Genomic DNA, 127,957 nt, shown 5'->3' on the forward strand with positions numbered 1-127,957 from the left:
TCATAGGCTAATACATTGTTTGCTTGGAAAACATGTAATTATCTATCATATGTGCAACAACTTGTATAGAACACAATAAGTTATTTGATGCACCTGATTTGTGTCAATGAAGTGTGCCGTAGTCAGTGTCTTCTCAGTGGATGAAACAAATAAGGGCATGGAGTGAGACACCACCTCCCTTTCCTACCAAAGTAGGCAGTTAATGGAAGTAATTAAAATTAGGGTTTCTGAAAACAGGGAAATGCATTATTATATCCAAAAACCATAAGTCAGTCATTTCAAACTAGAAGATATCAATTCTTGCTAAGAACTGCCTACACAAAACAGATTTTTTCCTCACCAAGTTATAAGAGTTGCTCCAAAAGTAATGCCTCCTATTTTGTTATGTTGTCCTACAACATCAAAGGTGGATGTTGGTAGCACGGCAGTGGAGGCTGAACCTTCCTACAAATATTTTGCTAAATTTTGTTTCTGTGTGAGCGATGATAGCAGAGGGGCAGTCTGACAAAATAGCTTCTGACATGGAAGCATGTATGAACCAAAGGTATCTAACTGATTTCCTCCATGAAGAAAAAACAGAATTTAATGATGTTTATCAAAGCTTGCTGAACATTTATGAGACCAAACAGTGAATGTTAGCACAGTGAGGTGGTGGGTAGTGCGTTTCAACAGTGTCAATGGTGATGTGAAAGACAGGCTATGCTGCAGACAGCCATGAAGATTTTTGAGAGTGGCATGCAGGCTCTTGCTGATTGCTGGTAAAAATGCATAGCTAATGGTAATGACTATGTTTGAAAAGTAGTGTTTTTTAGCTGAGAATTTGCTCTATGAAATAGCACTATTGCACTCTTATGTCCTTTGTAGTTTCCATTGAAAAAATAGGATGTATTATTTTTAAGTAGACCCTATGAAAGCGAACCACTGGTAAAGAGAAGAACTAGGCATAAAACCTTGACTATGCTTGAACTATGATGGAATGTTATTTTTGGTGTAATATCTAGCAGACTTTCCCTGCTACTGAAAGAAAAAAAAAAGTATATGGGTAATTCAAGAGGTTCAGCTTACTGCATTTTGATGCTATCTTGACAACCATTTCAGTAGTAATTCCTAAATGTTGTTTTACCAGGAAGATTGTCAGCTGTGAGAAAAGACATGAAGAGTAAGTGAAGACGGAAACTGCATGAAAGAATGTAGTAACACAGTAGTTAAGGGGCTCCTATTTGAGCATATTCTCAAACTGTAAAGAAAATGCAGCTGATTGCATTTTATTCAAACACTAGATTTTCTTTAGCATAGCTAACAGGTTTTTAGAATCAGCTAGGGTATCATTTCCTAGTTGGAGTTGGAGACTTCCTACCAGAGATGTTACAATTGATAGCCCTTTAACATCAGTCTGCAAGGCAGTCAGCTCCATAGTAGGCTTTTTCTGCAGTGAAGCAGGGAATTGCTTCAATAGGGAAGGGAAATCCTGACAGTGAAGAGAGAGCTATGAGAAGCTGCTGGGTACCATTAGCCCACATGAGAGCAGCTGGTGAAACTGGCTGATGAGGCATGGGTGGGGCCATGAGCAAGGACATAAGACCCTGGGTAAACAAAGATCCCTAGTCCCCAGGGAGCACTAGTGGCCCTGAGCAATGCAAATTAGTAGTACTCCAACACAGTCAACCAACTTCCAGATTTGGAACTAGGTGAGGCACTCTCAGCCTCTATCAGTGTGGTGATGGGCACTCACCTGAGGCCTAAGACCAGTGCCCCTTCAGGGAAATCCCTAGGGACACCTGATGCGTTCACCCAGGCAGGCATGGTAAGAAAGGAGACTTTAGTTCAACTGGTTGATTGTACCAAGTGTCTTGAATCTCCTCCTAGTGATAAGGCAAGATACATGAATGCATGTAGATACTCTTCAAAGACAAGTGGCAAACTTGCAAGAAGTAGTTAAAAACTACTAATAGAGGTGATGAGAGAGTGATTAATAATTATGTTCCAGTAGAGGACAATATTGAGAGGTAGGCCTATCCCTGATTATACATAGAAGTAGAGCTCATCTTCCAGCTTCACTACCAAAAATAAGTATGAAGCTTTCTCAGATATAGAGATGAATGTCACCTGGGACTAAGTTCTGCAGGAAGAAACCACACATGGCAGCCTGAAATGGATATTGTGAAAGGAAATACTGTACGTTTGTAGAAGGTGACTACCTGATAAAAGGCACTGAGGCTCCTCTCTGACAAGGAATTGTGAGATTTGCTGCTTCCTTGGAGCCAAGGTCTGTGATGCTGCTAAGAGAGTGCCAAAGCTTGTCAAAAGTGGATTATGTTCCAATGTTTCTCTTTCATTTGGGCACAAACAACGCAGGAAGGTAGAGCGTGGGCAGAAACAAGGAAGGTTACAAAACCCTAGGAGCACAAGAAAAAAAAAACAAAAAAACACGCTGGAACCCAAGCTATCTCCTCCTCAATTCTCCCAGTTATAGGAGAAACTAGAAAAAGATGCACATTGCATATCAACTTCTGGGTATGTGGCTGGTGCCACAGTCAGGGTTTTGGCTTTTACAAGAGTGGGAATTTCTACAAAGATTACAATCTGTTAGGGAGCGATGGAATCCACCTGTTTAGAACAGGTCAGGTGATCTTTGGCAGCAAGGTGGCTAACCTAATGAGGTAGGCTTTAGACTGAAGGACTTTGGAGGGGTTAAAGTGACAACACTCATGCCATTGAAATCAAGTGGGGAAGGAGCCAGGCCAACTATAACAGTGACAAATGTTCCTTAGCTGCTTCCCATGACAGGAGCCAAAAGAGCAGGGGTCTAAAGATTGAATGTAGCAGCAGAGAATTCTTTTGCATTACTCTAGGGATACCCACATCCTCTGCTTCCGTTTCTTAAAGCATCTGCATGCCAACACACACATCATGGAGAATAAACAGTAAGAACTAGAGATTTGTATGCAGATGCAGGACCACGATCTCATTGCAATCACAGAGACATGGTGGAACTGCTTGTATGATGGGCACATTGCCATGGATAGTTATGTTCTTTTTAAGAAAAATAGACCAACAAGACAGTGGAGTTGCTCTTTATGTAAGATAGCAACTGGAGTGTAATGAGCTCTAGCTAGGGATAAATACTTAACAAGTGGAGAGCTTGTGGGTGAGAATTAAGGAACAGACAAATGTGGGTAACCTCACTATGGGTATTTATTACAGGCCACCTGATCAGGAGGAGAAAGTTGATGAGGCCTTATACAAGCAGCTAGAAGTAACCTCACAATTTCAGTTGTTGGTTCTCAAGGGGGACTTTAACAAGCCTGAAGTTTGTTAGAAAAACAGGGCTGCCAGGCATACACACAGTCCAGGAGCCTCCTGCAATGCACTGAAGACAAGTTTCTGATGCAGGTGGTGGAAGAGCTGATAAGGAGAGGTATGCTACTGAACCTTTTTCTTCCTAACAAGGAAGGGCTGGCTGGGGATGCAAAGCTTGAGTGCTGTACAATCAATGAATATTAAAATGCTATAAATACAAATTAAACAAGAGAGCTAGGCAAAACAGATTATAATAACAAAAAGAGAATAGATAGAAAGCTTACCCATATCCTGGGCTCACTTACAAAACTCCAGCAGATTGAATCTCCAGAAGAGATCCTTCCCCACTGGTAGCCAGCTCTTAAATAGGTCTAGGAGAGGTGGAGCCAGGCTCCACCCCTGCCAGCAGCACAGATGAATTGCCTTCACCTGTGCTCCCGGGGCTGACTCATTGCTCACCTCAGGTGATCAATCAGAGATTCAGGCCATGATTCAGCAGTTCCCATATAGGGATAGACTGGGATACAGCAACCATGAGACTGAAGTTGTGGATCTTGTGTAGAGGAAGCAATGCAATAAGTAGGATTGAAACCCTGGACCTACTTGGAGGCATCCCAGGGGCTATGGTCTTGAAAGGAAAGGGCTCTACAAGATTCAGTTTACATTAAGCATTAAGGGGAAGAGAATACCTCTGGACATGATGATGATGCACTGGATCCTCCAACTCCTGTTATAGATCCTGTGGCAGCTCCAGTTCGTACAACATGTCCAGTGGTTGTTCTGGGCATTGCAACAGGCCCTGCTGTCACTCCGGCCCTTACAACAGGCCCTGCATTTGCTCTGGCTGTGGGTTCTCTGCTGTGCCTGCTCCAAGCATTGCAATGAGAAAAATAGAAGAAATTCTGATGAGGGAGAAGCACCGTGCCCAGAGGTACAGTCCGGTTGTTGCTCCAACCTCTGTGAGAAGCACTGTGGTTGCTCTAACTCTTCATATAAGCTCTGAAGTTCCAACAGACAACTGCTATGGGTCATGTTGCTGCTCCAAGCTTTATGACAAGCCCTGTGGTTATTCCGCTTTCTGCAACAAGCCCTGTCATTGCTTCAGCTCTTGCAACAGGCCCTGTGGCTACTCCCACTCATGATAACCCTGCAGTTGCACTGACTCTTGTGATGACCCTACAGTTTCTCCAGATTGTCTGCTCCAATCCTCATGGTGAACCCTTTGGCTACTCCAACCCTTGTGACAGGTCCTGCAGTTGCTTTGACCTTCCTGTTAGAACCTGAGGTTGCTCTAAACCTTCTGACATCCTGTTGGTGCCATGACCCTCACAATCATCTCGCAAAATCTATAGTCACTCCAAACCCCACAGATCAAATCAGAGACCCAATCAGTGCCACTATCAGTTGGCATAAGATGAAAAAACATCTACAGAAGTCAGAATGTCTAGCAAAGAGAAGGTTACAAGTTCAGAGAAGATGAAGATGGAGCATGACCATCACAAAAGCAGAGGGAAAAGGAAGATATAGACTGTCTTAACATTGAGTGAGCTGCAAAATTTGCAAAAAGATTACAGCCATTGTCTAAGCGAGCATACTGTCACCTGACTACTTAGGTTCTGGACAGTGGACCCAGCTGCCTGAACTTAGGCAACAAAGCCAAAAAACTGTGATCTATTTCTAGAGAAAGCAACAATGATAAAGCAGTGTTGTAGTTTGGTGATTTTTTTGTTGTCAGTGTTCCACATCAGAACATCATGTGGACCAGTGGGAGTTAAAGAGTTAATGTTCTGGTCCCGTTTACTGCCCCTTATGGTCATTGTGAGTATCCTGATGGGAAGGGAGGGAGGCAACTCCAGAGGATCCTGGTCTGTTCCTTTTGGCCCCGTCTCAGCCGTCTCATCTGTCATGGAGAAAAGCACGTGATTCCCTCGCACTATTGTGGTTTGGCTTGCATTTTGGATACTCTTGTCTCTCTCGTTTTGTTTGATTTGGTTAATTTCATAAATTACCATTCCTCCTCAGATTGTCACCATTGTGTTCTCTTTCTGTTAAAACTATCTACTAGCTCTCTGCACTTCCCCCTCACCCAGAGCACACATGGCCCAATGGCCACTGGGTCGCGTGACAAACTGTTAGTACTGCTTCTTTTTTTTTTCTTTTCCTTTTTCCCAGGGCCTGTGCCACCCTGTCATGGAATTATATCTAGGATAACCCCGTGTCAAGCAATTGAAAAAGGAATGCAATCTTTCACCCCGTGGCAGCAACTTTTGTCAGCCCTGAAGGAAAGATATCCTTTCAAGGAAGACCTGGTATTTAACCCAGGCACATGGACCACCATGGAGAAAGTTATCCAGTACTTGAAGGAACTCTCTGTGGTAGAGATGATGTATGGAATTAACTTGGACAATTATACCAGTTTCCAAGACGCAGATGACATGATATGTATGTGACATATGTGGCAGAGAGTTGTATGGAATGCACCATCATCACATGCCAGCATCCTGGCAGGAAAGAACTGGAAAGATGATGAAAAACCAGTAGTGGCTAAGCTACTGGTTGTGGCTAGCCTGCTTTGACAATATGAAGATAATCTCTCTTCCTCCCCAGGGGCCTGTGTCTCAGCTGTGGAGAAACTGGTTCAAGAACTCAAAGCAAAAGAAACAGCTTCAACTGCTCCTCCGGCTGTATGAACCCATACTTCATCCATTAGGAGTAAGCATTCCTCTGCTCAAGAGAGAGGATATAGTAGATACACACCATGTAGCGTCTGGTGGTTTTATCTTCATGACCATGGAGAGGATATGAGGAAGTGGGATGGGAAACCCACCTCGACCCTACAGGCATGGATACTTGAGTTGCAAGGGAAAACAATCACAAGAGTGGGTCTTCCTAGCAATATGGAGGCTTCAGTTTCCAGCAGGCAGTTCTCCAGACAGCGAAGACAGTGCAATCTTATATCCAAGGATGACAATGAGAATTTTGGTTCTCATACACAAGAGATGAGTAATGAATACTGTAATCAAAACTAGTGGGACTCTTCCTCCAGCCAGATGCAGGAAAGGGACAGTTGGGTGTATTGGACTGTGTGGATTTGATGGCCTATCACTTCAGAACCAAAGAAATATGAGGCTTTAGTGGACACCTGTGCACAACGTACTCTAATGCCATCAAGTTATAAAGGGGTAAATCTCATCTATACTCCTGGAGTAAGGGGGAATCCCAAAGGTTAACTGCACTGGATGCCAAAATAAGCAAAAGGACTCCGCTGCAACTGGCTCAGAGGCCCTGTGCATCTTTGGTCCAGATTGCCTCAGGATAGGGTACTTCAAGGGACCAAAAGGATATTGGTGAGCTTTCAGGATAGCTGCCTGAGAGGCAGAGGATATTAAGCAGCTGTCTACCTTGCCTGGTCTCTCAGGAGACTCTTCTGTTGTGAGGTTGCTAAGAATAGAACTGCAGGTGCTGGTTGCTAGTACAGCGGTGCACTGGCAGCAATATCATACCAACCAGGACTCCCCAATTTCCATTCATGAGCTGATTTGCCAACTGGAGAACCACAGAGAAATCAGCAGCTTACCCTTCAATAGTCCCATATGGCAAGTGCAAAAGTCCATTGAAAAGTGTTGCCTAACAGTGGACGGTTGTGGCCGGAATGAAGTCACACCACTGCTACACATCGCTCTCCCAGATAATAACTGCAGACAAAGGCAGCCAAGTTGTATGCCAAAACTGACATTGTGAATGCTTTTTTCTCAATCCCTCTGGAAGCAGAGTTCAGGCCACAGTGTGCTTTTACTCAGAGGGGTGTCCAGTTCATCTTTTGACGCCCCAGGCGTCAAAACACAGCCCTGCCATTTCTCACGAGCTGATCCAGAACAGGGGGAAGCTCCTGAATACCTGCAGTACACTGACAACATCATTGTGTGGGGCGACACAGCAGAAGTTGTTTTTGAGAACAGGAAGAAAATAATTTAAATCCTTCTAAAAGCCTGCTGGGTTAAACCACAACAATATGTTATTATTTACTAAATTTCAATGAAAAACTGCCTTCTCTGTCTTAGTTATTAAGTGTAGTCATCTAAGAGTAATTCTTCATTTTCATCTAAATTCACTATAAACGAATTGTTTTCCCCATACTGGTTACTCTATTCCCTACCTGTTTACAAAAGCATTTTTTATTTTTATGGTTGTCCTTTTATCTCTTTGTGAATGTTTCTAGAGAATTTCATCTTCCACAATTATTTCGATGGATAATTTCAATGGATTAAGAACTGGTTGGCTGGTCGCAGCCGAAGGGTTGTGTTCAACAGTTCTATGTCTGGGTGGAGGACTGTTGCAATTGGTGTCCCACAAGGGTCAGTCTTGGGACTGGTGGTCCTCAACACCTTTATCAATGACACGGATGATGGACTCAAGTGCACCCTCAGCAAGTTTGCAGAAAACACCAAGCAGAGCAGTGTAGTTGATACACTAAAGGGACGGGATGCTATCCAGAGGGATTTGGACAAGCTTGAGCAGTGCCAACCTCATGAAATTCAACGAGGCCAAGTACAAGTTCCTGCACCTGGGTTAGGGCAATCCCAAGCATAAATACAGGCTGGGCAGCAAATGGCTTGAGAACAGTCCTGAGGAGAAGGATTTGGGGGTCTTGGTTGATGAAAGGCTCAACATGAGCTGGCAATGTGCACTTACAGCCAAGAAGGCCAACCGTATCGTGGGTTGCATCAGGAGAAGTGTGACCAGCAGATCAAAGGGGGTGAGTTTGCCCCTCAAGTCTACTTTAATGAGACCCCCCTGGAGTACTCTTGGGTCTTAGCTCTTGGGTCCCCAACACAAAAAGGACATTGAGCTGTTGAAGTGGGTCTCATGGAAGGCCACAATGATCAGAAAGCTGGAGCACCTCCACTATGTGACAGGTTGAGAGAGCTAGGGCTATTCAGCCTGGAGCTGTCAGGGAGTCTTCATAGCAACAATCCAGGTCCTGAAGAGAGCCTACATAAAGCTAGGGAAAGACTTTTTATAAGAGCACGTAGAGACAGAATGCGGGGGAATTGCTTTAAACTTGAAGAGGGTAGATTTAGACTAGAGATTAGGAAGAAACTTTTTACTGTGAGAGTGATGAGACACTGGAACCGGTTGACCAGCATGGTTGTGGGTGCTCCCTCCCTAGACGTATTCAAGGCCTGACTAGACTGGGCTTTGAGCTACCTGGACTCATAGGGACTCATGGTGCACTTAAGTATAGCAGGGGGTTGGAACTAGCTATCTTAAATGTCCCTTCCAAGCCAAAACATTCTATGATTCTACAAAACCAAATTTTGCAGGATGTGGCTTTTGTATGTAAATCTTATGAAAGTCATGAGAAGAACTAGGAAAGCTATTTGAAAAGGAAGGAGAAAATTAGCAATAAGACCAATCTGTTTAATCAATTCCTAAATACAATAGTTCTCTTTTAGCAACAAATCATCAGGTTTCTTCCTCAGGAATAGAGGCAAGATCTAAAAGATAAGAAAAAAAGAAGCAAATGCTTTTGCACACAATACACAATCAAATTACAGAACTCATTATCATGTAAAGATATGGATATGAAATATATACATACATTAAAAGTTCTAGGACATATTCATGGAAGCTAGCCAGATATTAAACATCATTTTACAAATGCACCTTCTGAATCTCAAAGTTCTGTTTATGACTGTAAAACAATACAGCATTTTAGATACAGATTACTATACACATTCCTGTACTTAAACACTTTCGCTGTATATTAGGCCAGGTAGAACTTTGATCTCTCTAAGCACATCATATCTCATATTTCATTAATATCTATCATCTAATAGTCAGTAGCAAAAATACATCTTTTGTGTCTAGCAGATGCTTGAAGACTGATTACCTAGTTAGAGAGAAAGCATATTTTACTTTTTCAAGTATAGTTTACATTATTTCATTGATTAAATTTAATTTTGCAAAAATTCCATGAAATACTGTGTAAAATATCAGGTAAAATAGTCCTTTCTGATAACACATTTGAGAATGTTTAGAGCATCATGGATTATTAATATATTTTTATTGTAAGATACAGTTGTGGGGTTTTCAGTATCACTGTACACAAATGGAGTCACCAGAGCACAAAAGACAATAAATACGTCATCTGAACTAAACTGCCTGGGCTTACTTAAACAAAGCTAGAATTAGGTCTCCAGACAAATTGGAATCTTAGTAAGGTCTTTGATGGTTTCATTACGTACCTGCAAAATGCTGCTTCAAATAGCTAGGCACAAAACCTCGTGTGTAAAAAATGGAAAGACTTTTTAAAGCCCTTAAAAAGAAATATTCACATATTTATTTATTTATTTTTACTCAGATCATTTTATGCTACTAGTGTTGTACAAATCATTTTGAATCAGAGCCAAGTTGGTATTAATAATCTTATGCTGATGTGAAATCATCATTTTGCAACAATACCAGAAAATAAAGAGATATTCCAGGAAGAAGAAACCAGACATAGGGAAATTGCTTTGCATGTTGCATTCTAGATTATATGATGTGGCTTGGCAGCATTTCCCCAGATGATCTCTAGTCAGTGCAAAGTTTTGGTGGTGAAATAAGCTACACGTAAGAAATATTACAACAGCAGAGGCTTACAAAAAAAATTCCAATTTCAGGCCAAACCAGATTCGTGATAAAGCATGTAGAAGGTAACTGAAAGCCACAAGAAAAAAAAAAATACATCAACAAGAAGCATAGCAAAAAGAAAAAAGAGAGAGAAAGAAGAAGACAAAAACCACACAAACACACACACGCACACACACAAACGAAAAACCAAAACTAATAAAAAAAAAACAACAGACCAAGATCTCTACAATCAAACAACCAAGCAGAAAGTGTTTTAATAAAAAGAAATAAAAGAATAAACTTTTTTGAATTGTTTGGATACAGTTAGTTATAAACCTTTAGGCTCCGGTATTTATTCCAGGAATAATTAACATTTACTTCTTTAGTTTGTCAAAGACTCGTCAAAAGGTAATATATCAAAACTAACATATATGTTCATTTCACACATGCAAAATGTAGTAGTCTTGTGGACACTTGCATAAAGATTTATCTTTATTCATACAGTAATTCCAAGGAACTTGAGGGAATTCATCTAGGGATGAAATTAATTCCTGTGAATTTGGATAATAGAAGAAAGTTTTACATCTAAGGTAGAGGGAATAGTGTCCAAAACCACAGAATTTATGAAACAGGGAAATAAGCACGAATGAAAATCAGGGATAATCCACAGAAAGAAGTCAGTCAGTTTTCCTATAAAACAGAGAACTGTCTAGAAGATATCTCAGGGTTTTAAGAGATACATTTTGGACAAAAAAATTCATTTCACAATTTCTGAAGAAATTTCATTGTAATTAAATTGCACATCATTACAATTTATTTAAGAACTGAGGCACAATATTTCCTGATCTTACTGTGTTTTGAAGTCCATACAAACGCTTCTTTAATAAAGTATTCTACAGAGGGCAAACAAATATATCTCCAGTACACTATTCTCAGTCTTTCCACCTCTCTACCCCTATGTGAATGGATTTTTACATCTCTAGAAGAGCTTGGACTACTGTGTGACAGTTGAGAAAGTTAATGGAAATATCAAAGCCCATTACATGTCCAGAGGTATATTGTTGCTGGCCTAAAACATCTCTCAGTTAGAGATAGGTGATCCAAGGCAGGAGGAATTTCACCCTGTGGCTGAACATCAGGATTGAACTGTTCTCTGGATAGCAAGTTCCACAAGCCACTGGCTCAGTGTTTTGGCAGTTTCATTATAGTTTTGCAGTGTATATGGACTATTTCATTACTTTTCTACACTCCATCCTAATTGAACATCAACAGAAGAAGAGGATAGATGGTCCTCTGGAGAAATTGGCAGACATGTTAATAAAACAGTGTCTTAGAGGAGATCTTTAGCAGAGATAAAATTACGCACATGGAGGAGCTGAAAAGAACAGTTCTGGAAAGCTGTGTAGAAAGAAAGCAAGATGCACAGAGCCACCATTAAATCGAAATAGTTAGATTTGCAACATTAGAGTCAAAGAAAGAGAAAGACTATGTCAGACAGGGTGGTCCTCCTGAGAATTCCTGAGAACTTCCTGAGAACTAGGATATAGCTCAGGAAGTTCAGTCTTCCTACAAATAGTTTCTTACACACTGGGCCAGTGATAATGATAGCTGCAGATTTGTTGAAGTATTTGGTCTCTTTACTAAGTTGTTCTTCCAGTAGCACTTATGTCAAAAGGCCGCTGACAAAAATGATCCATCCTACAAGAGAAAGTCAGAGCTCGATAGCTAACTTCCAGACTGTTTAATTTCTGTTTTTTTTTTTAATTATTATTTGCTTGCTTTAGCTGCTTTTATTTACTTATTTATTTATTTATTGAACTACTATTATTATTATGAAAACCCTTTCTTTAAAACCATAGAGCAGATATCTGAAAAGGATTTTTTCAGGTCACTGAACCTTAATCACTACAGTCTCAGGGAAACATATAACCTTGTTAATAAAGTAATAAGACTCTTTCTTCAAAACAACTTATGTCATTTCCTCACTTCCCCTTTGCTCCTGTAGAAAGGCTATTCCAAGAACATCTGTCCTTGAAAATTTAGGAATGCTTATCAAATTTCCAGCCTAGACGTATTACTATTTAGATTATTCTCTTTGTTCTTGTGCCAGTTTACTTTAATCACTCTTTACCCTGTCTGTTGTTTTCTTAATTGTTTTTATCTCCTTAATTAAAAAAAAAATATATATATATATATTATAAAGTGGTTTTAACCACCTTTTATTCTGTTTTTAACTAGATTCTCCAGTGACCAAAGGGGTTTGGCAGGGGCTTTCTGTTATTTCTCCAGTTATTCTTGAGCCATTTCACTACTAGAGATAGTTTTAAGGTAATTAGAAATGACTCTGTCATCGTGTCACTTCTTGGACCAGGTTATTGAACACAATATTCTGTTAAACAAATCCCAGTACCATTTGTAACTGTGAAAATGCAGAATGTAGGCTCAGTGAGGACTATGGTATCCCATCAAATGATTTTATAACATTTTTCAGTTCAGAGAAAATGAACTACTTCTTAGTCCAAAGAATAAGCAGACACTGTTTAAATGACTTGGATTCAATTCAAATATGACTGGGGTCTAAGTTAATTGTTAAGTTTAAATAGTTACTCTTAGAAATAAATAAATAAATAAATAAATAAATAAATAAATAATAAAATTTATAATATTCCTACAACTGTTTAAACATTTGTATTAACTAAATATACATACTGATCTCTTAATGCATATATAAACCCCATGCTATTTTCTGTCTCCAACACATTGCCACCTCTTTAAAAAGCATGCTTTGCACCAGAACATGGATACTGCTTCTTCCACTTTCCTTCATTTTAAAATGTAATTCCTACAGCAAAACTACAGTGCCCTGCATTTTTTAAAATGTTAGAATATAAGCCAACAGAAGCTCAATGGAAAGCATTTAACAAATAGAAAGATTCACACCAGTAATGTGACTGTGAGAACTATGTCTTACACTGAAGTACTGGAGATTTTCCACATGCATTCAGCTGCTGGTTACCTCCTCTTTGCTGGATGCTGGTGCCTGACCATACTCAGCTTGGCAGAATTCTGTATGAACAGGAGAGAGATGACTGCAGGCTTTCCCTGAACCTTCTTTACTATTTCTGATCCAGCAGACTACACATGTATTTGATTTATGTAATGAATGGAAGCCTAATTAATGTATAATTATAAGTATAATTATAAAGTAGAGGAAATAACTGAAGCATGAATTTATGTGATCCCTCAGATCACCTCAGATGTTGACAGGAACTTACAGTGGGAATTAATGTGGTGGTAGCTGCCAATATATAACGAGAAAGGTATATTCCTCCAGGCTTTCCCTGATTCCTAGGTGGAGAGGAAATGGGGATCAGCATGTACCAGCAACAAGAGGCTCAGCTGGCAATGTCTTACAAGCCAGTATCTCCATAATGTTAAGGTGAGTGAAATACAGAGACTTGCGTAAAAAGTGCAGTCTGCTTTGATAGCAGCACATTCCACTGTTTAGATATAGTATGAAATACTGAGTCATAAAGGGCAGAAGCTGTACAGTGCAACTTAGTGACTATTTTTGGCTACATCTTGAATTACAAAATTACAATGACTTCTTAGGAAAGCCTTCCCTTTCTACTAACATGCTGCAATATTCCTGGAAGGGAGCCAGTGTTTCAATATAAGTACCATCTCAAAGGATTGCGGTATATCCAAATCGCAATATCAGTTTGAGTTCTTTTGGAATGCGTACCGAAGTCTTTTCACTGAGAAGAATGCCTCCCATTAAGTGTGTCATCCCCATGCCAGCTCTCTGTTTTTTCTCTGGCCATGGAATCTTATCCTCAACTTTCATTCTTGTATCCCATTTCTCAGCCCTATGGGAAAAAAATTGCTGTGGAAACCCTCTTTTTCAACACATTAATGCAAAATGAAAAATTCTTATGACTGACACCTGAATTTTAATGCCACATTTTTTTTTTTTTTTCTTCAAAATCAGAATGGCAGTAAGTTTATGCAGATTGAAACTAGTAGCCATTAGAACAGCTTGTGATCTGTTGGTGTCTAAGGAATAAGCCCTGCAGAAGTTTTTACAGATATGTAAATAAACACATTCTAGCTGTCTCAATGGGGAGTAGCAGAAGTTTTGTCTGGTTTAACTGGCTTCAGAAAGACTTTCTGAGATAGGTTACTACCATCCTTCATAGCATTTCCAGATTTCTATTGCTTGGGAAAAGGTTCTCCATAGAATGGCACTGAAACAAGCTCCTCAAGGTCATAGCACCAAGCCCACTGGAATTCAATAAGCATTTGGACAATAGTCCCAGACACATGGTTTGAATATTGGTTGGTTCTGTGTGGATCGAGGAGTTAGACTCAGTGATCTTTCTCAGTCCATTTCAACTCAAGATATTCTGTGATTTTATGATCAACTGTTTAGTTATCCAACTAACCATCATGTTCACATCAGCTCACATTAAGAGCTGACTGATTGTGACTCAAGATCTTAGAAAAAGAGTTACATATATTTTCAAATTAAACTATAATCTTTATGAAGTCAAACAAACAGTGATTATTTCATTTTTGGGCATCATCAAGTGTAATCTACTTTGTACAAGTTTTTATACCCAGCCAGATATTAATCTGTGTCTTGACTTCTTTGAACCTTAAATATATTCAATTTATTTTACACCTTCAAATCAAGATGAAAATAGAGAAAAGGCAGCGTGCACACACACACACACCCCACCTTGCAAGTGCACAGCAAAAAGATTTTATGTCTTTTCCAATGAAAAAGGAAATGGTCTATACCATTCTAGATTACAGATACATTAAAATAGACTGGTATGAAGAAAAGAACAGAGAGCAAATCTTTGTTAAAACTGATTTTTCAGCAGTCTCATAATACTGGAGGTGATTCTTGTCAGTTGTCACTGCAGGTACATCTGATTTTCTTGATTTTATTTACAGATTCCCCAGCATAGTGAGAACAATAGGCTCTCTAAAATATAAATTTTAACTCATATCATACATTGAATGGAAAAGAGATATCCAGGGATATAGGAAAGAAAGATCTTAAGTGTTTTTCTTTCTTTGATGGTGCTATGAAATTAGTAATTGCATAAGAGAGGAAAGCCTTAACCATGTTTTATTTAGATATTTCTTTTAAAAAGAAATTTGAGCAGTATAGGTTTTTTTTTTCCATCTGTATACAAGAGTGTAAAAATAAACAAACAAAAACCTTTCTTGGTGGACGTTCAGATTTTAATTAAGACAAGCTTTATTATTACAACATCAGTTTAAAATTCTTAGCTAAAAAAATAGGAGACCTCTATCTTAAAGTTAGGCATTTCCCACATTCCAGGAGACTGTGTTAATTAACTCTCTTGTATGTTGTATATTTTGCATTGTTTTGATGGCCATTATTTTATAGCCATCATTATGGTCATAAGTAAACTATTATCTGCATCTGTTAAATTGCATCTTACCATTCTAGGATTTAGTAATGATACTGTACAGAGCTACTGTTTGAAAGTAGCTTATTCATTTCTGGGATCAAGGTTTCTAGTGTCGATATAGTAGAAATGCCTGTGTCATAAGGCAGTTTCAGCTGTCTTTCTGCCAGAACATCATAGATTTCAGAAAATACAGGATATCACAACTTAATAGCAATGGGAAATTTAAAGGAACTTTACACTAGTTTGAAATTATTAGGTTATTAGGTATGTGTTTTCTAAGGAATAGGAGTAATTATTTCTTTTATAAAAAGGTAGTGATTTGATGACTCCTTAGAGGCCCACATATACACTGAAATACACTACTTATTTTCAGCTGGATCTGAAAGACATGACCCATACTGATTAACGTAAGTTTTCACCCTGCATTTGGCCATAATTTTAGAATAATTCCCAACTTATTGTTGAAATTTCCAAGTACCTTGTGTAATTTTTTCTTAAAAAATAGTTTGCAAAGTGAAAAAATTAAACACCGTTATGCACTGATACCACTATTGATGCAACTAATACTGTGTATATTGTGTATAGTGTAATGGAAAGTATAGCAATAATAGCAGAGTAGCACAGTACTAGGATGCAGCAAATGAGAACAAGCCCAAATGCAGCACTCATAGAAACAGAAATAAAAGAAGAAAAACCACTTACCTTTGGAAGGCCTCCAGTAGGCAAGGATCTCAAGAAATATACTCTTTCCTCCACTGCCAACATTTAAATGAGCTCTGGGAAGGGGTGGATCCTGGGTCCACCCCTTCTGGGTACTCAGGTGCATGGCATGCATCTGAACTCCCGTAGGTTGGCCCTGCCTTCCCATCACATGCTCAATTACTGGTTCAGGTCATGACTTAGCATTTCAGCTACAAGGCACATTGTAAAAGCAGATGTCATTTATACAGGATGAGGAAAAATGCAGTTCTTGCATAGTTCCCAGTTTCCAAACTTTTAATCCTGGTTTGCTAAGTTACCTATAGAGATACTGCACTGGAAAACAAGGTCATCAGAGTTCTAATTATTTATGTTTCACCTTAGTTCTTTTATTTAATTATTACTTCCTTTGAAATTATTATAATAATGTGAAATCAAAACCTAATTCCAAACTGAGTTTTGAACATTTCAGTCCTGAAGAACTGTTTTCAGGTGATACATGAAAGGTCAGTTCTAAATCTCATTAAAACACACACGGGCCATATACACACAGTTTTATACCTCATATGTTTGAAAAACTACAGCACATTTTCAACTCTGTTGAAAGAGCTGTGAAATCCAGTCAACACACATGTTTTTTTCAGATGACTTTTTTTTATTATCTGTCTTTTAATCCTTCACTTTTCTTTACAGTTGACATGCCAGTACCTACTTTCCTTCTGGTTAAATTTTTGGAAGATTTTATTTATTTATTTATTTATGAGATACAGTAAAGGAGGTAATCCATGGCTGTAAATTGGGATAGTGAAAGTGATTTAAGTAGACAGTTATTTGATACTGACTTATATATGATTCAAAGTGGTCTGTGGTCTGCTTTCTCTCTTTTACTTGGATATGGAATAATTAACACAGCTGGATTTCTGAAATCATTTAACCTCAGAGAAAAATAAATAATAAATAATCATGTGTGTATAATTCAATAAATAAATTAAAATAGTTTATTTTAAATAAGTATTATAATAGCACATCTACAGAGATAATAATAATAATATAAACATACAATTATAATGTTTGTTAATATATGTTATGTTATAAATTATATCTAAAATAATTAATATTTATATTTAATATATTCAAGTTAAAAGGAACCTAATGTATTTCACACTAATAAAACTGTAACCAGAATAACATAGATCAAAATTTGGAAAGATATATGTGCACAATGGGCTGACAAAGAACAACCTTGAAGAGTCTTTTGTCAAATATTTCTCGGGCATGATTTGCAATTAAGTAATGAAATAATAAAATAAAAATAAATAAATAAAAGTGGTGAAGTAATAAATAAAAGTAGTCTTTTATTGGAAAGGCAAAGGTCTTCCCTACTGGCTGACTTAGCTTCTCCTTCTTCCTAAGGAAAATGGCACTGAAGATCTGGTGGAGACTTATCCCTCTATTGGAAAGCATGTTCAAGATCAGGGACCATTCAGCTAAAAGGCTGGGAAATTTGCTTCTCCTTACTAGTGAGCAAAATAAGTCGTCCAGAACTTCCAGGCTCCATGGTATGTTTGTGGCGGAACTGTGAATCCATCTCCCACACAATTTCTTCGTTGCTACATTGTCTTTAACAATAGGCTATCCTACAATTCTCATAGCCTCTCCAAAGAGGGTTGAGCTCTCTTGCCAGTGAAAATCCACTAGTGAAAATCCAGAAGACTGTTTTGTAACTGTACTGGCTTTTAATCTCAGTTTGGCTTTGGCTACCATGGAAGTTGATCCTGTAAGACATCAAGTCCTGCTTTCAAATGTCTCAAGTTGATTTTATATATGCTACTTTCTCACTACAACAAACCCTTTGGTTTAAAAGGGTTTGATCCCTGTTTGCACCTGTAAGATTTATTTCCGTAGCCCGAGTGGCAGCTCTACCAAGAGACCTCCTTGGAGAACTGAATCTGTGTTTTTTTTTTGTAAGAAAGTGATCTTGTGATCTGCAGCTGACAAGCAAAACTGGAGATTACACAAACAACATGCTTGTTTGAGTCTGTGTGCCAACAACAACGCTCAAGTTACTTTTGGAAACAAAGCTGTGAAGGAAAGCTGTGAATAACTTGAAGAAGCAGTGAATGAAAAGGACTACTGCTTTCAGTCCGTGTTGGTGTTCTGCTCCTAATTCATATTTGCCTCTGATATTGAGAGCAATTCTGAGGTACCACAGGAAAACTGTGGGAGCATTTCTAGAACTCCATCAACATCCTCTCTTGCAGCACTCAGCATTGTCTCCTGTTTTTTTCACTTTCCCATGGCAGTTCTCTGCTCCTTTCACCTCATGATTTAAGTCAACTAGTTGTCAACAGTTTACAGGCTGGTTTGGCCTAGTTCCATAACTAGTGGAGTGGGGGGACCCACGGACTCACACCCAGGATAGGGAGAAGGGGAAAGGGAGAAGGGGAAAGGAGAAAGGGTAGGGAGTTGGGCCTAAAAACAAAACAGCAACAACAATCTGAGGAGAAACAAAATAATTTACTAAGTAAGATACTGGAATGCAAGGTAACACTACAATACAATATAATTGTAATTGAAGATAATAAATGAAATAAAATGAGAAAGAGTGTCTGAAAACCAAAGGTTTACTCTAAGCAAGCTGTGGCAATATGGCTGGGAGCAGAGATGAGCAAGATGACCAAAAGGGATGTCTTGTGATCTACGAACAGTTTTATCTTTCCCTCTGAATGGAAAATGGAAACAGAACAACGCAAAGCCCTCTGGGGTCTGTAGTAAGTACTTCTTCTCTTCTGAGAACCATTTACGTGGAACAATCCATGATCCGTGGAACTGGAGTATTAACTCTTTAACTCCCAGTGCACTACATGATGTTATGATATGGAATTCTGATAACAAAAACCATAAAACCATGACACTAGTGAATATTGCACAGCTGCTTATTCCTATCATCTTCACTTTCAAAATGTGAATGTTTGAATTTCCTCACCTTTGTATTTATTAAAGAACTTGTTATACAATAAAGTCTATTTATTGTGGGAGGAAGAATAAGGAATAAAAATACTATGGATAGAATTAATCATGGCTAGCTATAATACCTATGTATCTATTTGCTTTTGTGAAAAGAGACAGACAGAACTATAAGTATTCATATATATGCCACCTGCAAGTTTTGTCTATTTTTTAAATATGTATCTTAAAATATATAAATGCATGTCAAGGACTTCACTGAAGAACTCAGTCACTAAACTTAGTTTCTTGTCATGGAAAGATGTAATAGAAATGGAAATAAATCTTGGAAAATCACTAGGTAACTTATACTGTTCACTGGTGAAAGAAGACAAAAATAATTACAGTAACAATGCAGAGGAGCTCAGAGGCCAGCATGTTTGAAAAGCAACTATGATAAAGACTGAATTCTCACCTGCAATAAATCAACATGCTTTTGCTTAAATCAACAGTGCTTTTTTAATACCAAGCTCTATCCATGACCCATTTCAGTGTTTCTCTTTAAAAAATTTCCAATGTGCAGGAGTGTACAGACATTGTACCCTTCCCTGTCTGTACAGTGTATCAACAAGAGACAGTAGTTTTTAGATAAAGAGCATACACACACAGAAGAAGTAAACTTTTATGATGTATATTTCTGTAGTATCACCAAAGCAAAAAGAGCAGCTGCTTATATCTGTTGTTGAGCTAACAAAATCTAGCACCTTTCTCAAATATCTACTGCTAGCACCAAGCATTTGCCAGAGAAAACCTTGCTTTAATTAGATACAAAGAAAAATCATACAAATCATAGAATCACAAGGCTGGAAACAACCTATAAGATCATCTAGTCCAACCATCTACTCATTACTACTGCTACCACAAGCTACTAAACCATAACAAAAACATCTAAGAATATAAAGAGATTGACTTAAAGGAATGGAATGAAAAGATCTGTGAAATAAGAGTTAAAATAAGACAAATCAAGATTTAGTCAAAGACAAAAACCAAATGCTAAAATTTAACTTGTGAGTAGAATGAAACTACTCAGAAATTGAAAAATAATTTGTGAAAAAGACTTCCTGCATTTTGGAAGTGATCCTAAAAATTGATAAAGGGAAATAATTATGGAGAAAGTCATCATAAGTACTTCTTGTACTATTTTAAGGGTATAAGAATTTATAAAGGTGATTGTTGTAATTTGTTGTTTAGCATTCTGAACATCTAGAAACATTCTTGGGCAAACTACTCGGTTTCAGCTTCTGAAAATAAGCATATTCTTTTTCAGCTTTGTTCATCGTAATCTTTACTCAAGGCCTCTACACTTTGTAGGAACTGTACTTGAAAGTCTACCTGTTGCTATTCTTTTGAAATCTCGTGTTGAGCATTGTCTCACGAGATGCACATTTGTATGGGGCTGCTGAATCACGGCCTGAACCTCTGATTAATCACCTGAGGTGAGCAATGAGTCAGCCCTGGGAGCACAGGTGAAGGCAATTCACCTGTGCTGCCGGAAGGGGTGCAGCCTGGCTTCACCTCTCCTAGACCCATTTAACAGCTGACTGCAAGGGGGGAAGGATCTCTTCTAGAGACCCACTCCACTGGAGTCTATTTCATGAACCCAGGATAGGGTGAGTGTTTTTCTTTTCCTACTCCAATATAATAATTACATCAGCCAAGCTCCTGGATATACTATGCTATCTGTATATTCATTGATTGTACATTATGCCATCTGTATATTCATTGATTGTACAATTGGTGAGCCAGGCAGGCCAAATCTACTTTACATCATGTCTTTCTTATGGAATTTCTATAAATGGGTCAAGGGGGAGAACACTATTCCCCTAGATAAAATGATCCCAGGGTTTCTGGGATCTCCTTATTATCAACTGGCAACTATAATTGAGAAATGGGGTCCCCTGCGTACTTTGGGGAATATTCCCCAGTACACTTAACAGAATAGTGGGACTGGACAAAGATATCTTAACTATGAAAGTAAGGCAATTAGCTGCATCCACAGTGGCATAGCCACTGTTGAATGCTTTAAATCAAGCAGAGACAAGATCAGATAACTTAGAAAATGAAAATCAGCTACTAAAAGCTCAGATTGACAAATTGGAGCAAGAACTTAATGTATTGATGGGGAAAAAAGCCAATTTTACAGTCTCTAGGTCAGGTCTGTAGTATTTCAATAGATGATAGTCATACCTCTGAAGTAGCGGACCTGGTTCAAGAGGAAAGCAGGAGTTCCAAGTCAGACCTAGAGGTTCCAGTTATGGTGGATCCCCTGGAACTCCATCCTATTATAACTCAGAAAAACAAAAAAGGTACAAGATAGACCAGCAGGGGTGCCCCCTGACCAATGGCCCCCTGCCGAAATGCATTTGCATGTGACAGCCTGACCATACACTCCTACTGAATTAATGGACCTGGTGCAGCGATTTTGGCAGTGGCTGAGAGGGAGTATACCTGCATGGCTGCTGAGGTTATGGGATTCAGGAGCAGAAAGTGTTATGGTTAATGGGCCGGAAGTGGCAAAGCTGGCCACCATTACACCCTGCTGTCAGGCAGGGACTATACGCTGCTGTCCAGTATACCAATGAGAACCACTCAATAATAGATTAGGTAATGGCAGCATGCCGGATGGTCTGGCCAAATAAAACAGATATTCCCTTAAACATAGGACTATGGTCTTCCGTGGAGGACCTTCAAAATTACTTTCGTGAATTAGGGATGAGAGAAGCAATATACGAAGACCTGTTTGATAGCTCAGATATGATCAAGTTCTCGGCAGGTATGTGAGATTTAATCTTACAACAGGCCCCTTCCCACCTATATGGGACCTTAGTTTCTATATTAAACCCTCTGGTGACCTCAGAAGCCGTGGTTCAACAGGCTGCCCAGATAGTAGCTGATCTGGGGGAGATGGAGTGTCTGCACACTAGGCACAACATTCGAGTGGTAGAAGAAGCAGAGGTGCTCCCAGTAGTTAAAACCAAGAGGCCACCTATGCGAAACTCTCAGTCGGGACCCATAAGGGTCTCACAAAAACAAATGTTTAATGACCTTATTTGGGCTGGGGTCCAATTTGCTAAGATCGAATACCAGCCCAATCATATCCTCCTTCAGCTGTGGAGACAGCTGAAGGACAATCAGGGATTCCAGAACTACCCGAAGAAACCAAGGGTAAGAATTATAGGAACAGTACCGATGATGACGTGAGATTTAGAGGATTTCATCATTCCCAACAGGAAAAAAAAAAAAAAGGTCCCCTCAGGCTACAATGCCTGAACCACCTGAAGCAAAAGACTTGACTTTGGGCCAGTTCATGGCGTGATGAGGGATGTTAGTCCCCCTAGGGCCTCCAGATGGGACCGGAGGCTCTATGTAGAGTTAACAATATACTGGTCCTGGAAAAATGTCCAGAGAGTTATGGCGCTAGTTGATACTGGAGCAGAAACATCAATTATTTACGGATATCTGAACAAATTTCATGGAGACAGAGTGATGATTGGTGGTTTTGGGGGACGAACTATTCCTGTCACCCAAACATGGTTAAAACTGGGGGTTGGGCATCTCCCACCCTGGGAGTATAAGGTATCTATTGCCCCATTTCAGGAATACATCTTGGGCATAGATATTCTATGCCGTCTGGTTCTCCAGACAACCACAGGAGAGTTCAGACTTCAACAGAGATGTATCAGTATCCAGGGGGTGCAGGCAATATTAAGAGGCCATGTGAAACATGGGCCTATTTGCCTGCCAAAACCTCACCGGATTAGTAACGGAAGACAATATAGACTCCTGGGTGGGCAGGACAAAATATCAAAAACGGTGCAGGAATTAGAAAAAGTGGGCGTTATAAGACCTGCTCACAGACCATATAATTCCCCCATATGGCCAGTGTGAAGGTTGAATGGCACATGGAGAATGACTGTAGATTATAGAGAATTAAATAAATTCACGCTACCTATTCATGCAGCCGTACCCATTATTGCCTCCTTAATGCACACATTGAGTAGGGAGATAAAAACCTATCATTGTGTCCTAGATTTAGCAAATGCGTTCTTCAGTATCCCAATTACAAGAATTTCAAGATCAGTTTGCGTTTATGTGGGGAGGCAGGCAGTGGACCTTTCAGGTCCTGCCACAGGGGGTACGTGCATTCACCAATGTATTGTCACAATCTAGTGGCGTGTGACCTGGCTGATTGGAGAAAATCTGATGATGTTAACCTATGTCATTATATTGATGATCTCTTGTTGACATCTGACTCAATGGAGGCAGTAGAACAGGCAGCAGATTCATTAACTGCCTATTCATAACAGAGGGGATGGGCTATAAATCCCCAAAAGGTGCAAGGTCTGGGCCTGTCTGTAAAATTCCTGGGGGTAATTTGGTCAGGAAAGACCAAAGTACTGCCCAGTGCTGTCATAGATGAGGTTCAGGCGTTCCCAGTCCTTACAACATTGAAGCAGCTGCAAGAGTTTCTAGGTATATTGGGTTATTGGTGTTCCTTTATACCTCACCTAGCGCAGCTGCAAAGGCCACTGTACAGGCTCACAAAAAAGGGGCAGCTATTGGACTGGGGGGAAACAGAACAGGACGCTTTCCAACAGGCAAAACTGGCAGTTAAACAAGCCCAGGCATTCGGTATATTTGCTCCTACCCTCCTAGCTGAATTGGACGTTCACATCACTCAAGATGGCTTCGGCTGGGGCCTGAGGCAACGCCAGAGTTCTGTTTGGACCCCCATTGGTTTCTGGTCTCAGGGCTGGCATGGAGCAGAAGAAAGATACAGTATGATGGAAAAACAGTTAATGGCTGCCTATTCTGCATTGCAGGCAGTAGAGCCAATAACTCAAACGGCTGAAGTTATAGTCAAGAACACTCTGCTGATTCAGGGGTGGGTAAAGGAGCAGTCTGTCTTCATCACTCTTCAGCCAATGGGCAGAACTGCGAGCCGTGTGGATGGTTATAACTAAGGAACTGGGTGATGGTATTCTGAACGCCTGTACAGATAGTTGGGCTGTGTACTGGGGGCTCACTCTGTGGATTGCACAGTGGGCCACCCAGGAATGGACTATCCATGCCCAACCAATCTGGGGTAAGGGCATATGGTTAGACATATGGAATACAGTCAAACACAGGATTGTACGTGTCTACCATGTTTCTGGTCATCAGCCCCTACAGTCACCGGGAGCAGATGAAGTCGACATGCTGGCCCAAGTTGATGGATTGAGAATTCACCATCTGGGAACATTGCCCATTGGTTACATCAGAAGCTACGGTATGTGGAACAAAAGACAATGTGGGCAGCTGCTAAAGCATGGGGACTGCCCACACAGCTACCTGACATCATCCAGGCATGCCGGGATTGCAGCGCTTGCTCTACGATGAGACCGAGGCTGTTGCCCAGAACAACAGCCCATCTTGCTAGAGGACATAATCCTCTCCAGTGATGGCACGTCAATTACATCGGGCTCCTTCTTCGGTCTGAGGGGGTGAGATATGCCCTGACCTGCGTCGACACTGCAAGTGGGCTACTACAGGCCTATCCAGTGCCAAAAGCAAACCAGGCATATATCATCAAGGGACTCACGAAACTGATGTCTGCCTATGGGACGCTCAAGTCATCAACAGCAACCAAGGGACTCATTTTACTGGTGCAACGATACAGCGGTGGGCAGAAGAAAAGAACATCAAGTAGCGATTCCACCTGCCATATAATCCAACAGGAGCAGGCCTCATTGAACATCATAACGGTATTCTTAAGGCTGCCCTGAAGACAGACTCCCAGTCCCTGCAGGGGTGGACAAAAAGACTCTATGAAACCTTGTGGGACCTGAATGAAAGACCCCGAGATGGCAGACCCAGTGCCCTGAGAATGTTACAGACAACATGGGCCACCCCACTTAGGATCCAAATTATGAGCACTGATCAGCAGGTAAGACCCCAGATTGGTAATGAAAATAATATTCTGCTCCCTGCCCCTGAGAATTTAGATCCAGGCACCCATAGAATAAAATGGCCTTGGAAGGTGCAGGTAGGACCCAGGTGGTGTGGCCTACTTGCGCTTTGTTGGAGATTGTTGGCGGCGGGAGGCTCAGTAGTCCCTCCAGTAATAGGTACATGGCCTACTGATATTGTGGTCAACACTCTGGTTTTCCTTGCTAAAGGAACTCCCATCATGTCCCTATGGCAGACCAGGACACACTCTTTGGTGCCTGATATTATTATGCAGCCGCAGACATCTGGCCAGAAAGTGTGGTACAGGCGACCAGGATGTGCCCCAGTACAAGCAGAAGTGTTGACCCAAGGATAGAAATACGGCCTGTATTTTGCCCTGGAGGGCAGACCTTCCCCTCTTGGTACCCCTGAAACATCTGTATTTCTCCCTGTGAGTCTTGAGCCTTCAGGATCACCGGAAGGAATGAAATGTTATCAAAAATGTTCCAGTGTTACTGTCAGATCATGTGTAACACCCAATGATGGTCCACATGGGACTGATGGAACATAGGACGAACCTGCACCTCATGCCTGCATGTCTCCATTAATGTTATCGAGCGCAGGCCCATAAAAGGATATCAGTGTTCACCGATCATCACTCAACTTGAATCTTACGAACATGTGTTGTGATGTAAGTGTATAAGCGTCGCAGTATATTGGATCTCTGTATTAGGAAAAGCTCCCCCTTTTAGTCAACCTAATCATTGGTTCATGCTGTGAAGGGGTGGATTGTATGATTCAGCAGCCCCATGGCCTGAACCTCTGATTAATCACCTGAGGTGAGCAATGAGTCAGCCCTGGGAGCACAGGTGAAGGCAATTCACCTGTGCTGCCGGAAGGGGTGCAGCCTGGCTCCACTTCTCCTAGACCCATTTAAGAGCTGACTGCAAGGGGGGAAGGATCTCTTCTGGGGATCTGCTCCACTGGAGTCTATTTCGTGAGCCCAGGATAGGGTGAGTGTTTTTCTTTTCCTACTCCAATATAATAATTACATCAGCCAAGCTCCTGGATATACTATACCATCTGTATATTCATTGATTGTACAACATTGCTTCTGTGAAGTGTGTGACTGATAAGCATTAAATCTTGCAGTTCAATGCTATCTATAGTACAATGAGTCTGGCCTACATAAAAAAAACTAGTGAACTGAGATACCTGAACCACAGTTCCTGGGAATGCTGCAAGCTTCTGAAAGCAAAAGCCTAATTTGTATGACACTGCTTTTAAAAACAAAGCAATTCTGTTTGAAAAATATTTCGGTGTAAACAATATGATCCCAACAGGAACTTCTTATTTCCGTGCCTGTGAAGTGAATAAGCAAAAAAGATTGAGGAATAGCACTGCTTCTGTCCTAAGGAAAAAAACACATTGTTTTCTTTCCGTAGTAACTCAGAAAAGCAATCAAATGAGGAGTCTGCTTAGCACCATCAGAGAATCACAGAATTGTAGGGGTTGGAAGGGACCTCTAGAGATCATCGAGTCCAACCCCCCTGCCAAAGCAGGTTCCCTACAACAGGTCGCACACGTAGGCATCCAGGCGAGACTTGAATATCTCCAGAGAAGGAGACTCCACAACCTCCCTGGGCAGCCTGTTCCAGTGCTCCGTCACCCTCACCGTGAAGAAGTTCTTACGCACATTCTTGCGAAACTTCCTATGCTGCAGCTTATGTCCGTTTCCCCTCATCCTGTCTCCACGTACCACTGAAAAGAGACTGGCCTCACCACTATGGCTTCCACACCTTCTGTATTTATAGACCTGGATCAGGTCCCCTCTCAGTCTTCTTTTCTCAAGGCTAAACAGACCCAGTTCACTTAGCCTTTCTTCATCGGGGAGATGCTCCAGGCCCCTCACCATCTTTGTGGCCCTCCTCTGGACTCTTTCCAAGAGCTCCCTGTCTTTTTTGTGCTGGGGAGCCCAGAACTGGACACACTACTCCAGGTGAGGCCTTACCAGGGCAGAGTAGAGGGGGAGGATCACCTCCCTCGACCTGCTGGCCACGGTCTTCTTAATGCACCCCAGAATGCCATTGGCCTTTTTGGCCACGAGGGCACACTGCTGGCTCATGGCCTACCTGTCGTCCACCAGGACGCCCAGGTCCCTCTCTGCAGAGCTCCTCTCCAGCAGCTCATCCCCCAGCCTGTATTGGTGCATGCAATTATTCCTCCCTAGGTGTAAGACCCTACACTTGCTTTTGTTGAACCTCATCCGGTTTCTGACTGCCCAGCTCTCCAGCCTGTCCAGGTCTCGCTGAATGGCAGCACAGCCTTCAGGTGTGTCTGCCAATCTTCCCAACTTTGTATCATCAGCAAACTTGCTGAGGGTGGCCACTATCCCCTCATCAAGGTCATTCATGAAGATGTTGAACAAGACCGGACCCAGCACAGACCCTTGGGGGACACCACTTGTTACAGGTCTCCAGCCAGACTCTGCACCACCAACGACGACCCTCTGCGCTCTGCCAGTCAGCCAGTTCTCAACCCACCTCACTGTCCACTCATCTATCCCACACTTTCTCAGCTTTGTTATAAGGATGTCCTGGGAGACAGTATCAAATGCCTTTCTAAAATCAAGGTAGATTACATCTACCGCTCTTCCCCCATCCACCCAGCATGTGACACATCATGGAAGGCCACCAAGTTGGTCGAGCACGACCTCCCCTTGGTGAACCCATGCTGACTACTCCTGATAACCTCCTTTTCTCCCAGTTGTCTGGAGATGGTATCCAGCACAAGCTGTTCCATCACCTTTCCAGGGACGGAGGTGAGGCTGACAGGCCTATAATTACCCGGATCTTCCTTCTTGTCCTTTTTGAAGAGTGGAGTGACATTGGGTAGTCTCCAGTCTTCAGGGACCTCCCCTGTTGTCCAAGACCTCTCAAAAATGATGGAGAGCGGTTCGGCAATGACTTCCGCCAGCTCTCTCAGCACACATGGATGCACCCCATCAGGTCCCATGGACTTGTGGACCTTAGTACTGCCTAGGTGCTCACGCACGTCCTCTTTCCTGACTAAAGGGAAGTCTCCCATTCCCCAGACCCTCTCACTAACCTCCAGGGTGTGGGATTCCTGCGGGAGAGCCTTTTCACTGAAGACGGAAGTAAAGAAGGCATTCAGTATCTCTGCCTTCTCAGCATCCCCCATTACGAGAACCTCCTCACTTAGTAAGGGGCCCACATTCTCTCTAGTTTTCCTTTTGCTGTTAACATACTTGAAGAAGCCTTTTTTATTATCCTTTATCACTTTAGCTAGATTCAATTCCAGACAGGCTTTAGCGTTCCTCGTTGCATCCCTGCAGGCCCTGACTACATTCTTATATTCTTCCCAAGTGGTCAGACCCTTTTTCCACATTTCATGGACCTTCTTCTTTCCTTTGAGCTTGCGCATGAGCTCCTTGCTCATCCACAAAGGTCTCCTGCCACCTTTTCCCGATTTCTTGCTCTCAGGGACGCACCGATCCTGAGCTTGGAAGAAGAGCTGTTTAAATGCTGACCAGCTCTCAGAGGCCCCCTTACCTTCTAACAACCGAGCCCATGGGATAGATCCAAGTAGGTCCCGGAAGAGATCGAAGTTGGCTCTCCTAAAGTCCAGGGTAGCAATCCTACTTATTGCTTTGCTTCTTCCAGTCAATATCTTGAACTCCACCATCTCATGATCACTACAACCCAAACTGCCCCCAATCTTTACTTCCTTAACAAGTCCATCCCTGTTGGTGAGAATAAGGTCCAGTAACACCCCTCCCTGCGTCGGTTCCTCCACCACCTGCATCAGAAAGTTGTCTTCAACGCACTGCAAGAACCATCTGGACCGTGCGTGCCTGGCCATGTTGGTCGTCCAGCAAATATCTGGATAATTGAAGTCCCCCATAAGCACCAGTGCCTGGGAACGTGACGCTACATCCAGTTGCTTATGGAAGGCCTCATCAGCCTCCTCATCCTGATCAGGGGGCCTGTAGTACACACCCACAACAGTGTCATCCTTACCAGCCTGCCCCTTGATTCTCACCCATAAGCTCTCCACTGCTACATCACTCTCCCCCAAGTGAAGTTCAATACATTCTAGCTGCTCTCTCACATAAAGAGCAACTCCACCACCCCGCCTAGCCAGCCGATCTTTCCTAAAAAGCACATAGCCCTCCATGACAACATTCCAGTCATGCGAGCTGTCCCACCATGTCTCTGTAATCGCAATGAGATCATGACCTCATGGCCGCACGCAGAACTCCAGCTCTTCCTGTTTATTCCCCATGCTACGCGCATTAGTATACAGGCACTTAAGAGAAGCAGCATCCCTCCACCCCTTTCCAAGCCTTTGAACTCCACTGTCTCCATCCATCAAGTTCTGTTTGGAGCCTCGAACTGCCCCCTCAGTCCCAGCAGTCCTCATTTTGTCCCCTTCCCCCTTCATACCTAGTTTAAACACCTGTCAATAAGTCCTGCCAGTTCCTCAGCTAGAACCCTCTTTCCCTGTGGAGACAGGCTGCATCCATCTGTAGCCATCATGCCAGGTGCCAAGTAAATTGCCCCATGATCAAAAAAACCAAAACTCCTTCGTTTGCACCAACTCCTAAGCCATTTGTTCAAGAGATGGGTTTTTAGGCTCATCCCAGTATTGTTTCCTGCCACTGAAGGTACAGATGTAATAACCACCTGCACACCTGTTCCTTCAACTACCCGCCCCAGTCACCTGAAGTCATCTTTGATAGCCTTCAGGCTTTTCTTACCAACTTCTTCACTGCCAGCCTGTACTATCAATAGTGGATAGTAGTCAGAAGGGCAGATCAGTCTGGGAAGTCTCCTAGCAATGTCTCTGACTCTTGCCCCAGGGAGGCAGCACACCTCTCTGCGGGTAAGATCGGGCCGGCATATAGGGCCTTTGGTTCCTTGCAGCAGGGAGTCGCCAATGACAACCACCCTTTTATCCTTCCGGGTGGAGGAAGTTTTGAGGCGCAGGGTTGACCGCTTCCCCCGAGGCACCCTCACGGGTGGCCCTCCCTCCACACCTGCACACACCTCTCCCTCGGGTTCCAGGGCCTCAAATCTATTCCGCAGAGGCACCTGGGGAGCCGAGCATGGTCTGGGGGGGGGACGCCCACATCGCCGAGTCGGTATCTGTTTCCACCCATCCTCTCTCAAACAGCTTTGCTCTAGTCAGCAACAACAGGGCAGAGGCTCCTCCACTGAGCAGTGGATATCACCTTGCCCTTTTGGGAGAGAGTTTTGTCCCAGTCCCACACCCCCTAGTTCTACATAAGTATTGTGAGGGGAAGGAGAAGACTGAGGGCTCACTGTATCCGGAGCACAGTCTGTGTGTCGATTCCTCTCCATCACCTGTTTGCAAGGCGACTGGAGGCCACATGCCCCATAGGGAGCCACAGTTGCATGCCGGGACCTTGGGGCTGATAGGGCCTGGCACCACCAGTCAATTTCCTTTTCATAGTCCTTGATGGTCCTCAGCCTCTCCACCTCTTCCCTCAGGCAGGCCACCAGACTGAGAAGGTTACTTCTACATTACTGTGCTAATAAAGAGGAGATATAACATAAGCCAAGTATTACCCTTTAGTCACCAGTTTTCTTTATTTTCTGCTAAGTTAGATACAAAGTAACTTTAAGCTCAGTGTGTATTATATGCTATGGCACTAACTTCAGGGTTCTGAAGCGTTTTACCTTTCTGCTGATAAAATGACAGTTAAAGGTCAGGGCACTTATTCAGTGGTCACAAAGCTGAAAGCGTTTTGTATTCATATTCAGTGGAAGGAAAAGACCTTTTTGTTGCACTTCTTTCCTTCAACAATCCAGACAAAACATAAGGACATTTCTCAGCAGAGCAGCCACCTGCCAGCATGGGTGCACAATGTTTATCTATCTCTCTGTGTCCTTAAGTGTGCTCCTCCTTGTTATGTTAACCCCTAGTACCAAATGTTAGTCTTCCCTTGCTTGACACTAGCAGACTTAGGAGAATTGCAGAAAAAAATGATTTTGGCTCTTCACAATAAAATAAAAGGGATGGGCAATTTGTTCCTACACTTGGACACTGTCCTGTGATTATTGAGTATTTTCTGACTATGTTGTCTCAGTCATATGCATCCATAGCACTGTATATTCAGTGTTTAATGTGAATGCTTGGTGTCCTGGACATTTTGTTTGAATTTTAAATCTGTTCCTATATCATTCTATTCACTTTCAAGGAGATGAGGTCAGAAGCATCAATACATGTCAGTGACATCCCAACTCTGCTTTTGTAGAAATTACTAACAAAATATTCAGGATGTAATATCCCACACTGTTTACACAACACTACCTCATAACAGTGTCATCTCAGGAAGTTTACTTTTCATATGAGTTGGAAGGAAATCTATTATTCAAAATAGACTTCTTGCAATAAATAAATTAATAGGTAAGCTTTGCTGCTACATGTGATTCTCAGTTAAGTTTTCCAGTTGTTTACCTTAAAATATTGAACGTTTTTAAAATATATGATTTGAGACTGATTTTACTGATAACCTAGAAACTATGTGATGGGGATGTAGCTCATTGATAGATGACCTGCTTTGCATGTGTGAGATCCAGGGTTCAGTCCACAACATCTCCATCAGCTTCTTGCAGGGATGGGAAGAAAAAATCACCCTTGTGAGGCTGACTGTGTACAAGTCTATGGGGCCAGATGACAGGCATTCCAGAATCCTGGGTGATGTGATTGCCAAGATATTCTCCATCATATTTGAAAAATTATGTCTGTCGGATCTTCATCTGACTGGATCTTCCATTCTGACTGGAAAAACGGAAAACATCACTTCCATTTTAATTGTTATGCTTCCCTTCCATCTTGGGATATTCTATGATTCTGTGATCCTAAGTGAACTTTGCAAATGGAATCCTTCCACATACAAATGTTTTAAAACTAAAATAATATTTTTTACAAAGTTTTTGATTTTTTTTTAATCAGACCTAAAAGAAATAAAATTATATATAATTTTTCTACAGAAGGATTGCTATTCTTTAGTTTCTCAAAATACAATGACCTCCAACACAAACTGTTCAGTAATAATCTGAGTGTAGTAGAAAAGGTTTTGATGTCAGAGCTGTACTCTGGGTGCATTTCTGAATGTGTAAGAAGACTATGCATTCAATTGTAGCTCTTAAGAACTGGCCTAGGTAGACAGTAAAATGAAATAATTGCAGAAAGGATTGTGCCTCAGGCCACAGAAGAAATAAGGTCATGTCACATCACCCTGCTCTGCCTCTTGGCAAGTTTTTGTACTCTCATCATGCACAATCAAAAAATTATCTGTGTTTCTCTTAATTCCTTTAGCTGCAGTTCAGTAACACTTATTTCTTCAGCTATTTCTCCACTTTTCCTCTAATCCTTCTTGTTTGTCTCATGCTCCTATACAGTCTGTCACTGCACTTCACTTTTTCACAGAAACAAACAGAATCAGTCTTACAAAAGGGCAGGCAATGTGCTAAGTGCCTGTTTGGGACCAATGACTGTGTTATGCACACTATCTAACACAATCACAGCACAAGAATGTGGAACTGCTTATGAATAGGAGTCAGTAATAGAAGTTTGCACACTGAACAACAGTTGTGGTGGGGGAAAAGCACTGTTGATCAAACAATGATATTGGCATATCCAGCTCATTTTTGCTGAGAAATGAAAAAGAACAATGAACTGAGGAAAAAGACAAATAAACAAACAACAACAACAAAACCAGGAGATTTTAACTTGAGGCACTCATAATGTGCCAACTCAAATTCATAAGCGTAAAATGTACCATATAGACACCCTGCATACACACAGACCATACAACCCCACCAGATACCTGAGCTGCAATTCTTGTGTGTAGCGCTACAGTTTCTTAGTAAATTCAGACACGTTAATGCAAAACCCAGTCCTTGAGTGATTTTTAGCTCTTCCTTTTAAGGAGATGGCATAGTTTTCCTTTTAATTTTTGCATTCCTCCCCCCACCTTCAATCTATTGTTATCCAATTCATCGATACAGGACTTCTGAAGCAAGCATTGATTGTAACCAACATTTGCTACAAAAAAGGATGTTTTATCAGTGTAAGCCATTTATGAGTATGTACAAACATGTCTATTGCCTTTTAACCCAAGGATAATTCCTTAGAAGTCTTGGATGTTCTTCATTTTATTAAGCTGATTCACAATACCATCTCTGGGAAAAACACACTGAAGCATGGAATTGCTCTTGAAGACCCTGAAAAACAAAAATGACATGTGGCATTCCTCTCAGTGCAGAGTAAGGCTGCATGGCTATTTTTTCCAAGTGAAACAGCTTGCTGAAGGTATCGCATCACAAGACAAAAGCCAATCTGTGGGCACAGGTTTTAGGACACATTGTATGATAGGGAATGTTTTGGTTCTAGCTATACATTTTTATAAGGATTTTTTGCAATTTACTCACTTGCTCTGTCAGAACTGCAATTTGTTCTTCTTTTAGATAGAGTACAATATCCATTTTTTTTCCTGAGACACAGAGGAAGACAGAGGGCTTTTATATATGAAGAAGAGAAAAATGTTGAAGGAAGACACAGGGAAGGCAACAAGATATGATGAAGAAAGTGCTCTTATTCTCACAAGGTCCACAAGAGCTTAATTGAAAGTAACACTGTGCATGTGGAGTTTGATGTGAACTAATTTAAATTTATCATTATTTGTGTAACATTCTGTGTCTTTCCCCTATGATTATGTTCCTATAATAATAATAATAATAATAATAAAAAGTCAAGGATTCATAGAGCTTCGATTTGCTTAAGGTTTAAGGGAGCTGGAAAATTTGCATTTAACAGCTGCATTTGACTACCACACTGATTAGTGCCTTGCTGCAAAAACAACCTTAAATTTCCAAAGAGCTAGTCATCAAAAAAATTTCTATTTGCTCTTAGGTTAAGAAATTGATCCTGTTCACTTCACACTGTTTAGGAAGAAAGCATGATAATTAAGGAAAAGACAAGATGTTTGCATACACAATATATTTTGTTAAGAAATCTATCCTTTGCAGCTACACACACATACACTGCAGCTACATTACATGACATAACAAAATCTTGCTTTATATAAGAAAAAAAGCACACTGGCCTAAAGCCTGTCTTTACCAAATGTTGTTGGCTATTGAGAAAAGTTATACATACCAGGCTTCAAAGAGGATGTCTCAAAGGAGAAAAAACAGTGAATAAAACTCTAAAGCAATGTTGAATGTCAAACACAGTGTGAGTATTGGAGATAACATATATGTATTAACCTCTTAACAGTTGTAAAACCCCATACAGTTTCTGATTGCTGCTTGTGTGATCAAGCTTGCATGACTCATGCAGTCATCCTAGTCGTGAACAATTATGTGACCAAGCCCATCATGCTGTTATGAACACCCTCTGTTGTCTGCTCAACATGTGGTTTCTTCATTTTCCTTCTTTGCAGCTCCTTAACCACAGTTGTCATTGTGGTCATTGTGGCTCTTGATAAAGAATTTCCTTAGCTACACAATGGGAATTGGAGATATGGCAGACAACAAAACAAGTGAGTAGGATCCTTCTATACACTCATAAGCATGTGTGGAACCATCAGTGATGACTGGTATTTGAGAAGAGAGATTTACCATGACCATGTAGCAGGAAAGTATTTGGAACAAGATACCTTTGAGGGAGAGAGAAGCATGACTCAGAGTTACAGCTAGTCTGTAAACTAAGAACTTAAACATAATTTTGTTCATGGACAATCTGTATTACAATCAGCTTTAGTAGTACTGTTCATTCAAAAGAACATGCTGGATTTTTCCATTCAGACCCTTTTTTCTTCGTTCTATAATAAATAGTGGGATCAAACACCTGACTGTCCCCCTCCATCAGTCCTTCAGACTGAAAAGAAATGATCATTTTAAAATCCTATATCACTTAGCTACTTACTTTCTTTGCCTATTTCATTACAGACTGAATTTTTCTTTCCACTGCTTCCAAATAAATAAAACTAGGGAAGGATGGATTCTGTCAGAAAATAGTTTGTCTATTTATGTGGTTAAAAGAAAGTGAGATGTCAGCATTCTCTTTCTTATTGTCAATCTCCAAAAAGGCTAAGCATATAGGAAAAAATCAACAACCCCCAAACAAAAGAAAACAAAAAACCCCAAACACTTTCATTTTACACAACTCCTAAGCAGTGTTCTTGACTGTAAGCATAAGTTATCTTTGTTTGTCTGTCCTGTTGTGCATCTCACACTAAATGTAGAGCACCATCCTCTCTGGGCTCAGCACTGTATGATGCCTCTAATCTCTGGTACTTGGAGCCTTACATATTCAAGGGGATAATCTATGACCATGCTTGAAGCTGCCTTTGCAATCTTGTCTTCTGGGTAGGGAGCAAATTTGGTCTTGAGAGCAGGCACTGGACTTGTGTGTTTCCACTTACTCTCATGTCATTTGCTGCATTAGGGCTCTTACAATAGTGTATCTCCAAATTCACATTTGGGTACTACAGTGCATGGAAGATCCTAATGACATCACTACCAAGCCACACTTAATATTAATAAACTAAGTGTTCATGGGCAACAACACCAGGCATAGAGCAGCTCAGATTTGTGCTAAAGAACTGCTCTAAAAAGGGCAGCAGTACACAAATTGCTTGTTGGGGATGGCACTTGGAACAGACCTGCCACACACTCCCTGGGAACTGCTGCAGAGAACATAACAGACATATGCATTAAATGTTTTGTACAGAAGAAGTATTTGGGCAGTAGATGAGCATACTTTGTATGCCTTAGTATGGGAAATTTCGTATTTTTTAAAAAAGATAGGCATTAACAAATGATAGTTTGACCCTCAGCTGTTTAAAAAATCCTCTTTATACAGCTGAATTAACTGAAATGGGACTTTCAGTTTTTGAATGCCTGAAAGTTAATTCAGACCATGTTTGCTGTCCTGTCCCCCCTCCAATAGATGCAATTTCACAATAATATTTTAGAAAATTAAAATTCAGAAGCTCAGACAAATGAGAATCAGTATCCATTAAAAAAAAAAAAAAGTTTCAATAAAAATGCCTTAATTCAAATAAAAGTGCCTTGCTGGGTTAGAATCCTCAAATATTAACTGCCTGGTATAAAAGCTAGTGGTGAGAAGAGCCCCATCAACTTCAGAGAACGATTTCTCACATATATTACACCTCATTAACTGAATAAAGAGCTTTCTTTTTATAGCAAAGTCTCAGAACAAAATGAAGACTCTACTCTGAAATAATTTAAGAAAAATATTATATCATAGTTGCATTTCCAATGTTACTCTACCTTATGTTGCTGCTTGCCTTATTAACCTTATTTTCTATTGTTTTCACTACAGGAAGCTGCCCCCCCTACCCCCCCCCCCACCTCCCCCCCCCCCACACACAAACAAACAAACAAACAAAAAACAACCAGAACACCAGCTATATTTCACGCTAAGACTAAAAATGTAAACACAAAAGTCAGAGACACATTTCCCTGTGAGTGGAAATCAGATGTGGAACTGTCGCTTTTATTTCAGAGATAAACTGAAATAAACTTAATAAACATAGCTCATGTTGTGCTGGCTAACTAGCAATGATGCAAGGCCCTTAATTTTTGTACCGTTTACAAATGGTTTAATGACCGTTTAATGGCAGACTTAAAAGTTATTTATTTTTTTAATATTGAATAAAAGGAAAATATTTGTCTTTTCCTTTTGTTTCATTCTCTTAGAATCAGCTTCAGAAATTGCAGTTCTCCTGGATCTTACAGGCACAGAAGCATCAGTCCAGGAGCAAAAACCAGTACTGAACTTTACTACCCTGCTAGGGAAATTTTAGCATTTTACTAAGCAGCTCTGTTGTTCGCAGTGTTTCAATGCAAAAATATTCTCAACACTCATAAACAAGAAATGACTTTTTTTACAGATAATCATGTGAGTTCTGTTCAACTAATTTGGTAATCAAAACAAACGACTAGAGGCTAAAAGTATGTCTATTGTTAGGAAAATTTTTCTTTTTTATTTTCAGAAATTGTGTCTATAATCAGATGCTGCAAAGTTTCTTGATTATTCCTGCAATAAAAAACTGTCTCTGGAAAAATTAGATACTATCAGAAGAAGACAAATATTACACAAGCCCCAATATGTGCTAAACTGAGAAGTTTATTACATTGCATTATTACAGTAGACAAGATTTGTGATGATCCATAACCCTATTGCCAAACCTTAGTTATATGTTGGCAAGTATATGTCTCTTCTTGTATATTACTTAGTATATACCTCTATTTTGATATAGAAGTACAGATCCCTACATTTATGAAACAAGAAAACCTCGAAATGAAAATTATTTGTGAAACACTTTAAATTTTTGTTTGTGTAAAGCTATGTTGTGTATGTAAAATGTTTCATGTGAGAAAGTGCTAGTTATACTTAATAGGTACAAAATTTTGAATCTGATTTAATCTCACCTTATTAATCCTCAGGAAAACAGTTTTACATGTGAGCTAACTGCAGAGACTAGCACTTTCAGGAATAGGTCTGAACAGCAATGACTCTCAGAGTCTGAAATTAATTCATGGTTCTTTTTATTTTTATGGATTTTTATGTTTTTCTTCTTGAAATGTCTGCAGCTCTGGACATATGTTTTTCAGTGTGTCACCTTGAATCTGTTCTGCTAATTGCTATAATCAAATCTGATTATTTTAAGAACTCATCAGATAATTTTTTAATGAAAGAAAAAGCTGCTGAAGACAACTTTCCAAAAAATGTATAACAGAACAAAATATGAAGCTTACTTGGAATTTCTCTTTAACACCTATCATTTCTCTAGATTGAGTTCTGGAGTACAAGGGAGGAACAGAAACTCCAGCACGAGTGTACATGATGGCTTAAGTTCAGAACTGATGCAGATGAAAGGGAGGCCAAACTCAGTGATGTTTCAGCAATTATATAAACTCTGAAATCATACTTCTGGTATTCTTGAAATAATATTTAAATTATGTGGTTGGTTGGGTTTTTTTGCTTTATTTCTCCCCTCCCCTTCCTCTCCCCTCCAATAACCTATTCTTTCCTGCTGCTATTTCTATCAATTACAGAAAACTATGCTTCGATTTTTGTTTTTAATGAAACATTTACAACAACTGTCACTGAAAATCTTTTCTAGAGATGTTTACAAACACTAAAGTTCTGGAAATTTGAATGAAAGTATTCTTACACAAAATGTTCAGAGCTTATCTTTTACTTCTTTTCAGTCTTTACTTCAAAACTAACTTCTCATAAATGGAAAAACACATGGCTGGAATATATTTCTACTGTAGATAAATGTATTTGTTGATGTATGTCAAAGCAACGATGAGGACAAACTTTTTGAAACAAGTAGTATCCCTGCAGGCATTCCTACTCTCAGTATCTGCTCGGGACAACTACCACAAAGTGGCGCTGTTGCAAAACTAACGGTTAATGGGGAAACCCTGAATATAAAATGAGCCAAGGCACCCATAAAACCCAGTGAAAAGCTTCATCCATTTACTTACTAACATACAAATCTTCTCTATAAGTATTCTATTTTATTAACATCTTAATATGTCTAGAAAAAAAACTGCCTTCATAGTGTATAAAATATTGTGTATTCTGAAGTCTAATCAAAGGCCTAGTTAATCAGATGACTTCTTATTATTCCAACTAAAATCCTCAAAAACTGAAGATTATTTTCTACAATATGCTCAGAGAAATATTTCAGTTTCTTCAAGACTTAACAGAGATTTGCTAAAAGTAACACAACCTGATTGCTATGTCAGAATCTTGGATCAAAGGACTACACTTAAGATAACAGTTTGAGATCTTTATTTTTGTTAAAAAAAAAAAACAAAAAACAAAAAACAAAAAACAACCAACCATAACTCATGTTTGAAGTGTAAAAAAAAATAAATTAATAAAATTTGTTTGTTTTAAGGCTTATCCTTAAAATACAAGATATAACACGGCACCAAATGACCTAGCAGAAGATGTAAAAATATCTAGACAAAAACAGTTTAAGGAGAGAAACATCTTTAGAGAAAAATGTGCAAAGCTGCAAGTACCAAGCATGTTTCCTTTTTCTATAGCTGTAAAAACACACCGTCTACAATGCTTTTAACAGTGCATGCATATTTGGCAAGATTAAGTTGTCACATCTCATGTTACAAGGTGTCTGACAGCCCACAGACACAGACAACAAGTACCAGGCAAAATCCCTCAATTTATGCATACTGCCTAGCTCTGGCAGATTCGCCTCTCATCAGAGGGAGGCAGCCCCTTTGCTTGGGATGTTTAGTTGTACACTATTTGTTTGCTTTTTTTTTTTTTTTTTTTTTTTTTTTTTTTTTTTTTTGCTGGACTACCTGCAAATGTGAAGTTCCTAGTGTAGGGTTGCTTTCAGAAGCTTAACCCTTTGCCTACCTCTGGAGTGCCAAGGGAAATGATTTCTATTCCTAGAGCTGTTTATCTACTTGAGAAGACTAAAAGCTGAGTCATATTTTAGGCATTTCTCAGATTTGACTAGAGTGTTGGGATGGGGAGAAAGGAGTCAATTCTTATATCCTTTTAGTTGAGAAAAATCTAAAAAGGATGGAAACTGTATTCAATCAAATAGCAAAGACAAAAAGGCTCATGAGCTGGTCAAGATTTGTGTTGTGTGGGTTTTGGAGTGTCTCTTGGTTTGGTTTATTGTTTTGGGTTTTTTTTTTTTGTGAATTGACAAAGCAGTAGTTTTCAATGGAATGAATGCTCTTAAGAGTCAATGAAAGAAGATTACTCTCTTGGTCCACATCTGGGCAGTTAGGGAAAATAAGCAATTCAAGCAGGACTTAAGAAACAGATGCAATATAGAGAATTTAGACTTCTTTAAATAGCATTATCTTATGGTTGAGAAAATTTAGGTAAAGGACAATAACAACAAACAACACCTACCAATCCACAGCGGAAAATATTTTATGAAATGGTGACAACTATCTAGCTAGATCTTGAAGAAGATGGTACAATGCTTTAACAGTATTAGAGGTCTAATAATCCTTACAAAGGGAGGAGAAAGAGGAAAATTTCTTTGTTAAATAACAAAAGAGAAAGATTCATGATCTTGTGAAGCATCTGATGACTTCTGTTTTAAAGTATTATATCTATCTTATATCTATCTCATATAAGCAGATTCTTATGGTTATTACTTGTTCAAGTATGCTTGAATCAAATAGAAAAGAAAGATGACTTAAGCATGTAAATTTAGAGGGAGACTTAGAGGAATGCAGCTAAATTTATCAGCCATCTCTGTGAGCAATCTCTAAATAAGAATTTTAGAAACCAGTCACTACTGGTTGCTGATTAACTTTCCATATTTTTGGCACTCACCATCTTTTTCCTAATGGACTAATCTGCAAATCAAAACTGGAGGCATATCTGGACAAAACTCAACTCAGGTCTATTCTTTCTATTTTTATGATGTGAGGAGTGACTTGGCTGAGAAAAACAATCACAAAATAAATAAATGTGCCTAGAATTTGGAACTTATAACAATAACAATAATAATAATAAAGCCAGAGAGACACTGGAAGTTTATGGCTTTTCAATTCTGTTTCTCTATTTCACCTGTTTTGCATGTCCTATAATGATTTCTAAATATGGGTAAGAATAGAAACTCATGATGGCAGTTTGACCAAAGACTGCATGTGTGTATATATGTGAGTATGCATGTGAGAGACAAAGCAAGTGTGGGGGGAAGAGAGAGACAGAGAAAAAAAGAGAGAAAGAAAGAGACAGAGACAGAGAGGAGGGAATGGACTATTAGAGTTGCACATTCCTGCAATGAAATACTTGCCTTCTGAGAGTCACAGTCCAGAAGAGATTGTTATATGGTTATGTTATAACAAAAGAATTACAGAAAATATTCCTGGATACTAAGACTTTTCTTTATAATATGAAAAGATTTTGCCAGGAAAAGGAATGAAATCATCAGCTGAATTAAGAAAAAAAAGAAAAAAAAAAATAGACACATTATGGGTATTGTAAAGCATATAACAGAAAAAAAAAAAAAAGAAAAAAAAAAAAGACTTTTATGACAATTATGTTACTGTCAAAAAAATGTGTCACTCTCCGAAATTCCCCAGCCAGGCAAAATTTTTATAAATGGTAGGTAGTGAAAGCAGAGCATGGCAATAAAAGGGTTAATCTACAGAGCAGAACCATCTGGCTGAGCTGGTTTGTTATAATCGAGGAGATTATGTTCACGGGACTCAGAGTTAAAGGCTCCTCTCCCATAGAGCAACTCTGCACAACCCAAGCAGACCAACTTTGGGACTTTGAATGAACATATTTACATTTACCTTTCTCTTCATGTCGACTTTTCTGGAAACATTTACACGGATGCCATGGTTACTCCTACCACGGTAAGGGAAACTTGACGTTTTCTAATAGGGTCGTAAGAGGGCGGGGAGAGGAGGGGGGAGAGGGATTCTTTAAAGAATTACAATGGTAGTTTGGGAGGGGTGTCTTGCAAGAAGTAGATCTGTCCCAAATGTTGATGCGTTTCCCATTGTGCCTCCTCCTTCCCCCACCTCTAATTGCCCTACAGCTTGCTTTAGTCCTGAGATTCCTCTCTCCTCCTGCTCTGCACACTGTTGTTCAGATCCCTTGTAAGAAAACAGTGGAAGAAAAATATGAGGTGCTAGAGGAATCTAATTTAAGAGGCAGAAACAAAGGAGACTCTTAGTTTTATTTTAAGACGGAAACCAGAAACTTCAGATGTAACAAAAGGAGTTGCAAATCTTGAGTAGATGTTGCAGGAACCAGACTCAGAATATACAGCAGACTTGCCCTAAGGGAAACTTAGAGCCCATGACACGCAAAGTCAAAATTCCTAATTCCTAGTCCTCTCCTGTCTCAGGAACTTATCTTCACTGGAGCTTTGTTATTTTTTGTGCTAGTCAGACACTGAAAACCCTACTCATGACCTTTGAATCAATCTCCTTTCCCCTCAAACCCAACACTAAATTCTCTGGAAGGAACTGGAGATCAAAGGATACCCTGTACATCTGTGGCTAGGTGAAAAAGATACACTCACTTTGTGTGTAGGATGGCAAGGCGACTATTCTTACGCTCCAATTTTCAGTGTTCAGTAAGCGTCCTCTAGGAATGCAGCACACAACAAATAAATACAGACATATAGAGAGCAAAATAGAAAGCTGTTTCTCATCTAAACAGCTGAAATGCAGCTTAAAGCATTAGTTACTGGCGAGTCTTTATGGAGTTACCAAATGTTATTAGCTAAGAGGGGAAAAAATCCTTGAATGGTTTAGATAGTTTTCTGATCAGTTCTTAATCCTTTATTAAAATAAACGAGAAAGCTCTGTGTTGGTCCTATCTCTTGAACTATAAATACACATTATTCAGAGAGATGGATATTTTGGAATGAAAAGGGCTGCTATGCACACATTCTCTCATTCCTATATTGCAAAACCATTTATTTAGAGGGGAGTGGGTATGCTTTTTCTTTCCTTTTTAAATAAACAGAGAAGTGTGCTGTATGGTCCAGACAATTGTTATGAACTGCAGTGTTTCAAAAAGCACTCTTAACTCTTAGGCTCATGTGATTTGTTGCATGAGAAGTGCAAATGGTATGTAAAGTTTGACTTAACACTGTGCCCTCAGGAAAATACCCAGACAAAAAAGAAAGACATTCTCAGGCACTGAAATATGTGGCCTGTGCAAGTGTGTAAGTAGAGGAGTGGTACAAAAACACTTATGATGTCAGAAAAATGAAAATAACTAAACTACCTTGCTTTGTGAAAAAATAGACAAAAGCAGTAGAGAATGAGATTTAAGCATGATTTCAACAACACGTAGTATAAAGACTTATACTCTTAGATACACATGTCAGTACCAGAAGCTGAGTAGGGGGAGGAAAGCAAGGTACGATTGCAGACGGAGGACTCAAAATATGGGGAGAAGATAAACCAGAAGGGTCAGGACAGGAGTGCTTTGTGTAGGAAGATGGTATATTTTGAGATAACCAATATATTTAGTGTTTCTTATTTATTTATATATTTATTTACCCAGGGAAAAATTAATTAAATAATTCATAGAAAGAAATACCTCAGGAGTTTGTAGGGAAAGTATTAAGTGCTGAAAATAAACCACAATGTACTGTGCTATATATTGGGTAGTTAGAACAGGTAAGCCATGCAAAGGTAGTCAGCATAAGAGGGAAACTACTGCAAGGCAACTGGACAGAGAGAATCTTCATGGATGGAGAAAAGTTTAGGACTCAGAAAGGGAATATCACTTGAGAGGGATGGCAAAAGATGCAGACTGGATACTGGGTGAAAATATGAAAGGGACCTCCAAGGATGTAGGAAGGGTGTGGGGAGGGTATGCAGTGGGAGTTTAGAGAGAATGGTGAAACACAGTGCAGGAAGGATGTCTGGAGGAGGAAGAAAAATGCACATAGGTTTCTCTGAAAGTAACACCTTCCTGTTTATTTCCATTAAATTGCAACAAAGAGCACAATTACACTATTTGATATAGCATATTCTCAGCTCAAAACACTATTTTTCAACAGTCACCTCCATTAACTATGCATTTTCACCAGCAATGAAAAAGAGCCTGCACACCACATTCATAAATATCTGCATGGCTGTCTTTCATATCCACCTCTATGTAGTAGGCCAACAAAGTAAAATAGGAGGCATTACTTTCAGAGCATCTCTCATATCCCATATTTGGATAGAAGCATGAAGAGCTAAGAGAAATTTCAGAGGCTATAAGCCTGATTGTGGACATGTTGTGACTGGTTATGAAGCAGAGGCAGAATGAAGGAAAAACCTGTGTGAAGGTACTGTGAGGAAATCTGAGATAAGTAAAATTATGGGGACAGGGAAAACTGTCAATATGAAGATGTGGCAGTTCTCATGAAGCATGAGAATGAGGAAAGAATGAAGAATGACGAATGAAGAATAAAGAATGAAGAATAAAGAGGGTATAAGGATGATATTAAGAGCTGGGTTTTCTGTAAAGATGTGTGGGCAAAGGGTAATCTAATGGAAGTATAGGACAAGAGAGCACAGGGAGGAATATTAGTTTTGTATTGCTTTGAAGACAAACTGAGGAAGTATTTCAATAGTTATTCGCCTATTAGAAACGAAGGAAGCCTCTTATCTGTAGTCAGGATGGAACAGGCAACATGTAACAGGAGAAGCAGCTGAGGAAAATAGTGGAAAGTAACAAACAAAAGCGTAGGATTAGGAGAACACATACAAATAAAAAAAAGGAGTGATATTTTATTAAGCGAGATGCAACTAATGTACTTATGACTCTGTAGTAGCACTAGCTAAAAGAAGCAGAAAGAGGGAATGGAACCAATGTGCTTGCAGAAAAATGACTAAAGATAGAAAGGGGTAACTACCTGCAGGAGTTTATAGGCCACATGGCTGTACTAATGTAAAAAGTGAAGTGTGAAGCGTGTGGATAGGTTAGTGGAGTTAGGAGTTGTAGGGCATGAATTGGGATTAAATGAGAAGGACAGCTCATGTAACAAGGGGTGAGAAATGATGGTGTGTGAGCAAGAAGAGAAATTGTCAGTTTGTGAGTATTTGTAAGGATTACAGACAAGAAGGTGGTAGAAGTGAACAGCTGTCTGATAAGTGAGTTGTGCACACAGCATGCTCAAAATAAATGAAGTACAGGTAACTAGTAGAGAGCTGGGTGTGGGACCTGGGAGAATGACAACAATTTGAGGTGGGGAAGGGAAGAGCAATGAAGATTGGGAAGGATTTTATGAGGGTGTAGACAGTCTGCAGTTATCTGTCTCTTACTTTGATGAAGGCTGTCTAAGAATGCAGGCGGAAATGCATATGTAGATGCATGTAGACTGGGAGCTAAGTGCAAGGGGCAAGCAAGCAAGAGGCACAGAAAAATGCATATTGTGAGTAAATGGTGTGTGGATATACGCAATCACAGAATCACGGTATCACAGGAATTTGAAGAGACCTCTGTAAAACATCAAGTCCAACTCTCCTGCTAAAGCAGGTTCCCTAGAGTAGGTATCACAGGAAAGTGTCCAGGTGAGTTTTTAATATCTCCAGAGAAGGAGACTTCACAATCTCTTTGGGCAGCTTGTTGCAGAGTCCTGCTACCCTCAAAGTAAAGAAAATTTTTCTCAAGTTCATATGAAACTTCCTGTGTTCCAGATTGTACCCTTTGTCCCTTCTTGACATCCCTCTGGACACAACCAAAAAACATCTGATCTCACCCACTTGATACTCACCCTTAAGATATTTATAGGCCACCAGGAGACCTATGTCCATCTCTGCAGAGCTCCTTTCCAGAAGGTCAGCCTCTAACCTGTACTGATACATGGAGTTATTCTTCCCAAGGAATAACTACATCTATCTCTGCAATTGCCCTTGTTGAACACGATAAAATTCCTCATCACCCAACACTTAGACTATCTAGGTACCACAGAATGGTAGCACAGGCTTCTAGTGTGTTAGCCACTCCTCCCAGATTTATGTCATTCACAAACTTGCAGCAGGTGTTCCTTGTCCCTTCATCTATGTCACCAATGAAGATGTTGAACAAGACCACACCCAGGACTAACTCCTGTGGAGTTCTGCTAATTACAGGTCTCCAACTACACTCTGGGCTGCTGATCACAACACTATGAGCTCTGTCAGTCAGCCAGTTCTCAATCCACCTCACTGTCTGCTCATCTATCTCACACTTCCTTGACTATGAGGATGTTAAGGGATACAGCATCAAGATCTTTGCTAAAGTCAAGATAGACAATACCCACTGTTCTCCTCTCATCTACTCAGCCAGTGATGACATCATAGAATACTACAAGATTGGTCAAGCATGATTTCCCCTTGGTGAATCCACATGGACTACTCCTGATAACTTTCTTTTTTTTTTTCCAATTTCCTGAATATAACATCCAGAATAAGTTGTTCCATCACCTACCTGGGGAGAAAAGTGAGGCTGACTTTCAAAGATGACAAAGAGCAATTCAACAATTACTTCTGCCAGATCCCTCAGCACTCATGGGTGCTAACTATCAGGACTTGTGGACCTGTGGGCATTTATTTAGCCTACACAATCTCTGACCAGATCCTTCTCAACCAAGTAGAAGTCTTCCTTTCCCCAAACTCTCTCTTGTATCTCTAGGGTCTTGGATATCCAAAGGGCAATCTTAGCAGTAAAGATTGAAGCAAAGCATCTCCGCCTTCTCAGCATCCCCGCCTTCTCAGCATCCTTTATTATCAGAGCATCCACCTCATTGAGCAACAGACCCACATTTTCCATAGACTTCCTTTTTATGAAGACATACTTAAAGAAGCCTTTCTTGTTGTCCTTGCCAGATTTAATTCCAAGTGGGCCTTAGCCTTTCTCACTTCTTCCCTGCAGCCCCTGACAGCATACCTATATTTTTTCCAAGCTACCATACCCTTTTTCCACATTCTGTAAACTCTTCTATTTTTTCCATGAGGTCTTGATTCATGCAAATATCCTGCTACCTTTGCCTGATTTCTTGCTCTTAGGGATGCACCGATACTGAGCTTGGGAGAAGTGGTACTTGAATGTAAAACACCTTTCTTGGGACCCCTTATTTTGCAATGTTCTAACTAGGCCTCCAAGTAGGTCCCTAAAGAGGTCAAAGTTGATTCTCCTGATGTCCATGGTGGCAATCCTACTTTTTGCCTTCTTTTGTCCTTGAATACCACAAACTCCACTGTCTCATGTAGCTGCTGTCAAGGCTGTCCCCAACCCTGACACCCTCAATCAGCCCTTCCTTTTTTGTAAGAACAAGGTCCAGCAGCTGACCTCTCTTGATTGGCTCCTCCACAACATCTCTCAGAAAGTTATTTTCCACATTATTGCAGGAACCTCCTGGACTGTGTGTATACCCTGCAATGTTGCTTTTCCAGCAAATGCTAGAATTGTTGAAGTCACCCAGGAGACACACTGTCTATGATTATGGGACTGCTTTCAACTGTCTGTAGGTCTCATCAACTTCCTCTTCCTGATCAGGCAACCTGTAGTAAATATTCACAATGGTGTTACCCACATTTGCCTGCCCCTTAGTTTTCACCCATGACCTCTCCACCCGTTCATAATACATCCATAGGGATTCAAAAGGATCACCCATAGCTATACACACCCTTGAGGTGGCTGACATTCTGGGTCGTGTAATGGGAGGCAACTAAGAAGCACTTGTTACTATTCTGGTTGGTCTGGCTTATTCCCCAGTCATAAGCATAGCATCAGCATTGCCATTTTTAACTCCACTTCTTGAGTCCTTTAGTTTAAAGCCCGCTTCACTAGGTTAATCAGCCTGCTGCTGAACATTGCTCTTTCTCTTCTAGACATATGGACTCTTTCCTCCGTAACAGGTTCAAAATCTTCATTGGAAGTCCCACTGTGATACCCTCATATCAACATCAGCCATGTATTCAGGAACTGATATGAACTATATAACTATTTCTGGCTTCCCTCTTTCCTCCAACTGGGAAAACTGAGAAGGTAACATGGGCACCAGTGTTTTTCACTTGTGCTCTCAAAGCTCTATAGTTTTCTTTGATTCTGCCCATTTTCTGGCTTCCAGTGTCATTCATGTATACGTGGAAGGGCAATAAGGGATAGTAGTCCATGCTCTTGACAAGCTGTGGCATGCTTTCAGCAACGTCTTGGATCTCAGATTCCAGGAGGCAGCATACCTCTCAAGACACCTTGTCAGTCCAGCAGAAAGGAACATCAAAAAAAAAGGGAGTCTGCAGGCTGCTGGTATGTTTTTTTCGTGCAAATCTTGGCCATGGCTGCTTATAGTTGTACAAGCATATCTGGCTTTGAGAGTGAAGCTAGAGAGTGTGAACTCAACTTCAGACTTGCTTTTGTGGATCACCGGGGATCAAGGTGTCTTCCTTTTAGTGTTGTTCACTTCTGGAATATGACTATTAAGCAACTTATCTCTCTCTCCGTTGGCACCTCTATCACTACAAAGCCCTTAAACTGCTTCTTGCAACCCAGTTCCTTGTTGTAAAAGATCATCCATGTGAGTGTATCATGTGTTAGTACTTACCTTATCTCCAAGAGAAGGTTCAAGGCACTCAGTGCTACCAACTGTCTGAAGACTCGTTTCTTACCAGTTCTGTCTCAGTGGATGCGGTAGATATCTCTGGAACTTTCTCTATAGGGACACTAGTTTTAGCTCTCAGACAATTGTTTACCCCCATACTGGCAGACATGAAGACTACTTCCCTTGGTTGTGAACCTGCAAGCAAGTTACAGCACTTTGTCCTGCCTGCACAAACTGCTGTTATTGAGTGCCTCTCCCAGAGTGTTAAAGTGGGCCATCCACCATCCTTCCTTATATTACATACACTAGTCACATGAAAGCTCATAGATCTCTTTCCAGTTTTTTCCAGGGATCAATTCCTGAACAACAACAATAAACAAACAACAACAAGAAACCAAACCAAACAAAAAAAAAACAACAGTGTTGAAGTCATAGGAAACAAACTGCCACCAGTGCAGGTTAGGCTACAGTGCTAGTATTCCTCTGCACACTTCCTCCCTGTTTAACCATTGAGCTAATAGAAAGCAAATGGTAATTCAATCTGCCAGCTGGCTGGGAGAAGAGAAAGGGATTGACAGGCACAATTAGTGCTAGGTGGTTATAGGAAGGTGTTCAAAGCATGAGTAAATCGTCTATGTTCAATGTGAGGAACATGGAGTGTTTGCATTCATCTGAACTCCTTTGTAATCATGGTACAGCCAGCAAAATCTTTCTGCAAAGGTGGGAAGATCTTGGTGAATCTGCATCTGTGTTCCAGTGCTGGAAATAAAAGAGCACAATTCAGTAGTTGTGTGGTACAAGCATCTCACTGCATGAGCAAGCTCAGTACAGCGGTCTTAAAGCCCCTGTCCTTTTAGGACAACAATCATATGGAAAGCTCAGAACAAGATCATATAGTCTTCTCTCTTTTATCTTTCTCTTCCTCTCTCTTCTCTGCTTCTTCATACACATACACACACATACACGTAAGTCTTGCCCAGTCTGACTTTTAGGTTTGTATTTGAAATTTTCCTCTGTGGAAATACATACTGAAGATATGTGTAAAAGAAAGCAGAGTTGTTTTGGAACAGGTTGTGTGTCTGTATTTACTGTAACTAAATTCATTGGTCATCATGCTAACCAACAGGAAAGTAACCTGTTGGTTAGATTTAAATGCACGTGAAAAGGACAGCAGTTCCATATTTCCAACAAGCAGCGTCAGAAAAACAGAGTGTATGACTCAATGCTACACTGTCTGTATTTTTGAGTGAGTCACCACTCATCTAGCCATGTAAATATACAGATTGCATTGAACAAGTCCCATTTTTGTTATCTGTTACATGCCTGTACCAAAGGCAATGAAAACATTCCTGGAGGATTGCTTCTTTCTTTTAAGATTTATAGCACTCCTCCAACATTTTCTGTGCTTCAGCTGTGTGTGTTACCCATTGTGGAATTCAAGTGCTACTTTTCAGTTGCTCTCTCACATCTTCCAGCACTAAATTTCTTTATTTGGGTTTTGTCCCTACTGTACTTACTGCATGTTTTATCTTACGTTACCTGAGTTAACATGTAAGAAACTCTAAATCTAATTAACTCAGATATATTTATTTCTTCATTTCTACTTGCTAGAAGTCTAAGTTAGTATTTTCAGAGCTAGCTGACATCAAGCCAGTGAGTTGCAGAAGACAGAAGGAAAAGTTTATTGTACTATACATGAATGTCTAAAGGTTTGTCTACCTTCAGAAGTGAACTCAGGTTGTGAGTGTGAAATTTAAACCCAACAGCTGCTTCTGAATAACTTAGTGGTTAGACAAGTTCTAAGCATCCTCTCCTACAGCTTTTTCCTCGGCCAGGAGGTGAACAAGCATAATTTCTCATTCTGGGCCCAGGTGAACCTGATGAGATTTAATAAGGCAAAGTGCAAGGTGTAGTACAGATTGAAGTAATCCCAGATACAAGCACAGACTGGGAGAAAAACTCCTCGAGAGCAGCTCTACAGAGAAGGACTTGGGGACCCTAGTGGATAAAAAGCTGGATGAGAGCTAGCAGTGTGCCCTTGAAGCCCAGAAAGCTAACAGTATCATGGGCTGCATCAAAAGAGGAATGGCCAGCAGGGAGAGGGACTGCTCATCTATTCCCTGCCCTCATGAGGTCCCAGCTGGAGTACTGTATCCGGGCCTGGGTGCCCCAGCACAAGAAAGATTTAGAAGAATGGAATATGTCTGGAAGAAGGCCACAAAGTGATCAAAGAACTGCAGTATCTCCTATGAAGAAAGGCAGACGCAGCTGGGCTTATTCTATCTGGAGAAGGCTCTGGGGAGACCTTATTGCAGCCTTCTAGTACTTAAGGGGAGCTTATAAACACAAGAGAGATTGACTTTATACAGTATGATAGTGATAGCATAAAGGGGAATGCTTTTTAATAAAAGAGGAATTTCTTAGAGAAGATACTAGGAGGACATTTTTTACTCACAGAGCACTGAAGCACAACAGGCTGCCCAGAGATGTTGTGAATCACAAATCACAGAATCAAAGAATTGCAAAGATTGAAAAGGACCTCAAGAGATAGTTGAACCCATCCTTCCTGCTAGAGGAATACAATAGGTTGCACAGGTAGGCATTCAGACAGGTCTTGAATATCTCTGTAGAAGGAGACATCACAACCTCCCTAAGCAACCTGTTCCAGTACTCCATCACCCTTAACATAAATAAGTTCTTCCGCATGTTTGTATGGAACTTCCTACATTTAGATTTGGGGCCATTACTCCTTATCCTATCACTATGCACCACCAAGAGAAGCCTAACCTCATCCATTTGCCTCCCACCTCCCTTTAGATATTTATAAACATCAATCAGATCTCCCCTCAGCCTTCTTTTCCCCAGGATGAGCAGATCAAGGTTACTGAGCCTTTCCTCATATAAGAAATGCTCCAGACCCTTTATCATCTTTCTAGCCTCCACTGGACTCCTTCTAGGAGATCTCTGTCTTTTTTGGATGGGGAAGCCTAGAACTGGACACTATTCTAAATGTGACTTCACCAAGGCAGAGTAGAGAGGAATCACAGAATCACAGAATCAGAACTGTGGGGTTTGGAAGGGACCTCTAGAGATCATGGAGTCCAGCCCCCCTGTCAAAGCAGGCTCCCTCAACCAGATTGCACAGGTAGGCACAGGTAGGCCAGACACGTCTTGAATACCTCCAGAGAAGGGGACTCCATAACCTCTCTGGGCAACCCATTCCAGTGCTCTGTCACCCTCACCGTGATGTTCTTTCGCGTATTGCTGTGAAACTTCTTATGATCCAGTTTATGGCCATTTCCACTTGTCCTATCCCCACAGACCACATGATTGGCCATGTCCCTTTGTCTCCCACACTTAAGATATTTGTAAACATTAATAAGATTCCCTCTTATCTTCATTTCTCTGAACATGACCCAGGCTGGGTGGCTGAACAGACCCAGGCCACCCAGCCTTTCCTCATAGGGAAGATGCTCTGAGCACTTTATAATCTTTGTGGCTCTCCTCTTTCCAGAAGATCCATGTCTTTTTTGTACCAAGGAGCCTGGAACTGGATACAGTACTCCAGGTGAGGCCTGACCAGGGTAGACTATAGGGGGAGAATCACCTCCCTTGACCTGCTGGCCACACTCCTTTTAATGCAGCCCAGGATCCCATCGGCCTTCAGGGCACACTGCTGGCTCATGGCCGACCTGTCGCCCACCATGACTCCCATGTCCTTCTCCCCAGAGCTCCTCTTCAGCAGGTCATCCCCAACCTGTACTGATACTTAAGGTTATTCCTCCCTAGGTGCAAGATTCTACAGTTGCTCTCGTTAAACCTCATCTGGTTCCTTTCTGCCCAAATTTCCAGACTGTCTAGGTCCTGCTGAATGGCTGAATGATTCAGGATCATCTCCCTCAACCTGCTGGCAATCCAGGATACTGTTGGCCTTCTTGGCCACAAGGGCACACTTCTGGCTCATGACCAAATTAAAGCTGCATAGTTGCAGGTTTTCAAGGTATTTGATGGCAACTCTGCTCACCGAAGTGAGTTTGGAACTAGGTAATATTTAAGGTCCCTTCCACCAAAAACTGTTATACGAATGAATGAAAGCAAATTTTCTTTTCTTGAGAGATGGAATTTGGACAGTATTTGGTTTTGGGTCCAAGAAAAGATAAGATGTTACAGATTTCAGCAATAAAATCTGTTTTTATTTGTGAGGTCAATTCACAAATGCACTGTAGACATTTAACCAGTTATCCCAGTATACTCTCTTCGAGGTTAAACTTGCCATATCACTAAAGGCTGAGATCTGCAATGATCTTTGTTTCAGAAATGCTGAGGTTATGATAAAACTGACGTGTTAGTGGAGTAAAACAGCTGTTGTATAGTTAGCTGATTAAAAATAAAATAAAATAAAATAATAAATAAATAAACAAATGCAAAGAATATGGTGTATTGTGCTTTAATCTGGCAGATAGTTAAGCACCATACAATTATTCACACATTTTCCCCTCACTCCCAGTGGCTTAGAGGAAGGAAATGGGAAAACACTAAACAAAACAAAAACAACGTAGAACTCATGGGGTGAGATAAAACGATTTACAAAGATAGAGAAAAGGAAAAGAATAATAGTTATGAGTATCTTTGTTTATACATATGAATGTATACAACAAGTGATGCACAAGCAATTGCTCACTACCCCCTGACTGATGCCCAGCTAGACCCCTGAGCAACGGAAGAGTGAGATAAACTCTTCCCCCCGCTTCAAAACTCATTCTGCATGATGTCATATGGTATATAATATCCGTTTGGCCAGTTTAAATCAGCTGTCCTATTTCTGTTCCATCCCAGCTCCTTGGGCCCTTTGCTAAAAATGGTCCTGGCTCTGTACAACACTGCTTAGCAGCAACTGTAAACATCAGTGGATTATCAGCACTGTTTTTCTTCTAGAGCCTATGCTTAAACATAACATCATACCAAACACTCTGAAGAAAACAATTCCTTCTCAGCTGAAACTAAGGCAATATTCACCCCTTATCCTTATTCCCTTATTCGTGTTCAGGTCCCACAGTTTCTACACGTCCTAACTAATTACCATCACCTACCTTGTTTTGTTGTTGTTTTTTAATATATATACACATACATTATTTCCATAGTCTGTGGGCTATCCATTTAAATTGTCCATGTTATTCAAATAGTTCATAACTTTGAGCTCCATCTATCATAACAGTCCTTCGGTGCAGGAGGGATGATTCAGTGTTGGGTTACTGCGTGCAGAAGCTAGTTCTGGTTCCATCAGAGAGTTCATTCTTCTTTAACCTGTGTAGTTCTTATTGTACTACTGTTAAAAAGGCATATAAGAACCGTAATAATGATGACATACATTATTAGGTAGCAATTTAACATCACACAATTCAAATTATTGGCTCTTCTCACCCAGCATCAAGTCACCTTGAGGTACACAACGGACATTCCCATCCACATTACTCACCGTATGCACTTAGGTCTCTGGGTGAAAGCAATCCCATGAATAGGCTTGCCTTTGTCTGAGGCACGAATAACTCAGTCTGTTTTGCCCAGCTCTTTCTTTATGTGCACCACCTGGTCTTCGTCCTCTTCTGCGGTATGCAGGAGGTTTGACTGGGCAGGATCAGCTCATTTGGCAGAACCCTGAGTGTTGACTAACCATGCAGCTTTTGTCAAAAGTACACTGCAGTGTTTGAATGTCCCAGCACCCGCTGGTCTCAATGCAGTCTTTAACAGTCCATTCACCCTTTCCTCCAGTAGCTTCTACAGCTCATTGTATAAGACTCCATACAGCAGCCTTCCATCTCTGATGCTTTCTCGCAGTGCAACAGGACCCATCAGCAAACATTTTCCAGCAGTTTATGATGCAGCGGAGCCTCTTCAGCACGTGTAACCTCCTCTTCTGGTGATATTTTGAAATCTTAAGTCTTTGGGCCAGTCCATAATCACTTCTAAGCTTCCTGGATGACTGAGATTCCCTTTTTGAAACTGTTGTGAGATTCATGTGATTCACTTACTCCACATACCATCAGCTGGACGATGTGGGGACAGGACCCTCCCTCTGAACATCAAATCCAGCACAGGCAGTTGGGAGGCCAAAAGGAGCTATGCTTCACTACCAACTACTTCTGAAGCAGCTCGGAACCCTTCATTTGCTGCCAATATCTCTTTTTCAGTAGGAGTATAGCAGGCCTCAGATCCTCTGTATCCGTGATTCCAAAACTCTAGGGGTCAAACTCGTATGTCCCCTGGGCCTTTCTTCCTGAAGCTCCAAGCAGGGGCATTCTCCCCAGTTGCAGCATAGAGCACATTTTGTTACATCTTGCCCTGTCCAAACTGGCCCAAGGGCTCCTGTGTGAAGTATCTCCTGTTTCATTTGTTCTAGGTCCTGTTGTTGTTCAGGGCCCTATGTGAAATCATTCTTCTTCCAGGTCACTTGATAGAGGGAGTTTACAATCAGACTGTAATCTGGAATATGCATTCTCCAGAAGCTCACAACATCTAAGGAAGCTTGTGTTTCCTTTTTGTTAGTTGGTGGAGACATAGCAGTTATTTAATTGATCATGTCCTTGGGGATTTGGCAGTGTCCATCTTGCCATTTTATTCCTAAGAATGGGATCTTCTGTGCAGGTCCCTTGATCCTACTTTTCTTTACGGCAAGATCAGCCAAGACCCAAGAGTACTCCAGGGGGGTCTCATTAAAGTAGACTTGAGGGGCAAACTCACCCCCTTTGATCTGCTGGTCACACTTCTCCTGATGCAACCCACGATACGGTTGGCCTTCTTGGCTGTAAGTGCACATTGCCAGCTCATGTTGAGCCTTTCATCAACCAAGACCCCCAAATCCTTCTCCTCAGGACTGTTCTCAAGCCATTTGCTGCCCAGCCTGTATTTATGCTTGGGATTGCCCTAACCCAGGTGCAGGAACTTGTACTTGGCCTCGTTGAATTTCATGAGGTTGGCACTGCTCAAGCTTGTCCAAATCCCTCTGGATAGCATCCCGTCCCTTTAGTGTATCAACTACACTGCTCTGCTTGGTGTTTTCTGCAAACTTGCTGAGGGTGCACTTGAGTCCATCATCCGTGTCATTGATAAAGGTGTTGAGGACCACCAGTCCCAAGACTGACCCTTGTGGGACACCAATTGCAACAGTCCTCCACCCAGACATAGAACTGTTGAACACAACCCTTCGGCTGCGACCAGCCAACCAGTTCTTAATCCATTGAAATTATCCATCGAAATAATTGTGGAAGATGAAATTCTCTAGAAACATTCACAAAGAGATAAAAGGACAACCATAAAAATAAAAAATGCTTTTGTAAACAGGTAGGGAATAGAGTAACCAGTATGGGGAAAACAATTCGTTTATAGTGAATTTAGATGAAAATGAAGAATTACTCTTAGATGACTACACTTAATAACTAAGACAGAGAAGGCAGTTTTTCATTGAAATTTAGTAAATAATAACATATTGTTGTGGTTTAACCCAGCAGGCTTTTAGAAGGATTTAAATTATTTTCTTCCTGTTCTCAAAAACAACTTCTGCTGTGTCGCCCCACACAATGATGTTGTCAGTGTACTGCAGGTATTCAGGAGCTTCCCCCTGTTCTGGATCAGCTCGTGAGAAATGGCAGGGCTGTGTTTTGACGCCTGGGGCGTCAAAAGATGAACTGGACACCCCTCTGAGTAAAAGCACACTGTGGCCTGAACTCTGCTTCCAGAGGGATTGAGAAAAAAGCATTCACAATGTCAGTTTTGGCATACAACTTGGCTGCCTTTGTCTGCAGTTATTATCTGGGAGAGCGATGTGTAGCAGTGGTGTGACTTCATTCCGGCCACAACCGTCCACTGTTAGGCAACACTTTTCAATGGACTTTTGCACTTGCCATATGGGACTATTGAAGGGTAAGCTGCTGATTTCTCTGTGGTTCTCCAGTTGGCAAATCAGCTCATGAATGGAAATTGGGGAGTCCTGGTTGGTATGATATTGCTGCCAGTGCACCGCTGTACTAGCAACCAGCACCTGCAGTTCTATTCTTAGCAACCTCACAACAGAAGAGTCTCCTGAGAGACCAGGCAAGGTAGACAGCTGCTTAATATCCTCTGCCTCTCAGGCAGCTATCCTGAAAGCTCACCAATATCCTTTTGGGCCCTTGAAGTACCCTATCCTGAGGCAATCTGGACCAAAGATGCACAGGGCCTCTGAGCCAGTTGCAGCGGAGTCCTTTTGCTTATTTTGGCATCCAGTGCAGTTAACCTTTGGGATTCCCCCTTACTCCAGGAGTATAGATGAGATTTACCCCTTTATAACTTGATGGCATTAGAGTACGTTGTGCACAGGTGTCCACTAAAGCCTCATATTTCTTTGGTTCTGAAGTGATAGGCCATCAAATCCACACAGTCCAATACACCCAACTGTCCCTTTCCTGCATCTGGCTGGAGGAAGAGTCCCACTAGTTTTGATTACAGTATTCATTACTCATCTCTTGTGTATGAGAACCAAAATTCTCATTGTCATCCTTGGATATAAGATTGCACTGTCTTCGCTGTCTGGAGAACTGCCTGCTGGAAACTGAAGCCTCCATATTGCTAGGAAGACCCACTCTTGTGATTGTTTTCCCTTGCAACTCAAGTATCCATGCCTGTAGGGTCGAGGTGGGTTTCCCATCCCACTTCCTCATATCCTCTCCATGGTCATGAAGATAAAACCACCAGACGCTACATGGTGTGTATCTACTATATCCTCTCTCTTGAGCAGAGGAATGCTTACTCCTAATGGATGAAGTATGGGTTCATACAGCCGGAGGAGCAGTTGAAGCTGTTTCTTTTGCTTTGAGTTCTTGAACCAGTTTCTCCACAGCTGAGACACAGGCCCCTGGGGAGGAAGAGAGATTATCTTCATATTGTCAAAGCAGGCTAGCCACAACCAGTAGCTTAGCCACTACTGGTTTTTCATCATCTTTCCAGTTCTTTCCTGCCAGGATGCTGGCATGTGATGATGGTGCATTCCATACAACTCTCTGCCACATATGTCACATACATATCATGTCATCTGCGTCTTGGAAACTGGTATAATTGTCCAAGTTAATTCCATACATCATCTCTACCACAGAGAGTTCCCTCGAGTACTGGATACCTTTCTCCATGGTGGTCCATATGCCTGGGTTAAATACCAGGTCTTCCTTGAAAGGATATCTTTCCTTCAAGGCTGACAAGAGTTGCCGCCACGGGGTGAAAGATTGTATTCCTTTTTCAATTGCTTTGCCAGTGCCACTTTCCCTGGAAACAGATCCCAGCTTCTTGGCTTCACTACCTGCTAAATTCAGGATACTGGTTCCACCATCCCAGGACCTAAGCAGCCAGGTGGCAATATACTCACTTGGCTGATAGCTGTAATCTTTTTACAAATCTCACAGTTCACTTATTGTTAGGAGTCAGATGGTTTCTGTTTCTTCTTGTTCCTCTTGCTTTTGTGATGGACACAAAACCATTTTTTTTTTTCTCTGAACTTATAAGCTTCCCTCTTTGCTAAATATTCTGACTTTTGTAGACTTTTTTCTTCTTGCTTATAGGGGTAACTGATATTGGCACTATTTTGTTCCCCAGTTGAGCTGTGGGGTTTGTCAGGGGGCCTGGAGTGACTATAAGACTGGTTGTGAGGATCATGGTACCTGCAGGGCCTTTCAGTAGGGTTGGAGTAACTGCAGGGTCTGTCAAAAAAAGTCAAAGCAACGTCAGAATCTGTCACAGGGGTTGGAATAGCCACAGAGACCGTCATGAGGGCTGGAGCAGACAAAAAGTTCATTGCAGGAGTTGGAGAAACTGCAGAGTCGTCACAAGAGGCAGAGAAATCGCAAGGTTCATTGCAGGAGTTAGAGCAACCGCAGGGCTCATTACAGGCGCTGGAGCAACCGAAAGGTTCAGCTGGCACAGGACATGCCCCAGCTTGCTGCAGCGATTTGTGCCTCTTTAGGATTGCCAGGGCAACAGCAGATCTTTTCCAAATATTCTACTAGTTTTCCAGGCTTCTGCTGTTGTTCATAGGTGAAGGTCCAAACCACTACGGGTGTCCACTGTTCTAGGCACCTGCCCATACCATCCTATACTCCCTGCCACTCAGACCTATCCTGCCTTGGGACAGATGTTGGGATTTTATTCTTAAATAATTGTTTAATCTTAAACATAACCTGAAACATACTCATGACTCACGCTGGTTTGAACATTCCATAGATATTCAGATTTCTCAAGAACTATTGTAACTAGCTCTTGAGCTCTAGGGAAAGATGGAAAAGTGAAAGAGAGGCTGAGAGACTGATAATACTAATAGTATAAACAATATGGCTTCCAAAGCCCACAGATGACTGCAGTGATGAATACACACAAAACAGCAGTTTCTCGGCTGCCAATTTTATCATTATACAAGTCAAGGTCACACAACCTAGCAAAATAAAAACCTTAATCTAATTCCCAGTAATGACAAACAGTGCAGCAGGGTAAATAAGCAGCACACAAGGTGCTACACAATGCAGTTTCAGGAGCAGTTTCTTAAAGATCTTCTGTTGACGTGCTCTGGGCAGGTCTGCTGTTATCTCAATCCTTTGTGCCCCATGCTGTGTGCCAAAAATGATTGTTGTGGTTTAACCCAGCATGTGGCTAAGCACTGCACAGTTGTTTGCTCACTTTTCCCAGTGGGATAGGGGAAAGAATTGGGAACAAGAACAAAGTAGAACTCGTGGGTTGAGATTTAACTAATATAAAAAAAACTAATATAGAGAAAAGGAAAAGGATAATAGTTATGACTATATATCACACACACACGAATGTATATAACAAGGGGTGCACAAGCAATTGCTCACCACCTACCAACCAATACCCAGCTCACTCCCTGAGCAGCAGAAGAAAGACAAACTCCTACCCCCTTGAAAACTCCTCTGACAAGTTTAAATCAGCTGCCCTGATTCCATTCCTTCCCAGTTAGTATGAGATGAGAAACTGGTATGGCTTTGGCTCTGTATGACACTGCTAAGCAGCAACTATAAACATTCTCCATAAATTATAAATTTTCTCCTAGACCCAAAGTATAGCATCACACCAGACACTCCGAAGAAAACAACTTCATCCCATTTGAAACGAGGACACAGTGAAAATGTTTAAGAACTACTTCACAGGATTGTGGAAACATGTCTACATGTTAGCATGTTAGCAGCATGCACAAAACCAAAATGCAAGGCATTAGCAAATACATAGTCCAGTGACAGCAAAAGATGAACTCTACCCTGCTCTGGATTAGGTAACAAATATATCAATATTAAGAAGGAACATGCCATATCATGTGCTGAGCTTTTTCTTGGGTTGTAAAAACTAGAAAAGATCATTTGGTTCTTCGTTTTGAGCTCCCGTGGTAAGTACAAAATTATTACCTCCACTCATTTCTCAAAGAATTTTTTAAGGGTACCTACTACAGTTATCTGACTTAATTCTATCCACATCTTCACAGCGCTAGAATGCCCAAGACTAAAGGCAATATTCTAAAAGCATAAGATCTCTTTCATCTGTCTGATACCACTCTGCATTTGCACGTGTCTTCTGTAATTATGTTAAATTTTTGTACTATTTCTCTCTTATCTTTCTCTCTTCTAATACAAAAGAATCTTTCTGTAATAAATCCAGCACTAATTTATTATTTATAGCATAGCTAGCTAATTTTCAATACTATGCCTTACCAACTTATTCCCTAACATTTAATATATAATCTTTGAAATTATTTTCCCTAGTATGCTATCTTCGGCTTTTCCTTCTGAGTCTCTTATTTCCTGCCCACTTTTCTAATCACTTTCTATCCTATTATTTTATTTTTCATTTTTTATTATATTATATATATTATATATATTTATTATATTTATTTTTTATATTTATTGGCAGCTTTACCTTTGATTTGTTCAGATTGCTAAATGAAACAACTGAAGAGAGCAGTACATCAGCTTCGATAGTATCACTTATGAGTATCCTGTTTTATGACTTATATCTAGTTTTCAAGTCAGGTTTTTTTATTTTTTTTTTGCAGAGTAGATGAGAGACTTATAAACTGAATATGTGTATGTACAGGGATGATGCATGCACATGTGTGTATCAATGGAAAAGTAGGGTTTGATGTGTGACTGCACTACAAGTTCACTGCATCCTGTTTCTTTGTCCTCTTTCTGGCCTTCTTTGCACTATCCTTGCCCTCTCTTTAGGTTACACAGGACTGCCGTACAATAGCTCTTTTTTGCATCAGCCAGTTCATTGCCCCTCTTGAAATTTTTCCATGCACTTCTGACCACTTTCCTGTAAGGGATTCAGTAATCTTGCTGCAGTGTTGGTGTGCTCATTTGTGATAAGGATTTTGTGCAAAGGTGATAAAGGATAATAAAAAAGGCTTTTTAAAGTATGTTAACAGTAAAAGGAAGCCAAGGGAGAATGTGGCTCCCCTACTAAGTGAGGGGGGTGTTCTGGTAACGGGGGGATGCTGAGAAGGTGGAGATAATGAATGCCTTCTTTGCTTCTGTCTTCAGTGAAAAAGCTCTCCCTCAGGAATTCCAGACCCTGGAGGTTAGTGAGAGGATCCGGGGAATGGAAGACTTCTCTTTAGTCAGGGAAGAGGCAGTCCGAGAGCGGCCAGGCAACACCAACGTTCATAAATCCATGGGACCCGATGGGATGCATCCATGGGTGCTGAGGGAGCTGGCAGAGGTGATTGCTGAACCGCTCTGTCCCTGGAAAGGTGATGGAACAGCTTGTGCTGGATGCCATCTCCAGACAACTGGAAGAAAAGGAGGTTATCAGGAGTAGTCAGCATGGGTTCACCAGGGGGAGGTCATGCTTGACCAACCTGGTAGCCTTCTACAATGTTGTCACTGGCTGGGTGGATGGGGGGAGAGCAGTGGATGTAGTCTACCTTGATTTCAGCAAGGCATTTGATTCTGTCTCCCACGACATCCTTATAACAAAGCTGAGAAAGTGTGGGATAGATGAGTGGACAGTGAGGTGGGTTGAGAACTGGCTGACTGGCAGAGCACGGAGGGTCATCACTGGCGGTACAGAGTCCGGTTGGAGACCTGTAACTAGGTCAACTAGGTGTTCCTCAGGGGTCGGTCTTGTTCAACATCTTCATGAATGACCTTGATGAGGGGATAGTGGCCACCCTCAGCAAGTTTGCTGATGATACAAAGTTGGGAAGATTGGCAGACACACCTGAAGGCTGTGCTGAGACCTGGACAGGCTGGAGAGCTGGGCAGTAAGAAACCAGATGAGCGTTAACAAAAGCAAGTGTAGAGTCTTGCACCTAGGGAGGAATAATTGCATGCACCAATACAGGCTGGGGGATGAGCTGCTGGAGAGGAGCTCTGCAGAGAGGGACCTGGGCGTCCTGGTGGACGACAGGTAGGCCGTGAGCCAGCAGTGTGCCCTCGTGGCCAAAAAGGCCAATGGCATTCTGGGGTGCATTAAAAAGAGCGTGGCCAGCAGGTCAAGGGAGGTGATCCTCCCCCTCTACTCTGCCCTGGTAAGGCCTCACCTGGAGTAGTGTGTCCAGTTCTGGGCTCCCCAGCACAAAAAAGACAGGGAGCTCTTGGAAAGAGTCCAGAGGAGGGCCACAAAGATGGTGAGGGGCCTGGAGCATCTCCCCGATGAAGAAAGGCTAAGTGAACTGGGTCTGTTTAGCCTTGAGAAAAGATGACTGAGAGGGGACCTGATCCAGGTCTATAAATATAGAAGGTGTGGGGGGCAGAGTGGCGAAGCCAGACTCTTTTCAGCAGTGTGTGGAGACAGGACGAGGGGAAACGGACATAAGCTGCAGCATAGGAAGTTCCGCACAAACGTGCGCAAGAGCTTCTTCACGGTGAGGGTGACGGAGCACTGGAACAGGCTGCCCAGGGAGGTTGTGGAGTCTCCTTCTCTGGAGATATTCAAGACCTGCCTGGATGCCTACCTGTGCGACCTGGTGAAGGGAACCTGCTTTGGCAGGGGGGTTGGACTCGATGATCTCTGGAGGTCCCTTCCAACCCCTGCGATTCTGTGATTCTGTGATTCTGTGATTCATTCTCCACCCCATCACCACCATTCACACCTACAGTATCTGTTCATAGCCCAGATGCCTTATGGAGCTCCCACTGATCCCTTCCTGCCCTCCTCCATGCATCCCATCCACTTGCCTCTACTTTCAGTTCACTCTTTGTAGCACAGGGAAGCCAACAGCCTTACACTGGCAGAAGTGTCCTCAAGTCTTTGGACAAAAGAAACTTCTTTTTCAATACATTAAGGAAAATAAACTTTCATTTGATGAGATTTGATTGAATGTGTGTTATTAAAGCATTCCCTTTTCACAAAGACTACCCAGCAGCTTCTTCAGTCATGTACAAACATGAAAGTAGCTATTGTTGGTGTGGTATTAGTAGCTATAGCTGTGATATTAGTACAAATAAGGACTATTAGTCTTTTGAAACTGCTGGTCCTAAGGACCAGAAAGTAGGATTTTCAAAAATAAAGCTGATACTTCTTTCTTTGAAATAACCAGAATATTTAGCATTGATAGCAAGGAAAGCATTGTTAATCCAATACTATGAGGATCTTAGAGTTCCACAAACTAAAACTCTTACAAATATTCACCTCATATAGAAGAATGTGTCTTAGACTTTACAAGTCTCTGTGTCAAAAATTCACTCGCTCTTTCTGCTCAGACACAGTGAGTACTGCTAGCACCACATCCCTCTGTACTTTTGCATGGTACCTACACGTAAAGAAAACAACATGAAAAGGTTTTGTGTGCTAGTGCTCAACACTGTATCTTGATCTTGCTTTATTGATAAGTCCCAGCTGAAAGTAAACCCTGGAAACTCTGTGTGCATGTAGAGTTTGACTGCTTCTGTGTAATAAGTGTAATTTGCAACAGACTGTTTTTATTAGTAATTTTTTTTTTTTTAAGAGAGACAGAAAAATAATAGTAGATGATGAGTTCATTTCTTTCTTTGTTTTTTTTTTTTTTTAAAAAAAAAGGCTTCAAAAAATTAAATTTTGCCCTCAGAAGCTAAAGCTCCTTTATACATCTGTTAGTATACGGAGTGGTCTCCCCTGGAAGGTTTTGAAATTTAGGGAAATATATAGTTTTTTTTAAATTCCAGTAGAATATTTGAATTGTTTTTGTTGTTGTTGTTGTTGTTTGTTTGTTTGTTGTCTTTCTTCTACAAGGGTTATCATTTTCTTTTCAATTTGCTTTTTGTCCTTCCTAGTTTATTCTCATTTGTCTCATTTTTCATTTGAAATGGAAACTGCTGAATTTTCAGTGTTTGCTGCCATTTGAATCATCATAAAGCAAATTGGATTGGTTTAGTTGTTCTTTGGTGGATTCATTTCTTTGCCTTCATCTTTCTTAGTATCTCAGGTTCAGATTGTGTCTTCGGTGACTCAGTCTCTGATGACTGTTTGACAACAGCACTTAAATTAATTCAACACTTAAATTAATTCAACATTTGTTTTTGTTTTCACAAGTGTTATAAAAGCAGGTCTCGCCTGATGAGAAAATGATTAAATGCTTGTGATTACAGGCCAAATTCTGATCTCAGTGACGCCTAGACGATCCTACCAAAACCAGCTAGTATCTCAACAAACCTTAAATTTGAGTCCTGATGTTTGTTTTAAAACCATGGGTTCACATGCAAAGCATTTTAATATGTTGAATCATATAAATTCAATAGAGGGAGGGAATGTATCCATATTAGACAACCGTTATATTTGACAGGAATAATTGTAGCAAATAGATTTCTTTGCTGGGATTTGTCAATTTCTCAGAAGGAAATAATTCCCCAAGTACACTTAAGTTTCAAGTAAGGCCCCTAGGACATAAAGTTTAAAACTTGGCAGATTTCGCCCTTGGTTGAAAACCTGTCTTCTTATTGATCTCTCTGTTGACTGCTAGAGATATTAGCTATCCAGGAAATTATCCAGCCCAGGAAATTGATACTTGCAGACACAGGGACAAAGCCAGTGAAGCTTGGAGCAGTCCAGAGCTTAACAATGTCTACTCATAAGGGACAGTGAAAGCTGCTGGGGTTGAGAGGTGTGAATTCCTCAGAACTGGAGAATTAAAACCAACAAAATCCATCTCCTAATGCAGTCCAGTATCTCCTAAGATGGTCTGTGGTCCAAAGATCCAAACCAACCAGGTGACATATTCTTCAAAGATCTGTCATGTCTAATTTTCAATTCAAGTGGGCTTCCATTACTCCACTAAAAATCTTAGTATCATCCCCCATCCAACTTGCATTCTATTCCTACAGTATAGTATATTTTTCAACACAAAAGTTGTTAGCAACAGAAAAGGCCTGGAAAATGGTAGAATGGCCTAGCATAGGATGATTTTAGATTAGAACTTTGTTTACAATTTTATTTTTCATTTTTTCACTTCTTATGGTCATTTTTATGATGGTATTCTTCAGGAAAGAAGTCAAAGATTATTATAACTGAAATTAAATAATACTTTAATAAATAGGCTTGGAATGTTTGTTCTTTGGAAAAAGCTCTTTTCTGAGAGAACACATTGCAAGGACAACTGAGGTATACCTACATCCAGGCAGAAATCTGGACGGACATCCCCAAATTAATGTTACACAAACTTGCATGCCTGCACAGTGCATCACTATGCTATGGAAGACCCTCTTGATCATCCCATCAATTAGCAAAATTTCATCAAGATAACTAGGTTTATTTCTTATTGAATGGCATTGCAGAGCTCTCCAGAAACAAATTCCCCAGATGCACTTTGTGGATCCCTCAAAAACTTTAGAAGACTTATCTGCTGATAAAACAGGGAGTTCAGATCGGAGTTCTATCACAGATCACTTTGTGGTAGTCTGACTTCATTTAGGACACAACTGTTCACTCTTGCAGGAACTCAAGATGCTTCAGCATCTATGACAGTAGTTGAAGGATTCCTTTCACTGTCATCAGATCCATAGGTATTCTCCTCCCCTTGAGGATCCTGAATAGTGTTGATCAGAGCTCGACAGGCACAGGCCTGGCCCCACCATGCTGCAGTGATTTGTGCCTCTTTAGGATTGCCAGGGCAGTAGTGGGTCTTTTCCAAATATTCTACTAGTTTTTTAGGATTCTGCTGTTGTTCAGAGGTGAAGGTCCAGTGTGTGCTCACTGCTCATACTATCTCATACTTTTCCATATGATCCCACACTCTCTGCCACTCAGAACTATCCTGCCTTGGGGCAGATTGCAGGTTCTTAAATAATTGTTTAATCTTAAACATAACCTGAAACACATTCATGACACATAGTAATAGGAGCATGTTGGTTTGAACAGCCAGAACCCAAAGATGACTCCAGTGATGAATACACACAAAACAGCAGTTTCTCAGCTGCCAATTTTATCATGATGTAAATCAAGGTCACACTGCAAAGCAAAATAAAAACCTTAATCCAACCCCTAATGCAGCAGGGAAAATAAGGAGCAAGCAAGGTGCTTGCTCCTAGTTGTAGGAGAAAACTCTCAAAGAGCATACAAGCATCTGCTCTTCCATGTCCCCTCTCTTGGATTCAAACTTACTAAGTCATGGATTTTTTTCCAAATCCCCCAGACAATGTGCTCTTTTAGTGTGGACATAGGCAGAAATCTTGATCCTTTTACTGTGCCAGAAGAGAAGGGTACAGAGAGCTTCTTGCTATTTAAGATATTCAAGTGCTCCTTCAGTCAGGTCCATAAAGTTGATTACTTTAACTTTAGTTCATAAAATAATCCCTAGAGACTTATTTTTCTAATTGCTTCTTGAATGATTTCCACATTATCTGATAGTACTTGTCTCTGTACAATATCTTCTGAATGTAGAAACAATTTTTCAAATCTAGAATAGCAAATTTTTATCTGAAATTCTGCTCTGACCTGTTTACTGCTGGATTACATCAAATATTATCTAATCACGAGTCTGATGGAACATTCATTTATTGGTTTTGTTTGCTCCTTCTGCAAGTATGTTTTGATTTGATTACTCTGCTTCTTTCAATGTTTTTCTCCATGAATTTCATTCAGATGAATTATCTCATGGAAGACCTGAAGCATGAAACCCAGTATTTAACTTTCCTCAAAACAAAAAATCATAGGCACCACCTCTAGTCTTCACAGGTACAGAACAAAGGACATGAAAAGAAGCTCTTAAAGTCATATTTTAGCACTTTCATTTTTTCCTTCCTTTTTTCTTCATGAAAAGGAGCAGATGGGGAGAAGTAAACTCTGCCATGTGGAAGACCTAATGATTATATAAAGGGACAAGTGTCAAGTTTGTTCAGCACAAGCCCATTTTTGCCAGTTATCAGCATCAAATCAATCAGATTCAACAAGGGCTAAGTTAACTTGAAGATAAATTAGTTTGGAAATATTTGTTTTCATCCTATTGTTCAAATGACTTGAAAATTACACAGTTATTCTTGGAAATTGTTAAGAAATATATTTCTTCTTTATCTTTGAAAACACAGGAAATTCTGTCTTGAATTTTCCTACACTATGTTTAACCCTGTCATTCTGCCTCCTAGTTAAATTTCCATTTGTAGAGTCATAATCTTTCTATATAATGTTAATTATACTTTATTATGAGTAATTTAGAAATTGTTATTATACCAATTAGAAATGGAAATACAGCACTTGTAAATCTTATTTTGAATGGGAATTCAAATATCTTCATAGTTCTGTATAGTCTCTCAGTGGTATCTGATTCACTGGCTCCTCTGTTTTGAATACACATTATATGTATGGCATGTTTTATACACATACATGTGTATATATGCATGTGTACATATATATATATGAGTATATTATAAATTGAACAAGACAGTAGATATCATGATCTATGTCTGAGTAGATTTTCTGTTTGATTTTTACATGATAATAGAAAGAATTAATAAAGCCTTTGATTTTAGTCTTACAATACATTAGCAGGTATTCTGTTCTTAAATTTTCCGGACTTGTAAGCACATAATATTCCCTTGACATACTAATGAGGCTGGTAATACAGATCCTAAAAAATACAATTTTCCCCACAGAAGAAAACAGTGTTTATTAATCTTAGATCATAGATATGAGCTCTGGAAAATCATCATCATTGGTATTGTGAATTCAATTTTTTTTAAGTTTTTTTTTCTTGTATTTTGGTTTTCCTACACTTCCCTGATGCAAACATATTTCAACCTTTCTTCATCATGTTCAGTGGTGTGTTTCTACTATTCTTTAAAAATAAAAGAATTCCTGGCACTCCACTGACCAAAAAACTCACTAAAACAACAACAATAAAACAGTCCAGTAATTTTACCTTAAATTTAATTAGAATGAACATTAGAATGAACTGTTGTCTGTCCATTACATCCGTAGTTATCTATTCAAATGCTTTTCCATCATTCCAATGTTCACTTTAAATTGTGCACAGAAGCACAATTTATGTCAGAAAATTTTTAATTTGTATTCAAGGTGATATTCCAACTAATATGTATATAAATCTTTTCAAATTTCCAATGAATAATTCTCTTCAAACATACAGGATGCATACACAACTGAGTTTCTTGGTAAATACACGCAGTCTATTTTGCCATCTTTTGCAGAACAATTTTGTTTTATAGTTGCAAAAAAAAAAAAAAAAAAAAAAAAAATCTTTACAAAATCTGGATCTACGTAACCTGATACTTTTTCCAAATATATAATGCAATTATTTATGCTTCTTTTACAAGTCAACTCTAACTGGCTTTTGTCAATTCTCTCTTGTAGTCCTCAGTTTTCTCCTTTTTTGCATGTTCCTATGGGTTTGTGGTTGGCTAATCCAGACAGTCAGCTGTCTAATATTTTCCCCACAGAACTTGTAATTCGTTTTTTTTCTACTGGGCATTCTGGCAATTTTCATAACAATTTTTTCCCCTAAATATACAGCAGCAATTTGTAACTTTTTCATGTCTCAGATTGACTCCTTTGTGCCTCATTGCTGTCCAAACAGATAGAATCCAGAAGCTCCCGTGAAATTTCTTGTTTGCTCATAATTATATTAAAAAATATAAAATATAATTAAATAATAACAATTGCTTATATTGTAATTATTTGACATAATTATTGCTGCTCTTTTTCAGTATCTTTGTGGGGAAAAAAAAAAAAAAGAGAAAAAACCTGTATAAAGATGCAGTCAGAATATTCTATGCATGCAGACATCATGTCATCTATAAGTGGAAGAGTCTTGCTAGGTTTCAAACTTGATGTCCCAGTATACTAGAGAAGTGAACAAAGCAAGTTGTTAAACTACAGACAAGCCTGAGAAAGAAACACCCTTTGCAAAATAATCCTAACCATTCATAACAAAAGATACCTACCTCTCAGAAGGACAAGGCTGATACTTTCAACTGTCTTGAATTAAATTATATTTAAATATGTACTCTGAATATGTTACATTGATGTTACTCAACAGCTTGAAGGGATGTAAAACTTTGTGGCTCCCAACTGGAGTTGATACTAGACTGAAGAATTGTGCATGATATTTATCATACAGAACATGAATATTGTACACTGTCTGTATAATGATGTGTTCTGTTTACTTGACTTCCCATTTCATGAACAGTTTTTAATAACTCTGACCTTTGTCTTCCCACCTGAATGCTATCCTTCATACAAATTTAATATAATTGTTATGTCTTTGCTACAGAATTAGAATAATTACTAGAGTCAAGATTGTGAAATCTCTCCTTCATACTATGGCATTATCTATTTCTCATAGAGTAAATGATCTTATTACATGGAGGGGAAAAAAAAAAAGCTTTATACTTTATAGAAAAGGATACAAAAGGATACAGTGTGAATTTAATGCAAACTATGGATTTGTCAGAATTTCCAACTGCACATAATCCAGTTCTGATATGTTTGGTTTTATGGTTAATAGAAATTCATTTTCAGGTAAGAAAGACTAAACCAAAATAAATTGTTGGTTTACTGCTACATTAATAAAGCCAAACTGCTTATGAGCTTACTTTGTGTGCCAGTAGTCCTTCTCTCAGTTTCATTCTCTTACATTCTGCAATATCTCAGCTTCCACTTGCTCTCACCTTCCTGTCCATCAAACAACTACAGTATCTTATCTCTTTCTCTCTTCTCTGACTACTGGCTTGTGAAGAGATAGTGCATCATTTTGCTATTTGAACTCTGTGAATGCTAATGCAGATACTAGGAAGCTATGAGTTTTGTTCTTTAAAAACAAGGCACTAACCTGAGTGTGTTTTCATACCAGTTATCATGAAACTTGTAGGACTTTAGTATTTTTGAAAATTTTTCACATCTTGCAAATTTGGTTAAATAATAGACTTTCAAATTTAGAAAGGGGGAAGGATTAGTAGGCTATTTGATAATACAATTTTTTTTCTTCAGTAAGACAGCTAAAAAGGCACAGTAGGAATGCACAAAAGGAGCTGCAAGGTATAGTGATTTCTATACTGTTAAACAGTACTTCTGTTCCACTGAATATTTTTATGTTTATGGTGTTTTTTTTATGTTTAGTATGTCAAACATAATTTTTAACAATTATTTAGGATCAACTGGTTGGTGGTCCAGATGGCCTCTGAAATGGGGGATCCTGGAAAAGAAATAACTTTTTCATTCTGCTGTTTTCTGGTGCTTACTTGCTCCAAAATAATTCAAACATGGTTTTACCTCTCGTTAAAAAAAAAAAAAAGGAAAAAATTTCTATTATTATCATTATACTTCATGGAACTAGAGGTACTTGATCACATGCTAGAACAAGAGCTTCACTGCTGACAACTCTGTTGATACAGTTGTCTCATCTAGTGTCTATGTAAAACCTTCAAATTTAAAGATTTATAACAGTGCTGAATACTTCTCTGGTTCCTAGCACTGCACCTTATTTTGGACAAATTAGCAGTCTCTGAGAATTCATAATTATGCTTTTGGAGAAAACTGGGAACAAAGCTTTCAGGCTCTTTCCCCCACAGCAGATATGTACTTGCGCTAGTACACAGTCACAGGGTAATAAGTTTCTTTTATTGCTTGACTGTAGAAGGGAGTGCATCTGAAAAATGCAACTCTTTCCACTGAGTATTGGCATGCATTTTCTTTCAATTCTGCATATTCCAAAGAAGAATTAACCATCTGAAAAGAAGCATGTTGTGCCATATTATAGTGCAAGATCATGACATAGGACAATATCTGCCAAACGAAGGCCAGCTAAGTATCCCATGTAACTGGATTAGAGCCTTCAAGTCATGGGTCAAGGACATTGATTTTGTTGGTCACAGAAAATCTAGATTCCTCAAAAAGAATTGGATTGACTTGTTCATCTGTTCTTAGGTCCTCAAGTTGGATTATCATCTCATTGCAACATGTATTTTCATGTTAAACTTATGCATTACAATATCTGCGGTCTGATATTTGTCAGGCTGTGCTCTGCCAATGTCACATTGCATTCACATCTGAAAAAGTTTCAATGAATATTTTAAGGAAGATTTCATAAGCTCTTATTATCAATACATTGCTAAAACCTAGGAATATTTTAGTGCTCTTCTCTCATCCATTATTGCTGTAGTTTAAATTTTAAATGCTATATTTTTTAAAATAAGCTTATATATATATATATTCATATATTAAACTAGCACAGCCTTCTGCCCTTTATTCACTTAATTCACTCATTCTTGTTTCTTTTAGCCTTCTGGGCAAGTTACTTTCATTAAACTTTTTCATTAATTTGCTATGAACTCATATCTTGGGGAATAAAATGACTTACTAACATGAATAGAAAACTTTCAAGTAATTTCAGTTGTAGTAGATTTTATTTGTTATGTGTCAACTGTAAATCTTTTTCTTGCCTCCAACCCTTAAGTTCCCATGTGTGAAGAATTCATGGGCATAAATTTGTAGCACAGGAGATTCCCTGTAAATATCAGGAACCACTTTTTAGTGTACAGGTGACCACTGGAACAAGTTGCACAGAGAAGCTGTGGAATCTCACACCTTGGAGAAAATTGTCGTCTGTCTAGACATAGTCTTGAGTACCGTACTGTGGGTGTCCCTGTTTGTACAGGGCTTGGACCAAGAATTTGCTGACAACCTCAATCAATCTGTCATTCTGTGACTACTGTCTTTACTGACTTATTAAAATTTAATATGATAGTTGATATATAATTTAAAAAAAAAAGCTATTAGAAAATAAAGTCTGAGAGGATATAAACTTTTTTATTTTTTCCCTAGGACAGAGAATATTCTATCAAAATTGCTTTGTTAGGGTTCAGTAACTCTTTTTATTTTGCTTTCCATATGTTCACTCTTCATCATAAACATGAACAAGAAAGGTGAATTTTAAAGGAATTTTGTGTGTTGATTCCAGAAAACGCTTATTGCAAATTTGCAAAAATGAGGACAGTTCTTGAAAGTGAAGTCTGTTGGTTAGGATGGGACAAACCTATTCTATAAGTGAGTGATGCATCTATTGGTGAAGCCTGATATTTGAGTAGTAGGTATACTGCCAAAACAAGTGACTAAGGCTGCCATTTCAAAGAGGTGCCAAATGGGATGCATGTAAGAGTTGTTACCTTTCCCCTATGGGAGGGCCCATGGATCTCTGAGGATGTAGCACACTGGAGTCTTCACTGATAGATGCTGGAAGGAGTGCAAAGAGGGAAGTGAGCACAGAAGACTGCTAAAACAGGCTCCAAAGTGCTTTGCTGTGAATGACAAAAAACTTACAAAACAACTCCTAAAATTAGTTCCACCCTCAAAAAAGCAATCACTTAGTGAAAGTTGTTTGACATGTCTGCAAATACACAAATACAATTGGGTGTGCACAGGAGTATAAAAATCCACTTAAATCCAGTGCTCAAAGGTTGATGATCACTCTATACAGAGAGCGAATGATGGGCAAAACCACCACATTGATGCTACCTAAGCGCTATCATTATAGTATTTTATCTTGATTCCAGCCTCTTTACTAGTCTTCTAATGGAGTGAGTTTTAGATGGAAAGAAGGAAAATATATTGTATTTATTCTTTTTTAGGCATTTTTCATTAAGTTCTCCACATCTTAATTCTCCACTGACCCATTGAGATCTGGCCCACGCCAGGATTATCTGAATTTGCACAAATATATGTAAAAATTGTTGCTGTGTCTAGTTTGGCAGTTTGATGTAGGTATTCTGCCAGAATGATACAGAAGCCTTATCAGAATGAAACTGGAAATTCTCAAGCAAATTCGGGAGCTGACTTTTGAGTTAGGAGTGTTGACAGGAACAGAGCTGCCTGTCTGGCAATTATCAATTATTCCCTAACAGTCATAGAGCAAACCTAAGCATTTTCAGATTTTGGCTGACCAGAAGGCATGCTCAAGATTTGTTTTTCCCAGAGACATTCTAGTTCTGCAGATCTGGATCTCACTTAGATCCAAAAGTGCAAGAGGTATATTTCCATGCTCCAGAAATGTCATAGCAGAATCTGCCGCCCATGAAAAGCTTCTACTCAACATGAAAGAAATTTCAAAAAATATCTTGCAAGATTATGACATTGTCAAATCAGAATATAAATTCAACTCCAGTCTATTTTTAATTTGGACCCAAAATACTGGGTAAGAAGTAATAAAGGTACTGCTGCAAGGTAGTGGACTATTTTTCCTTTTAGGCATCTGTTTTCTTTCATTTCTTTTTTCTCATATGTGCTTCACTTGGCTCAGCCAGATAACTAAGTAGCTAAATAACTCTATTTTTGAAGATGCTCACATTTGTTGTTAGTATATTGTACTGTTTCTTTACCAAACAATAGATTCGGGCGGTGGTAGGAACATGATCAGACAAAAGGTGAATGACAATTTTTCTTGAAGTGTAAAACTTACTCAATTTTCTGCTAAATTATTCTGTCCCTATCAGCAGTTTCAATTATTTCCATAGACTTGGCTCATAAATATTGCATGTCTGCCTAGCTGGGAAATTGCATTTCCATTTTCAACACCTGCTATGTGCTAGACTTCTATTAGAGGACTAGCTGGATTTCTGCAAGTGTGGGATACTTACAGTTAGAATTGTTACCCATGGCTATTTTTAACACAAGATTAATGCTCGTCCTAGTTTTACCTTTGCTGTAAGATGATTTCAGTTTGTTATTAAGTTTGAAGTGTGTTTGGGACTCTTATTTAATTTTTGTTGCTCTTACAATGGAATCATGCAATCATATTCCTAGCTTTTCCTTATAAAACCAACCTACGATTTTCTTGTCCAGTATCTACATCCACACCTATTGTTTCTCAGCATGCTTGTTGATGACTATTTTCCAAGATATAAGCCTTTGCACTTTATGGTGTTGTATATATAGAGGTTGCAGAGAATTCAGCAGATTTACTGAAGACAATAAAACATATGTACACCAGAGGACATTTTTTATAATTGCAATTGCACATGGTTTCTTTCAGTTATTCATGGAAGCTCTGAAACCATCATATTATATTTTGTTTACCAGATTTCAATAACTATTTTAGTAAAACAGTCTGATACAGGTTCAGATCTGTTCTCTGACAAGACTAGCAAACCTGGATTTTTATTCATACACAGCAGGGATATATAATCAGTACTAACTGTTTTTTTCCCAACACCATGACATAAAAACACATAAATATTTAACAACTTTCCCCCAACCTTCACAAAAGCACACTGAGTGAAGCACAACATCCTCTCAGTGCTATATGCCACAAACATATCTTTCCCAACCTTTCTGCTTACCTTTACTGGTAAAGGCTGAGACCTGCAAGGGCAGCATAAGGGCCTTTGGTGGCATTCCTTCACAGTTTCAGTTGCCCTGTCTCAATAAATAAATGCACACTTAATATACTATTAAGTTGGCAGTTCAATGTATGCCTTGCAGTTCACAGCAACCTAGGGTTCAGTTGTCAATCCCAATATTTAAGAAATCTAGCAAAATTAAATTGTTTTTTTTTAATGCATATTAAATTTATGATTATTTCACAATATATTTATTGATTTCAAATACATACAAATTAGTTATTTCTGTCAATTTTTAAAAACTGAAATCCAAAATTAAACTTTGTGTACTCTCTCTTCAGTGCACTGTATATTCTATTCATTTTTTTCCTCTACTGTCTTTTGGTACTCTGTGAGTTTACAAAGGCAATGAATTCAGAAATAGACATTTATTGAAATAACGTATGACATCTCTGTGCAAATTGTATCATCCATCAACCAAAAATCTACAGACTTTCTTACATATAGGCACTTCTCTCTTCTTCAGTATCTCCAGAGTTCTCAAAACCGGAATGTTCCAGACAAGAAAATCATACAGAGTCTGAAATGGACATGAAGAGATCACAATGCCCTTGCTCCCAAACTCTTGCTCCCTCTGTATAATCTGTTTATCTATCCAGTTCTCACTGGCCTTCAGGATGAGAACTTTACACATTTTATAAAATCTGAAGCTGTGCTATAAGGACCACTAGCTGTTCAAAGGACATCTTCTGCCTGATGTATACTTCAACTAAGCAGGGCTTATCTTACTGCGTGTCAGAAGCCTTTTTCTGATATTTGAGTGCTTTGTCAGTGTGGGAAACCTAAGTGGCAAAATTTGAAACACATGAATTTCTCTCATGCTAGCTAGTAAATGCCATTTTTAAATCCTACCAAACCATAAAGCAAGAATATTGTTTATATACTACTAGTCTCATGGTTATTCTTCTTCACAGACACCCAGGAGAAATTTGCTTACTGTCTTAAGGGACATTTGACATGCCTGAAACATCTCTGCAAAACTAGACCCAGTTTATTGAAGACTCCTGCTTGTCTAGAGTTACGTGCATTACAGGAGGATATGTTGAATCCCTTTGAGCATGTCAAATGGCAACTGAAATCAGTGTGCGGGCACCTGAGTCAATGCCCCAACTTACCTTGACAATTACAAGATAAATAGCCTTTAGTGGACGTTTGCTGTATTGAAGAGTTTCTGAAAACTTTCACACTGACTACCATGCTGTCTTTTTTGATGTTTTATTATTACAGAAACATAGGCATAAGTGCAGTTTCTAATCTTTATCTAGTATGTTAGTAACAAAATTTTACTGGAATGGTTAACACGTGTCTGATAGACCCTCTATGTTATGATCTTTTAGTCTGAATTACAGTGTTCACGCTTTCTTCCTCAGATATGCACTTACGGTTCTTCTTCATTTCTTAGTGTTTCAGTTTTGTTAGTATCCATAGCACTATGCAAAGCCTCAGCCATTATCCTCAAAGTTGCATCATGCAGCAAGTCTCCTCATCCATATGTTACAACTCTGGAAAACAGAGGCATAGAGTTAACATGTCTAATGAACACAGTTACCCTAGATTCCAGTGCTTAATGAATTTGTTGCTGCAGCCTTCAAGAAGTATGAGTTTAGCTTACAGCTGGCAGTAGAATGAAGATCAAAATGCAATTTCCTGCCTCAGACTAAATGCACCTAGGGGAGATATAAGTGTCTGCAACCCTCAGATTGGAGACTGGATGTCATATCAGTTTTGCTGTGGCACCTTCTGTTGGAGCCCATTTTCAGCTGCGTTCATTTCTCCAGATTATGCTAAAGGTTATTACTGCTCTAGATTTTATGCTAATTTCAAACATTAATCAGCAAATATATGGCACTGAAGTTTCCCTTGGAACTTCTGCATATTTACTGACTTGCATGACATATGTATGTATCATTACCGAATGTTGATAAATGAGAGGAAAATATTTAACAGGCACAAATAACCACTATGTTTAGCTCTTGGTTTATAAGTTTTAAATAGTGACCAAATGTGAACTGCATATGCAGCTTTGTATTTCGCATCACCTTTAAAAATTAAAAATTAACAATTATTTTCATTTACTTAGTCTAAAATGAATATCTTAAGTGGTTAATGAATTCCTGAGATATGTTTTCATGCCAAATTAAAAAAAAATATCAAAAAACACCCAAATGCCTACAAGAAAACTCAAGTCCCTCTACTTCACAGAATTTCTGAGTTAAAGACTATGTGCTTATGCCCTTGCAAGGCAGTCTGCCCAAAGACAAGACAAAGCAAAACACTGCAGAATACATGAATACAAATTAATTCACTGGAAAAGTCCTTTACATGTAGTTCTTGGAAGGCTGAGGGAGTGATCTCCATTTTCAACACTCTGCAGAAGAGTTACTTAGAAACATTTTGCAAGGACCAGTGAAGAGGTCTCAATAAGAGGTGGAAACAATGGGAACATTTTACAGCTTATGTCTCCAACTCAAAGCCCAGGGGCCGCAAGGGGCCTTGGACAGCTAAGAATGCAGCCCTGCAAGATAATAAGATTTTAACATAATTATGTGATTTTTAATAATATTTCTCATGAGTTGATTGCATGTTCAAGCACAGACTGCGTAGGCAACAAAGGAATACTGTGGAGGGGTGGGAGAGGCACAGTGCAGTGCTAACTTCCATCTCTCACTACAAATGCTCACTTGAATCAAAATCTGTGTGCATTACACGTTACAGATATTTGTGACATTTGGCAAGTAAAATGCAGTGATTTAGCAACAATAACATCTCATCCTACCTACATATCTCTGTATCTGTGAAGACACGTCTTTTCTGTTATTAAGCAGATGTGTAAGATTTCTTATTTAATTATAAAACTTGAGCTTGTGTTATTTTGTAAAATAATAAGTTCATAAGTTAACATAATCATTAGTTTCACAAAAACAGTCAAATATTCTACTAGTGTTATGTTGTGGGTTTTTTTTCTTTTTTTTTTTTTGCCATCTTTTTATGGTTTAATAAAAACAGTTAAAAAATAAAATACATCACTAATTTTATACCTTTTCTACATTTTATATGTGACCCTCTTCACTCAATGTGACCAACGCAAACCAAGTTTGGACACCCATGCTTTGAAGTGTTAGACTTCCCCTCCGACAGCTAAGAATTAGATGTTCAGTGCAAAACAGCAATGAAGATGAACAAAAGTATTTTTCAAATAAAATGAAAGCATAAAACACAAAGAACATCTCTTCACAAAAAGCAAAGCAAAGTATAATTTTTCTCTGTTCTGTTTTATAATGAAAATATTTGGACTTTATAGATCAATTCAAATGATCTATGAATAGAGAGATTCATAAGGAATTTGGCGTTATGCTGAATTGGTGTTTTGTGGACAGGCTACTGGCAGGTGAGATTCAGTCCTGTTTACCTTATTCCAGAAATAACACAATTTACTCTTGACTTACACTCTCCTTTTGTCTACTGACAAAAACCAGGTAGGCTTCTGTGGAAGTAAGAGTCCTCTTTGTCTCTCTTCTTCACAATGATTGTGAACAGAAAAGCAGGAATGGAAAACAAGACAACACAGTTAAGGCACATAGAAATTAAGAGCCAGAACTAGCTGTGCTAGCTGGTGAAGTTATGATGCACAGAGAGACACGAAGCATTGTTGAGATGCAATGTTTACAGAAGAAATCTCACAGCTCATATTTGTATTATATGCTTATAAATTCCTGGAACCCAATTTTATAGGGTTTTTGATTAATGGCTGTATTACAGTTCAGCTCCAAGCCTATTGAACTTACTGTACTGGAAAAAGACACACTCTAGCCAAATATGAACACTACTATTAGAGCTTGATTTAATGGCGGTTCACTGCTCAAAGGCATTACTGCACAGGCTCTGCTTATTGTACACACAGAAAGAGAGCCTCTCAGAAGCTTCCTTAACATCAAAGTGAAATGTGTGTTTGTCTCAGATACGGCCATTGCAGAAGAGGTGAAGAACAATCAAATGCTGTTCTCCCTCTATCATGTTTAAAATTAAATTGAGTGCAGTTCCTGAAGATTTGCTAACACCTAGAGAAAACTCTACAGACCCTTGTGTTCAATTCTAGAGCTGGTATGTGGGAAAACTGGAAATTTCACCCACCCTCTTACAATCAATCCTTATTAAATAAATAAATAAAAAAACAAAGAATTGATAACTGCTGTTTAGAATACAGATCTTCAGAAAACATAACGAACATTTGTACTCCCTTTGAAAGTGTAGGACTTAATACAACTAATCCTATTTCATCTCAGTTCTTTCTAAACTTCTATTTTACATATATTAGAAAGATGAAGTGACATTTGAAGTGAATGATGAAGTGAAAGATATGACATTTGGAAATGCTCAGACACTCTCTTAAGAAAATAGTCACTTTCTCCACCAGTATATAACAATAATAATACCACCACCACCACCACCCCTCTACACATATAAATTCTGGAATACTGAATTTACAAGTGAAAAATTAATGATGAAGGGTTTCTTGTTATTTTCAATTTAAAAAAAAAGATTTTCTCCTTTAGGAATATAGCATTGTGGTTTTAAAAACAATAAACAGTTGCAATGATGTTAGCTTATTAAACAACCGCTGTTAAAATAAATAAATAAATAAAATGAAGAGGTATAAGACTGCAGATATTAATGTAATTATGCTCCTGCAGCTTACTGATTTGGACATGAAGACAATGTTTATTCTGTTTTAAATGAAAATGTTACAAGTTGCTATGGCTGTTTGCATTTGGAGGAATGTCCTTTACTGTTGCACATAAAATATTATATACAGGTATACATCAGGCTTTCAAAGAAGGAATGATTTGTAATTATGTTTGACATCAGGCAGAAAGAATTTATATGAATGTAGTACACAGAAGACCATTCGTGCTGGGTAGTTAACATACTCACAAATTGGTATTACTTGCCATCTTGGATATAGCCATCTCTGGGAGTAGCAGGGGCCAAAAGGGCAGAAGAAGAATGAGGAACTGCATTCTTCTACTCCCAGAACTAAAATCTTTTTGACACAGTACTTAGATGAATAATGTAAGAAGATGACAGTCTTCACTGTTTGATATAGCTATGGGCATAGTGGATTTAGAGGATAAACTCCAGTATCCAATATCCTGACATACTGTATTACTGGATATATGAAGGGAATACCATATATATATATATATACATATATATATATATAAGGAAATACCAGAGGGATTGTGTATTTTCATCCTTACTCATTAAGTAATTTTAAATACTCCCAAAGCATTCCTCAGTTTTTCTCACAGCTTTATCAGTGCAATTCCATCTCACCAAATGGAGACAGAGCGACTCCCACAGATTTCATCTGGAGATGGATTAGAACACAAGTCTTATGAGGAGCAGCTGAAGGAACTGAGATTGTTCAGTCTGAAGAAGAAGAGGCTCAAGGGAATCCTCACTACTCTCTAGAAGTACAAGAGAGGAGGCTGTAGCAAGGTGAGGGTTGGCCTTTAGGCCTGATTGGATGAGAGGTAACGGCCTTGAGTCGCACCAGGGAGGTTCAGGTTGGATATTAGAAAAAATTTCTCAGAAAGAGGGATAAGACTTTGGAATAGGCTGCCCAGAGAAGTGGTGGAGTCATCATCCCTGGAGGTTTTCAAGAAAAGGGTAGATGTGGCAGTGGGTAACATGGCATGGTGGCACTTGGTTGTATGGGTGATCTTAGTGGTACTTTCCAATCTTAATATGTCTATGATTATACAAAATATGCTACATATCATATTACAAAGCTCTCTGTTTAGCAAGACACCTTACAGTTCATGCTCTTGGCTGTCAATCACAAATTTAAAAGGCATTAAAGATGAAGAAAGCATAGGATAAATCAAGATCTCCTTCATTAGAGAAGAACAAGGACAGATTATCCTTGGGACCAGTGAAACTATAAGCACATAACATTATTTGTACTTGTAATTCATTACTCTATACCCATTTTTAGGGTCATAACTTTTTTCTTCTCAAACATAACTTTAACTCTAGTAACTAGAAGTCACTTTTATTCTTTCTTTTGTGAAGTTAGTGTGAAAATTGAAGAAAATAACTTTATGAGCAAAATCAGTGTCATGGTTTCCGAAAGCAAGCCCAACTATGTTACCTTCTGCGTCATAAAGAAAATGTACTGTCTAGGGGCAGGGGGTGAAAGCTTTCATGCCTCTCAAAGCCACATATTAGTCTACCCACAGACCACTTGATCACTGTACACACCAATAATGAGTCCGTAAGGTCTGTGTCCAGCACTATTATTTACAGCTATATTCATATATATATCTTCATTATATGTATGCTTTATATATGAAAACTGTGGCAAGCAAAATCGTAGTATTCCCTAGGTTTTATTTAGTTGTTTTATTTAGTTTCTGTGAAATAGATATGTGAAACACACAGTGGATACAAACACCTAAAAATACTTTTGCCCATTCACAAATATATCTAAGGAATGTTGGATCCAGGAGCTGTCTTTAACTGCTCCCACAGCAAATCTAGTCTCAAAGTTCTCGAAGTTCTTACCGTGTACTTAATAGTATCCTTGAGACAAAGTTAAGTACTACTATAACATTTTACAGGTAGAAAAATCATTTTAGGAAACTGCATTTCTTATTTTCATAATCACTAAATGCACTCTAGCTACCCAGGGTACCTTCGGGTCCAAACAACAATGAAGCAGAACAGGCAGATATACAACATCTCAGTTGTACTGAGTCAAATTCAGCAAAAATCTCAAACTAAAAGTAAAGTAACATGCTGATAGGACATTGGTAACATTGGTAGGACATTGCAGCACCTACATGTTCATCAGTAATGCTACTGTAAAACATAAAGCTAATTTTAGCAGCATCAACAAGTCCTTAATTGTTTTCTCAAAATAAATTCAATTCCAAGGGGAGTTAGGAACACAGATTATTGAACTTAAGCACCACACACTTATTTCTGACTAGCTGAACACCAAGAAGATATCCTGCAGAATTTCTAGGAACTGCCAGTTTTCAATTGGTCTTAACAGTACTTGAAGTCAGGAGCGTTTGCAAAGTCACAGATACTGTATACATGATGCTAAAGGACAGTTCTTTTATGACTACAGATTTGCAAGAGCTTTCCTAAAACTCTGTGGAAAAAAAAAATTATGGTATATTTGATTAATCACAGAATATTTTTAATTATTATTGCTATTACAATAACATCTGGAGGCCCTAATCAGATTCTGACTTCACAGACCTAAGACTGTTTAAGACGTTATTTGTAAGTCATAATGAATGAGACCCAACAGACTTCGTCATGTAAGGGGAGAGGAAGTCGGGACATGCCTCTGGCATTTGAGGCTGGAAGGCAACCAAGATTCTCTGGGACTGTCCAATGGGCACACATCCAATCAGGAAAATGGTTATAGTACTCAGCTGCAGCTGAAATAAAGTCTTCTAATAAGTTTGCTCTCTCACACAACCCTGTGAAATAAAATACACAGCTGCAATTCAGTGATGTTTCTCCTGCTCCATGACCTCAGTTAATACAGCATGTAGATTCACAAAGCAGGGGAAAGGCCACAGAAAGACAGAAAATTTGGCTTTCTATGCACAGGAACTACAGGACTCTGATTCTTAGCACTCAGGATCTGACAGCTCATGTATAGTCATAAAGTAAGATGTCAATCTATATCCCCCAAAGCTCACAATCTAAGATAAGAGTTTTAATGTATGTCTTATGTAAAGACAATAGGAGAGAGACTGATAAAAGAGTCAGTTTCAGTAGACATGTATGTGGCTTGTTGTTAATTCATAGACATGCCATTTAGACAGTCAATACGAGAAAACAATAAATGGTACTGGTAAATATATATTTTTATTTTTACCAGCTTACTCAAACTGTTAACAGTGATGACAATGGGGAGAAGAAGAACAAGGATAGGTAGGAGGGAGGACGTTTTTTTAAATTAAGAAATGAAGTTACCAGTTTTAGAATTGGTGAAAAAGTTCACTGGCATCAAATGTTAAAACAGTTCCTGCTTGGTGTGCATGCTGTTTGACATACAAAGGATTATTTTCCTCCCTAGTGATATTGTTTCATAAACATACTGTGCTATAGAAGATCTGGTCATCTAGGCAAAATCTAGATACTATAATGTCAGACAAAAAGGACTTCTCAAGGCTTTTAGACAGTTTTATTTCCTACTTTTTGAACAACACTGCTAGTTATGATAGCTCCACCGCAATTATATTATTCTTCAGGTTACTGACTAGCTAGTATCTAGCACGCAGATGAGATTCTTTGGAACAATCATATCATACATCCCACACTTCCCAAATTCCAGAAAATATCTTGATTAAGGAAAGTCCAGTCAAACTTCAAGCCATGTGGAAAGAAATCCTATTCACTTCAAGCAAATAGACAACTTGTATTTTTAAAAATGTTGTCTATTTCTTTTAAAATTCAAGTCAAGCAAGAAGCTTTAATTTATCAAATCCAAACTATTTTCAGGTGGTCAACTTGTAAACTCTCTGACATTAACTCGTGGATTTTCTTCCCAAGTTTGTAACTTTTAATACTTTAAGGCTACCTCTGCTTTTGAGATTCCTCTCTTCTATATTTAAAATATTATTTCAAAAGGCATTTCATTCAATCTTTAGGACTGTAACACACTCCAGTGATTTAAAGTTTTATCTTTTGCAATCCCAAGACTTAGCTCTAAGAAGTAGCTAATACTTTCTTTATTTGTTCTATATATTTGATTTCATTTCCTTTTCATTTCTACTCAACAGACAGCAGAGCATGTGAATTCACTCTATTTTGATAGGCTTTGAAAATTTCTTGTTTTTCAAATGCATATTCAACTTTGCTATGTTAAAGACGACAGGCCAGTGAAGAAAGCTTTCTTCTGGGCTGAGATAGAGTAACAAGGTCATATATACAGAGAAGTTAGCTTTCCATCAGACATTTGTATTGATTGTCAAGAGATAATTCCTCAGCTTCATGAATGGATTTGAATAAAATGTCCAATAGACATGAATCAAGATAATGGTGCAGAATAGAATTATCCTAAAAGCTTTTTGTGCTGGTCATTACACAATTAAAAGTGGAATTAAAGCATTGAATAAAAGCACACAGTCTGTACCCTGGCATATTGAACCGAAAACATTTACTTCTTGATGTATAGCTATACTAGAGCACCAGTTTGCACTGAAGTTCCATTTGTGCACAATATCTGAATGCTAAAGAAGCATATTTCTGAAATCATGATATAGAGAGTGTCACTACCTCTCTCACTACCAGAAAAGTTCCATTAAATGTGACTAAGATCCTAACACCAATTTCTTTTGTGCATCATCTCAGCTTTGTGAGCTGTGAGTGATTCTATATACCTGTTCAAGAGCCAGAGAGCACATACCTTAACTGCTCCCAGTTAATTGGCTTCAATTTGTGCATTCAGATCCTAGTCTCCTTTGACTGCTAAGCTTCTCCATGGAGTTAGAAAATATCTGTTTAACAACACAGGAAGAGATGTCCATGTTTCGCAGAGCCTGCACCTCCCTCAGGAAGCCATTCTATAGAGATGTCAGATAGGGATTCTTTTCCTTTCTCTGGACTATTGTTGAAGTAGACATCTGAAGGAGTATAGGATGCAGCATAAAGAACAAAACAACTGTGTACAACAGAGACCCTGTGGCTAAAGTAGGGATAACAGGGAAAACACCCAAACAACAACAGAAGTGCCCTGGGAATACACAGCCCATCAAACTAAATTTAAGGCAATCTGTAAAATATGAGGTTTTGCATAGTGATACAGTCTACATTCATCAGCCCTCAGTAAATTTTGAAAGAGATAAAAGACCTGTGTGGGAAAAACTTAAATGTAGATCTGGTCTTGATCTACAGCCGAATTATTGCCAGGTTGTCTCCATCAATAGGCAACCACTACCAGTTGCATTTCCATGCTTTTTATGGATATAGCTAAACACACTAAAAGAGGAAAATTCATTTTTGCCAGGACAGATTGAGAGACTCACAATTTTCTGCCCATATTGCTGTGTTAATGACAAAAATTAGAGCAGCCCCAAATGATTCTCCTGTAAAACAGTACATTTCTGATACAGATTCCTTGAAAATTCCATAGATTAAGTGATGTAGCTTTTCTGGTGGTCCACTTTAATCCTGTTTCTTTGGCCTTTTTGTCACCTGTAGAACACTCATGATTGACAGTTGACACTGTCAACTATTGACACTTACCTTGCACATGTTTAATTATATTAGATGTAGAGGAATCTCCCCCAGTCTACAATAGAATTTAAGGAAGGGCACGGGAAGCATCAAGTTGAACAAGCTGTTAATTACTCTGAAGAGTTTGGACAATTTTAAGTACAAGCATTTATTATGCAGAAGATTTATGTAATGGCATACAGCAAATATTTATGAAGATGCTAAATTAAATTTCTTCCAAGGAAAAAGAACCAAAGGGAATAATCTGACAAGGAAAATTGTTATGCTTGTTCAAAGCATAGAAAAATTCTTGAAAAGCCTCTGATAATTGAAAAAACAAACTAAACAAGTCCTATTTGACATATACACTAGAGAAAAGCAAAAGAGAAAAAAGATAAGATTCTACGCTGCATTACTTCAAAATTGCACTTGAATGAACTCAAGTAGTATGATAATGAACTAAGCCAGAGAGCACTGTTCAATGAGCTGAAGAATTTAAGGGAGTTAATAATAGGAACACTTACAAATTAAGACTTGTTTGGGCTTATTTTTACAGAAAAGAATATAAAAGCCTTCTGATGAGTTAAATGACATTTAGAAAATGGAAGATAGTGGAAGACAGAGAGACTGATCAAAGTTATCTATATTAGCCCTTCATTGCAGTAAAATCTTAGAATCAGGTCACAGGAACGAAATGAGAATTTGCTTTAAACTGTTTCATACAAAGGATATGTGACATATGGAGCCTAAAGAGTAACTAAAGCAAGGAGCAAAGATGTTTTAAAAAGAGAAAATGAAAGCGAAATGCATAAGGAAATTTCCAACTAGAGAATCTTCAAAAGGAATACAATTCCTTTGTATTTATTAATTCACTTATCAAGAGTAGCCAACAACTATCTGGGGCCTGAAGAGAGACTGTGATGAACATTATTTGTTTCTATTCCCCTCTTCCTAACTGTGTAGTTTGTAGGACTTCGTTTCTTTGCAAATGCTAAATAGAGCACCAAGGAGAAGAGCTAATAACATCTAAATGACTATGGACTCAATATGAAATTTCATCTTTGTTCCTTTCATTCCTTCCAGCTTTAACTGAAAGTTTTATGATCACAAAGATTTTATTTTAGTACAAAATGAACAATTTGTTTCTTTTTAAATCTCTGGAAAAACTTCCTGCCTTGAAAGTGTTCTCCTGGCATGGTCTGTGGAGAATAAGACACTGGCAAGAATGCCATAGGACTGTTCTTATCTTGCTGTACTTGAGTTCCTTGAATAAGTTCTTTGATATAGCGGATCTTTGCCTACTAGATATCACAGATAATGTCTCTTACATTACATATTGAGCTGAAGTGTCGTAATTCCTTGGTTATTGTATATTAAGTGCTAATTAGTAAAATAATGCCCTAGGACAAGAGCTGTAGGCTCAAAAGTGCAAGAACTAAACTAAATGAAGATAGATAAAAAGGCTTTATCTTCTTGTTCAAAAATTTCCATATGCTTCTTTCCTTGCTTTTGATAGAGATGGAAAGACATGGAAAAGTCTTCTCAACATTTTCTCTTAATTTACACCATGATAAATCTGAAGAAGCACTACTTAAGACAGTAGTTATTTTAAGTCTAAAAAAAGCAGTTTGAATCAGAAGACATGGCACGGTTTATTAAGATTTCCTCAAGTAAATGGAATCTCATTGATTAGGAACATTAACACCTCAGCAGTTCCCTACAGGATTTCCTCATTACAATTAATCAGTACTGACATTAGCTTAATACAATATTGAACCAGCTCAGATACTATGCCAGATTATGATCTGTTGTAAGCAACTTAGTTTATAGTCTGTGCTTTCTATATGACTGAAGGCAGAAACTAGCCTCTGAGCTTCGATTTTTATGAGTTGCATATACAGATTTCTCCCCAGGCATAGTAATTTAAAATGAGAGTAGATAGTCTGCAATCTTATTTAATCTCTAGCAGTCCCAAAATGTCTCCTATCTTCACTAAATAACATGGACATAGCATTTTCTCTGTAAATTTAATCTCTGCACATGCAAATGACTTCAGTACTCCAGATATCCTGAATCTTTCAGTCTTGATCTTCTGCGCTCTTCTCTGCTTTTCACTTCACTGTATTTTGATTGAAGGTTGAAATTGCAGACTGTGCTTTCCTGTGTACAGTAAAAAGAGACAGACTTTCATTACATGGCTAGAAATTTCTGAGGCTGAATGTGTTTTCAACAAAAAGATGGAGGCCTAGGGGGAGAACATAGAAGCACAGAACAGAAAGAAGTATGTGTATACCACTGCTTTTCCTGGAGGGCACAGAAATATTCTCTGAGTATTTGTGATCTTCCCATCAGTGCAAGCCACAGGTAAGGTTACCTTAGCTTTCTTCACTGCTTGCATCAAACCTCTTTGTATTCCCACTGTCAATAAAGCCTGAGAACATTATCCGCTCTGCATCCAGTTATCCAAAAACATTGATTAGTCTCTTAATTTAAAGAGTTTTTCAATATGTTTACCTCCCAAAAGTCTCTAAAGATGATATTGCTTTGTTTTGTACTTAAAGCAGGATCTCTTTCATATTTTCTAGTAAAAGATTGAAATCATGTTAGGAAGATGCTGGCCTTTCACAGGTTTCAATGAATACAGTTCTATATTTTTGAGTACTTGTAATATCCAATATTGTTTTAACACAAATATCATCTCTGACTATGTACACAATATATTTGCTGGGTTAAATCCACCACATGTTGCCATGGCCACCAATTAGTCAGGTAGGAATATGAGAGAAGAATATATCTCTCTCCTTCTTCCCCACAACTTTGTTCTCATGAGTGTTGAAGTTCAGTCTGCTCATTGCAGTTCTGCTGGCAGCAAGGAGAACAGAAGTTGCTCACTCAATATACCCTTCTGAGAAAAACTGGATGGAGAGAGGGAGTTAAAATGACAGAAGTGCAGACAGTTCAAGCTTGACCGCAGACCCCTTCCTTACTAAGGAAAGTAGCTAACTTGGAGGACAGGAGATTGAACTGCTCCATGACATTAGTCAAAGAAAGTGTGTGGTATGGAGAGAAAACAGAGAGAAATCATGTCTCCAACCTGCAGTAGAGGGCAATACAGGAGCAAAACAGCAAAGAGACTAGCACAGACAATTGAATTTCAAAGGAAAAGTAAAGGTGCTCACCCATCTCTGAAGATCTAGGCTCACAGAAGAAACTCCACAAACAAAGGATCTCCAACCAGAGACCCTTCACAGTGGCAGTCAGCCCATAAATGAGGTCTAAGAAGGGTGGAGCCTTGTTCCACCCCTTCTGGTCACAGAAGCTCCCAGGGCTGACAGGGCTCTTTCTTCAGGTGCTCAATCAGTGGTTCAGGCCGTGACTCAACAGTTATCATACAATGTGATTCTGGACTTTGCTCCTGGGGAGACGCAGCTGTGCATCTCTCCTTGTATAGGCTACACTGTGAGGTTATACTGTTATCCAAAGTAATCTTCCCTTATTCTCCTACTTCCTGAAGCACAAGAGCATTTGGCTTCATTTTAATAAGGATTTCTATTATGAAAATTAAAGTCTAGGACAACGCTTTTGCTAAATGAAACATTAAAACTCTTTCAGTTGATTGTTGATGAACAAAGCATTGATGCCTGGGAGCATTATTGAACTGTCATGCCTGATTTGCATTGTCCTACTTTTTTAAGGCTTATTGCAAGTTTTTCTTATTTCCTGAAGGCCCCTGATATCTTCTGCATGATCCAGGCATAGGCAGTTTTGCAATGTTTTCTGGATCTCTTTCTTTCACTTCTCTTGCATCCCAATTACTTCTGATTTCACTAGAGTAAGGATTGTTTCTCTCTACTATCCTTTCAATGGAAAGACATATGACATAGAAGCTCTTCTCATTTTGATCTGCTTACTTAGTGAACTTTGTCTGGGGTAGAAAGGAAGTTGTTGCCTGAGGTGAGAAGAACCAAGAGGAAGAGGCTAGTTGAGTGAGTAGAACCAACCACAGCCAATATCTCGTGAGAAGAAAACCTGAAAGCCCGCACTTCTTACATGGACAATGTCTGAGCTGTAAAATCATAGCAAAAGCAGGTGCTTGCCAAAGCCATTCTTATGTATGGAAAAAGCTTCATGTTGCAGCGTTGCCATGCCTGCAGTATGACTGCCAACAGCATTTTCTTGCCTTCTGTTTGCTCACATGCACACTGCATCTATTCTTGCAGTTTGATTTGTGCACCCAAATATGATATCTTGCCCTGACAGCAGTGAATACTTAATCATTGAGAAAACAGAGTGTAGCACAAAACAAAAAGGAACTCATCATCTACTATTATTTTTCTGTCTCTCTTAAAAAAAAAAAAAATTACTAATAAAAACAGTCTGTTGCAAATTACACTTATTACACAGAAGCAGTCAAACTCTACATGCACACAGAGTTTCCAGGGTTTACTTTCAGCTGGGACTTATCAATAAAGCAAGATCAAGATACAGTGTTGAGCACTAGCACACAAAACCTTTTCATGTTGTTTTCTTTACGTGTAGGTACCATGCAAAAGTACAGAGGGATGTGGTGCTAGCAGTACTCACTGTGTCTGAGCAGAAAGAGCGAGTGAATTTTTGACACAGAGACTTGTAAAGTCTAAGACACATTCTTCTATATGAGGTGAATATTTGTAAGAGTTTTAGTTTGTGGAACTCCAAGATCCTCATAGTATTGGATTAACAATGCTTTCCTTGCTATCAATGCTAAATATTCTGGTTATTTCAAAGAAAGAAGTATCAGCTTTATTTTTGAAAATCCTACTTTCTGGTCCTTAGGACCAGCAGTTTCAAAAGACTAATAGTCCTTATTTGTACTAATATCACAGCTATAGCTACTAATACCACACCAACAGTAGCTACTTTCATGTTTGTACATGACTGAAGAAGCTGCTGGGTAGTCTTTGTGAAAAGGGAATGCTTTAATAACACACATTCAATCAAATCTCATCAAATGAAAGTTTATTTTCCTTAATGTATTGAAAAAGAAGTTTCTTTTGTCCAAAGACTTGAGGACACTTCTGCCAGTGTAAGGCTGTTGGCTTCCCTGTGCTACAAAGAGTGAACTGAAAGTAGAGGCAAGTGGATGGGATGCATGGAGGAGGGCAGGAAGGGCTCAGTGGGAGCTCCATAAGGCATCTGGGCTATGAACAGATACTGTAGGTGTGAATGGTGGTGATGGGGTGGAGAATGAATCACAGAATCACAGAATCACAGAATCGCAGGGGTTGGAAGGGACCTCCAGAGATCATCGAGTCCAACCCCCCTGCCAAAGCAGGTTCCCTTCACCAGGTCGCACAGGTAGGCATCCAGGCAGGTCTTGAATATCTCCAGAGAAGGAGACTCCACAACCTCCCTGGGCAGCCTGTTCCAGTGCTCCGTCACCCTCACCGTGAAGAAGCTCTTGCGCACGTTTGTGCGGAACTTCCTATGCTGCAGCTTATGTCCGTTTCCCCTCGTCCTGTCTCCACACACTGCTGAAAAGAGTCTGGCTTCGCCACTCTGCCCCCCACACCTTCTATATTTATAGACCTGGATCAGGTCCCCTCTCAGTCATCTTTTCTCAAGGCTAAACAGACCCAGTTCACTTAGCCTTTCTTCATCGGGGAGATGCTCCAGGCCCCTCACCATCTTTGTGGCCCTCCTCTGGACTCTTTCCAAGAGCTCCCTGTCTTTTTTGTGCTGGGGAGCCCAGAACTGGACACACTACTCCAGGTGAGGCCTTACCAGGGCAGAGTAGAGGGGGAGGATCACCTCCCTTGACCTGCTGGCCACGCTCTTTTTAATGCACCCCAGAATGCCATTGGCCTTTTTGGCCACGAGGGCACACTGCTGGCTCACGGCCTACCTGTCGTCCACCAGGACGCCCAGGTCCCTCTCTGCAGAGCTCCTCTCCAGCAGCTCATCCCCCAGCCTGTATTGGTGCATGCAATTATTCCTCCCTAGGTGCAAGACTCTACACTTGCTTTTGTTAACGCTCATCTGGTTTCTTACTGCCCAGCTCTCCAGCCTGTCCAGGTCTCAGCACAGCCTTCAGGTGTGTCTGCCAATCTTCCCAACTTTGTATCATCAGCAAACTTGCTGAGGGTGGCCACTATCCCCTCATCAAGGTCATTCATGAAGATGTTGAACAAGACCGACCCCTGAGGAACACCTAGTTGACCTAGTTACAGGTCTCCAACCGGACTCTGTACCGCCAGTGATGACCCTCCGTGCTCTGCCAGTCAGCCAGTTCTCAACCCACCTCACTGTCCACTCATCTATCCCACACTTTCTCAGCTTTGTTATAAGGATGTCGTGGGAGACAGAATCAAATGCCTTGCTGAAATCAAGGTAGACTACATCCACTGCTCTCCCCCCATCCACCCAGCCAGTGACAACATTGTAGAAGGCTACCAGGTTGGTCAAGCATGACCTCCCCCTGGTGAACCCATGCTGACTACTCCTGATAACCTCCTTTTCTTCCAGTTGTCTGGAGATGGCATCCAGCACAAGCTGTTCCATCACCTTTCCAGGGACAGAGCGGTTCAGCAATCACCTCTGCCAGCTCCCTCAGCACCCATGGATGCATCCCATCGGGTCCCATGGATTTATGAACGTTGGTGTTGCCTGGCCGCTCTCGGACTGCCTCTTCCCTGACTAAAGAGAAGTCTTCCATTCCCCAGATCCTCTCACTAACCTCCAGGGTCTGGAATTCCTGAGGGAGAGCTTTTTCACTGAAGACAGAAGCAAAGAAGGCATTCATTATCTCCACCTTCTCAGCATCCCCCCGTTACCAGAACACCCCCCTCACTTAGTAGGGGAGCCACATTCTCCCTTGGCTTCCTTTTACTGTTAACATACTTTAAAAAGCCTTTTTTATTATCCTTTATCACCTTTGCACAAAATCCTTATCACAAATGAGCACACCAACACTGCAGCAAGATTACTGAATCCCTTACAGGAAAGTGGTCAGAAGTGCATGGAAAAATTTCAAGAGGGGCAATGAACTGGCTGATGCAAAAAAGAGCTATTGTACGGCAGTCCTGTGTAACCTAAAGAGAGGGCAAGGATAGTGCAAAGAAGGCCAGAAAGAGGACAAAGAAACAGGATGCAGTGAACTTGTAGTGCAGTCACACATCAAACCCTACTTTTCCATTGATACACACATGTGCATGCATCATCCCTGTACATACACATATTCAGTTTATAAGTCTCTCATCTACTCTGCAAAAAAAAAATAAAAAAACCTGACTTGAAAACTAGATATAAGTCATAAAACAGGATACTCATAAGTGATACTATCGAAGCTGATGTACTGCTCTCTTCAGTTGTTTCATTTAGCAATCTGAACAAATCAAAGGTAAAGCTGCCAATAAATATAAAAAATAAATATAATAAATATATATAATATATATAATATAATAAAAAATGAAAAATAAAATAATAGGATAGAAAGTGATTAGAAAAGTGGGCAGGAAATAAGAGACTCAGAAGGAAAAGCCGAAGATAGCATACTAGGGAAAATAATTTCAAAGATTATATATTAAATGTTAGGGAATAAGTTGGTAAGGCATAGTATTGAAAATTAGCTAGCTATGCTATAAATAATAAATTAGTGCTGGATTTATTACAGAAAGATTCTTTTGTATTAGAAGAGAGAAAGATAAGAGAGAAATAGTACAAAAATTTAACATAATTACAGAAGACACGTGCAAATGCAGAGTGGTATCAGACAGATGAAAGAGATCTTATGCTTTTAGAATATTGCCTTTAGTCTTGGGCATTCTAGCGCTGTGAAGATGTGGATAGAATTAAGTCAGATAACTGTAGTAGGTACCCTTAAAAAATTCTTTGAGAAATGAGTGGAGGTAATAATTTTGTACTTACCACGGGAGCTCAAAACGAAGAACCAAATGATCTTTTCTAGTTTTTACAACCCAAGAAAAAGCTCAGCACATGATATGGCATGTTCCTTCTTAATATTGATATATTTGTTACCTAATCCAGAGCAGGGTAGAGTTCATCTTTTGCTGTCACTGGACTATGTATTTGCTAATGCCTTGCATTTTGGTTTTGTGCATGCTGCTAACATGCTAACATGTAGACATGTTTCCACAATCCTGTGAAGTAGTTCTTAAACATTTTCACTGTGTCCTCGTTTCAAATGGGATGAAGTTGTTTTCTTCGGAGTGTCTGGTGTGATGCTATACTTTGGGTCTAGGAGAAAATTTATAATTTATGGAGAATGTTTATAGTTGCTGCTTAGCAGTGTCATACAGAGCCAAAGCCATACCAGTTTCTCATCTCATACTAACTGGGAAGGAATGGAATCAGGGCAGCTGATTTAAACTTGTCAGAGGAGTTTTCAAGGGGGTAGGAGTTTGTCTTTCTTCTGCTGCTCAGGGAGTGAGCTGGGTATTGGTTGGTAGGTGGTGAGCAATTGCTTGTGCACCCCTTGTTATATACATTCGTGTGTGTGTGATATATAGTCATAACTATTATCCTTTTCCTTTTCTCTATATTAGTTTTTTTTATATTAGTTAAATCTCAACCCACGAGTTCTACTTTGTTCTTGTTCCCAATTCTTTCCCCTATCCCACTGGGAAAAGTGAGCAAACAACTGTGCAGTGCTTAGCCACATGCTGGGTTAAACCACAACAATCATTTTTGGCACACAGCATGGGGCACAAAGGATTGAGATAACAGCAGACCTGCCCAGAGCACGTCAACAGAAGATCTTTAAGAAACTGCTCCTGAAACTGCATTGTGTAGCACCTTGTGTGCTGCTTATTTACCCTGCTGCACTGTTTGTCATTACTGGGAATTAGATTAAGGTTTTTATTTTGCTAGGTTGTGTGACCTTGACTTGTATAATGATAAAATTGGCAGCCGAGAAACTGCTGTTTTGTGTGTATTCATCACTGCAGTCATCTGTGGGCTTTGGAAGCCATATTGTTTATACTATTAGTATTATCAGTCTCTCAGCCTCTCTTTCACTTTTCCATCTTTCCCTAGAGCTCAAGAGCTAGTTACAATAGTTCTTGAGAAATCTGAATATCTATGGAATGTTCAAACCAGCGTGAGTCATGAGTATGTTTCAGGTTATGTTTAAGATTAAACAATTATTTAAGAATAAAATCCCAACATCTGTCCCAAGGCAGGATAGGTCTGAGTGGCAGGGAGTATAGGATGGTATGGGCAGGTGCCTAGAACAGTGGACACCCGTAGTGGTTTGGACCTTCACCTATGAACAACAGCAGAAGCCTGGAAAACTAGTAGAATATTTGGAAAAGATCTGCTGTTGCCCTGGCAATCCTAAAGAGGCACAAATCGCTGCAGCAAGCTGGGGCATGTCCTGTGCCAGCTGAACCTTTCGGTTGCTCCAGCGCCTGTAATGAGCCCTGCGGTTGCTCTAACTCCTGCAATGAACCTTGCGATTTCTCTGCCTCTTGTGACGACTCTGCAGTTTCTCCAACTCCTGCAATGAACTTTTTGTCTGCTCCAGCCCTCATGACGGTCTCTGTGGCTATTCCAACCCCTGTGACAGATTCTGACGTTGCTTTGACTTTTTTTGACAGACCCTGCAGTTACTCCAACCCTACTGAAAGGCCCTGCAGGTACCATGATCCTCACAACCAGTCTTATAGTCACTCCAGGCCCCCTGACAAACCCCACAGCTCAACTGGGGAACAAAATAGTGCCAATATCAGTTACCCCTATAAGCAAGAAGAAAAAAGTCTACAAAAGTCAGAATATTTAGCAAAGAGGGAAGCTTATAAGTTCAGAGAAAAAAAAAAATGGTTTTGTGTCCATCACAAAAGCAAGAGGAACAAGAAGAAACAGAAACCATCTGACTCCTAACAATAAGTGAACTGTGAGATTTGTAAAAAGATTACAGCTATCAGCCAAGTGAGTATATTGCCACCTGGCTGCTTAGGTCCTGGGATGGTGGAACCAGTATCCTGAATTTAGCAGGTAGTGAAGCCAAGAAGCTGGGATCTGTTTCCAGGGAAAGTGGCACTGGCAAAGCAATTGAAAAAGGAATACAATCTTTCACCCCGTGGCGGCAACTCTTGTCAGCCTTGAAGGAAAGATATCCTTTCAAGGAAGACCTGGTATTTAACCCAGGCATATGGACCACCATGGAGAAAGGTATCCAGTACTCGAGGGAACTCTCTGTGGTAGAGATGATGTATGGAATTAACTTGGACAATTATACCAGTTTCCAAGACGCAGATGACATGATATGTATGTGACATATGTGGCAGAGAGTTGTATGGAATGCACCATCATCACATGCCAGCATCCTGGCAGGAAAGAACTGGAAAGATGATGAAAAACCAGTAGTGGCTAAGCTACTGGTTGTGGCTAGCCTGCTTTGACAATATGAAGATAATCTCTCTTCCTCCCCAGGGGCCTGTGTCTCAGCTGTGGAGAAACTGGTTCAAGAACTCAAAGCAAAAGAAACAGCTTCAACTGCTCCTCCGGCTGTATGAACCCATACTTCATCCATTAGGAGTAAGCATTCCTCTGCTCAAGAGAGAGGATATAGTAGATACACACCATGTAGCGTCTGGTGGTTTTATCTTCATGACCATGGAGAGGATATGAGGAAGTGGGATGGGAAACCCACCTCGACCCTACAGGCATGGATACTTGAGTTGCAAGGGAAAACAATCACAAGAGTGGGTCTTCCTAGCAATATGGAGGCTTCAGTTTCCAGCAGGCAGTTCTCCAGACAGCGAAGACAGTGCAATCTTATATCCAAGGATGACAATGAGAATTTTGGTTCTCATACACAAGAGATGAGTAATGAATACTGTAATCAAAACTAGTGGGACTCTTCCTCCAGCCAGATGCAGGAAAGGGACAGTTGGGTGTATTGGACTGTGTGGATTTGATGGCCTATCACTTCAGAACCAAAGAAATATGAGGCTTTAGTGGACACCTGTGCACAACGTACTCTAATGCCATCAAGTTATAAAGGGGTAAATCTCATCTATACTCCTGGAGTAAGGGGGAATCCCAAAGGTTAACTGCACTGGATGCCAAAATAAGCAAAAGGACTCCGCTGCAACTGGCTCAGAGGCCCTGTGCATCTTTGGTCCAGATTGCCTCAGGATAGGGTACTTCAAGGGCCCAAAAGGATATTGGTGAGCTTTCAGGATAGCTGCCTGAGAGGCAGAGGATATTAAGCAGCTGTCTACCTTGCCTGGTCTCTCAGGAGACTCTTCTGTTGTGAGGTTGCTAAGAATAGAACTGCAGGTGCTGGTTGCTAGTACAGCGGTGCACTGGCAGCAATATCATACCAACCAGGACTCCCCAATTTCCATTCATGAGCTGATTTGCCAACTGGAGAACCACAGAGAAATCAGCAGCTTACCCTTCAATAGTCCCATATGGCAAGTGCAAAAGTCCATTGAAAAGTGTTGCCTAACAGTGGACGGTTGTGGCCGGAATGAAGTCACACCACTGCTACACATCGCTCTCCCAGATAATAACTGCAGACAAAGGCAGCCAAGTTGTATGCCAAAACTGACATTGTGAATGCTTTTTTCTCAATCCCTCTGGAAGCAGAGTTCAGGCCACAGTGTGCTTTTACTCAGAGGGGTGTCCAGTTCATCTTTTGACGCCCCAGGCGTCAAAACACAGCCCTGCCATTTCTCACGAGCTGATCCAGAACAGGGGGAAGCTCCTGAATACCTGCAGTACACTGACAACATCATTGTGTGGGGCGACACAGCAGAAGTTGTTTTTGAGAACAGGAAGAAAATAATTTAAATCCTTCTAAAAGCCTGCTGGGTTAAACCACAACAATATGTTATTATTTACTAAATTTCAATGAAAAACTGCCTTCTCTGTCTTAGTTATTAAGTGTAGTCATCTAAGAGTAATTCTTCATTTTCATCTAAATTCACTATAAACGAATTGTTTTCCCCATACTGGTTACTCTATTCCCTACCTGTTTACAAAAGCATTTTTTATTTTTATGGTTGTCCTTTTATCTCTTTGTGAATGTTTCTAGAGAATTTCATCTTCCACAATTATTTCGATGGATAATTTCAATGGATTAAGAACTGGTTGGCTGGTCGCAGCCGAAGGGTTGTGTTCAACAGTTCTATGTCTGGGTGGAGGACTGTTGCAATTGGTGTCCCACAAGGGTCAGTCTTGGGACTGGTGGTCCTCAACACCTTTATCAATGACACGGATGATGGACTCAAGTGCACCCTCAGCAAGTTTGCAGAAAACACCAAGCAGAGCAGTGTAGTTGATACACTAAAGGGACGGGATGCTATCCAGAGGGATTTGGACAAGCTTGAGCAGTGCCAACCTCATGAAATTCAACGAGGCCAAGTACAAGTTCCTGCACCTGGGTTAGGGCAATCCCAAGCATAAATACAGGCTGGGCAGCAAATGGCTTGAGAACAGTCCTGAGGAGAAGGATTTGGGGGTCTTGGTTGATGAAAGGCTCAACATGAGCTGGCAATGTGCACTTACAGCCAAGAAGGCCAACCGTATCGTGGGTTGCATCAGGAGAAGTGTGACCAGCAGATCAAAGGGGGTGAGTTTGCCCCTCAAGTCTACTTTAATGAGACCCCCCTGGAGTACTCTTGGGTCTTGGCTGATCTTGCCGTAAAGAAAAGTAGGATCAAGGGACCTGCACAGAAGATCCCATTCTTAGGAATAAAATGGCAAGATGGACACTGCCAAATCCCCAAGGACATGATCAATTAAATAACTGCTATGTCTCCACCAACTAACAAAAAGGAAACACAAGCTTCCTTAGATGTTGTGAGCTTCTGGAGAATGCATATTCCAGATTACAGTCTGATTGTAAACTCCCTCTATCAAGTGACCTGGAAGAAGAATGATTTCACATAGGGCCCTGAACAACAACAGGACCTAGAACAAATGAAACAGGAGATACTTCACACAGGAGCCCTTGGGCCAGTTTGGACAGGGCAAGATGTAACAAAATGTGCTCTATGCTGCAACTGGGGAGAATGCCCCTGCTTGGAGCTTCAGGAAGAAAGGCCCAGGGGACATACGAGTTTGACCCCTAGAGTTTTGGAATCACGGATACAGAGGATCTGAGGCCTGCTATACTCCTACTGAAAAAGAGATATTGGCAGCAAATGAAGGGTTCCGAGCTGCTTCAGAAGTAGTTGGTAGTGAAGCATAGCTCCTTTTGGCCTCCCAACTGCCTGTGCTGGATTTGATGTTCAGAGGGAGGGTCCTGTCCCCACATCGTCCAGCTGATGGTATGTGGAGTAAGTGAATCACATGAATCTCACAACAGTTTCAAAAAGGGAATCTCAGTCATCCAGGAAGCTTAGAAGTGATTATGGACTGGCCCAAAGACTTAAGATTTCAAAATATCACCAGAAGAGGAGGTTACACGTGCTGAAGAGGCTCCGCTGCATCATAAACTGCTGGAAAATGTTTGCTGATGGGTCCTGTTGCACTGCGAGAAAGCATCAGAGATGGAAGGCTGCTGTATGGAGTCTTATACAATGAGCTGTAGAAGCTACTGGAGGAAAGGGTGAATGGACTGTTAAAGACTGCATTGAGACCAGCGGGTGCTGGGACATTCAAACACTGCAGTGTACTTTTGACAAAAGCTGCATGGTTAGTCAACACTCAGGGTTCTGCCAAATGAGCTGATCCTGCCCAGTCAAACCTCCTGCATACCGCAGAAGAGGACGAAGACCAGGTGGTGCACATAAAGAAAGAGCTGGGCAAAACAGACTGAGTTATTCGTGCCTCAGACAAAGGCAAGCCTATTCATGGGATTGCTTTCACCCAGAGACCTAAGTGCATACGGTGAGTAATGTGGATGGGAATGTCCGTTGTGTACCTCAAGGTGACTTGATGCTGGGTGAGAAGAGCCAATAATTTGAATTGTGTGATGTTAAATTGCTACCTAATAATGTATGTCATCATTATTACGGTTCTTATATGCCTTTTTAACAGTAGTACAATAAGAACTACACAGGTTAAAGAAGAATGAACTCTCTGATGGAACCAGAACTAGCTTCTGCACGCAGTAACCCAACACTGAATCATCCCTCCTGCACCGAAGGACTGTTATGATAGATGGAGCTCAAAGTTATGAACTATTTGAATAACATGGACAATTTAAATGGATAGCCCACAGACTATGGAAATAATGTATGTGTATATATATTAAAAAACAACAACAAAACAAGGTAGGTGATGGTAATTAGTTAGGACGTGTAGAAACTGTGGGACCTGAACACGAATAAGGGAATAAGGATAAGGGGTGAATATTGCCTTAGTTTCAGCTGAGAAGGAATTGTTTTCTTCAGAGTGTTTGGTATGATGTTATGTTTAAGCATAGGCTCTAGAAGAAAAACAGTGCTGATAATCCACTGATGTTTACAGTTGCTGCTAAGCAGTGTTGTACAGAGCCAGGACCATTTTTAGCAAAGGGCCCAAGGAGCTGGGATGGAACAGAAATAGGACAGCTGATTTAAACTGGCCAAACGGATATTATATACCATATGACATCATGCAGAATGAGTTTTGAAGCGGGGGGAAGAGTTTATCTCACTCTTCCGTTGCTCAGGGGTCTAGCTGGGCATCAGTCAGGGGGTAGTGAGCAATTGCTTGTGCATCACTTGTTGTATACATTCATATGTATAAACAAAGATAGCTATTATTCTTTTCTCTATCCTGTCACCTTGGCAGGCAAGAGTGAGTGAATGACTGTGGTCCTTAGCCAGCTGCCAGGTTAAACCACAATGGCAGTTATTGTAACTTGATGTAATATACAAGCCTAAATGGCACACAAGCTGTGTAAAATTATTTTTCACATTTCATGCAAAGAAAAATCAGTGCTGGTCCACTCTTCTTCAACATCATCATCAGTGACTTAGAAGGAGGGATAAAGTCCACCCTCAGCAAGTTTGCTGATTATACAAAGCTGGAAGCAGTGATTGACACACCTGAAAGTTGTTCTACCATTCAACAAGACCTGGACAGACCAGAAAGCTGAGCATGGAGGAATCTTATGAGGTTCAATAAGAGCAAATGCACCTGCAGAAGAATAACTTAATGCATTACAGGTTAGGGGATGACCTGCAGAGAAGGATTTGGGTATGCTGGTGGACAACAGGTTGGCCATGAGCCAACAGTGTGCCCTTATGGCAAAGGAGGCCAATGGTATCCTCAGGTGCATTAAAAAGAGTGTGGCCAGCAGGTTGAGGAAGGCGATCCACTTGTCTGCCCTAGTGAGGCCACATCTGGAGTAGTGTGTCCAGATCTGGGCTCCCCAGTTCAAGAGAGATACAAAACTTCTAGAGCGTCCATCAGAAGGCTACAAATATGGTTAGGAACCTGGAGTATCTCCCTAATGAGAAAAGGCTAAGAGATCTGGGACTATTCAGCCTGAAGAAAAGAAGACCGAGGGGGAATCTGGTTAATGTTTATAAATATCAAAAGGGAGGTTGGAGGCAAATGGATGAGGCGAGGGTCTTCTCAGTGATTTGTAGTGTTAGGATAAAGAGAAATGGCCTAAAACTTGAACATAGGATGTTCCAAATAAACATGCGGAAGAATTTCTTTATGTTAGGTTTTACAGAGCGCTAGAGCAGCTTGCCCAGAGAGGTTGTGGAGTCACCTTCTGTGGAGATATCAGTGCAATCTATTGCTGGGAATCTGCTTTAGTGGGGGGGTTGGACTTGATGATCTCTTCAAGTCCCTTCCAACCCCTGCAATTCTGTGATTTTGTGAGAAAAACTTATAATCTTACATTTCCCACACTTCCCTATGTTCTGTCAGAAATACAGACTGCTTTTCTCTGAGAATGACTTTAACGATATTCCAAACCAGTTCTGAGCAAACTGCTGTGCCTGTGCAATAATCATGAAAGATGTATTAGTCTTATAGTGCAGTAAAAATTCCTTATTATGGTCTGGATACAAACAATAGAATTACATTTTACATGTATGACAGAGCAAGGATTCAACAGCCACTGTCTGTAGCCACATTGTCATCCCTACCACCTCTTTATCTGCTAAAGCCTTGTCCAATTTGTGCTGAATTCGTGAGATCTTTCTGGTGATTGAATTTATTTGGAGCAGGCCTCTTGTTCTTCAGAAATCCTGCCTTCACAGCATCTACATCCAAAACTTTGCGCGTGTATGTCTAGCAGGTTGTCTTTTCTATTTGGAGGTTGGTGAACCCTTGAGGAGTATGGAGAGGCATTTCAGAAAACAAACTTGATTCACAAAATTGCCCAGGATGTATTTCCACACAGCTTTTAAGCAATCAGGAGCCAAGGGATTTTGCAAAGCAAACACGGGTTCAGTTTTAGTTAAAATGAAATAGAGCTTCTCCACTGAGCCCCTTGCAAAATGACAGTCCCAGTCCCATGGAACACAGCTGAAGCAGAAGTGCATTACATATGGAGACACAGCAAGGCTCATGCAGTGTCTGGGAGAAGCTTCTGAGCCGGAATGCTGCTCCTTCCAATCAAATTATACCTTACAGACCTTGAAAGATATATTATTACCCAAATAGCATTTCTGCTTTCCAGGCAAATGTGCATTCTCAGGTCATAGTAAAGCTGTCAGAAAATGGAAGAGAAGCTCTCTTTTCAACAAAAGCATCTCAGGTTCTCTCCAGAAATTTTCATTCAAACTAAATGAAAAGTCACTTAACTTCTAACTGGCATTTCCTCTCTCTCTGTTTCCTTCTGAATATGAACTTTGCCTGTATCCATTAAAGAGGTCAATGGATCTGGGACTTCATAGTGAGGGTCTAATATTTTTGGAACTCTGACTCTTTCTTTCCTCTTCTTGCTTGCTTGATTTGTCTTTTTTCCTACTTATAAAAAGAAAAACTAAATTAGAAAATACTTAAGAAGACAGATGAGGAAAGTTTCAGTTTTTAAAACAGAACAAAGCAAAACAAAACAGAAATCCTCTTGCTTTCAAACTAAATTCCAACAAAACATTATTTTGAATTTCACAGTTTGAAAGACTTTTCTGCTTGTGTTTTTTTAATACCAGAAAATCAAATCTAAAAATATATGTTTTTGAAATTTTCTCATTTTTTCTTGAAAAAATAAAAAATAAAATAATAATAATAATAATAATAATCCTGCATGTAAATGATTCATCCAGTGGGAATGTAAATATGAAAATACCTCATGTTTTTATACCTCATATCTTACTTTGCAAAGTTTCTAAAAGGCTGCTCTTTCATATTCTACCAGGAGAAACAGGAACTGTTATCTGACTAATACAAAACCATTTATTGGCCCTGTTTGAGCCAAAGTAGATCCAGATTGATTTGAAAGGACTGTCAAAGAGTTTAAAAAAAAAGAAAATTTAGATGGATTTTCAGGGCTGTAGCAAAACATAAAAACAGGCTTCTTTGGTGTGGCTTTGGGCTTGTTTGCAAACATCTTGTAGATCTTGAGAATTTATTTTGATGATCAGCTTAACTTCTCTTTCTTTAGTTTAATTTAATTTTTCCTGATTGCATTCCTTTGCCCCACCCTACAGTGAACACTTGCTTTTAGTAGTGTTTACACTTTCTAGATCTTTGCACTAGGTTTGCTGTCATGCCTTTTTTATCATATTATAGCAAAAACTTGCACATTCAAGGCAAATTCTTTAAATGTCAGTTATACAAACCTTCTAGTCTTTTTTGCTGCTCTTTATTTTATTTTTATATGACAATACCTTCCAACATTCAAACAGCTTTCCTGATCTTTCTGCTGTGCTACAAAAATTCCTTCCTAGCTCTGCAATGCAATGCCATGGTAATTGCATTTATTAAATATTATACCTTTCTAAAGTTTTCAATAATTCTTAGGTCAAGATCATTGTTCTCCCAGTATACTAACTTGTAATTTCTAGTTCAATTCTCATTTCGTAATTTTCTGCCAATATTTTATGTCTTCATCTCCCCAGCAGAGATTGTATTTTTCTTTGCTAACTGCTGTTTGCATACCTTCCCAGTTCTGCTGCAAATTTAATTTGCTTGCTGCTTGACCTTTTTGCTATTAACAATTAGCAATGAAAATACTATATCACCTTATATTATTCTCCGTGGTGGATTAGTTCTTGTGCTTTCTATTTCTAATTTTCAAATGATTTCCAAAAACAAACAAGCAAACAAACAAAAACAACAAAAACCAAAAACTGAAAAAATAGACAAATGCAAAACTACAGGCAAATTATCAGTTTTTGTAAAAATAACACAAATCTAATCAAGTCATTGGAATTTATTGATTTAACTAAGAATTTGACCTTTAGATTTCTTGTTACCTTGGAGAATTTTCAAAGCTACGCAGTGAATAATATGAAAGCAGAAGACTTTTGCAGAAATTGTTTACTTCAGCTACAGCTTTAATTCTTCATCATGACTAAGATGTGGCTAATTGCTTATATCAGATGTGATTATTTTTATTTCCATATATTTCACAGTTATCACTCTAGTGATCAGCTTATCATACAACATTCCAGATGGGTTTTCTGATGCAGTCAGTGCAGCATGAAAACACATAAACATATTCTCTGTACTCCAGATTTACAACAGAATGCCTGTACAACCTTGTTAATTACATCTGACCTCTCTATTTCCAGTTTGTTTAAAACATGAACAAGAGCATCCTCCTTAATTTTTCTGTATTAATGTAAATAAATGTTTTTGGAGTTCTCAAATATCAGTGACATAAGAGCTGTAAAAGAACACAGGATGATTTGCATTTATGGAATATTTATGTTAAATGTCTCATTAGTCTCTAAACAGACACCTCCCATATAGCATTGAGGGCATTATACTGCAGTGTTGTCAAGCCTTGTGTGGAGAGACAAAATCTTTAGTCTTAGTAGGGAAACAACAGACAGCTCTTTGAGGAAGAAAGCAAAGGATGTTTGAGTATTTATCCAGGATAACAAAATGCCAACATCATTTCATGGAGCTCCTTATTTTGCAGATCAAGAAAGTCATGAACAGAGATTTTTACTCTACTAAAATCTTTCATCAAACTAGAGGAACCAGGATCCCAATCTCTCATGACCTCACCCTGGCTTTCTCAATTTGCAGATTAATCACTCAACTGGTTAGTGCAAAACTACATGATGGCATTCTGGGCAGAAGCAGACAGGTGTAATCATCGTGTCACAAAAATATAAATGAGGAAAGGAATTAAAATAGAAAAAGACCTAGCTGTGACTGAGGAGATATCTTCCTGCTTCTGTAGCTGATTGCAGAGCAGAGGATGCAACTAGTACAGTTGGTACACATTATTAATAGTCAAGCCTCTTGGTGGAATAGGTAGAATGTCCAGCACCTCTGGGAGGTCTCAGCTGCCCAGAATTCTGTGTCAGTGTTGGGGGAATGAAACCCTAACAGAATTACCAGGTGTGAGAAGCAATTGCTGTGCCAAGTAGTGAGGTAAGCACTGAGGAACTGCTCCTGACCTTTCTCTTGGAAATAGATAGGTATGTGTAAATTGATCATGTTCTAATCTCCAAAAAGATACATTTGCAGAAGGATCAAATGCAGACACACAAAAAGTTGCAGTCAGCTGCATCAGAAAAGAACCAAAGTTGCTGCACTTCTACACAGCATGTTTAGCAGTTAAAGCATTTTCCCCTCACAGCAGATGTATTATCACATTTTGTGATTATTCTGTCTCTCAGAAAGCTCTCAGCAGTTGGGAAAGCTTTCCATAGAGAAAAGTAGGGTCAAGATCACAACTGTAATAATAAGTAAGGTAGATTCGTTTGAAGTGCAAGTGGGCTTTTCATACTCAAGTATGTAACTGTTTAAAGAGGAAATGACAGTGACTCAATAGGCTTAATTCCATTACTGCAATACCTCTCACTGGTATACTCTCAGTGGAGACTGTTGGGACAAAAGTGCTGAGATGTGTTCTCTCTTGAAAATGGCCTTGAGCAATTCGTAATTAAAAGCTACTGATCTACTGTGGGTCCCCTTCCTCAGATACAGTATGTTTCCCTACTCCCCAGCCCATTTGCAAGAGGAATGCATTGATTTCAAGTTACTTCACTCTACTTTACAGTTTGGTTGGCCCTGAGAATGGGAGGGTTAACACATAGAGCTGCCATAATCCAGTCCCACTTGATTTTATGTCTGAATTCTCAGGCATCTTAGTGGGCCTGGGTCTTGTGAAATCTTTGGTTTCAAACTGTGTGTTGAAATTTCTGTGTCTTGAGAAACAGAAATGTTCAGGAGGGTCATAGCATCTCTTGGGGCACTCACTGCTCTGTAGCCATCTATCATAATAAATTCTTCTACAGGCATATGTTGTTGACATATAGTCTACAACAAATAGTCAATTTGATATTGACAAATAGTTGATTTCTATTCTGAAATATGTGCAAATTTTAATGTACAATTATTTCATAATCTATCTTCTGCCATCTGAATATTCATGATGCATTAATATTTTTCATTCTGTACATTTTCATTCCCTCCCGAAGCACAGAAGATAAGGACTGTATTTCTTATCAACAAAGTTATAAAGGTTAGGAAATGAAAAGGGCATTTTGTTACTTCTTGTTTTCCAAGAGTTTATGAAAATAGTTTAGCAAGCGATGAGAATAATTGCATTGTTATCATGCAAAAGCCTGAATAAATTGTCAGCTACTACAAATGATCATTGCTTAGTCTGGAAAAAAAAAAAAAAAAAAAAAAAAGCTTCTCTTAAATTTTTCAGAAAGTGCCACATACTTCAAGCTGACTTACATAAATCATGTTAGGTATTACAATGCTGAATGAAAAATTCACCAGTCACACCAGCTTCTATTCCGGCTCCTCTCAGCAACGACTTAAAAGTGGATATTTAGGCTGTGTCTCACAGTACTAGGGTTTCACTATTTTCACAGCACATATTAAATGACATTTTGCGCTTCAGCTGTGTAGACTGTTCAGAGAGTAATCAAAATAAAAGATATTTATTATTATTAATCACCACAAACAAAACAAAAAAAGCTTTCCAATCTTACGTAAAGCATTGTGCCAGAATAGATTGGAAAGTAATTTACCAGAGTCTGGTGGGGATTTCATTTCTTAATGAAAATAATAGGTAAGATTGTTGATTACTCCTAAACTTAGGACTTCCCCAAGATGCTTATGCTAGACAGCATCAATTCCCTGTCAACATCACAGGAATATAAACCATTAAAATAAAATAAAGCTAAGCTGCACTTGAAAGATTGAACAACTTTGCAATGCTTCACATTTTTAGTAATGTTTGTTTTTACCTGCTATGCCACGAATGTCAGCAGTCTCCAAGTCAAACTTGTTTAGCACATATTAACAGTCTGCTCTATATACTACCAGTTTTTGCTGGCTTTCCTGCCACGTTGTGATATCTGTTCCTCTAAGTCCTCTATGTGGGAATACAAGAAAAACTGTTCAGAGCAGAAGCTGTGGAGCAAGATAAACAGCACCTCTATACCACTCAGACTGCTTAATTGCCATTTAGTTCTACTCCTAGTTCTGCTATGGATCTTTGCTCCTGTTGGCATGTTTTAAATCACTTTTGAAAGCTGAGGTAGCATCTCTGATGCTGGAGACTGACACTATACAAAGGGATAAATATGAATAAATGAATATTTCCCTACTTTGATGTCCACTACTTCTCCAAATTTTACATAGCACAGTGTTTTCTGACCACATTTAATGGCTTCTTTGAACCATGTACCCACCCACTTTTTTTAATCACCTCTAGCAAGAGTCTAGCAATAGCTCAAAGCATTAAAGCTACATCCCAAATATCTAGAAGACTACATAGAATAGTAGAAGATGAAAGCAAACCTAATCCAAAGATTCTCAGCAGCTCAGGAAAAAAGTCTTACAGAATATGTCAGCAGCCCTTCCTGAATTACCAAAACATGGAATGGAAATGGAACTTGGAGGTACAGGAGGCTACAGGCACAAAGTGAATCAAGTTATCTACCACTATGTTCTTCCAATACTGAGCTCCTAGTCAAATGATGAGTTCATCATAAACAGGTAGGTCAATAAGGGATATATTTTGATGTAAACCCAGATAAGATGCTAGGTCAATTTTTTCAGACTCAAACTGGGATCTCTAAAATCTTCTACAACCACAGAACAACAAGGTCAGGTATAGTACATATTGCACAGAAAGATAATTATACTGATTCAATTTTATGCATGGTTATACTTGATATATACTGAGGACTTACTTACTTCAGGCAAGATGATATACCTTAATGTCAAGTAGGCTGTGTGTCACAGCCAATTTACATGATCTTTCTGGACTTGAATTTCTGAGTACACCACTATCTTCACAGGTAAACAGTTCCTAGGAGAACTGTCTCATAGTAACTCCCTAAAAACTGTAATTTCTTTAACCCAATGTTTGCATTTTCTTTCCAAATTCGTGTCCCCAAAGTATGTCAGAAAACTGTAAAGATTAGTACTGAGACAATTTACTTTTTGTAGCACATAATTTATTAAGATTAAGTTAAACTGCAGGTTAAATTTCAGAGTAGTATAATCTTTTCCCACCAAATTTATGAGACACTTTACTTTAGGTTCAACAAAATATTTTTCAACAAAAGATTTTTAACATTAACATAGTTCTGCCATGGGTAAGAAAAAAACAGTTTATTTTAACTGATTTGATTTTGAGATCTCTAACCCTATCTGTGTGCAGTATGACATTAAATGGAGTTTGCAGGAACTCTAGTCTTATTTTTCTCACCTCATCACCTGCTCCAACTTGTGTATTTTGTTAGTGCCACTTAGTTTTGAAATGAAGCAGACCAGTGATTACATGCAGCTGCATGCTGGCATGAATAATGCTTTCAGCTTTCGAGCAGAGTGTTCTCAGAGCTTTCCTAACTATTGTATGGCCTTGTGTGTCATATTATGTGTGAGTTAGTTCTTCTGAGTGCTATGAGAAATCTGCTGAATGACACATGTTTTAAAATGTCTTTTCTGTTTCTTAAGGAATGTAATTTACCAAGGGCAAGCTAAATTGCACAGGAAAAGATCTTTTATACAGCTCAGTCTGGGCTCTGAGATCCATCTACGTGAAGTTAGTATTTATTTAGGTATGACAGTAACTGCATGGTAACTGAAAATCTAAGAATTTCTTTCAAAGCATAGCTTTGCTGCAAACAACTGTCTAGATTTAGGCGAACTCATACTGTGACAAACTGAGAATGGAGAAAACGCATTTCTTGTCCATAAAAGGACATCCACAGAGGGTAGCTCTGATTTTGCTGCAGTTCCAAACTATGAAGAGGGGACTCACTGTTGCTAAAACAAGTTTTGCTTCGTTCCCTTCCTCCTCCCCCATCCCCCCTTTTTTTTTTCCTTCTTAAACAGAAAATGCTTTGTTAGAAAATTTTATTTTAAAAGGTCAGATTTCTCTGCAGTTTCTTCTGGTAAAACACACAGTACCCAAAACATTACCAGGAAGTCAATGGAGGTGATTATTTCGCTTTACTCATTGCTGGTGAAGTCACAGTGATTATTTCGCTTTACTCAGTGCTGGTGAAGTCACATCTGCAATGTTTGGTCCAGTTCTGGACACCCTAGTACAGGAGACATGGACATACCAAAACAAAGATGACTAAGGGACTGTCATACAAAGAGAGGCTGAAAGAGAAGGGACTGCTTAGCCCGGAGGAGAGAAACTCAGACTCTCTTATCAAGGTGTAGAAATACTTAATGGGAAAGAGTAAAGAAGGTGGAGCTAAACTCTATCAAGTGTGTTCCATACAGTGACAAGAAGAAATGGACACAACCTGAAATAGAAGAAACTACTGAAAGAAGCGATATTTTTAGTTTTTTTTACGATGAGGGTGATAAAACAGTGAAATTGCCTGGATGGGTTTTAGAGTCTTCATCCATGAAGATATTAATAAAATGACTGGACATAGTCCTGTGCAAGCTGCTCCAGCTGACCCTGCTTTGAGAAGGAATATTAGACTAGATGGTCTCCTAAGGATCCTTGCAACATGTGTGACTTCATTCCAGAATGCTGGCAAACTGACATATGCTGGACTAGTTTGCAGTGTGGGAGAATGAATCTCAAGACTTTTTTCAGTCACTTGAAACAGTACTTCACCCAGGGCCTCTCACATGGTATGACAGTTCTGTAACAACATGAGTTTTAATATTTTCATCTTCAGTCCACTGCCTGTGTAAAAATTTCAGTTAATCTACTTCAAAGTCAATGGTTTTCTTCCGTGATCTTATATTTGACAGTGAATATTAGTTTCATTTAAATTCAATTGCAATTCAGTACAAAATAAACAGTTATCCATAAGGGAAAAAACACTTCCTTACACAAATACTCATAGTTCTCAACTACAGTATGATAGAAAGATAAAACCAGAAGTGGGCAAAGGGCTTTCAGAAGATACTGAGAAGTTAGAATTAGAAAGACAATACAGGAATCCACATTAAGCATAGTATGGCTAAGTGCACTACAAAAAGAAGCACAGGATGCACAGTTTTCAAAATTTCAGTCTTGAGTTCATTTTGATCTGTTTGAACAAGACTCTTCATTTTCAAGAGGAGTGGGGAGAGAGTCTTTCTTCTGTCCATTAATATTTCTAGCTTAAGTCAGTTTTGTTCCACTCATGAAACAAGAGAACTTCATTAAAAAAAGAAAAATAGCAAACAGGCCCCAGCCCAGAAAAGAGCCACAGAAAAATGCTCAGTGTACAATGATGCTCTTAAGGTTAGATACAAGCCATTTGATGAACAGAAATTTGATGTATTCATAAGATTTCAATACATGCAAATTCTTGACACTTAGTAAAGTCAGACCTTTTTCATTTTATAGAAATAGACTTTAGAGTCTGCTACTCTCTTGTGTCTTTGAAACCAACCACTCATCGGAACAAACTCTGCAAAAGTGATTTAGCATCTGTTCATTATCAAGGCTTGGTCATGCTTTCCCAAGAGTAGCTACCTAACTTTATGGAGATGGGACTTAACTGGCATGTCTGTCACTATGCAAGGAATGAATAAAAGTGAGATCATTCTTAAAAGTGCATGAGAGGTTGATTAAATGTTGAAAAAAGAAATTGTAAAATGTTTGCATTTATTACAGAATAAAATTAAATAATGTATTAAAATACATATAGCCCACCTGTATTTATCTTTACTGCATAAGTAAAACATTAAAAATTAATCAGAATTTTTATGTTTACAGCATTTAGTAAATCTTATTTAATTGCTTTTATCTTGACTTTCTGTTTCTTTGTAGATCTTACAGGTGAACAAGGTGATGTCCATCTTGTTTTATGTGATATTTCTTGCATATCTTCGTGGCATTCAGTCAAACAATATGGATCAAAGGAATTGGCCAGAAGATTCAATGAATTCTCTCATTATTAAACTCATTCGGGCAGACATTGTGAAAAACAAGCTTTCTAAGCAGATGATAGATGTCAAGGAAAACTATCAAAACATAGTGCAGAAAGTAGAGGGTTACCAGGAGATGGATGGAGATGAAAATATGAAATCAGACTTCCAGCCAGTTATTTCAATGGATACAGACCTCTTAAGGCAGCAGAGACGCTACAACTCTCCTCGAGTTCTCCTGAGTGACAACACACCACTGCAACCACCACCACTGTACCTCACAGAGGATTATGTTGGAAATTCAGTGGTATTAAACAGAACATCTCGGAGGAAAAGGTACGCAGAGCACAAGAGTCACCGAGGGGAATATTCTGTTTGTGACAGTGAAAGCTTATGGGTCACGGACAAATCATCTGCTATCGACATTAGAGGACACCAGGTAACTGTGCTGGGAGAAATTAAAACAGGCAACTCTCCAGTTAAGCAATATTTTTATGAAACAAGGTGTAAAGAAGCCAAACCTGTTAAAAATGGCTGCCGAGGCATTGACGACAAGCACTGGAACTCCCAATGCAAGACATCCCAGACTTATGTTAGAGCACTGACTTCAGAAAACAATAAACTTGTAGGCTGGAGATGGATAAGAATAGACACCTCCTGTGTGTGTGCATTATCAAGAAAAATAGGAAGAACATAAATCTGCATCTCTTTGCTATATAAGTTATTACTTTAAATTATATGATATGCATGTAGCATATAAATGTTTATATTGTTTTATATATTATAAGTTGACCTTATTTATTAAACTTCAGCAAATCTACAGTATATAAGCTTTCTTTCTCAATAAACAAGACTAAAGGCTGTGCGTCTCTGCTATGGGCAACTCCAGATTTCTTTAGACTATATTTGTGACACTGTTTGTTGGCAGAACACCATAACCTGACTGTAAAATCTGTGTAAAATCAGTATTCTTCATTCAATATAGTCAAACCAGTGACAATTATTTAGTAAACTTCTTAAAAATCAGATTGATGTCAAGAGTTGTGTACATATTTGTATCTCTCACTATACACACACATTTAATTGGATTCAGTATCAACACTAAAGCAGAAAAGAACTAAAATATGAGTCATAGCCTGTAGCTGATGTTGTTGTCAGAGTCATCAAGTTACTGTAAAATACAATTTATCATGTCAGTTTTGTCAATGAAATGATCATTTTCCCTGTTAGCGTTTCAGGATGATTGTTTATAATCCAGCAATCAGTGTTGTTTTTAAAGTACGTTACTTTTGCAACTATTTCTAATGCTGACAAGTAATCTTAGAAACAATATTTTAAAAATCTAAGATGTTTATAACTAAACTAATGAGACCAAGAGCAGATCTAAATGGATCATTAATACATAAATGACTATTTCTTCTGGATATAGTATTTATTGTGATTGACCTTTTCTTCTACACTAATCTATTATCTCATGCTTAATTTTTACATCATTCTCCTCTGTCTGAATTTTTAAATTAGAAACAAAGCCAGTGTTCTTTTAATGCTAAAAGAGCTCTTGGTTTAAGAATTATTATAAAGAAAAAGATTATATCTTAGGGTGGCTATCAAAGCCACACATACATATGAAACTGTTCTCCTCAGTAACACAGTCCCTGTTTTTAATGGAAGAAAAATGAGTAGAACCTCACAGCAAGACTGGTACCTTTCACAGAGATATAAAAGATTTTATTTTTCTTTTTAAGCCATACTGTCATTAAAATTCAGGTAAACCATAGCTATAATGAAGTTATTCAGTCACACAGGTTTGTGGTTAGGGCAGAAAAACTTGCTAATAAATACCTCATACTATTTTTTGCATTGTCATTTAGTTCCAGTGGGGACACTAATAATTATTCTACCTGAAGATAAGGGCCATTCTACATTACCTATATTATGCACTGGATGGTATCCTACTGTCATAAAAGTAAATCAGAGTCATGTCATGGATTTTGGTCAACAGAACTAAGATTGAACCACATAACTTATCTGTCCCTAGATAATTCTTAATCCACAATCAGTGCTCAAAACAAAGCCCTTCAAAAAAGTAGCTATAGTAGTCTTAAATTTTTATATTATGGCTTTCATTGCTGTAGCACATTTCACATCAGAAATGAAAATGAGATCAGAGTGTGCAAAAATATGGTGATAAGGTGCCTTTATTCATATAATTTTCACTACTGGAGAATCAACTTTGAATCTGTAAGAGGTGATCAATGCAGCAAATTGTGTGGTCTCCCCTAATCCCTTGCAGAGAGCCCTACACATCATAAAATGGACAGGTTTCTTACGAGCACAAGCAAGGGAATAGCTGACACTCTGAAAACTAGGCTGGAGCATGGAGGTGTAATTCTGGAGAGGAGCCCATAAACAAAAAGTTTTTTGAGAATTCTCTCAGTTTTCAATATGAGGCCAGGGTATTTACCTCAGAGGAAAAGTAATCATCTCAATGGACTAAAAATTAGCTTTGCTTCAAGCAGTAATAGCTTCAGTTTTAGTACGAAGGCAATGATTAAAAGGGAAGAGATGATATAACAAGCAATTCAATATCTAATAAATGTGATTAGATTTTTTTCCTGAATTCTCCCTCCTTGGAAAACAAGCAAAAGAAAACCCTTAACAGATCTTGTGCTATTTTTACTGGCAGAAAAGTGTAGGTTACAATAACCCCTGACTATTAATTTTTCTGTTTGTGAAGAGAAGTATATTTTTAAGAGGACTGTCACACTGAAAAATTTTCCAGGTTATAAACCTAATTTTACACCCAAAATTTCCAAATAGAGATTATTTTCAGATATGGTAAATAACCGAGGGCAGATATTGTCATTGTATATAATTGTATTATTGACTTCAGAGGTTTCCATTCTTCCATGCATCTATTTGGTCTATATCTATAGAAGAAGGGCATCCTCTGATCTTGGATAGACACTGTTGCTTACATCCCACTAATTGGTGACTTCATTGTTCCTGGAATATGGATGGTGCTTGTTTACATCATTGTATATCCAGAGAAAGTATACTAAATACAGGTGAGAAAATGTATTATTATAGCAATGTAATTAAAATCAGAATCTATTCTAATCTAATTATTTCTACCACTGAAAATGATCATTCTTCATAGGTTTAAAGAAAACAATTTGTTATTCTAGTTAAAGAAAGTCATTATGATTCTTAACATCACCGATACATTGAGCGTTTTCTAAGTGCCCAGCAAAAGCACATCAGAGCAAATATAACACCAATAATCTGAAACATATTAAATAGGAAAGAAACAGGGTGCATGAGGTTATGAGATCAGCTGCCTCTTTCTAACCTTAGTATAGAAATGAACAGAAGTGTTACACTTTGGATATGATCCAACTTCCATCGAAGTCAAGAAAAAAATACTGTGGGGAAATCTGCATCAGGCCATCAGTGAAGAGAAACCTGCAGATCTCAATCAGAGAGCAGAGCAATTGCACACATTAGTTACATGTTCTTGTAAAACCTGTGTACACATAAGATGCTGTATAATTTTGTAACAAGTTTGTAAACAAAGCCTGTAATAAATTTGTTAAAGCTTAGTTCTGTTTTGCCTGTAGCTTGGGATGATTTTATTGCCAGCTCCAGTGATGGCACACTGAATTAAAAATTCTCTATCTGACATTTTTGTATATTTAAGCAGTTAAGCAAAATACTCAGCTCACAATACTTATTTCAAGTATTTTGAAACTCACTCCTATTATGCAGTTTCAATATTCTATATTTCAATATTATTTTGCCAATAGATCATTATAAACACACATTTTATTTAGCTTTTCTCCAAAATGACTGAATGCTATTCTGAAATTGCCTTTCTGTGTCAAAGTAAATTTTCTCCAGTTTTTTCCCTATATTTTAAAGTCCATTTAGCAACAGTAAAAAACACTCCTCTGAGGTTTTGGGAAACCATCTGCATTTATTTTATCACCTTTGAACATGTGTTCGGGAATGCAGTATGCGTAGAGAGTTTACTGCTACCAAGAGATTTGTGCTGCTGCACCAGGAAAAAACTTTGACTGTACAAAGAGTGCACTAAAAACCATTCTGTTCATACTCTATAATTTCAGTGCTATAGCAATCAACATCACTATACATTGTGTATCTGCAAACAATATCAAACAAGAAATAAATTTGACTGGGAGTCCCAAAATTAAAAATTTAGTGGTAATGACTTGATATTTCTGTCCTTCCAGTAGATGCATTTACACAGTAAAGTAAAATGCATGACTATTCATTTCATTTAATAGAAACATTGTGGCAAAATCAGTGGGATTCTATGTTCTCTCTGCTTGGTACATGTATTTAATTCATCAAGCATGTGATGGTGGGGCCAAGGGAGAATGAGGAGGAGAGGATAATCAGCTCAACAGCTTGTGAGAAGGGTGGGAGCATTTTTAACGTGCAGAGGGCTTATTTTCAAAAATGCTTTGCCTGTATTTTGTTACAGCAGATGGCAGAATGACGAAGCATGCGCAGACATAATGTAAAAAAAAAAATCAAGCAGTGTAGGGATAATGAAACCTTTCCCTGGGAGAGTCTGCTATTCTCTGCCCCTGTAGATCTGTACAGTTTTGCGCAGATTTTTTGAGAGTTTAGCAGTAACATTTCCATTAAATTACATAACAAGAATCTGTGTTAGAAAAAATACATCTACTACATTTTTTCTGGAATGTCTTAAATTCACAAGCTTGATAATTTTATTAAACATATATATGTATATTTGTAACCAAAAGATGACTTGGTACTTCTGATCAACAGCAAATGGTAATACTTTACATGAAGATCTCCAAGTACAGATTTCTTCTCTGTTTTGTTGGTGAGCTTTGAAGCCACGTGAAAGCCATATTTTCACTATACAACTGAACTTTTGATGTCATTATCTTATATTTCTAGCCAGCTCGATCACATTTTGCAGATGGTCATTGTACAACTAGGTGAGAACATGAGCAGCCTTCTCTAAATCATGCTTGAGAAGCAGCTGTGTGTATGTTGGTTCTATATGGAGCAAAAGGAGAGAGAATGTGACAGAACGTTATATTGTCTTTTCACTCACTTTCCCAAATCTCCTAGTCTCTCCCTTGAGATGCAAGTTGCCTAACCAAGGAGTGGTAATCAAGAGTGGCTTCTTGTTTATCTAGGGGTTGAGATAGAAGATAAAAGTTTGACACGAGTACAGTGGGTGCTCCTCAGTTTACGTTTCTTGTCTGCCCAGAAGTGGGCCTTTCATGAACTTGAGTAGTCCTTTCGTAAAGCAGTGCTATGACCGCAGAATGTTGTCCATTCCTCTCTAAATCAGAGGAGTAGAAGATGCCCCTTCTGAGGATGTTGCTAGTATTTACTAGTGCCACAGAGAAGAGAGAGAACACTTGAATATTTGGATTATTTGTAAATCACATCAGATAATTTGACAGAATACATTAATATGTTCAGGGAGGCTTCTAAGGGAGATGAAATGCTGCTTTTTTCTAACTAAATATATTTCCTGGCAGGTGAAAAAAAACCTGCTGAGAAGACAGGGAGTCAGAAGTGTGGTGTTGCAGAAGTCTCACAGAGTTTTAGGAAGATGGGGTTGAGGGACTATTCAGCTATAATCTCAGGTGAAAGAGTCATTCCTGATATTACAAGTGTTAAATAAACACCACCAGACCTGAAACATTGATTCAATTCAAACATTGACTCTTTTAATTGAGGTCAATTATTCTGCATTAATTAGGAATTAACTATGCTCAATGAAGACAGAAGATGAAATCTTGCTCTTGGTTATTCCAAAGCAACCCTTGTTGTTAGTACTTTGGACTACAAAGCTGTTAAGTGAGGACAGAATTTGGCTAAATCCAAATTGAATGTGAAAGAGCGTAAGTTGTAAGGATTATCCACCACGCAAAAAAAAAAGCCAAGGTTTTCACATCAGTGTCATAAAAATTGTTGACTATTCCATCTAGTTCCCTATACCTAACTTTTAAATGGTATTTTAACTACTCAATATGATCAGAGCACAAATGTTTAGCAGCAAATGAACAAGAGATTTAATGGAAGCATGTAGTAAAAGTCTAGCACTGTAAAAAGGAATCAACAGAAATTATGTTCTCTGTGTCTGAGAAAGAAATGTTAATACAAATCTTAATTTTGCTTTATACATATTATTTTGTGTAATAAGCACCTTGCTTACTGCTTGGAGACACTCACAGTGTGTAATCTGTGGATAATGGAGTAGAAATATGCCTCTAATCTTTCTGGGCCAAGTAAAAGTTGAGAAGTTGCACATTAGTGTAGTAGATAAATTAAACGTGAGATTGAAATATTCTGCTTCTCAGGCTCAGAGATTAAATACATTTTTAAATATTGAATGGCAGTTTTGTCACGTTATTACAGATACCTTCAGTCAGATTCATACGTGACACAGCCCACTGCTCAGATGGAACATACTTCTTTATCTTCGTTTTTGTACACACTGACTAAATGTGATTCCCATTAAGTTCAGAAGACAGAAATTTGCTCATTTCTACACTGCTGATAGAACATACGCTATAATCCCAATATATGAGACAAATTACAGGTCAGAACATGGTTCCTGCATTTATGCCCTGAGGAAAAACTTGCAGGAAGGGAATTTTTCAGTGCTGAAAAAAGTTCTTGGCTACAAGAGCCGCAGCGTCTGCGCTAAGATACCACAAAACCTTGTGTTTGAAGTCTCAAGAAGGCAGAACTCTTCAGACTGAAGAGCTGAAAGGTAGAAAAGATGGAATGTATGACATAATAATTACTACATTGTTTCCTTGAAAATTAAACTCCTCAAACATATGAAACAGACTGAGTAGCCCTCATGATACTCCTGATCTCAGAATCTGATGCAGAGGCACAGGCCAATAATCTTGGCTTCTTGAGACTTGGCATCAGGATATGGTAGTTGTTCTAGGAGAGAGTAAGGTTGAAGAAATACCTTCTTCCACCATAACTAGATAACAGCAAATATGCAAAGCAGAGTTCTTATGAAAACAGCCTTGTCTCAAATGCCCATGTTTTCTGAATTGCTGCATGCAGTTTTCTCAGAGGAATGTGAGGGCATTGGAAAACAGAAGTTAGATAGAAACAGGAAATTTCTCATTCAGTAACTTTTTTTCAGTGATCTATTTTCCTTTCAGCTTTCCTCTTACCATATTACAGCCCTACTACAAAAATGTCTGGTGACGTTTTCTGTTATGAATTCCACTGCAGGGGAAGAAAATAGCTGCAGTACTATGCCTGGATTGAAGAGTGTTAGTGTTACCACTTATCTGTGGTTCCTGTGGTTCCTTCCTTTTTTTTTTTTTTTTTTTTTAATATGCCATGGAGACTGGTGTGGATCAGCAGCACAAAATGCATATTTCCTGTTCACAACACCCAGGCAAGGAGAGAGTGAAGTCAGCTCCACCATCTCCAAGGTGGCTGAGATAGGTCCCTTGCCTCTAACAATGTAATCTTTGAGGAGAGAATTCACACCATCATTTTGTAAATCAGCTTTAAGAAAAATGATGGCACTGCTGTAATGATTTGGATCTAGGTAACAATAATTGAAAGACTAAGAAGAAAGGAAATTTTTTTGCTTTTTTTTTTTGAAAGTTTTCTATTTAACAGTTTAATTTGTATCCAGAATATCAGAAAAAGCTAGTTCAAATAGCAGAAAATGCTTAAGTCAGCCATATAATTTTAGGGGGAACTGTCACACACGGAACTAATAAATACATAACAGTTCTGATCTCGTGAAGGTTTAATGTCTGAAGTTCTTACTGACACAATAAAGCTTGGAATCATGCCTGTGACATTTTAAAGCAGGTGGTGAACTCTGAATTCATTTTCTGCATACCATGTAACTACTGCCTGTGGAGCTACATGATGAATACCAATACAATTATTTAATATTATAGATTACAGGAGCATTATACTATGCTGGAGAAGCTTTAAGCTACAATTGCTCTTCATGTAGAGGTATCACTGTCAGAATTCAGATTGATTCATTATAGCTCACTAAGTAAACTCAGGGACTTTCTGTGGCATAAGATAAATAATCTCCCCTGAGAACCACCATACATAGCAGTTAAGGATTTGCCTCATTCAAAATTGAGTTTATTTCTTGCTTCAGATGTAACTTCATTGGGCTTTGTTTTGCTTGAAAAAATGTTAATTAAGAAATTCTGCTGCCAGGGATATTTTCATGCTTCAAACATGTAGTATGTCTCTGCTTATAATCAGGGTAACCACTCCTAAAAAATTCCTCTCTTAAACCCGTAATCCCACTGCCCATCTGGCTGTGGGAGTGGCTTATAGATTTTTTCTTCAAAAAAAAAAATACGTAGTCAGGATTTACTGAGAACTGGTTCCATGATTTGGCTGCACTGAAGGGGATTTGGTTCACTCAGCCTGTTTGCCTATGTCTTTGTCCAAGACAGATAGCACTTAATCATATGCTCAATTTTAAAAAGACGAGTAGCTGTCTTGAAGTTGGTAAGATTAACTATGATTAAAGCTAAGCACATGCCTAGATGGGTCAGGACAATAATAAGGTTTCAGATTATATTACTGGAAATAATAGTGATTCAGGAGAAAAAGAAAAAGAAAAAAAAAAAAAGACAACAAAACAGTCCACTCAATCAATCAAAACTAACAAAACAGAACAAGAATGTTCTGAGCAACCCTCGTAGTTCCCATCTCATGTATATTGGTTAAAATATCTGGAGCGAAAAAATAAAAGCAGAACAGATAGCCTGTAAACATTTAAGAACTGACCCAAGATCCGTGGAAATTTATAAAAAGCTCCATAAATTTCCAGTGGATCCTGGATCATGTGCTTAATAACTGAAACATTAAAATGCTATAAATTTATAGGATAAAAAACAAAAAAGAACATATTTTTAAAAATTGTGTTTTTTGTTGTTGTTTAAACAGAGAATAGAATTAGCAAATAAAGTAATAGCTAAAGTGCAATAAAGCATGTATTTGGCAGTACTTTAAGAATTCTTACTTGAAAACAATATTCAAAAAGACTTGGATATGAAAACAATCACTTGGACTGGGAGCTTGTTGAAAGAATAAGATGCACATGCAAAGAAAACAAGAAATGTGATGAACCTAGGAGAAGAAGCTATTCAGTGGGTAAATGCAGAAACATCTGTAGATCTGAAGTAAAATTATCAAGACCACCTCAATGGTTAAGATGCTTATATTCCATGTTTGAAGACAAATTGGCCACCTTCCATCAAAAAGTTGCTGTGAAAAACAGGAGAAGGTGGTTTGGGTAATTATTTGAGATAATTTCTTTGCTTAGTGACTCTTTATTCATTTAGGTGCTTAGAAGGCTGCTACACCTGCAGATGTGACATGCACAAATAAACTTCCCTGCATTTTCTCTGAATTTACTCCCCTACATTCATATGCAGTGTCCTAGACTTAAGCAAGTTGCTACAATGAGGTCCTACACCTTTCTGAGTCCTTGGTAGATGGCTCCAGCAGCTTATGGAAGCTTTTAAGCAGACATGGAAAGATGAGGGATTTCTCCAGCATAAGATATCATAGCTAGAATTTAGACTTAAAGGGTCTTGGCATAAAAATCACATTTTTGCCCTCTCAAACTGTTTTGTTGAATGTCAGTTATCTACAAAAGGATCTAAGGATCATCCACTGAAAAATGGAGTGAATCATATGTAAAAACATATTCTATTTTCCTGTTTTTCCATTTCTCTTTGTAGCAATACTGCCTTAAACTTGGAGTCCAAAAAGTTTATTGCTTACTCTATTAGAAAGAATTCTACTGTAACTTGGATGACAGAAAGCGGGATTCACATTCATGGTTTAGTCACTCCAATTCACATTCATAAGCACATTTCATCAAGGTGCCTGAGCACCTCTGCGGCCAACATGGATGCATTACTTCAGGAGGGAAATAGGTCATGACCAAAGCAATCTGGCAGAGGAAGATATAATTTCTGCAGTGTGATTGTTGCCCTCATTCCACATGCCAATTTTGCATATATGAAAGATGAATTTCTGAATGCAGTGGTCCTTAAGACTAGATCCACTCCTACCACCAACAGGGGAATCCTGGGTGCTAGAAACAAAATGGTGTGCCACCATTTATGTTATTAATAGTTGATGGCACCCTCCTGTGTTGCAGGTAGTGAGTGCTATACAGGCAATCTGTGCAGACTTCATTCTGTGCTTAGTTCTTGATCAGCCACAGTTCTTGAAGCTGCTGAAAGGGAATATACAACCTGCTTTTTAGGAGCATAAAAGCAAGTTCTTGTTGATGGCATGCTTTGGAATTCTCCTCTCTCAGGGCAAAATAAGCTGGCAGAAACTCTGCTTCCATGGTGGAAGGTGGAAGAAAGAGGAAAGGAAGTATTTCTAATACTGAACAGAATATTTGATCAGATCATGATAAAATATTCTGGAAGTTTCATGGAGACTTATGAACAGAGGAGACTATTTCCTGTGAGAAATGAATGAATATCACTCACTCTATTCTGTCTCACATGACCTGATCAGTGCTTCAGTGACTAAAATTCCATGTGTTAATAATGAAAATAATAGGGCTTTTTGCTCTCTGAATCTCTCTATGAATTTCTTGCCTTCACTTTTGACTTTAAATACTGTTTAATATTATCTTCAATGTCAGGATAGGTAAGCATTCCCACTAATTTAAATCTAAATTTAAATTACTAATCTAAAATCTAATCTACTAATCTAAAATCACTAATCTAAAGAATGGTAACCAAAACCAGACTTAGATATATTCCTTGGTCAGCTGGAAATAGTCAGAAACACTGACAAGCATGGGACATCAACGACTTCACTGGAAAGCCTGTTCTAACAGCAAAGAAATTTATGCTACTGTCCAGTCTGAATCTTCCCTGTTCATCAGTGAACAAGCAACTGAGCCCAGCATCTCTTTACTCCTTCTTAGGGAGCTGCAGAGAGCAATGAGGCTGCCTCACAATCCTCCTCAAGTGTCCTCAGCCTCTCCTCACAGGACTTGCTCTTCAGCTCAGTTACAAGTTTGGTTGCCTTCCTCAGAATACATTCAAAGACATTAACATCCTTTTTATGCCGCGGAACCCAGAACTGCATACAGTATTCAAGGTGAAGACATATCAATACTAAACACAGTCACTGTTCATCTCCAATGCTGTGAAGTATGTAGGTTGCTCTAAAAGTAATGTCTGCTGTTTATTTCCATGAAAACCACAACAGAGACAATGAGCACAATAACAGTATTTAATAGAGAAAATTCTCAGCTACAAAGCAGTTTTTCAACACAGTCACCATTTTGCTAATGATGAATAAGAATCTGCATGCTATGCTCATAAAAATCTATATGGCCATAAAGAATGTGGCTTCTCATTCACACTGCTATTGCTATTGCTGAAACACACCATCCACCACTTCACTGTGCTAACATCCACCTTTTCACTTCCATAAACACTCAGCAAGTGTTGATGATCGTCAATGGGTGCAATTTTTTCCGCATACAGAAATTCAGAATTAAACAAAATATTGTCAGGAAGGCTCAACCTCTATTGTCATTCCATAAACATCCATCATGGGGCAACATAACAAAATAGGAGGCATTACTTTCAGAGCAGCCCTCCTACCTAAATCCATCTGCATGGCCCCTCGTCCCTTCAGGGAGTCAGTAGCACCTCTCAGTTTTGTGTTACTGACAGAGACAAACATTTTTTTGCTGAGCAGGGGACAATATAAACTGATAAGAAGATTGACTAAGGTTAAGGGAAAGTTGGGATTAAGAAGTTGAGGCCACCCATGCAGTGAGAAAGTACTAATGGGAAAGACATTTTTCAAGTTAAAAATATAACAATTTCCTTAACACAGAGTTGTAAAATAACAGCTGTACAGCAAGGCAGAACAAAGTTCCTTCAGTGGTGAATGAAAAGTGGCTGAATGGAAAGACACCATCTGCTTTATCAGAAATAGACTCTGCCAGACTGTAAACCAGGACTTCTTCAAGAGGAAGGTCAGGTTGCATTCCACCAAAATGGCAACACAGCTTTGTTCCACAGGCAAGCAAAGCCATCTTCAAAGAAACTGTGAAATACTAGATGCTTTAAAAGGATTTTCCACTGTATTGATGTTGTTCCCATAATACACAAGCCAAGGAGTAGAAAAGCAACACATCAAAACACGTTTGCATGTACTTGGAATCAGGTGTCTCTTTCATATCAGAGCATGCTTTCTGCTGCCTTTAAAAGCAACATTTCACTTGCACGTCCATGGAGGGAAAAAAAAAACCCTCCTGCAGCACCTCAAGCACAGGCAAGATGCTAAGAAGCAATCATTGCCAATGGTGACTGAAAAACACAACTCAAGGTAGGAATGAATACTCTGGTACTGTCCTAAGTTTCAACCAGACCACTTCCATTGCTTTGAGCGTATTTGACACTACAGTTTAGGACTGACCACTGTAGTGGTCAATCAAATGTAGAGTATAGACATGAAATATACTTGGATCCAAGCTAATTAAATAGTAATTATGAGCACTTTTATTCAGAAGTACACCAGATGCAATGAAAGAAAGATGTGGCTGTAGCAAGGAGTTTTTTTCTTAATTCATTAGTGGTCCATCTGCTTGGGAGTGAGATCTGAAGCACCACAGAAGAATCACCGGTCACTGCAAGATGCAGGTCTACTTCAAGATCAGGAGCTAACAATGCTCTTTGTGTCTCCTAATGTTTACCTTCAATCATCACATTTTGTAACATCATGGGACACAATTTCTAATACAGTCTGTCTCTCTGCACTCTTCTTTCATACAGCTCAGTGTTCCCCACTATCACAGCTCCAACAACTATAAAATTTTTCTTTCAAACAGTAGCACATGACAAATACAAAATAATGTCAAATCTTACATGTAAGTTTTCCAAACTCCCTGCATAATTTGGAAGAATCCTGAAGCAGACTGAGATGATAATCTTGCAGTGTAACGGCTGACTGCTTCATAACACAGTAGCTACTACTCACATACTACTCCCCAGGGTTAAGGTGTATGCTAGATAAGAACAGTAGCTTACTGAGTGTACTTATGAGCTTCCTGCTGACTAACAACTTTGATTTGCAAGAGCTCTCCATCTCCCAGAATAAAAAATCAGGCAAATGAGGCAAGAAACCGTCATGACTGAAGTAGGATCTGCTCATCAGACTGATGGTAAAAAAAGAAAAGTACAAGCAGTGGAAGCAGGGATGGGTGGCCTGGGAAGAATCATAGGGTTGCTGTTCAGATGTGGTGGGACAGAGTTAGAAAAGCCAAGATGCAGATGGAATTAAAGTGAGGAATTAAATTGGTGAGGGATGTCAAAGAAAAACAAGAAGGGATTTTTTTAGATACGTTGGGCAGAAAAGACAGGCAAATGAGAGAGTACCGCCTCTGATAAATGAGAAAGGAGAGCTGGCCTCCTCAGACATGGAGATGATTGAGGGAGGTACTTAACAAGTTATTTGCCTTGCTCTTCATGGCTAGTCAGGGTACTCATGCCTCATCTCCAGAGTTTCTAAGTGGGGGTCAGGGGAGCAAAATCCCTCCTAGTGTAAGAGCAAACCAAGACCAACAAATGAGGCTGAATGTGTACAAGCCTATGGGACTAAATAACATGCATCCCAGGGTACTAAAGAAACTGACTAATATGGTTGCTCTCCATCACATTTGAAAAATCATGGTTGTCAGTCAAGTTTCCCAGTGATTTGAAAAAGTAGAAATACCACTCCCATCTTTAAGAAACAGAGAAAGGAAGACTCGGGCAACTACAGGTCAATGAGCCTCACTTCTCAGCCTGGGAAGACCATGGAGGGGATTCTCCTAGAAGAGATGTTAAAGCACATGCAAGATGTGGAGGTGAACTGAGGCAGCCAGAAAGGCTTCACCAAGATCATGTCACGCCTAACCAATCTAGTGGCCTTCTATGATGGAAAGACAGCATCAGTGGATAAAGGAAGCACAGCTGATTTTATCTACCTGGATTTGTATATTCTTATCTCTAAATTGGAGAGAGATGGATTTGAAGGGCAAACTGTTCAATGGTTAAAGAATTTGCTAGATGATTGTAGCCAGTGGGTTCTTCTCAATGGCTCTACACCCAGGTGGAGGCTGGTCACAAGCAGTGCCTCCCAGAGATTCATCTTGGACTGGTGCTCTTCAACATCTTTATCAATGACATAGACAGTGGTATTGAGCATAACCTCTGCAAGTTTGGTAATGACATCAAGTTGAGAAGTGTAGTTAACAGAATAGAAAGAAGGGATACCATCCAGATGGACTTGGACAGACTTGAAAAACGGGCCCATGAGAATCTAATGAGGCTTAGCAAGGCCAAGTGGCAAAGTGCAAGGTGTTGAACTTGGGTTAGGGCAATTCTAGATATGAGTACAGACAGAGAAAAGAACTCAATGAGAATGGCCCTCTAAAAAAGGACTTGGTGGTCTTGGTGGATGAAAAGCTGTACAAGAGCTAGCAGTGTGTGCTTACAGCCCAGAAGGCCTAAAGTATCCTGGGCTACATCAAAAGAGGGGTTGCCTGCAGGGAGAGGGAGCTGATTTGTCCTCCTTGTGACACCCCATTCTGGGACCTGTGTACAAGCCTGGGGTCCCCTGTAAAGGAATAATGTGGAGCTGTTGGAGAGGGTCCAGAGAAGAGCCACGAATCTAATCAAAGGGCTGGAGCATCTGTCCTATGAAGAAAGGTTTAGAGAGTTGGGCTTGTTTAACCTGGAGAAGATAAGGTTCTGGGGAGATCTCACTGTGGCCTTCCTGTGCTTGAAATCAGCTTACAAGCAGGAGAGGATCAATTTTTTATATGGTCTGATAGTGATAGGACAATGGGGAATGACTTAAACTAAAAGAGGGGAGATTTAGGTTAGATGTTAGGAAGAAATTTTTTTACTCAGAGGGTAGTGAAGAGCTGGAACGTGTGCCCAGAGAAGCTGTGTATGCCTGTGTTGGGGACCTAAAGGGCCATGACTGAAGAATGATGCTGAGATGGGACAAAGTGTTCTGACTGTTTTAAGGGAACTGATATTTGTGGCTGTAGCTGCAAATATCTTGTTTTGTAAAGAGAGCTGACCTTAGTAGTTTATTTTGTTTTTTCAAGGACTTGTTTTGCAAGCAGGTGTTCCACTTGGGCTCTGTATCATGCATTGGCCATGCAGATACAGCATGCAAGTGGAAAAAAGCCACAGACCCTTGGGAGAATAAAACCAGGAGAGAGGCTGTGGTGGAGGAGGGAGGAAAAGTGCACTTTGAAGTAGGGAACGCCCTACTGGCACTACCTATTTAATCTACCACCAGCATGTTCCTTCTCTCTTCTTTTCAGGAGTTCACCATCTCTCAAGGATCAGTAAGTAATAGTGCAATTGCTTAGGGAATTTTCTTCTTCCCTACTTACGGGGATTATCTAAAAATGGATATCTGTGTACGTATGAGTGTGTATGCTGACTAAAACTCGTAACCCCCTGTGCTGCTTGCCTCTGCTCTTGAGACATCATATCATTTAGATCCAAATCTACCCTAAAACAGTATTCCATATCCGGAGGCATTCAAGGCGAGGTTGGATGGGATCCTGGGCAGCCTGATCTAGTGGTGGTTGGCAATGATGTACATGGCAGGGGCACTGGAAATAGATGATTTTTAAGGTGCCTTCCAACCTTAGGCCTTCTATGATTCATACAAAAAGTTTGTTTAGATCCTTTCTTGCTTCATTAAACACTAACTTGTAGATAAGCCTGTCAGTTCTTTCTATTAAAAGTTCTGTTTCATGATGGAAATCAGGCTTCCAATTTTAGTTCCTAATATTTGCAAATACTGTATTTATTACATTGCTACTGCAATATTCTTATTATTCTAGTGTTATTCTATATTAGTCTTCAGAAGTTAATTCAAAACATTTTATGACTTCCACATTTCTGATTCATGTAACATTATGTTATCAAAGGTAGAGGACAGACTCTTTTCAGTGGTGTGTAGTAACAAGACAAGGAGCAAAGGCCAAAAACTGGAATATAGGAAGTTCCACACAAATACACATAAGAACTTCTTTACAGTGAGGGTGATGGAGCACTGGAATAGGCTGCCCAGGGAGGTTGTGGAGCCTCTGTCTTTGGAGATATTCAAGACCCATGTGGATGCCCACCTTTGTGACCTAATGTAAGGAATCCTCTTTAGCAGAGAGGTTGGACTAATGATCCCTAGAAGTCCCTTCTCATCCCTACAATTCTATGATTCTATGATTCGCTACTTATTTAGTATTGACATCACAGAATCACAGAATCACAGAATCACAGAATCGCAGGGGTTGGAAGGGACCTCTAGAGATCATCGAGACCAACCCCCCTGCCAAAGCAGGTTCCCTACACCAGGTCGCACAGGTAGGCGTCCAGGCAAGACTTGAATATCTCCAGAGAAGGAGACTCCACAACCTCCCTGGGCAGCCTGTTCCAGTGCTCCATCACCCTCACCGTGAAGAAGTTCTTACGCACATTCGTGCGAAACTTCCTATGCTGCAGCTTATGTCCGTTTCCCCTCATCCTGTCTCCACGTACCACTGAAAAGAGACTGACCTCACCACTATGGCCACCACACCTTCTATATTTATAGACCTGGATCAGGTCCCCTCTCAGTCTTCTTTTCTCAAGGCTAAACAGACCCAGTTCACTTAGCCTTTCTTCATAGGGGAGATGCTCCAGGCCCCTCACCATCTTTGTGGCCCTCCGCTGGACTCTTTCCAAGAGCTCCCTGTCTTTTTTGTGCTGGGGAGCCCAGAACTGGACACACTACTCCAGGTGAGGCCTTACCAGGGCAGAGTAGAGGGGGAGGATCACCTCCCTCGACCTGCTGGCCACGGTCTTCTTAATGCACCCCAGAATGCCATTGGCCTTTTTGGCCACGAGGGCACACTGCTGGCTCATGGCCTACCTGTCGTCCACCAGGACGCCCAGGTCCCTCTCTGCAGAGCTCCTCTCCAGCAGCTCATCCCCCAGCCTGTATTGGTGCATGCAATTATTCCTCCCTAGGTGTAAGACCCTACACTTGCTTTTGTTGAACCTCATCCGGTTTCTTACTGCCCAGCTCTCCAGCCTGTCCAGGTCTCGCTGAATGGCAGTACAGCCTTCAGGCGTGTCAACTAATCCTCCCAACTTTGTATCATCAGCAAACTTGCTGAGGGTGGCCACTATCCCCTCATCAAGGTCATTCATGAAGATGTTGAACAAGACCATACCCAGCACCGACCCCTGGGGGACACCACTGGTTACAGGTCTCCAGCCAGACTCTGCACCACCAACGATGACCCTCTGCGCTCTGCCAGTCAGCCAGTTCTCAACCCACCTCACTGTCCACTCATCTATCCCACACTTCTCAGCTTTGTTATAAGGATGTCGTGGGAGACAGTATCAAATGCCTTTCTAAAATCAAGGTAGACTACATCTACCATTATCCATTGACATATGCTTGATATGTAGCATATCTTTTAGCTACCTTGCCTCTTGTCACCTTCAGTTGTTACTTCTACATTTTATTTTTAAATCCAATAATCTGGAAAACAGTAAGAAATCAGTGACATTTACTTATGTTGTAAATAGGGCACCTGTCTTGCACTTGTTTTAAGTATTTACCATGGTGCATTTCAATCAAATGTGACAGGGAAGCATTGAGTCTTACAGAGAAAAAACGAAGATACTACTTAAAATTGCAAGTGAAAAAGTTTGTGGAAGAATATTTATTCAGTGTAATCTGGCAATGTGCTGCACAGTGGAACAGACCCTGCTCCTCACATTTGGCTAAAGAATAAAGAGAATTTCTCAAGGTTGTGGACATTCTTTTAATACTAGTAAATCACATGTTTCTGCATAAAAGAGAAGTCACACTTATCACTGGATGAATCTTTTTCAATCACATGTGTGAGATGCAGGAAGAAGAGAGAGGTGTGGGAAAGCATAACATGTACTAACCAGTTAGGACACAGAACAGGCACTCAGCAGTCAGCAGTTGCAAAATGGCTACAATAAGACTGGAGAAGTTTGGCTCTGTACAACTTAAAGGACCAGATTTATTTAAGCACACCAGGGGAGATGCCTTTTTAAGAGCATAATTCTCTACTGGGAAAAGGCAGGCCCCAGTCCTGGAAATTCTTACACATGTTCTTAACTGTAAGCATGAGTATTCCTATCAACTACAATCAGTGTATTCCTGTACAAACAATTAAGCATGTGCATAAAGGTCTGTAGGACTATATTTACTGAAATAGAAGATGTTACCAA

At 39.5% G+C, this 127,957-nt stretch overlaps 1 protein-coding gene across 5 annotated transcripts; it reads left to right on the forward strand.

Annotated features, from left to right (window-relative positions):
- The first annotated feature begins 41,254 nt into the window (after nucleotides 1-41,254).
- NTF3 (neurotrophin 3) lies at nucleotides 41,255-113,209 on the forward strand. 5 transcript variants are annotated; one of them, XM_085234104.1, is made up of 3 exons: nucleotides 41,255-41,458; nucleotides 96,271-98,069; nucleotides 109,510-113,209. In XM_085234104.1, the coding sequence occupies exon 3, from the start codon at nucleotides 109,531-109,533 to the stop codon at nucleotides 110,302-110,304; it is 774 nt and encodes a 257-aa protein (XP_085090230.1). In that variant the 5' UTR covers nucleotides 41,255-41,458; nucleotides 96,271-98,069; nucleotides 109,510-109,530; the 3' UTR covers nucleotides 110,305-113,209. The 5 variants fall into 5 exon arrangements, with proteins under 5 accessions (XP_085090230.1, XP_031411386.2, XP_085090206.1 ...); XM_031555526.2 differs by lacking the exon at nucleotides 96,271-98,069 and having other exon boundaries at nucleotides 41,256-41,458; XM_085234080.1 differs by lacking the exons at nucleotides 41,255-41,458; nucleotides 96,271-98,069 and adding an exon at nucleotides 98,129-98,455.
- Nucleotides 113,210-127,957: the final 14,748 nt, after the last annotated feature.

This window comes from Meleagris gallopavo, chromosome 1 (assembly GCF_905368555.1).
Source record: "Meleagris gallopavo chromosome 1, MGAL_WU_HG_1.1, whole genome shotgun sequence".
Classification (NCBI taxonomy): Eukaryota; Metazoa; Chordata; class Aves; order Galliformes; family Phasianidae; genus Meleagris; species Meleagris gallopavo.

What these genes read in the sequence shown, in the direction of transcription:
- NTF3 (XM_085234080.1), top strand. Translation starts at nt 98,420, where the DNA reads ATGTGTATATATATTAAAAAACAACAACAAAACAAG. An exon ending in AAAAACAACAACAAAACAAG is followed by an intron (nt 98,456 to 109,509) that starts GTAGGTGATGGT and finishes GTTTCTTTGTAG; the next exon opens with ATCTTACAGGTGAACAAGGT.